Genomic DNA, 116,312 nt, shown 5'->3' with positions numbered 1-116,312 from the left:
ATATCTTACAGATCAATTACTTTTTTAAAAAGTGCATAGGTTTGGGCTTCCCTGGTGGTGCAGTGGTTAAGAATCCACCTACCAACGCAGGGGACACAGGTTCGAGCCCTGGTCCGGGAAGACCCCACATGCTGCAGAGCAACTAAGCCCGTGCGCCACAACTACTGAGCCTGCGCTCTAGAGCCCACGAGCCACAACTACTGAAGCCCTCGCACCTAGAGCCCATGCTCTGCAACAAGAGAAGCCACGGCAATGAGAAGCCCGCGCACCGCAAGGAAGAGTGGCTCGCCGCAACTAGAGAAAAGCCCGCGCACAGCAATGAAGACCCAACGCAGACAAAAATAAATAAATAAATAAATAATTTTAAAAAGTGTATAGGTTTTTATTTTTCCAAAAATGACAAAAATCCTAAAATTACAGATGGTATTACCAATAGCAATTTTAAAGTTGAAAGACACGTTTAAAGACTATCAGTAATAAAAAGATAAATTTTGATCAACCATTCCAGAGGAAAGCTGAATTATCCTTCTCCTCTATTAAAAACATTACAGAATCATTATGAGGAATCAAAGGGTACACAGCCAAAAAAGGAGAGAAAAATATTATATGGGTGCGTCAGGCAGTTAATTAATAAAAATGATTATTTTACTTTTCTGGATTTTTAATGATTTTTGATTTGTCAACTTTTTAAAAGCTGTAGCTTGTTATGAATCCTTTTTTCATTTTTAAAATAAATGGTCACTTCTTACCTACTTTTGCGTTTATAATTTTGCATATTCCTTTCCTTTATTAAGGACCCTCCCCACCACCTCCCCGTACGGGCTTCAGGGCCCGTAAAATAGGGTTGATCTCTGTCCACAGCATTGGTATTTTATTAAGATAATGCTGAATAATAATAATTATAATGGCCGCACTTTTTATTATGAGCCCACGTTATTATAAATGCTTAACTCTGAATTATCTCATTTACCCGCCTCAATAACTACTTGTTTGCCCCATTGTAAACTACTTGTTTCTTTCATTGGCAACTACTTGTTTCCTCCATTTTACAGATGAAGGAACTAAAGTCCCAGAGATGTTAGGTCACCTGCTCCAGGTTGCTCAGCTGGGAGGCTGCAAAGCCTGGATAAACACAAAAGCATGTTTCCTCTCTGTTTCCAGCGATCTAGGCCCTGTTTCCCTCACCTCCCCTGACTCCAAAGAGAAGAGCTAAGCTCCCAGACTCCACCGCTCGTCTTACACTCAGAGAGGCTGAGTGACTTGCTGGAAGACACACAGCCAGCAAACGGCAGAAGGAGAGTTCGGCCTCGGCTGCAGGGTTTTCCTTTCCTCCCTCACACCACCCTAGGACGCCTGCTTTGGCCTTGGCCCCGGGCGGGCGGGGTGAGGCCCCAGGCAGCAGACGCTCTGGCAGGTGGGACCCGCAGGCCGCCTGGGGCAGGGGCGGGCGAGGGAAGGGGCCGGGGGCGCAGGCTGCAGCCTCCGGGAGGAGATGCCTTCAGAACTTCAGCGTCTCCAGGGGCAGCAGCCAGGACGCAGCCTCCCCCCACTTCATTAACTGGAAAATAAACTGGAGCCACAAAAGCCTGGGGGAAGGAGAGGGCGCGGGCCCAGCTGCCGCAGGGCCGAGGGGCGGAGGTGGCAGGAGGAGACCCCGCCAGCTGAGGCCGCAGTCATTCCCTGGCTCCCCATCCCCCACCTGCAGCCCCCTCCCCAGCCTGGGAGCCGGCCCCCTCTGCTGCCGATTGCACCGGGGAGCCCTGGGAACCAGAGACTTCCCCGGAGCCGAGGGAATGTGCCCCTCAGAATCACCCCTCCAAGCTCCGAGGGCACAATGGGCCGTCAGATGGTGGGGAGGGGCGGGCACGGCTCTACATAGGCCCCTCCTAAGAGCCAAACCTTCTGCTGCTGGAGCAGAACAGAGGGACATTGAGAGTGTGGCCCTGGGGAAGGGCTGGCTCTGGGGAAAATGGGATTTTAAGAGAGAGAAATGAAAGACTTACTGCCTGCTGCTCACTGCCCTCCAGCCCCCAGACACACACACGTTTCTCCTTCCTCTCTTCGATGCTCTACCTCTCTTCCTTTTCTCCCAGGATCCCCCAAAGCTGTGACTCCCTCAGTATCACCGCCCCCCCATCTCACCCCTGCTTCTCTCCTGAGCTCACCCCTTTCTTTTTTTTTTTCTTTTAATTAATTTATTTATTTATGGCTGTGTTGGGTCTTTGTTTCTGTACTAGGGCTTTCTCTAGTTGCGGCAAGTGGGGGCCACTCTTCATCGCGGTGCGCGTGCCTCTCACTGTTGCGGCCTCTCTTGTTGTGGAGCACAGGCTCCAGACACGCAGGCTCAGTAGTTGTGGCTCACGGGCCCAGCCGCTCCACGGCATGTGGGATCCTCCCAGACCAGGGCTCGAACCCGTGTCCCCTGCGTTGGCAGGCAGATTCTCAGCCACTGCGCCACCAGGGAAGCCCTCACTCCTTTCTTAGCAAAGCTGTTCTCCTTGCCCTCCAGTACCCTTCTGTATTAGTTTGCTGTGGCTGCCATGACAAAGTACCACAGACTGGGTGGTGTAAATATTTTCTCATAGTTCTGGAGGCTAGAAGTCCCAGATCAATGTGTCAGCAAGATTGGTTTCTTCTGAGGCCTGTCTCCTTGGCTCGCAAATGGCCGTCTTCTCCCAGTGCTTTCCTGTGGTTTCCCTTAGTGCATGTGTGTGTCCTAATCTCCTCTTCATATAAGGACACCAGTCATGTCGGATTAAGGCCAACCCTAATGACCTTATTTTAACTTAATTACCTCTTTAAAGACAGAATTTCCATATACAGTCATATTCTGAGGTCCTGGAGTTACGACCTCAACAAATGAATTTGAGGGAACACAGTCCAGCGCTTAACTCCTTCCTTGTCCAGACCAGTCTACCATCAAATGTTGCAGCTAACACGGTAATCTAGGGTTGCCCTAGTCTGGACACTGTGACATCCCCACAAACAGAGGCGGAGGGTGGCTATGGCTCACGTTGGGGACAAGGACACTGGCAGCAGAAGTTCGGGGAAGTACTCCTTGGCGTGAGCCCTCACAGAGTCTGCCATTAGCCCAAACCAAAGAGCCAGGTAGGCTCCAGTGTTGGGTCGCCTCAGGCCAAACAACCAACAGGGAGGGAACCCAGCCCCACCCATCAGCAGACAAGTGGATTAAAGTTTTACTGACCTCTGCCCACCAGAGCAACACCCAGCTCTACCCACCACCAGTCCCTCCCATGAGGAAACTTGCACAAGTCTCTTAGATAACCTCATCCACCAGAGGGCAGACAGAAGAAGCAAGAAGTACTACAATTCTGCAGCCTGTGGAAGGAAAAGCACATTCACAGAAACATAGACAAAATGTAAAGGCAGAGGACTTTGTACCAGATGAAGGAACAAGAGAAACCCCAGAAAAACAACTAAGTGAAGTGGAGATATGCAACATTCCAGAAAATGAATTCAGAACAATGATAGTGAAGATGATCCAGGACCTCGGAAAAAAGAATGGAGGCAAAGATCGAGAAGATGCAAGAAATGTTTAACAAAGACCTAGAAGAATTAAAGAACAAACACCTAGAAGAATTAAAGAACAAACAAACAGAGATGCACAATACAATAACTGAAATGAAAAATACACTAGAAGGAATCAATAGCAGAATAACTGAGGCAGAAGAACAGATAAGTGACCTGGAAGACAGAATGGTAGAATTCATTGCTGTGGAACAGAATAAAGGAAAAAGAATGAAAAGAAATTAAGACAGCCTAAGAGACCTCTGGGACAACATTAAATGCAACAAAATTCACATTATAGGGGGTCCCAGAAGGAGAAGAGAGAGAGAAAGGACCTGAAAAAATATTTGAAGAGATTATAGTCGAAAATTTCCCTAACATGGGAAAGGAAATAGCCACCCAAGTCCAGGAAGCACAGGGAGTCCCAGGCAGGACAAACCCAAGGAGAAACATGCCAAGACACATAGTAATCAAATTGACAAAAACTAAAGACAAAGAAAAAGTATTGGAAGCAACAGGGGAAAAACGACAAATAACATACAAGGGAATTGCCATAAGGTTAACAGCTGATTTCTCAGCAGAAACTTTGCAAGCCAGAAGGGAGTAGCATGATACATTTAAAGTGATGAAAGGGAAGAACCTACAACCAAGATTACTCTACCTGGCAAGGATCTCATTCAGATTCGATGGAGAAATCAAAAGCTTTACAGACAAGCAAAAGCTAAGAGAATTCAGCACCACCAAACCAGCTCTACAGCAAATGCTAAAGAAACTTCTCTAAGTGGGAAACACAAGAGAAGAAAAGGACCTACAAAAACTAACCCATAACAATTAAGAAAATGGTAATAGGAACATACATATAGTTAATTACCTTAAACGTGAATGGATTAAATGCTCCAACCAAAAGACACAGGCTCGCTGAATGGATACAAAAACAAGACGTGTACATATGCTGTCTACAAGAGACCCACTTCAGACCTCGGGACACATACAGACTGAAAGTGAGGGGATGGAAAAAGATATTCCATGCAAATGGAAATCAAAGGAAACCTGGAGTAGCAATACTCATATCAGATAAAATAGACTTTAAAATAAACAATGTTACAGGAGACAAGGAAGGACACTACCTAATGATCAAGGGATCAATCCAAGAAGAAGATATAACAATTATAAATATGTATGCACCCAACATGGGAGCACCTCAATATATAAGGCAACTGCTAACAGCTATAAAAGAGGAAATCGACAGTAACACAATAATAGTGGGGAATTTTAACACCTCACTTACACCAATGGACAGATCATCCAAACAGAAAATTAATAAGGAAACACAAGCTTTAATTGACACAATACACCAGGTAGATTTAATTGATATTTATAGGACATTCCATCCAAAAACAGCAGATTACACTTTCTTCTCAAATGCACACAGAACATTCTCCAGGATAGATCACATCTTGGGTCACAAACCAAGCCTCAGTAAATTTAAGAAAACTGAAATCCTATCAAGCATCTTTTCTGACCACAATGCTATGAGATTAGAAATCAATTACAGGGGAAAAAACGTAAAAAACACAAACACATGAGGCTAAACAATACGTTACTAAAAGAACCAAGAGATCATTGAAGAAATCAAAGAGGAAAACAAAAAATACCTAGAGACAAATGACAATGAAAACACGACGATCCAAAACCTATGGGATGCAGCAAAAGCAGTTCTAAGAGGGAAGTTTATAGCTATACAAGCCTACCTCAAGAAACAAGAAAAATCTCAAATAAACAATCTAACCTTACACCTAAAGGAACTAGAGAAAGAAGAACAAACAAAACCTAAAGTTAACAGAAGGAAAGAAATCATAAAGATCAGAGCAGAAATAAATGAAATAGAAACAAAGAAAACAATAGCAAAGATCAATAAAACTAAAAGCTTGTTCTTTGAGAAGATAAACAAAATTGATAAACCATTAGCCAGACTCATCAAGAAAAAGAGGGAGAGGACTCAAATCAGTAAAATTAGAAATGAAAAAGGAGAAGTTACAACAGACACCACAGAAATACAAAGCATCCAAAGAGACTACTACAAGCAACTCTATGCCAATAAAATGGACAACCTGGAAGAAATGGACAAATTCTTAGAAAGGTATAACCTTCCAAGACTGAACCAGGAAAAAATAGAAAATATGAACAGACCAATCACAAGTAATGAAATTGAAAATGTGAATAAAAATCTTCCAACAAACAAAAGTCCAGGACCAGATGGCTTCACAGGTGAATTCTATCAAACATTTAGAGAAGAGCTAACACCCATCCTTCTCAAACTCTTCCAAAACAACTGCAGAGGAAGGGACACTCCCAAACTCATTCCATGAGGCCACCATCACCCTGATACCGAAACAAGACAAAGATACTGCAAAAAAAGAAAATTACAGACCAATATCACTGATGAATATAGATGCAAAAATCCTCAACAAAATACTAGCAAACAGAATCCAACAACACATTAAAAGGCTCATACACCATGATCAAGTGGGATTTATCCCAGGGATGCAAGGATTCTTCAATATACACAAATCAATCAATGTGATACACCATATTAACAAATTGAAGAATAAAAACCATATGATCATCTCAATAGATGCAGAATAAACTTTTGACAAAATTCAACACCCATTTATGATAAAAACTCTCCAGAAAGTGGGCATAGAGGAAACCTACCTCAACATAATAAAGGCCATATATGACAAACTCACAGCAAACATCATTCTCAGTGGTGTAAAACTGAAAGCATTTCCTCTAAGATCAGGAAAAAGACAAGGATGTCCACTCTTGCCACTATTATTCAACATAGTTTTGGAAGTCCTAGCCACGGCAATCAGAGAAGAAAGAGAAATAAAAGGAATACAAGTTGGAAAAGAAGAAGTAAAACTGTCACTGTTTGCAGATGACATGGTACTATACATAGAGAATCCTAAAGATGCCACCAGAAAATTACTAGAGCTAACCAATGAATGTGGTAAAGTTGCAGGGTACAAAATCAATGCACAGAAATCTCTTGCATTCCTATACACTAATGATGAAAAATCTGAAAGAGAAATTAAGGAAGCACTCCCATTTACCATTGCAACAAAAAGAATAAAATACCTAGGAATAAACCTACCTAGGGAGACAAAAGACCTGTATGCAGAAAACTATAAGACACTGAGGAAAGAAATTAATGATGATACAAACAGACATATATACCTCATTTTACCTTTCTGTTTTTGAACTTCTTATGTATGTGGTGTTTCTGTATGTATGAAATTAAATTCGATTTTCTCCTGTTTAAAAAAAAAAAGGAATGTATTGAGGACTCTCGTTTTTACCATCTTCATTCAACCTGCTCCAACCCCATTCCACCTCTTATAGGGAACTGGATTAATTTGCTTTTGCTTCATCTTCCCAGCGCCTCCACGAGCCAGTACAAATGAATGTGTTTATAGTCCTCCTTTCTTAGACGAAAGGTGGTATGTTCATTGTTCTAGCCCTTGCTTTTTTCACTTAACAATATATCCAGGAGATTTTCCCCATAGCTCTACACATGGCTTGTTTTTTTACTTTAACAGCTTCATAGTATTTCATTATATGGATGTAACATGATTTATTTAACAAAGCCCCTAAAGAGGGACCCTTGGGTCGTTTCCAATGCCTGTTCTCTTGAGAGGAGAGCCTTGAAAACCTTAACCAATTAAGGTTTCCTAATACCTGAGAAATGTAAGGGCCTGGAGGGAAGGCAGGAGGGTGGGCAGAAAGGATCCACAGGTAGCAGGAAATGTGGTCTCTGGCCTTGGGGATGTTTCGAACTAGTGGGGGAGCTGTAGCCATTCTTCTCTGTGGAGTCTTCTTCATGAAAAAGACCCTACAGAAGCTCACACTGGATGCATTTCTTTGATACTTTGCTGATTCAAGATCTCTTAGATTAGTGATGTCCCTGAGAAAGGGGCTAAGATTAGAAGTAAACCTTATAGGTCAATTTTTTTTTCCTCTCTGTATTAGTTATCTATTGCTATGTAACCAAATACCATAAATTTAGCAGTTTTAAACAACACACATTTATTTGCTCACAGTTCTGTAAGTCAGAAGTCTGGGCAGAAAGAAAGGCATGAAGCTGGGATAGGGTAATGGGGTTGGGGGTGGAATTACTAGCCCAGTGGGTCTAAAGCCCAGGATATAGGGAGAGCATCCTGGAAGTCTGTAGAGCTGTGGTATGGAGACTGTGAAGGGGTTCTCTGCTCTGTTCCTTGTAGTTGTGGGACTGAGGCCCTCATCTCCTAGAAGCCAACCCTCTCTATAGGTGCTCACACTATGAATGTTTGCTTTTTTAAGGCCAGCAGAAGACTGTTTCTGTTGCTTTGAGTCTCTTCCTTCAGTGAGGGCCCAGCTCCTCTATTAAGGGTTTTCATCTGATTAAGGAGGCTCACTCAGGATAATCTCCCTTTTAATTAACTCAAAATCAACTGACTGGGGACCTTAATTACGTCTGCAAAATCCCTGCACCAAGTTTGTGCCTGACCTGCCCTCATCACTGCCAAATAGACTCCTACCTGGTACCAGCCAAGTTTCTTCTCCAGGCACCCTTCCGGCACACAGGGCAGGCGCCCAGTTCCCATCTCTTCCCTCCTTGGAATAAATGTCTCAGAATACCATCACCTTGTCAGACCTACATTTTTTGGTTGTGTTGGGTCTTCGTTGCTGTGCAGGGGCTTTCTCTAGTTGCAGTGAGCGGGGTCTACTCTTCGTTGTGGTGCACGTGCTTCTCACTGCGGTGGCTTCTCTTCTTGCGGCGCGCTCGGGCTCTAGGGCATGCAGGCTTAAGTAGTTGTGGCTCACGGGCTCTAGAGCACAGTCTCAGTAGTTGTGGCACAGGGGCTTAGTTGCTCTGCGGCATGTGGGATCTTCCCGGACCAGGGATCAAACCCGTGTCCCCTGCATTGGCAGGCGGATTCTTAACCACTGTGCCACCAAGGAAGTCCCCAGACACATACTATACTATTTCCTATGGGGTCAGGTCCAGCATTTACAGCCTCCGTGACCAGCACTACTGAGCCTCCCAGTCCTATTTCCTAGTCATCCCTTCCAGCAGAGGCTCTGGACTCACTTGCCTGCTTATTACTCTTCCACCCCACCACCATCAACTTATTCCAGCTTCCATGCCTTCATTTGTCCTGACTACACTGCCTGGAATGCCTTTTTCATTTCTCTCCACTGATTCTGCTCTCTTCCATTGTTTATATTTTCATTTAGCAATTATTTTTTGAGAGACCTCTGGGTGTTCTGGGGATGCAGAGGTGCAAGGCACTTTCCAGGTCCTCAAGATCTTTGCAGACTGGAGGAACAGATGAGCAAGCAATAACAAAGCACTGTGTTAAGTGCTGAGCTAGAGGTAGACGTTGGCAAAGGGCACAGTGGGATAACAGAGGGGAGTACAAAACCCAACGTGGGGGTCAGGGAAGGCTTCCTGGAGGAGGTGGTTCTTGAGCCATGTCTTGAAGATTGACTAGATGTGAGATGGGTGAAAAGAGGAGTTGGGTGGGCTTTATCTGGAGAGAAGAGCATGTTCAGACCTAGGTCTATGAGCAAGAGGAATCTTGAGAAAGGCAGAATGCAAGGTGTGAGGACGGCCTTGGCAGGAGCTGAGATTGGAGAAGATTTCCCAGCACCACAGAAGTCATTAGAGGTTTTTGGATTTTATCTTGAAGGCAAAGGGGAGTTAAAGGCTAGAATCAGGGGACTGATCTGTGTTGTAGTAAGGATATTAAACAGCAGACTTGTGGCTAGAGAGCTCACTGGCTGCAGTGGGCAGAGGTCAGGCTGTAGATAGGAATGGTTAGGATGAGATGGCAACAGCCCAGGCTCCAAGTTCTACCTCCCCCAGGAAGCCTTCCTGGGGAACTCACACTGGCCTCTCCCTTCCCAGAATAATGATTGTGTCTAGTAGCAGCAGCAGTTGTACTAGAAGCAATAGCAATTTAAATAACGACAAGCTCATTCTTGTAAATGATAGCCCTGTGAAGTAGGCAGGAGAGTTATTAGTATTTCTATTTTACAGATGAGGAAAACAAGGAAACTTACCCATAGCATAGAAGCAGCAGTGATGGGCCATGAACCCAGATTATCAGAATCCCCATGACATGTTATTACCACTATAGCAAACTGCCTCTTGGCTTGCTTTGCATTTAAAGCCTTTTCTTAGTATTCAGTCTGTTTAATAAATATATACATTATGTCTGCTGACTTGTACACAGTGCCTGGCTCAGTGGCTGCCCTCAATCAAATGTGAGTTAATGAAGAATATGGTGGTTCTTGAGGGATCCTATGATATAGTTTCTCCAATTCTAATGAATGAAATGATGGCACATTCATTCTGTCTTCATACCCTCTCCCAGCACCTAGTTCAGTGCAGGGTGAAAAACAGACATTAGTAAATTTGTGTGGAATTTAAATGGCTGATGAGGAACATCAGCCATTTAAAAGAGAAGTCAGGACTGTATGTAGCAATTCTAGAAGGGAGGAGGGGTTGGGAGCCAGGCTGGGCCTATGGGGATTGGCTAGTGGGACAGAGAGCCACCCACCAAAGGTCCCCCAGCCTGAGCAGCCTTGGCAGCCAAGTTGAGTCTAAGTAGCACTTTTCTGTTAAGTGCTCTGTGAGGAGGTGCATTGTGTCTCTATTTAAAATTAGTTTTTCAGAATTGGAAGCTCTGTTCTGAAAGGCAGTGCTCCCTGGGTAGCTTCTGGCAGGATTGGAAAGCCATAACTTTGTAGAGAAACACAATAAACCAGAAATTTCCTCCCAGGTGAGCAAGAAGCTGCCTCTTTCCTTTGGAAGAGAGCATTTTCCAGAACTTTACTCGTCAAGTAGCTAGTTTGCAAGTCATTGCTTCTATTTGTAAGTGAACTACATTCCAGTCGACTGTCTGTTCTCCTCTCTGATAGATGGAATAGAGGCATAGGCAATCCACACAAATAGGAGAACAAAAAAGTAATTTCTCTTTGGCTTGGGGCTATGTTTCTGTATTTACATGTGAATGGGGTGACATCTGATGCTTTGAAAATGTGCAGTGCTTGCTGCCAATGGAGAAACACCACCGTCACTGTATAGTGGATTTTGGAGGACTTGTTCAGGTCCTCAAATGCTTGTCTAGATGCTGGGGTTACAAAGGTTCATTCATTCATTCATCCAATATTTATTGAGTGCCTACTATGTGCTAAGTATTGCACTAGGCATTGGAGAAACAGCAGAAATTAAAGCAAACCAACCAACCAAATAAAAACTTCTGCCTTTATGGAGGGGAAATAGACAATATTATAAATAAGTTTATAATTATAAACTTATAAGTTTATAAGTTTATATAATATAAGACAATACTATAAATAAGATAGATAGATAATTAGATATAACTAAGGAGATAAATAAAGCAAAAAGAGGGAATAGAAAATGTTAGGAGAGGGTTGCCAGGGAAAGGTTTATCGAAAAGGTGACATATAATGAAGAACTGTAGGAGGTGAGGGAGTTAGACACGCAGAAATCTGGGGAGAGAATTCCAGAGAGGGCACAGCAAATGCAAAGGCCATAAGGTGGGAGCACATCTAATGTGTCTGAGAAACAGCAAAGAGAGGAGAGTGTAACTTGAGCACAGAGGGTGAGGAGAACAGTAAAGGGACAGAAAGGGAGAGGTCAGAAAGGCCTTAGAGATCATTGCAAAGACTCTGACTTCTAATATCGGTATGATGTGCTGTGCTGCCAGTGGAAGGTTTAGAGCAGAGGAATGATAATGATACAGCCTGACATGTTTTCACAGGAACGTTTTGGCAGCCACGGGAAACAGGCAGAAGCAGACAGGCTGGGTTGGGGGTGAGGGGGTGGGGAGGCATGGCTCAACAATCACATAAGGGTGACTTGGACCAGGGTGAGAGCTGCGAGAGGGGTGAGAAGGGGATGGAGTCTGGTTTTGCTTTGAAGGTGGAATGGATGTGATTCATTGACAGATTAGATGTGAGGTGTGAGAGAAACGGCAGAGTCAGGAATGATTCTCAGGATCTGAGCGGCTGCAAGTAGGAGCCACGGTCATTTCCTGAGACAGGGAAGAACGCAGAAGGTGTAGGTCTTGGTGGGAGAGGGTGGAGGGCACAAGGGAAGATCAGGAGTTTGGTGTTAAATATGCTAAGTTTGAGGTGTGCATCAGACACCCAAGTGGAGCTAGCCAGTGAATAGTTAGGTAATGGAATCTAGAATTCAGAAGAGAATATTCTGAGCAGGAGATATAAATTTGGGAGTTGTTAGCATATAGATGGTATTTAAAGCCACGAGACAGGATGAGATCACCTAAGATGTGAGTGTAGATAAGAAAAGAGGAGAGATCCAAGGATAGAACTTGGGGACACTCCAATGTTTAGAGGTCAGGGAGATGAGAGGGAACCAGCAAAGGAGACTTGGAAGGAAAGTGAAGAGGAACACAGGGAAGTGTGTGTGGTGTCCTGGAAGCAAGGGAAGAGGGAATTTCTAGCAGGAACGAGTGGTCAGCTGTCTCAAAGGCTGCTGGTAGGTCAAGATAACAATGAAAATAAGGAAGTCCTGGGTGACCTTGACATAAACCTTCTTGGTGGAGTGATGAGGGCTGAGGCCTGGCTGAAGTGGGTTCCAGAAAGAATGTGAGGAGAGATGTTAGAAACAGTGAGTACAGACAACTGTTTGAGAAGTTATGTTGTAAAGAGAAGTGAAAATACGGTGGTATCTGGAGGGGGGAGTAGGGTCGAGCTTTTTCCTTCAGTTTGAAGAAATAAAGGTGAACATGGTAGAGTCTGTCCTCAAGTTCCTTTCATTCTAAAAGGAAAGAGACACATCAGCAGAAGTCATCACATAGAGATACTCACCTGGTTCCAAAGCAATACACTCTAGAAAAATCTAAAAACTCTAACCTAATTTAGGGGAGAAAAGATACTTTGAAAAGAAGTCCTACACCAGGACTTAAAAGATAAGTGATCTTTATCCAGGGGAAGAAAGAAGGAAATGCTATTTTAGATAAAAGGAAGAATGTAAGTCAAATCATGGAAGCCTGAAGCAGCTTGTTGGGTGTGGGGATCACAAAGAGGTCAGCATTTCTGTTCTAGAAGTCGACTGCATGGGGGTGACTCCCAGACTCTGCAAGATATGTGACCTTGGGCAAATTATTAACCCACTCCGTGAATCTGTTTCCTTACCCATAAAGTGGGGATGCAGTAGTATCTGCCTCGTAGGGTTGTCATGAGGATGAAACAAACAATACATGTGAAATGCTTATAACAGTGTCTGGTGCATAGTAGATGCTCCACAAATACTAGCTCTTCCGATTACTGGGTGCAGACAATGATACAGGGATTGATAGGATGTAAGATTGAAGACATCGCTAGCCAGACATCGAGGGACGTGTATGTCATACTAAGGGTTTGGACTTCATTCGGGGGATGGGAGCCGTTGAAGGGTTTTAGGCTGAGGAACAACACAATCTGATGAGTGTTTTAAGAGGTTCACTGTGGCCGCCTACTGGAAGATGGTTGTAAGGGGAATCGCAAAATCCTGGAGGCAGGATTCCAAAGACCTGATGGTGTGTCCTGGCTCGTCACACTCATCAATGTGTGAGGCAGTTCTTTCCTTGAGCCTTGTTTTGTTGGGAAGCAGGGTTTACAAAACGCAAGCAAAGGGCTGCTGTGAGGAGTAAATTAAGTCGTAGAATGAAAGTGTCTAACCCAGTTCATGAAACGTAGTAGATATGCAACAAATATTTGTTTTTTTAATCAATTAATTGACCAATTAATTTTTGGTTGCGTTGGGTCTTTGCTGCTGCACGTGGACTTTTCCCTAGTTGCTGGGAGCGGAGGCTACTCTTCGTTGCGGTGCGCGGGCTTCTCATTGCGGAGGCTTCTCTTGTTGCGGAGCACGGGCTCTAGGTGCGCAGGCTTCAGTAGTTGTGGTGTGCGGGCTCAGTAGTTGTGGCTCGTGGGCTCTAGAGCACAGGCTCAGTAGTTGTGGTGCCTGGGTTTAGTTGCTCCGCGGCATGTGGGATCTTCCCGGACTAGGGCTCGAACCCGTGTCCCCTGCATTGGCAGGCGGATTCTTAACCACTGTGCCACCAGGGAAGTCCTAAATATTTGTTTTGATTTTATTATGAGAAGCATTACATGTGAGGAGCAAAAATTTGTCAGTTTCCGCATCTTTTCTGGCCGCACCACGCAGCATGTGGGATCTTAATTCCCTGACCAGGGATCGAACCCTCGTCCCCTCCATTGGAAGCGCGGAGTCTTATCTTAACCACCGGACTGCCAGAGAAGTCCCAGTTTCCCCATCTTTATGCCCCATCCCACCAGGCCCAGATCTCCCTGGCTTCTGGAAACGAGAGGGGGCCCCCGACCTACGCAGCACCATTCTCGCTCTCTCCTGTCCCGCTTTTCTCACCTCTGTAGCTGTCTGGTTCCCTCTGCTCAGTGGTCAGACCCTGATAGTCCTAATGTGCCTGCCTTCTCCAAGGCCAGGACCACGTCCACAGGGCTGGAAAGTGAGTAAGGAAAGCTTCTGAGGTCACAGCCTTTCCTTTACCAGCTGCTTGTTATCACAGGGCTCTTGTTCTTCCACTGACCCTTGACACCTGTAACACCTTTTGCTTTAAGTCATTTCCCAACACCCACGTGTCATTCTCCCCAGTAGCCGGCACATGTCCAGGAGGCCCAGACAGCACCGTAGAGATGTCTGAGGCCCCACCTCTCCCAGCACAGCACCTCGCTCAGGGTAGGGACTTGGTGTGGAATGAACTGAATAAAGAGTTGACCGATGTTCCAGCAGCACCGATAGCCTGCCAGGCTGTGAGTAAGTGTGAATTGGTTGGATTATGAAAGATGGGAAATCACGTCTTCAGTTTTAGAGTGGAAATAAAACCTCGCGGCCGCCCCAGGCTTACTTAGACAGAGTGGGCAGGGCTATGACCTGTGGGCCCAGAATGGTATCTTTGATAAGCTAAACAACAGGCAGCTCATTAAGCCTTGTGGTCCCCATGAAAGCTGAAGAAGGCATGGAGCCTTGATGGTCAACGACAGTTCAGGGCCCTCCTCCCAGCAGTGGGTTTGGGTCTCTACCAGTCAGCTTGAAACACTCAGAGCTAAACAAGCTGATTTACAAGATCTTTTCCTCCTGTTCCCGTGGCACACGTTTTAGGCTGCCGTGAGAGCCACGGGAACAGATGTGTCTCTGGCCTCTGGGAAGGCAGAGGAAGCCCATGCCACATCTGATGCTCCTCGTCTTCTTCCCAGGCCACTGGGAACTTAGGCCTGAGTCATGCAGGACCAGTGCAGGGAGGTGGGCCAGCGAGCGGCAAGGCTTGAGGGTGATGACAGTTGGAAGGGAGAATCAAAGGCCTGGGAATGGAAGGGGAATTCAAGAGATCATCTGGCCCAGCTCTCAGGGTCTTTAGATGATATTGTTGCTCTGGATTTGCAGTGAAGTAGGTACCTGAGGCCTGGCGTGGGTGAGTGACCTGTACGAGGCAAATGCTTAGCGTGTGTGCAAAGAGGATGGAAGATGGTGGCTCAGCTGCTCAGGCCTGCTGCCCTGCCGTCACTGCCATCTGCTTCTGATTGAAGATGGTGTTGGTGGTGATGGAGAGCAGATGCTGGGAGGATGGTTCACCCAAGAATAAGTTCACCAGTGAAAGTCAGTGTGCATATATGTGTTTGTGCATGTGTGTTTGTGGGTGTGACCCATTCACTCTTCAATATTCAGCTTCTGCTAGGATACTACTACTACTACTACTACTACTACTACTACTACTACTACTACTACTACTACTATTACTACTGATAATGGGAACTGTAATAACAATAGCCAACCAAGCTACTGAGCACTTACCACGTGCCAGGCACAGTGCTAAGTGTATAACATGGGTGATCTCACTTAATGCTCTAAAAAATAGTACTTATTATTATTACCCCTATTTCACAGCTGAAGAAATGAAAAGATAAAGAAGTTCAGGAACTTGCTGACAGCTGTATAGCTAATACATTCATAGAGTCGGAATTTGCACTTGGGGTAAGCCTTAGGGCTGTTCACAAATATTTCTCCCTCTCAATCTGTCTCTGTCCCTGTCCCTGTCTCTTTCTCTCTCTCTTTCTCCAGGTTGTCTCCATTGAACTGGAGCCCAACTATATGACTTCTCTGGCCAGTGAAATGGGAGTAGAAGTGACCCTTCTGGACAGCAGCTCTAGGATCTGGGGTGTGCTTTGCCACATTCTCTTTTTCCTCGGCTACAACGACTGGCAGTGTCCCAGGTGGTGCGGTACCATCAGCCTGGGTCCTGGCGGGAGGATGGTGGCGGGGTGGAGTAGAGCCCTCAGCTGAGCTGCAGTAAGTCTTTGTGGTTGTACGACACTGAGGTTGTAGGACTGTTTGTTATCACAGCGACACAGTGCAGCCCATCTCGATTGAGTTGGAACCAGACCTCTCTAGACAGTGAACACTCTTAAATCCCACACGCAGATGTCTTCCCCGATTTCTCCAGCTGAGTTAGCTACTTCCCCAATGGGCTCGAGTAGCACTCTAGCATGGCTTTGATCACATTGTATGTCCATTCTTGTCTCCATCATTAGACTGAACTTGCAGGGCACACTTCTGTGTTTCTGTTCACCGGCACAGAGCCTGGAACACGGGAGGTGTTAAAAGCATGCTCACTGGGTGAATGTCTGTAGGAAAAGAACCCTGGGCACTGCAGTTACCCTGCACGATGAACCTCCAGGTGGCCAAGAAGGCCAGTCTACCTCTGACCCCACATTCTTGTGAGGTGACACAGGAAGATGTCCTCATCCCTGGGGACTCTGCCAGGTGGCCTGACACCTGGGAATCTACCCAGCTGGCTAGCAGAATTTGTCCCGTCTTGTCCAGACTGCAGCGGTAAATCAGCAGGTGTGAGGAATTTACCCCAGAGAGTGATCAAGCAATGGCACGAATGAGTAATTTACAAAGCCCATTAAGGCAGCACAGAATTACTTATTTATGGGAACTTTTTGACAGATCTGTGGCTTAATCATTTATCCCTCCGAACATTTAGCCAGGGTCACTAGTAAATAATTCACTTATACACACTCTGGAGTGGTTTATGGTACTGTGACTTATGATCTCACACAAGTACACAGCCAGGGGAACTGGAATGGGAAGGCCAGGGAAGGGAAGGGGAGCTGAGGGTCCTCCCCCCAGATCTATGCTGGGCCTTCTGGATCCAGGGGGAAGGCGTGCAGACCCCAACAATTCGCTCTAAGTCAAATTGATGTTACGGGGAGAAGGATGTGAGTCCCTAGTCTAATCTTTGGGGAGACAGTGAAGGGAGAAAATAAATGTGTAGAGACTGGTCTAAAAATGTTAGGTCTTACCTCTAGGTGGAGGCGAGACAAACCCCAGCTTCAGGAGCTCTCCAGGGCCTCATGTGGAAATCTAAATGCCCACCTGACATTCAAGACCCTCCAAGAACTGTCCCCAGTTTGTTCCCAGTCTTATCGTTCCTCCTCTTCTTATCCCTGCACTAGCCATTGGAGCCCCCAAACAAGGTGTGTCTTGTCCTTTCTCTATGCATTTGCTTGCAGCATCCCTTCTGCTTGCATTGCCCTTCTATTCTCTTGTCTAACTGCTACTTTTTTGTTCAGTTTTCAGCTCAAAGCCACCTCCTCCATGAAGTCTTCCCAGGCTACCTGAACTAGGCTTACTGCCTCCGTGAAGTTCTTGAAAACCTACGAAGTGCCAGGCATACATTAAATACATTACACGTGTCATTGATAGGCCTGTCTCCCCAGCTATACTAGGTGTCTCCTTAAACTAGGTGACTCAGCATTAACTGAACATGACCCCTGCTCCAGCTAGCCCAGAGTCTGCCCCCCAGGGAGTTAAAAAATGTGGGCTGTTGTTGATGATGATAATAAAAACAATTGTGATGTTGACTTCCTCAGCCTCCCACCTCTGCTTCCCTTCTCTCTCTCATATCTCCCCCAGTCCCCAAAGACAGTGGAAGCACATGGCCAATCTTTAAGGTTCTTTGAGTTTCTAACTGGCACCATACGTGGAGAGAGGAGCCCCTGTTGGGATGGAGAGGTGTGCTTGGGTGGAGTCACTGGAAAGGAAGCAAGTGGACGGAGACCCAAGTGCAAATGTCATGCTCTACACTTTTATCGAAGATCCTTTCCAAGCCACACCTATCCCACCCATAACCTTCCGGCAAGACCCTACAGATTCCAAATGTGTTTCCCAGTGTCCTGACCTTGAGGGGGGTTTAGCTGTTTCCCGAGGTTGAGGCCACTTGAATGAGGTCTCTTCCCTTTGTATCAATACCATCTTGCCTGGATAGACAACAAAGACTTCAGCAAGACAGTTTTCCCTATTTATAGATCTCCAGTGGGAAGAGAAAGGAGATAATTTGCCCTCTCCCCACCTTCTGCCTAATGCCTCTTGCCCACCAGCAAGTCCTTTCTGAAGTCTAGTCCTAGGCAGTCAAGAAGAAAGTGTAGGATATTAAACATCTCATCTTTCAGGGAGGGAAAGCCTGGACCTGCCTGAGATGAGGTAGGAGAAAAGAAAGGACACCATCATTCTCCTTCCTTAGGGAATTTTAAATAGGTCTCTAGTCACTGCCTAGAGTGGACAGAATCATACGGTTTGTTATCTATTTAGTTTGATGGATTCCCATAACATCCATGTCAAATAGGTATTCTTGTTAGCTTCTGCTACGGACCGAACTGTGTCCTCCCCAGATCTGTATGTTGGAACCCTAACTGCCCAACGTGACTCTATTTGGAGATAGGGCCTATAAGGAGGTAAGTAAGGTTAAATGAGTTCGTAAGGATGAGGTCCTAATCTGATAAGACTGGTGTCCTTGTAAGTGCAAGAGACATGAGAGAGATTGTCCTCTTTTTCTCCAGCGAGTCCCCCCACACCCCGTCCCAGAGGACACGTGAGGACAAAGCAAAAAGCCAGGAAAAGCGGTCTCATCAGAAACTAACTCTGAGGGCACCTCAGTCTTGGATTTCCAGCCTTCGGGACAGTGAGAGAATAAATGTCTGCTGTTTCAGCCACCCGGTTTGTGGTATATGGTTATGGCTGCCTGAGGGGACTATGACAGCTTCCTTTTACAGGTTGAGAGAAGTGAAACGGCTTGCCTAAAGTCATCCAAAGGGTAGATGACAGAGTGAGGTCTTGAAATTAAGACTGGGTCCCATTGGATGTACCAGATCCTGCTGACTCCGTCCTGGGAGTGAAACTCCGGAGCTGAGGCTCAGCATCGAGCAGTCTCCCTACTGACCCTCCTGCTGTGGGTTCTGGTCACAGCTTCTGCCTCTTCTCTCTGCTCCCTACTCCAAACCCATCCCACACTTCCTGTTGTTCCTGCCGGCTTCTTGTTCGGGACACTTTGGTGTCCCTTTAGCAGGGTCACATCAGATTCTGTGGTGCAGTGCTGCCATCTGCTGGCCGGAGCCACCAGCCGATCCAGCTGCCAGGGCAGTAGTTTTTCTGTTCATTTTTCTTGTGGCAAGAACACTTAACATGAGGTCTACCGTCTTTAAAAAATTTCAAGCGCGCAATACAGTGTTGTTAGCTGTAGGTACTATGTTGTACAGCAGAGCCCTAGAACTTGTCTTGTGTAAATGACACTTTCTGTACCACTCTCTGTTTCTCTTACCCCAAGATCCCACCCACCTCTCCCTCTTAATTCCAATCCCTCTAATCTTCTCCTGCAGGCAGGTAACTAACATGATAGGTCCCTGTTCAAAAAAAAAGAAAAAGAAAAGAAGGCAGACACAGAAAACCGTCCTCTTGGGTCTGAGGGGAAAACTGACTGCAAAAGGGAAAACGCAGTTAATTCCCAAGGGTGAGGTCCCCACACTGTCAAGCAAGCCCCTCCAAGTCCAGGCCAAGGAGCTGGCGGAGGCCCGAGGCTGTGGCTGTGGTGCCCCTTGACAGGAGCACTGAAGGCCTCCCTGTGTGTCCTGAGGAGGTAAAGGGGGCAGGTGCTTCTGGAAAGGCTGTAGGAAGAGGCTATCAGGAATCCAACACCACCCCTTTCTTCCAGGAAAGGAGCTGTGTCTTGTTGGCTGGTTTCTCTTTGGCACCTTTCCATAGTGATCTGTATGGTGAGTAATCCCATACTCATTTAACAGACGAGGAACCTGAGGCTCAGAGAGTTTATAACTCAGAGGTTAGTACAGATGAATGATATCAAACTGTATATCATAGTGTGAGTGTTGGGCCTGGGTTGTAGTTCAGGGTATCTGAAAGCTCTGACCCCTCCGTCCATGCATGTGAAATGTTGACATCCGTGCTTACGGGGATCCCACGGTCTCTGCTCCACAAAAACCCTAGCCTGAGCATCTCTCTGTGAGGTCACCCAGCATCTATACGGATAAGAGGGGCATGCTACAGCTGGTTGCTTCTCTCCTGTGTCCCCGAGGCTCAAGAGGGGCAAGTGTGAGCCTGGAGAAGAGTGCAGAGAGGAGGAATGGCCAGGGAGAGCCACAGAAGAGAGGGGAGGGAGGCAGGAGGGGGCACAGAAGGAAAACAACACTGAGGCAAGATAGAAAGATCAGTGGACTTTTGAGTCTGCAGTTCCCAAGCTGGGTCTTCAGGGAAATGTTTTCATCTATGAAGTGGAGATAATACAATTGTACCTATTTCACAGTACTATTCTGAAAGTTAAGTGAAATAACAGGGTGAAAACCAGTAGCCCCTGTGTTCAACTCATAGTCAGCCCCCAGTAAGTGTTTGTCGAATGTGAAACCATGAAGAGTAGAGGACTGATTCAGTGCTGCTTATGTCCTGTGACTATTAACTTACATTAATATTGAGCCACTCATTCACCAAAAGCACAACATCTGATGACTAGAGGCTTTGCGCCTGCCCCAGCCCATTCCAGGAGCCAGGAGGCGGTCTTGCTCCCTCCAACTTTGCTCTAGTGATCTCTGAAGATGCAGGCTTTGCCTCATTCCCCTAAATTCATCAGCATTCACAGAAGCTATGTCTTATACACTAGACTGAAGCAGGTCCTAATCAGGACCCCCAGGGAATCACATGCTTTCCACTGGGAGGAGGTGATTTTGGTCATTTTGATTCTTGGGAAGGACAGCACATCTCTGTGGATTTGCAACAGGACTAAAGAGCTCTCAGTGTAGTCAGGAATCTGGATTATGGTCCAGGCTTGGCCACATCCTGGGTTATCCTGGACATACCTCTTTCTTCCTTGGGGCTTAGTATTTTCTTCTGTGAACTGAGAGGGTATGTCTACTAGGATGATCAGCCATTCTTGTTTACCTGACATCGAAGGAGTTCCAGGGTGTGGCATTTTCAGTGCCCAAACCAGGAAAGTCCTGGGCAAACCAGGGCAAGTTGGTCACCCTATCTCTAAGCCCCGTCTTCTCTAATATTCATGTTTCAGTTGCTGGTTTACTTGATTTTACCTGTTGGAGGTGCTTTTGTTCATGAGAAATAGAATACTCAGCTCACATTGGCTTTTGATATGAGAGCATTTATGGTTTACAAACAAGCATTCTGGGCATAGGCAGTCTCTGTGCTGATGTGTCCCCTCAGTAGTATCATTGAGGACCTAGGCACCGTCTTTAGCATCTTGGCTTTTCATTCTCATGACTGTCACCCTGAGGTCACAGGATAGCTACTGCAACTCTAGGTATCACACAGCTACTCAAGGCAGGAAGGAGGAAAGCCAGTGGCACCAACTGTTCCTGTCACTTTTATGAGGAAGCAAAAGATTTTCCGCAAAAAAACTCCTAGTGGATGTCTCCTTAGATTTCACCTGCCACCTCTAGCTGTAGGAGAAGCTCTCTAACCTCCATAAGTGGGAGGCGGAAAGGAAGGAGCCACAGAGTATGCCGCCCTGATGAACATACGCTCCCTAGAGTTGCTTTTCTGAGAGCGGGGATGAGGTACCAGCGAATAACTTGATACAGAGGGAGAAAGAGTTCTGAAAAGCCGTAGGCCTTCCCCTTGGTGTTAGACAGGGGTGACTGTAATATGAACATTGTGAAGTTCAGGGCTCTGGGGTCAAGGGTGCAGAACAGAGGTGTGGGAAGGCCCTGAAAACAGCAATATGTTTTGCCTGGATTTGCTATAATCAAAGCTTGGAGGTATTTCTAGGGGAGATTCCCCAGCTGTCCATATCCGGAGCATCAGGGGCTTTTAATGTGTGCCTATCTCTGTGGAGCTCAAGGAAACCTGGCAAGGGTATCCTCTTCTTTCCTCATCCTCCCCAGAGGCTCTGGAACCTCCAGGCGCCCAAACCTATGTAACACATAGATGTCGCTGAGTCCTGATACATGACACCACTGTGCCTCCTCTCAGGAGCTCAACTACTTCCTGACTCCATCAAAATAGCCATGTGAGTTCTGCCCATTCCTGAACAGCTGTGCCTGTGGGATCCCAATAAAGTAGGCTGTTTCTTCACCATCAGCACAGCTAGCATTTATTGAGGGTCCACTCATGCCTGAGACTGCACTGAGCTCTCTACATAGGCTATCTCAATTTTATCCTGGGAAGGGAATTTGGCACTATCCCTGACTTAAAGACCAGGAAACAGAGGTTTGGAGATGGGTTGCCCAGGGCCACACGATTCCACAGGTCAGTCTGACTCCAGCGGCCCTCTGTTTCTTGTTGTAACAATCTGACTTCTGAGTGGGTTCCCCAGATCTTGTCAAATATCAGGCACTCTGTAGGCACTCAGTACATCTATGTGTGGAATTGTTAATTTCCTCGACCAATTCGTCTCCCTTTTCTGATTTCTGAAGACCTCAGCTTTTTGTTAGAAAAGAGTGTATCCTCAATGTCTTTCAGAACCATGCCTGATGCATACTGATACGTATTTGTGGAACGACCGTTACATAAAGTAGACACTCATTTCCCTAGGCTTCCTGGTATTTGCACTGATAGAGAAATGGGTGTGTCAACAAGGGTCTGTCATTCTTAGAGATTATTTGATTCAATTCTCTACTTTTATAAGTGACAGGCGGAGACTAGGAGAGATGAAATGACTTGCCCAACGCTCACGTAGCAACGTTAGAAAGCGTCTGGACTCTGCTCTATCACCAAGCAGCAGCTGTGCCCAGATCCAGCACTCCTGTCCTAGGGGAGACAGGGAGGTGGCAGTTAGATCTGGACGTTTTCAGGTCAGATTTCCACATCTGTTACTGGATCCTGGTTTACTGTGGGGGACACTGCTTCACTCTGACATGAGGCTTTATGAACCTGTGCAGAAATCCAGCTTTGCTTTGGAATAAAACGTTGGTTTGAATCTCAATTTTACCAGTAACGAACTTGAGGGTCTTGGACAAGTTGTTTAACCTAAGTCTCAGTTTCCTGTCCTGTAAGGTGGAAATGATAACAGCTCTTATCTTGTATGATTGCTGTGAGGAGTAAATGAGGGGCTCCATATACAGCGTTTTAGCACATAGTAAACACATAACACAGAGTGAGCTTTCAATAAATTGTCGTTGTTCTAAGTGCCCATCAACAGATGAATGGATAAAGATGTGGTGTATATATATATATATATATATATATATATATATATATATATATATACACAATGGAATATTACTCAGACATAAAAAGAATGAAGTAATGCCATTTACAGCAACGTGGCTGGACCTTGAGATTATCATACTAGGACCTTGAAGTTATCATATTAGGTGAGATTATCATACTAGAAGCAGACTCACAGTCATAGAAACAAATTTATGGTTACCAAAGGGGATAAGGTGGGGAGAGGGATAAATTAGGAGTATGGGATTAACAGATACACACTACTACATATAAAATAGATAACCAACAAGGACCTACTGTATAGCACAGGGAATTATATTCAATATCTTGCAATACCCTGTAATGGAAAAGAATCTGCAAAAAGACTATATATATATATAATGTAAACTGCTGTTGTTATGGTCACATTACTACCATTATTAGACAGTGGCAGGTTGAAGTAGAATATTCAGCTTTGTGACTTCCCAACATTCTTCTCACCCTTGCTCCGGAGGAGCTCTATGGCTGCAAAGGGTCACTTATGACTGAGATTTTGCACCACTCCTCTGTCTCTTCTGACACACCATTCTCCCTGTTAATGCCCTCGCAGCTCTCCTAGAATCTTCCACGTGGTTCAAATGAGCAGCTTGTTGGGGTCCAGCCGGCCTGCTGGAATGCCCTGACATTTTCTGGGGACCCTTCATCGCTCTTGGGCAGAGGCTGGCCTGGCAGTCAGCTGGTAATTAACAGAGCCTGGAGACGAACTGCCAGGGTCCAGGAAAAGGACACCAGCCGCTGCCTCCTACGCGGTGCTCTTCTGCTACGCTGCAGCTGGATTAAGCCCAACTGTTAAATAGCCAGGGATTTGGGGAGCTAGTGGTTAAACTGTTGGTAATTTGAAATCAACTGTGGTTGCAGTGTTTCCACCATGGAACTCGGTAAATAACACAAACCCAGGAATGGTTTTCTCCTCCAGCCACTGGTGTACCATTGCATCACCGAACAAACCCTTCTCCTCCTAAAACTCACTAGCTGAGCGGGAGACTGCAAGATTCTGGACTAGGCACTTTGGTTAGCATACCCACAGTTTTCGAAAATCAAGGTCTCACTCCATTTATCCCATCTGGTTGCAGCGATATCCACTTCCATCTCCTTTTGTGTTTCTCCAGAAGTCTTTTGTGGATACAGAAGAATAGCTATATATATAATTTCATTGACTGGCTTGAACCTGAAACAAGAAACAGCTTCATTTTTCTCTTAGCTCTGCTATTGCCATCTATCGCATTCTATAGAAGCTCTCTGACTTGCCCCTGAAGACTGGCTTGAGCAGACACAATAGCTTTCTGACCACTTTCAGGCATTGAAAAAATAGTCTAGCTTAGTTCAATTGAAAACTGAAGTGTCACATCCAGTTCAAAGCTTCTCTTTTCCCCTAATCATCAGCCTGACCTGTGGCTCAGAAACCTGCAGTGGGAAAGGGGCCATTCCTTCTCCTTCTGTCTCCTCCTCCCAGGACCAGAGGAAGAGAGATAAAGTTCTTTTTATTTAGTGGCCGCTCTTGTAGTTCTTTCTTGGCTGATGTAGTTACTACACATCTTCTAGTATGGCAGCAAGTTCTTGGGAGGTCTGTCATAGGGGACCTCCTCACTGCCCAGTTTCCTGCTGGTTGACCTATTGTGAGCCTTACTTGGGACCTGCCCCTACAGGTACAATCAATAGCTTCCTACTGGTGGACTCCCTTTGCCCCAGAGGGCAGCCCTGTTGGGTGGGATCTCATCAAAGTGGTTCTAGTATGGCTACTTTTATTTTTTTAGTTGGGATATAGTTGCTTTACAGAGTTGTGTTAGTTTCTGCTGTACAACGAAGTGAATCAGCTATATGTATACCTATATTCCCATATCCCCCCCTTCTTGGACCTCCCTCCCACCACCACCCCCCATCCCACTCGTCTAGGTCACCACAGAGCATCGAGCTGAACTCCCTGTGCTATACAGCAGGTTAATTCAAAAAGACACATGCACCCCAATGTTCACTGCAGTACTATTTATGATAGCCAGGACATGGAAGCATCCTGGATGTCCATCGACAGATGAATGGATAAAGAAGATGTGGTACATATATACAATGGAATATTACTCAGCCATAAAAAGGAATAGTATGGTTACTCTTCATAGCATCCACTAGGCTCATAGGAAACTCATAGGAAATTCACTGGAAACAGTCTTGACCCACTGAATGGTGGAAGTGCAGCTTGCCCAACCACTGACCCCTCTCCTCTTGTCCTCCCTCATGTCTAGCTCCAGCCAGTGGTAAGTAGGCAGCAGTCATTTGCTCAGAACTCTCACCTTGTTACGCTGTGGTACACCCAGGTAAGCCTATGAGATGCTATAGCTCAGCAAGTGTTAAGCTAAGGCAGTAAGAAGCCAGTCTCCCTTTCCTGTAGGTACCTCATGTCTTGTGAATTATTCCCTTGGGATTTTCATCTATTGGCTAGTTTTGAGGGGAAAAAGAAAAGCATTACAAGACTCTACTCATATGAGTAACCTAAACTTCCCTTTGACTTTCTAGTCTTCTCTCTAGGGTGGGAGTCAGCAACTGAGTGAGGGCCTCAGGACAATTTTTGCCATCTTTTCACAAGTTCAGCAAGTTGTGTTTGGCCCTTCCCTTTAGAATGTAGGGGTCTTTAACACCTACTGTTTTCAGCTTTGGGGCTTGAAATGAAACTTAAAGACAGTCCATATAATTTAATTCAGCAGATGGGATTATTCTACACATATTATTCTACCATCTGCTTTTCTTGCTAAGCAAAATACTATATCTTGGGCATATTTTCTGTCATTATATGTAGATCTACTTCTTTTTTCTTTTAGTTGCATTTTATTTTTCCTCACACATTTCTCTTCTTTTCTTCTCTCATGTGCGTGACCATTTCATAAACCAGTATTTTTAGAACTGCCTAGTATAGCAAGCAGTATTTTTTTCGTCTTTTTTAAGATTTTGCATTTTTTAATTGTTGTGGAGGTCCTAAGAAAGGTTGGGGAATTTGAATATGCCTGTGTTCACTAGGGATGCACCGCTTTACCCTAAGTAGCATAGATCTTTAGAAACAGTTTAATATGTCATTGTATTGATATATGGTGATATATTTAATCAGTTCCCTGTTGGTGGACATTTAACTGTTTCCAGTTTTTCCCTATTATAGACCATGTTACACTGAACATCCATGTGTCTTATATTCTCATGCACTCACTCATTGGCTTTAAGTAAGGGAGACATCATAATATCAGATCCTTTCCCACAGAACACTTTTTCAGAAACCGCTTTGTAGCTAGAAGGCAGAGAGAAAGACTAGACTCAGGACACATGGGTTCCTGGAAAGGATACTTGAATGATGTTGACACTGTTAACTTTCCTTTTCAGTAAGAATTCTGCAAGAGTGGCACCTGGTGGGCTCTGAATCCAGGTCATGGACCATTGGTCTGAGGCCATCGAGCATCCAGTGCCTGTCATTCAGCAGGAGCTCAATACATGTTTGTTTACCCTGAAGCATGTGAACCATCCCTGTATAATGGCAGGCAGCTCAGGAACAGCTGCGCATGTAACTACAACTCAGACGGATTGACTTAATTGTACCTTGTAAATCAGGCTTAGTTTCAGCATCATACTGGTCCCTGAGTTAGGTCTTCACAGCTCAGCACCCCCAGTAGGGTCATGGGACCCCATGAAAGATGCTTGGCCCAGAGTGTAAATACTTAGAGCACAAAAGAGGAGGTGCCCACACAAAATGTGATCAGACTATTACTTTTTGAGCCTGGACTAAGTCACATTTAAAGAAATAGCATCTGGTAGAAAAATGCAACTGAAAGTATTTCAAGTGTTTCACAAGGAAGCCTATGTTCATACAGTGCAGTCTTCTTTAGACACCCCTCTTAGCTTCAGTCTGTCTCCTTCGCCAGGCAGTGGGTCTAGGACCAACTCTTTCCTCTCTTTTCTCTCTCTCCTTTCCACAAACTCCCCTTATCCCTGAGTCCACTGAGCTCTCCTGTGCACTTCTCTGCCCTTCTAGGCATCTCCCTACTGTGGTGTTCTCCCTTGTTGATCACACACACACACCCCTCCAGACCTGTGAACTTTTTTTGCTGCACTGTATTCCCTGGGAAGTATAATTCACCCTACTCACACACATGACTGCAGCTTTTCTCACAACCATCAGAAACTTTGGGAATTCCAGGGAATACAATTTTCCACTGCTTTACACAATAAAGTGTACATGGTAAAAGCATCTTCCCCTGGCTGTCACACATCCTTATCTCACGTCTTCCTCCGTCTATGTGGCAGACACTCTTATTGGACCCTTCCTCCAAATCCTGTTGTACAAGAATCAGAGACATATCCAAGGCAATATTTCTGAAGTCCGACACTGATGCCATGATTTCTGGATGCTTGGGAATGCACATTAGTGTCTTCCTCCCAGGATCAACAGCACCCCTGCTGTGCTCAGTGGCTGGAGCCATCTGGGGAGAGGTTAGCATTGGTTCAAATGCTGCAGTGGATCCTGAAAGTTCATTCTTGGGGGCAGGTTCTCTCTTAGAGGGAGATCTGAGCAGTGTACCTTCCAGGCTGTCACAGGGCTCCTTCTAACGCTCTCCGGGAGGGCCAGGAATACTGCCCATCCTAGAAGCACATGATGTGCAAAAGAGCTTAGTTCCTGTGGCTGGATGCAAACTGAGCAGGTCCATTCATAGGAGACCCTGGCAGCTTCTCTTTAGCAGAACTGAGTGAGCAACTCTGAGCAGGTCCTCTCCAGGAACAATGATGTTCAACTTCAGGTGATCTGACATGTGTGCTTGGGTGGGCTCCCAAAGCAGCCCAGAGCCCAGAGAATGGGCAACTTATTTTTAAGCAAATGTTTCATCTCTTCTACCATCAGTTATTGAATAGCAATGATGCAACTCTTGTACTAGTTATGGGTGATGGAACAGAAAACAAGAAGAAGCTCCTGCTCTCAATTTGCTTACAGTTTAATGAAGGAAAAAGAACTAAGTAGTTAATTATCTATCACTTGGAGTAATAACTACAACTGAGAATCCTGATAAGCACAACTAGCCTTTGCGAACAGTATAGGGGTCATGTATTCAGAGGAAGTGGAAAGAAGAGAGATGGTTTCTCATACAAGCTTCATCTTTTCGCTCCTTGGAAATGAAGTCAGGAAAGTGGGAGTTTTGGAGTCTCAGAGGTCTCCAGAGGAGGGACATCTAGGATCCAGCCTCTGGTCCAGCCCACTGATACCCATAAATGTGGAAGTTGGGAAGGGAGCGTCGTGATGGGCATAAGAAGTAGAGGTGTCAGAGGCATCTGGGTCTTTTTTCACTCTACCCTGGATGGGGATTCAGTAGAAGGGAATGAAATCAACTGAGAGATTTACGGAACACGTTAGCTATCATCCACCCAAATTTTCTGTATCATGAAGTCATTGAAGTACTTTCCCACAGTCTTCCAACATGGATGGTCAGAGCTGGACCATTCAGAGGCTATGTAGCCAATGTTTTTTCAGGGAGTCTGCCCCTCTGGTGTCCAAAAGTCTCCCTCACCTGCTCTTGTCCTGTATGGCCAATGGTTTGCCATGCTATATCTGGACCATGGCTCTTGGGTAGATGCTTGTCTATGTTTGTCAGTCTCTCTCTCTCTCTTTCTCGCAGTGCCCCTTGGATTAATTTTTATACCATTTTTAAGAATTTATGAAGGGGAAGTTAAAAAATGAGTGACAATAATATCACTTGTCATTTTTCTTTTCCTTAGAACCTCAGCAGGGGCTGGAGTGGTTAGGAGACCCCCTCCAATCCTCACCCAGTGGTGACTTCACCACATCTCTCCTCCTCCTTGGGTTCAGTTCTGGAATTTAAGCCCAGAAGAAATCATCATCATTGCCACACACTGAATGCAGCCCCACTGGAGCAGGGGAATTGGAATGGGGGGGGGCGCCCTGGGAGCCATCTCAGGCTGCATGTGGGCCCCTGTGGCAACAAGGAAAACATAGTATTCACTGAGACAGTAAGTGAAAATAGGAGAGGAGCTGGTAAGAAAATAGGGCTCAGGGAGAAAATCTCAGAAAATCAGCAGTCAGGAAAACCAAAGGCCCTCTACTGATAACAAAGTGATGCAATTTGTGTGGGATTTTTCAATGTGGACCCCGTAGTGGGGGAGGAGCAGGAAGAGGCAGAAGATGGCCAAGGGGTGCCTCAGCAGGAGGAGCGGACAGGCAACAAGACTCAGGGCCAAAGCGTGCTCATTATTCAGTTACCTCAATTCTCCATCTGGCTTGGTCTTAAAATTAATCTGGATGCAGCAGCAGGAGGTGATGTGTCCAGAGGGCTCGGGCTGGAGCTGGCTGAATCTTTCTCACAGCTCACACTGCAGTACCAAAGGGCTGCACACAGCAAGAGCTTGTCTGTGTCAGCAGAGGGCACTCTTTCCTAACGGACGGGGCTGACTCTGGAAGACTGGGCTGAGGGAGGAAGGAGGCTCAGCCAGAATAAGAAAAAACCCAACTAGCCATTCTTTTCAGCCAGAGGGGATCAGGGTGCCTCATTCAGAGCTGGGACAGTGGCCACCTATGTGGTGCAACCAGCGGGATTACCTGATGCTGAAAGAGTCATAGACTTGGGCTCTTGTCTGTTGATGTGGCATTTATTCTATAAATATGGATTGAGTGCCGTCTATGTATCAGCTGTGGATACAGAAGAGATGGATGAGGAGGCGATATTTTATGGTGAATTAGAGAGTGGGTTCTGATATACAATGCCTGGGTGAGAGACACAGGCCGGCCACTTCCTGTGTGATCCTGGGTAAGTTACTTAATCTCTCTGGGCTGTGTTGTCTTCTCTAAGATGGCAAAGATGATAAGAACACTGACTCAGGGTTATTCTGAGGGTTAAATAAACTAACACAGATAAATTCTTTGAACTCTTCCTGGCACACATAAGCTCTCATTAAATGCTGGCTATTAGTCTTGTTCTCAAGAAGCTCTCACTTTAGTGAGTCTGTCAAAAAATATTTATTGAGTATTCTGTAATATTTCAGGGACTCTGTCAGGGGCTGGGGATGGTGTGGTGAAGACAAATGTGATAGTACCTGTATGGAGCTTACAATCTAGATGGTAAGAAAAAGAACCCTTATACATAAATGAAATAGTTGGAAGTATTCTAAATGCTAGAAAGAAGTATGGGATGTTACAGAGCTATGCCAGCTCTGCTCCCACCAAACATGGTGAGCTTGGGCAAGTTACTTCATCTCTCTAGCTCTCAGTTCTCCTTATCTAGAGGGGGAAAAGATCAGCTTGATCATGGGTTTTGCAGACTGGTTGCCATCATGATAGTAGCACTGTCAGATCCACCTGGCAGTTCAAAGGGTCCATCATGGGGTGGTTCCAATGAATCTGAAGCCCCCCCCCATACATCTTTTTGTCCCCTCCTTGCACATATTAGCAGCCCCTATGGTCTCCCATGATGCTTTTAGGGTGAACATTGTCTTTCCATCCACAAAGGTGGGGATCCTTGACCAAGCTGATCTCTAAGATTCTTTCTAACTTCAATATTCAGATTCCATGAAAACTTCTTCCCTGTGGATCTGCTAGCAGGTCTGGAATATTCTTGTTCTTTCTCTACCAAGATGCAATTATTACTTGTATGGGGTATTATCTTTTGCTGTAGCTTCAGTTGATCAGATGTGAGTTGCCTGTAGCCATAGGTCTTATAGCCATAGGAACTCTCAAGAGTGATGCCCTGGAGGTCAGTATCATAATAGAGGACCTCTGCGAAGGGAACGCCACTCGATGCTCTGTGGTAACCTAAATGGGAGGGAAATCTGAAGGGGAGTAGCTAAATGTATATGTGTGGCTGGTTCCCTTTGCTGTACAGCAGAGACTGGCACGGCATTGTGAAGCAACTACACTCCAATAAAAATGAATAACAAAAATAATAGAGGGTCTCTGGGTCCTGGCTGTTAGAACCCAGCTGAGGGTGAAACTAACCTTCTGCTTCTGAATGACAACTGAATAATTGGCTCACGTAGACAGCCTTGAATGGGCAATGGCAGATCTGGCTGTGATTTTCAGAGTTTCTTGTTGATCTGCCCCCCATCTGACTTGAAAATCGTACTGTTGTCTGAACCATCCTCATGAAGCAGCACAAAGCTCTGCAGTGTCATTTGTGTGAACAAACGTCGGGTAGGATGATGGCCTTTTTGGGGTGCTGGCAGTTACAGAAAAGGCACCTGGTATGTATCTCCCTTTCACTCACGAAGGATGTATATGAACTTCTCAGAGGGGTCAGTTCTCTCCAAGATGTCTCATACATCTGATAGGTCAAATGCTTTGGTCAAGTACAGGATGCACAAGTAAAACCTGCTGGGGTTCCTGGTTGTTCTTAGTTATGAAAAGGAGACTATGGTGCCCACTGTTTGCTGACCCATTCCAAAGCTGCCCTGATGTTCAAATTAGATGCCTGAATACCTAGCAAATCAACAAATCTTCTGAGTGTGCATTGTGCTGGTGCCTTCTGCGCATGGTGAAAGATGGGTTAAGGTATAATGACTGTCATCAGGGCTGATGGACTCTGCACTGCTGGCCTGGGCTTGGGAAAAGTGTGTTACCTGTGTTCTCAACCTCCTCATCAGTCTCTCTACTCTTCAGACTCTCCATACACCCACCAACAGGGTATTCGTAAAATAGGATGAGCAGTGTTTCATATTCTCTTATCAACCTTCAGAGGTTTCCTGCACCAACCAAGTGAAGAGCTCCTTATTGGAGCATTCAGTGCCCTTCACAGTCAAGTTCCAACTTGCCTGTCTAATGTCTCTGTATCCTTTTACTCATTGACCTCTGTATCTGTCAGCCCAGGATGCCATACTGAATACCACACACTGGGTGGCTTAAAAAACAGAAATTAATTTTCTCCCAGTTCTGTAGGCTGGAAGTCCAAGATCAAGGGGCCATCAGGGCTGGTTTCTGGTGAGGCCTCTCCTCTTGGCTTGCAGGTGGCCGCCTTCTCACCATGTCCTCACAGGGCATTTCCTCTGTGCAAGCACACTCTTGGTGCCAGTTCTTCTTCTTCTAAGGACACCAGTCATATTGGTGTCCTTATGACCTCATTTAACCTCAGTTACCTCCTTAAAGATCCAGGCTCCAAATACAATCACATTGGGGGTTGGGGCTTCAACATATGGATGGTGGGTGAGGCACAATTCAGTCCATAACAACCTCTAAACACATTGTGACTTTGCATATTTTTGTGGCTTTTTCGTCTGCCAATCCCAAGTGGTACTATCCTGTTCCTTATTTCCTATCTACTGAACTTTTACTTACTCTGCCCAGTTTAAACATACCTTTGAGGAGGCCATAGAAAGCAGTGGTTACCAGCTGGGGAGACAGACCTTAGTGTGAACCATAGCCCACCATCTCTAGTCATGAGACTTTGAACAGGTTACCTACTTCTCACTTTATAAAATGGAAAGAACATAATTTTCCTTAGAGGGCTGTTCTGATGGTTAAAAGTCACAATGCTGGTAAAGTTGCTCATTCCAGAGTGGGCACACAGTAAGCCTCTAAGAGAACTATTCTTAATAATTTTATAGAACCTTAATAAAATTCACCAACTGTAAAGATAGATTCTACTTCTGTCAGAACACTGCATTTATTTATTTATTTATTTTGGCTATGCCACGTAGCTTTCGGGATCATAGTTCCCTGACCAAGGATTGAACCTGGGTCAAGGCAGGGAGAGCGCCAAGTCCTAACCACTGGACCCCCAGGGAACTCCAGAACACTGGATTTAAAGAGGAATCTTTACATATACGTGTCTGATACTAGATTATGAAATACCCTAACAGTGAAGAACTATGTCTGACTCATCTTTCTCTCTCTATACCTTAGGCCATGCATATTATATAACAGAGGTTTCATAACAACAGCTCCAAAGAGTTTGCAGTTGGTAAGTCAGTTCTGAACACTCCAGCAGACGTTTAGCACCGAAAACATGGCTTTCTCTTTGAGTATCTATTCAGTTCTTTGCTTGCAGATTCATGAAGACAAGAATCTGTTGAAGAATGCCTTCTGCATTCTCCCTCCTTTTGCATAGGGAGAAGGCAGGTCTGTCCAGGGCAACTCCAGCATCTAAGAACAGAAGCCACTGGTAGCTATAGTCAGCCTGACACAAAAGGACAGCTTAACTTAATGTGACCTCTGTAAAAATTGAGAAACAAGGTGCCCTTTCAGGACAAGTTTTCTCTGCTCAGCATCTGGTTGCTTATTTTACCATCCAGTGTTAGGAAGGGGAGAGAAAGAGGTGTTTTGGGATTGATTTTTCTTGCCTTGGTCACCGAAACTGACTCTGTGAGAGAGTGGAAGTTCTCAAGAAGATTGAGGGATGTGGGTTAGATATCTGATCGCTTGGAAGACAGAGATTCAATCAACTCCCACCTCAACACACACTAGTGCCCTTTTTCTTGCAGAGTGGAAGTGTCCATGTTCAGCTGTGTGAGTCAAGGGTGGAGGTTCATGTCCCCCATAGGGACTATGTCGTGTGAGTTGGAGGGGTTCAGTAGCCCACGCTGTGGTTCCCATGGGGCTCAGAACTCACAGATTTGAGCTAGTAGGGACCACAGACAGACTCCCTGATCTAAGAGAGAACCTCAGTCTCTGTGCTGATGGGGACACTTTTCTAGGAGTGACAATGATATAGGGAAGAGGGGAGAACTATGATGAAGGGAGATTGACAAGAGTTTAGAATAAAAGGTAGTGACAAATGCTGTCCTTACTGACTTGAGGCAAGGAACAGGAAAGGATAGGAGTGACTCAGAGATGGCAGCTGGGGCCAGTGAGAGAATGTTGAAATCTACAACAGAAATAGGACATGAGGAAGGGAACTAGTTCTGTAGAAGAAGAGGTTTTTGATTCTAGATGCGTTAAGTTGAGATGGTTGAAATGCCTGAACAAAACTTCTAGTAGTGGAACAGTCCTTTAAACATGGAGCTCAGGAAAGAAGTTAGGGGATACAGATTTTTTAATTATTTGCATAGAAGCCATAGTTAAAGCTTTGAAAGTGATGGGATTCTTGAGAGTAGAAAGGCTAGAGGGAAGAATCAGGCCCTGAGAAACAATCCATCAAAAGGATGAAGAAGTCCACAAAGGACAGAGCAAATGTGAAGTTGGAGTAAGACTGAGCCCCAAGAGATTTAGGGGAGCAAGGGAGAGATTTGCTAGAGAGATGAGGTTGCAAACTAATAGTCAGTCGCTACAGAGACGGTAAGAATGGGAAGTCCTATCAGGCTATTGTGGTTAGACATTAGGTGGTCATGAGTAAGCTTTAAATTGACCAACAGGAGATAACAGAGGAGACTTGCTATGGGCTGAGTCGTGCATTCCAGAAATTCATGTGTTGAAGTCCTAACCCCTAGGACCTCAGAATGTGACTGTATTTAGAGATAGAACCTTTAAAGAGGCAATTAAGTTAAAATGAGACTATTAGGGTGGGCTGTAATCCCAATATGACTGGTGTCCTTATAACAAGAGGACATTTGGATACAGACACATAAAGAGAGAAGCCCATGTGAAGACACAGGAAGACCACGACCATCTGCAAGTCAAGGTGAGAGACCTCAGAAGAAACCAACGCTGCCAACACCTTGACCTTGGACTTTCAGCCTCCAGAATTGTGAGAAAGTAAATTTCTATTGTTTAAGCCACCCAGACCCTGGTACTTTGTTACGGCAGTCCTGGAAAACGAATGCAAGATCAAATATAGTTTACTCATCACTCTCTTTTCTGGATCCAAAGAAAATCAGAATATCAGCAGCATGGAGGATGATCTAGTGAATGAGGACACAATCCCTCTCAGGGCCAGCAATCAATATAGGGGTCTGTAAGATCTTAAGTAGTTTTCAGTTTGTCTAAATATTAGAATCACCTGGGGAATAAAATGAATTAGAAAATCTTGATTCCTGGGCATCACGTCAGATTCTTAAAGAATTTGGAAGGGAGATACAGGCATCCATACCTTTTAAAGCCCCCCAGTGATTCCAATATGCAGTCAAGATTGAACCAATGACCTCGTGAGATATGCATCCACCACAGGCCAGGGAAACAGACTGCATGTCTGAAAGTCCCCTCAGACGGTGAAGGCCTAGCCATTCTGGGAAGTCCACAGGGCCTGGGAACTCTAGGAGACACAGACTCAATGATCACTGCATTTGGAAGGCCCATGGCATGGGTAGGACTTTTAGGTGATACAAGACACACTCTTTCTTTGTCCCCCAGAATGTAGTGAATCCTTGAGAAGTTGTCAGGAGGAAAAGGTGACAGGTACGGACTGAGCAATAAAGATATTATTTAATCTTTACTCCAGTAGCCTCTAAGAGAATCAATAATTGGTGGAAAAGAAAGAGAACCAATGCTTAGTAAGGTAGTTTGCGTCTTCACATTCAAGTCCATTTCCCATTTAACAAACTAGGAATTGACATGTCCGTGTTATAGAAGAGGAAGCTGAAAGGTTCTGCAGGATTAGATAATTTTCCTAAAGACACATGTCTGGTAGAGATGGATTTTGAATCCAAGTCTGTCTGACTAAAAAAATTCATGATATTGCCATCATATCGTGCTTCCTCCCCAGTTAGGGGAGTGGGTCAGGATGGGAAGTGTGGTAGACTTGCACTGTGTCAACTTGGTTAAGCAGGAATTAAATTTCCCAGAATTCCCTCCCCTGCATAGTTCCACGTAAGCGTGGACCACACGAGATACTTGTGCAAGTTCGCAAGGTGGAAGTAAAGTAGTGGCTCTCTATTCTTTTTCTGCTTTGAGAGGCATAGCTGTACCCAAGGCCCTGTGTGGTCCTCTCTCTAGTAGCTCACTTTGCTGGTGTGGGGCAGCAGCCTGCAGCTCAGCTCCTACCAGATCTTCTCCTTCAGCTCTCTGACTCCTGGGCCTCGTTCATGTCTAGCTTAGTGATGAAGGGTGCTGACTTCTCCTCCAGGGCAACCTCATCATCAAAGTGAGTGGTTTGCAATTCTCAGTGACTAATGCAGGTCTCAGCTCATTCTCATAGGTGCTACTCATTCGTGCAGGTTCCAGAGTGTCCTTGCTTCTCCTAAATGCCTGCTTTGTGGACTTCAGGCTGCCACACCAGACACAGAAAGCTCTTTAACCAGTCCGTCTTCAACCCAACCACAGACAGTTTGACAGTTCCCAAAATTGTGTAATGCCAAATCCCTACAGTAATATTCTTTAGTCTATATATTGCCTAGTGGTTCTGTTTCTTTAATTGAGACCCGATGACACAGGAAGCATGGTGCCCAAAGCTTTTTGAGTGTGCAAGGTAGAATCACTATACTGAGAAAACTTGTTCTTAGATATCTCTCACTTGGGCAACTTGTCAGAGGTACTGCCACATCCTCTCAAATCAGACAGTAGTTTTGGGCCACAAGGGTAGAAATTATGTGTCAGATCAGTGGCTCGTAGCTCATGGCCCAGGGATAGCCAACCAGTGACAAAAAGTGTCTCTGCCTCACTGCACTGGGTCCTGGGGCCTTTGTCAGCCTCACAGGTGTAGTTCCCAGATGCTCTGGGTCAGAGAGAGGTCGAAGGATGGTCCTTCTCCAAAAGGGGTTGAAATGTTCCCCGGGGTGACATCCTTATGATAAAAATGATACAAGATTGCAGGAGAGACTCTCTCTTTAGGCCTGGCAGTGAAGCGCCACCATGTCCCCCATGTCATTCTGAATCCCAGGAGCCCTGATGGTTATGGCAGAGTGAGAATCTGGAGATGACAGAGATAAAGGAGCTGTTAGAAAAGGCCTCACTGCTTCCACAAATACCCCGTCCCATCTCTCCATCTACTCAAGGGGGCTAGAGTAGGCAAATAGTCCATTCCTAATATACAGCATCCCACAGTCCTGATCTTACGTTCAGAGCAATCACCCCTAGAGCTCTTATGAGGAATTTTGGACAGCATTTTTCTGTGCAACCCTCCTGATCTGGGATTTCCATAAATTCCACATGGCGATCTTCCCAGGGCCCTTCAGTACCTTTTTTACCATCAACACAAATAATAGCAGTAGCACCAAGGAGGTAGCAAGGTATCTCATAGGCTCTGCCATGTAAAGTAGCTAAATGTGGACTTCCCTGGTGGTCCAGTGGTTGACTCCGTGCTCCCAATACAGGGGCCTTGGGTTCGATCCCTGGTCGAGGAACTAAGATACCGCATGCTGCACGGCGTGGCCTGAAAAAAGAAAAAAGTAGCTAAATGTGTTCTATAGGACTGGTCTCTGGGTCATCCTTGAAAAGTTCTCATGATCTCTCTGGGGTCAATGACCCTAGTTTGGGAATTGCTGGTTGAGATGAGTGAACGCAAATGTACTTCTCATAGTGACATTTACCCATCCCCTAAAAATATGGTCATGGCTGTTCCCAGCTGCACAGAATCACTCTCCCTCACAACAGTTCACTCTCTGGAAGTACCGAGTGCTCCTCCCTGGAAATTCTCTCTGCCTGCTGTGCACCAGGAGAATGTGGTTCTCTTTTTCACTGAGAAGACAAGAACAAGCTTCTCTCAATAACTTACCCCTGCTCTGGGGAAGGGTCTGGGCTGGGACTCAATGATCACTCTAGATTCAGAGCTCACTGGGTGAGCACAAGATGTCACAGGTTGGGTTTCCAGAGAAGCAGACCTTGACATGGAAATTAGCATGTAGGAAATTTATCAGGGAGTGATCTCAGTATCAAAAATTGCCAGAGGAAGCAAGCTTGTATAGAGGGAGAAGCTGAAGCTGGGCTTTGAAGCGGTCTCCACAAAGGTCTCAGCCAACCCCCATAGATAGCGTGGGCTGGGATGTTCTCTCAAAGTGGTCCTGAGTTGGAGTGAAGGGGTCCTGCTTCTATACCACAGTGACTGATGATCAACCATTGGATGCATTACTGTGGGAAAGGAAAGTGATCTTGAATAAAGTGACCAAGGAACTTTCCCAAGAGGGCCGATGACTGCAGGCTATCTGCCAGTGGAAATCCCAGCACCTGGGGGAATAAGTCCTCCATTCCTGACAGAGGATCTGGGCGGTGTATCACAGCATCCATTACATAAAATCAGAGTCGATTTTAAACATATGTCTGTGGAGATGGGCGGAATTCTTACCTCCTTGCTTAGGAAAATACGGCCTCCTGAAACAAGAACTCATTTTAGGAATTCTGATTTCCCTAGGAGGGTCAGGGTGGGCAGCTACAGTGACATCATTGGGCATGTGCCTGGGGGCTTATCGGGTAGATCTGGGGGAGGACACTGGACGACATTAACCCTCATTTGAAGGACACCCCAAAGACCATAAATCCCTCTTTCTTCTCATGTTTCCACACTTATCTCAAGCCCAAGTGTTTCAAGTGTGGCCATGACCCCGTCTTCTCTCTGCTCCAGTCTATACTGTCTCTCTCTCTTCTGTAATGTTCCAGATTTGTGAGTGGTGGCTCTCAATTGTTTTCCAGCTTAGTGTCGGGAGGGATCACTCCTCATACCCCCACAACCTCTGTGTTCAGCTGATGGGCACCCCATCCCCATAATTACGGTAAATACCTGGTGGTTTGACTGATTGGAAGGAGCAAGGTTACAGGGATGCAGAGGAATTATAAATCTTGAGATTACTGTAATATCATGATAACTTCCCCAGTTTTATGCACCGATGGGAAATAGAGGAGACCAGGATGGCTGACAGGACCTATCTGCTTTCAAGCAGAGCCCCATTTCCAAGATCAAAATTGAAAAAGAAGAAACAAGTACAGTCCCCCTCTTCTCAGCCCCAGTCTGGCAGACTGGTCCCTCTGACACTGCTTATATGAGCCTGGGATTATTGACTCTCTTCCCATACCCGGTGACCTTTGCATTCTCTCCCAATCATCACTATGCCAGAGGCTTTTTTCCCTCTATCCCCAGAATGTGAAGCTCCTGGGGTTTGCTTCAGCCTTTTGCCAGAGCTCTGCCCTTTTTGCAGGAGCTGGAGTAAAATTGGGTTACTCATATCTGGAAGAATCTGGTGCTTGAACTCCTCCATAGACTACTAGTATCTGAATATATATATATATATCTGAATCATTTTGCTGTACACCTGAAACTAACACAACACTGTAAATTAACTATACTTCGATTAAAAAAAGGTTTAAAAAATGGGCAAGCAGTTATTTCATAGAAGAGGAAACCCAGAAGGCTAACAAGCATGTGATAATTAGAAAAATGGAAACAAAAATGCCAGTGAGATCTCTCTTTATGCCCACTGGGTTGGCAAAATTGAAGCACTAACTAATGCCAAGGGTTACTTGGGATGTCAGGTTAGGGGATGGTCATGCACTGATAGAGGCTGTAGCAATTTGGGGGACCACTTGGCAGTACTTGTTGCATTAATCCCACTCCTGGATATATATTCAGAGAGATTCTCACACAGGTCCTTGGTGGGACATGAAAAAGGAAGTTTGTCAGTGTTTGCAGTAGTGACAAGTTGGGGATAATCTAGGTGTCCATCACTGGGGGATTAGATAAGGAAAGTGTGGTGAAATAATGTGCAGAAGTTAGGAGCAATGAACTAGATGTACACACAGCAACATGGGTAGATCAAAAAATAGCACCAAGTGAAAAACAGAGCAATACCATAGGTAAATAAAAAATTTAGGCTCACCGAAAATAATATTCAACACATGTAAGTGAAGGAAACACATCAAACATATTAGAATGATTGGAGGCTAAGGAATGAGAATAACAACTAAAGATACAAGGCCGTAAATAAGGAAAACTAGAGAAAATAGGTATGGCCCCACAGTGGGAGTGAGCATGAGCTGAGAAGTGCAATTAACTAGGCACCAGAGGTGACAAAATAGAGAGGAAGGAAAACAAAACAAACGAAAAAATGAAGGAAGTAATAAGAAGAGAAAATATAGAATAAAAAAGCAAACTGTTAGTAAAATAAATGTTTTATTCAGTATAAAACCAAAAAACTATATGTTACATTAACACAACACTGTAAATCAACTATACTTGGATAAAATCAATTAAAAACCAAAACAAACAAAAAAAAAAACCTATATGCTACATATAAGAGACATATCTAAAGGAAAGTTGCTCAGAAAGAAGTGAAAGATTGGACAAAGACATATGAAGGCAAAAAGCACTGAATGAGAGTGGAAAAGGCTAAAATATATGAGAAAGCTCTAAGCCTCATAAATCTTTGGAATTAAATATCATGCCATCAAAATACTTGACACATGGGCTGCAGGAAATGGAAGGAGAAATAAACTTAATCACAACGACAAAAACAAATGATGCCTGTAGACCCACAGCAGATCAAGTAGATAAAAAATAAGGGTGCATATGATTCTAATGATATATGATTAATAAGAAGTTCCTAATGAATATATATTGAACTTCTGATTCTGGTAACAGAGAATTCACTTTCTTTTAAGTACTCATAGATGATCTATCAAAATTGACCATATTTTAGGTCACAAAGAAAACCTTTAAATATTATAAAAGCAATCAAATTATTTTAAAAATCACAAAATTAAGGGAAAAATCCTTTCATCAGGTGATTAAAAAATCCCTCTTTTAAATAATTTTCAAGGTCAAAGAAGAAAATAAAACTGATATTACAGACTTGAAAATAATTATAATCAAAACACTACCTATCAAAACTTATGGGATATGATTAAAACTGGTCTTTAAACAATTGGAAAGAGTACCAACAAGGAAAAATGAAAAGAAATGAACTAAGCATTGAAATTAAGAACAGGGAAATATCAACAAAACTAATTAAGATAAAAGCAAACATTACTGAATAAAACAAACAGAAAAATGCCAACAGAATATATGAATAAACTCAAAAGCTTTTCTATGAAAAATAGATACACCACTGAATAGACTGATCAAGAAAGAGGGGACAGGGCTTCCCTGGTGGTGCAGTGGTTGAGAGGCTGCCTGCCAGTGCAGGGGACACGGGTTCGAGCCCTGGTCTGGGAAGATCCCACATGCCGCGGAGCAACTAGGCCCGTGAGCCACAACTACTGAGCCTGTGCGTCTGGAGCCTGTGCTCCGCAACGAGAGAGGCCACGATAGTGAGAGGCCCGCGCACCGCAATGAAGAGTGGCCCCCGCTTGCCGCAACTAGAGGAAGCCCTCGCACAGAAACGAAGACTCAACACAGCCATAAATAAAATAAATTAAAAAAAAAAAAAAGAAAGAGGGGACAATGAGTAAATACACAACTTTTGAAAACCTACATTAAATGGATGACTTTCTAAAAAATATAAATTACTGTTTTTTTTTTTTTTTTTTTTTTGCAAGTAGAGGCAGTTAAATAAACAGAACAATAATCATGAAAAACAATGAGAACATTGTTAGGAGCTACATGTACGAACATATCAAGCCAGATGGTTTCACACACTAATATTAATTAGTCTTCAAGGAAAAGACAAATTTAGTAGTATTTAAAAATTTTTTGAGCAATAACAGAGAAAGAAAACTTCCAAAATAATAAGAAACCCTAATATGTATAAAATGGAAAACCAATAAGAACCTGCTGTATAAAAAAACAAATAAAATACAATTCAAAAAAAAAAAAGAAACCAACACAGCATTGATCAAAGCTTTTCAAAGAAAGCATAAAAAGCTACAGAGAAATCCTCATTATGAATATCTATGCGAAAGTTTTACATAAGCTATCAATACTATCAAATTGGATTCAGTAGGATATTAATATATGTCACAGCCAGGTAAGATTGTGATAATTATTCATTATTAGGAAAACTGTTAATGAAGGAATATATATTTTCAGTTTTCTTCTTCCCATATCCACTAAGATTCAAAACTTAGCTACAAATTTCTAAAAGAAAACACCCACTCAAATATTTTTTGAGACTTAGACACTACTGAAGTTTTGGGGGGCTCACAGGATGGGTTACATCATGGAACACGTGGCTTTTTCCTTTTCTTCAGTTTGCACACCCAAATCCAATCAAGATACTCAGCAGAATAAAAGACCTTATGAATCAACATTCTCCTGAGGCGAGCGATCAAGATGGTTGAGTAGTAGGACATGAAGCTTACCTCCTCCCACAAACACATCAAAAATACATCTACTGATACATGTGGAATGATTCTCACAGAATATCTACTGAATGCTGGCAAAAGATCTCAGACTTCCAAAAGGGCAAGAAAATTTCCACGTAACCGGGTAGGACAAGATTCTCCTGAGAGGTCAGTTTTTGTGAAAACACACACACACACACACACACACACACACACATATATATGTATAAAATATAAAAACACATATACTCATTCATATATATTTATATATTCATAGAACATTTTAGAATTATCAGAATATTAACAGCAGTTACTTCTGAGTATTAAAATGTTAGCTAATTTTCATTTTCTTTTTTTGTATACTATTCTTTTTATAATATGCTTTATATTTGTAATTTAAGGAAATATTTTAAAAAGAAATTATTTAGGACCTAGTTTCTTCCCAAGTCACTTGGAAACAAAATTAAATACTGTACCCACATTTTATTTTCTTTTATTTATTTATTTAAAAAAATTTATTTATGTATTTTTATTTATTTTTAATTTTTGGCTGCATTGGGTCTTTGTTGCTGCGCGCGGGCTTTCTCTAGTTGCAGCAAGCGGTGTCTACTCTTTGTTGCAGTGCATGGGCTTCTCATTGTGGTGGCTTCTCTTGTCGTGGAGCACAGGCTCTAGGCACACAGGCTTCAGTAGTTGCAGTGCGCGAGCTTCAGTAGTTGTGGCACGCAGGCTCTAGAGTGCAGGCTCAGTAGTTGTGGCGCATGGGCTGAGTTGCTCCACGGCATGTGGGATCTTCCCAGACCAGGGCTCGAGCCCGTGTCCCCTGCATTGGCAGGCGGATTCTTAACCACTGCGCCACCAGGGAAGTCCCCACATTTTGTCTGTTTTATATGCCCACATGTCTACCATCAGATGTAGGGCCCATCTCAATTAATTCCTTGCTTGTTTCACCTCAGGAGCTGCTACATCTGCCCAAGGAAGTAGTATTGGGATCCCCAGGCAGTTCTGGAAGAGACTGGAAAAGCCAGGGCTGGGGCCAAGGTGTCAGTACGGAGGGAGAATTTCTTCAAGCTTGGCTTCTTTGGGAGCTGGATTTTGCCCCAGATGCAGGCACAGTTGAAACTTTGGCTCAGAAGAGCAATTTAGAGTCCTGTTGAGGGGAGCTGCAATAGAGCCGCAGGTAAACATTAAGGTCTGTCCAGAACTGTTGGACCAACCAGGCCTGGGAGGCTAAAAAGGAGAGAATCTGAGGCCTCTTCAGTCTCCAGTCTCTAGTCTCCATATCTTCAAAAAGAACTAGGCCAGAATGCTGTAGAGAAAGGGAAAATGGTGGTAAGAAGAGGGAGATCTGAAAAGGGATTTTCTGGACAAACTCACAGGGTCTCCCTGGAGAGGTGAGGCCCAGTATAGGAAGAAGGCCAAACCTGAGCCCCAGACCTGTCCCTCTCATGGAGACCATCCCAAATCAGTAAGCTGGAGCAGTCCCTGGGGCTTCTTCCTGGACTTTGCTCTTTCCAAAAGGTCTTTATGAGTGGTGAGTGTTCAATCTTGTCCCAACTCTGTGAGGAAGCTGGGCCAGGTATTATCCCACTTTTCTGACAGAGGTAATGAGCTTCAGAGAAGTTTGCTGCTTCTGTGGCTGGTAAGTGGGTGAGGCAGGCAGGTCTCAAGCTCTGCATAGCTGACTATAAATCCTGAATTCTTTCTGGTTTCCAAAGCTGATTCATTTCCCTGAATGAGCCACAGGCCTTTAGATGCTCCTAAAACTGGGTGTGGGCTCAATAGTTCTAAAGACCCTTCTTTTCACCACCTCTCAAGGGCTGCTTCTGCACTCCTGGCCCAGGGGACTGGGGTGCTCCGCCAGAGATAGGGTCTGCGGCTGGGCCTGAGGGAGCAGTCCCACTGGCTTCTGCTCTAGTCACAAGTGTTATAGAGGCTTTGGGATCTGCAGTGGGCTTGCTTTATTTCACTTCCACCCTCAGTTTGTGGCCTGGTTTCCTTGACGGACCCAGAGTCTTTCCAGTGTCCTTCCCATCCCCCACCTCCGTCCCATCAGGATCTTGAGAGAGAAGGAGCACTTGGATCTTCCCCACCCAGTGCTCCTTCTATTCTGGGATTCATTTTGATGAGTAGAGTTGTTTAGGGGAGAGAATGCAGAAGAGCTGCTGGGATTATAGAACAATATAAGCAGTGTGACCCGGATTAAAATCACTCAAACTGTGTAATGCTATGGTTTCATAATGATTTTCCTGGTATTATGGCCAAACTCATGGCTGTGAAAATGCCAACATCTTATCTTTTGAGGTGGCAGATACAGGCTAATAATAGCATGCATAAGAGAGTCCTTTATAATTCTGGACTACCTCATGTGAACTAACGGTGTTGTCCTGACCACATGCTAGTGTGGAATGGGTGAGTGGTTCTAAAGGTGGCAGGGGCGATGGTGAGTATCAAGGTGGATTGGAGGCAGCATAGAGAAGGGCCTCGGAGGCGGGTAAGCCAGTTCCCATGCCCCAGGCCCTGCCGTCACCCACCTTCACACACTGCGCCTGTATCCTCATCGTGCCCACAGTCAAAGGTCTCAACCTGTTCACATCCAGCCAGGGCCTCTTCTGTCCCATTGCACAGGGCTACCTGAATAAATACAGATTGGTCCTCTTCTGCCACTGGCAGATACAACATGCCTGCAGGTGTGTGCTTGGCTGCTCCACGGCCCAGCTCCCGGCGCACCACGGCCGCATCCTTCATGTCCCAGCCGTCATCGCACACAGTGCCCCAGCGACCTTCCTTTTCCACCTCCACCCGCCCGTTGCAGTGGTGGGCACCATTCACCAGGCGGATTTTAGGTGGATGTTCTGCAAACAGAAGGGGTCAGAGCGCATTCAGAAATGTCCTCTTGGGCTTCCCTGGTGGCGCAGTGGTTAAGAATCCACCTGCCAATGCAGGGGACACGGGTTCGAGCCCTGGTCCGGGAAGATCCCACATGCCTCAGAGCAACTAATCCTGTGCGCCACAACTACTGAGCCCGCGCTCTAGAGCCCGCGAGCCACAACTACTGAGCCCGTGTGCCAAAACTACTGAAGCCTGCGTGGCTAGAGCCCGTGCTCCGCAACAAGAGAAGCCACTGCAATGAGAAGCCTGTGCACCGCAACTAGAGAAAGCCCTCAAGAAGCAACGAAGACCAAACGCAGACAAAATTTAAAAAAAATAAACAAATTAAAAAAAAAAAGAAAGAAAGAAAGAAATGTCCTCTTAGGGCAGTTCCCAGTGTTAAGAGAGGTTGTTTGATAGTGGTGGTGATATGTGGTGTGGGGGTAGGGGGCTTGCTGAGTTGGGAACCACAGAGCTTTGCTCTATCCCACGCTATTACCATCTCCTAAGAGCATCCCACCCCACCTAAGGCCCTCACTCAAAGACATCTAGGAAAAGTTTTGCTTTCTGAAAACAAAGGAATATGGGCACATAGAGACTTATGGTTTGATTCTTATGAGCTCAGAAAGATCTTAGAGAAAGAGGAGGTTAGAACTAGATCTTTCCCAGAAATGGACACCGAGGCTTAGAATAGGGAAAGGCCTAGAATAGGTCAATTGAGTTACTCAGTTTTCTTTTGCTCCACGCTGTTACTGACTTCACCAATCACAGGCTCATGTTCTCTGCAGAAGGAAAGGGGTGAACACATCACACAGACCGGTCAATCCATAATCTCTGCCTATTTATTTGGTTTTTGTTTTTTAAACTGGAGTAATGTGTAAAGAGACTCTTTTCTCTGGGATATCTAGCAAAAAGGAGGGATATAAACCTGGAGATGTCAGTGGCCAGCTTTGCCTGTCTGAGAATTAAGCTCATGGAGAAATGCAGGGGGAAGAGGGGAGGCAAAGACAGATTGCTTGGCCAGTTGCACATTAGGCCATGTCCATACCTGACCCTTCCCACCAATTTCATTTCTTTTTTTTTTTGGACCAAGCCCTTTTGTATGGGATTTCTGTCATTAACAACCAAAATGCCACATCTTACACAGTCAATTACCAAGTTCTTGGCAAAGCCTCTGTAAAAAGCTAAATTTAAAAGAATTATAGGTAATAATGTGAATATGATTCTCAAAAACTAATAGATTAAAAAGAGCAAACATATGTAAGACTCTATAGAAACTGAATAAATCAAGCAGCTAGCTTAATTTAATAAAAAAATAAATATTGAACTTTGTATATCCTAAACAGAAAATTCACGTTCTTTTCAAATTCCATTTATAGTATCTAGAAAACTGTTGACTGTGTGTTAGGTCATAAAGAAATTCTCAGTAAATCCCCAATGTAAAAATTATGCAGACCATATTCTTTGATAAAATTTAATACAAGGATAATAAAAAAAAATCTATAATGAAAAGTTTTTAAAAAAGAAATCTATAAGAAATTAATAAAATAGAGGATAAAACTGTATTCATAAGAAATTGTTGTCTCAAGTTATAAAATAAATATGTGAAACATATTTCACATGCTTAGACAAATTAGACAAATAAAAATATTATGCATCAAAACTTGTAGGATGAGATAAAATGGTACTGAGAAGAAACCACACAGTTTTAAATGCATTTATTAGGAAACAAATAAAGATGAAAAATGAATAAGACACTAAAGAACCACATAAAATAAACTTAAAAAGGAAGAAAGATGTACTGAAGTTAAGGAGAAATAAATGAATTAGAAAACCAAACACCAAATAGATTTGAATAAAAAAAAAAAAAAAAACCTGGCTCTTTAAAAAGAGGAATAAAGACAAACCTCTGGCAAATATGATTAAGAAAGGGGTCACACAAACCAGAAATGAGAAGAGAGCATAATCACATCTGTAAAGGCTGTCTGAAAATTCGATGAGAATACTATGTATTAAATTTGGGTAAAATCATCCAAATTGTTTTAACAAAGGACAGAAAATTTGGAGAATAATAGAAAAGAAGATTTGACAATGGAGGTAAAGATCTAACAGGCTCAGAATGTTGTTTGGGCTAGTTCCAAAGACTTATCAAATAGCACATAATTCCAATATGGTTTTAAGCTGCAGGGCACAGAAAATATGGAAAACCTCTGAAAACATTCTTATGAGGCTAACCTATCCCTGAAACCAAAACTAGTTCAAAAAATAAAACTCACTTTTAAATAAAGATGCAAACATTTGAAATAAATATTAGTAAGTTGTATGTAGCTGCTACCTATGATGATATAACAACTAAGAAGGGTTTATAGCAGGGATTCAATAATTGTTCCGTATTAGGAAATCTATTAATGCACTTCTCCACAATAATAAATTAAAGGGAAAAAAATTATATAACCATCATATTAAAATAGTGGCAGGGAGCAAAGTTTTTCAATTCTGTAGCCCTAGCCTAAAGTTCTATCTTTGCACCTATTAGCTGTGTGACGGTGGGCAAGTTACTTATTCTAAATATTGGTTTCCTCATTAGTAAAATGAGAATTGTTAATGGAGATTAAATGAGATAATCCTAGTAAAGTTTTGAATCCGAGAATCTGGTTTATTCATTGGGTCTCTACTTTTTCCTTAAGTCTGTACAAGGTTTGGTTGTAACGCCTTGCTCGCTGAGAGCTCTGAGTGCACACTTACCCCACTTCCAGTACTGCCTTGATCCTAGTACAGTACCTATTTCACACCTATCTGATGAGGTTAAGTGACAGGGAAACAGGAAGGCCAGCGATGCTATTGTTTAGACCAATGAGAAGGAGAGGCTGGGAGAGCTGACAGCCTCTCTAGGCTAGCTTCGATTCCCTGAGGGAGAGGAAAATCCATGGAAAGGGCGCACAAGACATGGTTTGGCATAATGGCAGCTAGTACTGTGGAAGGAGATGTTGGACATGTCTTTCCCGTGACGTTGGGCCCCCAGGCCGTTGTCGGCTTCGCAGGCGTAGTTACCAGAACGCCCTGTGGTCAGAGAGAGGCTGAAGGATGCCCTTCCTCCGAAAGGCGCCGAGGTGCTCCCCAGGGTGACATTTTCATGATAAAACCGGTATAGGATGGGGGGAGATGCTCTCTTGTCCTCACAGCGAAGCTCCACCACGTCCCCAGTGAAGGCCTGGGCCCCAGAAGTACTGAAAGTGAGGACAGGATGTGACACTGGAACTGATAAAGGCAGGACCCTCCATCAAAGAGGGTCTCTCGTGCCGGCACAGACTTATAACCCACTCCATCCTTACCCAGGTGTCCACACAGTATCCCTCGAGCCCCAGGGATTCTTTCCCGCTGTCGCACCTCCTGATCTAACACTGCAGAGACAGTTCCCGTAGAGTTTTGATAAGTTCTGGAGCGCGTGCCTCTGGCCGTGCCACGTAGCCTGCCTCCTGTCTCCCCTTGCCATCCTCCTTTAGCTCTTCTGCCACTGTAGCCACTGCCACCGCCGCCACCACCATGGCGGTAACAATCCTAGCATGTTCAGATGGCCTCTTAACCTCTTCACGGCCCTGTTCCGTATCATCCTTGGACCATCCTCACTGCCACAGAAGGAAACTGACCCCAGTCGGGACTCTCTGGCTAATTAGGAGAGTGCTACTTACTTCTCACAGAGACGTTCACCGCCTCGCTCTGGATGATGCCGTAGCCGTTGTCAGCTGTGCAGTAGTAGCCCCCTGCGTGGCCCTCCCTGATAACAGGGATCTCCAGCTCTGCTCTCTGGGAACGCTGACTTTTCTGCCCCAGACTCTCCCTCGTGTCCTCTCTGTGCCAGGAGAATGTGGTGTCCCCTGTGCCTTCAGCCACAGAGCAGACAAGGACCGGCATCTTCCCTTCGACCGCCTGGTCCCCCTGGGGCTGGGTCTCCAGGAACACTCCAGACATGGGGATTCCTGTGTAAACATAAGAGGGCAGGTGAGGGCCTGATGTGGAGGTTGTTACCACCTGCTGAGCGTTATGGCAGGTGGAGCCGGTAGAACCTGGTTGAGGTAGGAAATGTAGCAAGGTGCTTAAAAGGGCAAACACTGGTGCCAGAGTGCCTGGCTTTAAATTCCAGCTGTGCCATTTATTTGCTGGGTTCCCTTGGGCAGGCCATTTAACAGCTCTGTGCTTTCAGTTCCTCATGTGTAAAATGGGGATGACAGTAGTATCCATTTTACAGATACTTTCACCCTACTTCACAGGCTTGCTGTGAGGACTAAACATAAAACTGCTCTGAGCAGTGCCTTCCTAGTACTTGGTAAACTTTTTTTTTTTTTTTAAACATCTTTATTGAAGTATAATTGCTTCACAATGGTGTGTTAGCTTCTGCTTTATAACAAAGTCACTCAGCTACACATATACACACGTTCCCATATCTCCTCCCTCCTGCATCTCCCTCCCTCCCACCCTCTCCATCCCACCGCCCCAGGTGGTCACAAAGCACCGAGCTGATCTACCTGTGCTATGCGGCTGCTTCCCACTAGCTATCTATTTTACATTTGGTAGTGTATATATGTCCATGACACTCTCTCACCCTGTCACATCTCACCCCTCCCCCTCCCCATATCCTCAAGTCCATTCTTTAGTAGGTCTGTGTCTTTATTCCCATCTTGCCACTAGGTTCTCCATGACATTTTTTTTTTTCCTTAGATTCCATATATATGTGTTAGCACACTGTATTTGTTTTTCTCTTTCTGACTTACTTCACTCTGTATGACAGACTCTAACTCCATCCACCTCATTACAAATACCTCCATTTCATTTCTTTTTATGGCTGAGTAATATTCCATTGTATATATGTGCCACATCTTCTTTATCCATTCATCCGATGATGGACACTTAGGTTGCTTCCATGTCCTGGCTATTGTAAATAGAGCTACAATGAACATTTTGGTACATGACTCTTTTTGAATTATGGTTTTCTCAGGGTATATGCCCAGTAGTGGGATTGCTGGGTCGTATGGTAGTTCTATTTGTAGTTTTTTAAGGAACCTCCATACTGTTCTCCATAGTGGCTGTATCAATTTACATCCCCACCAACAGTGCAATAGGGTTCCCTTTTCTCCACACCCTCTCCAGCATTTATTGTTTGTAGATTTTTTGATGATGGCCATTCTGACCGGTGTGAGATGATACCTCATTGTAGTTTTGATTTGCATTTCTCTAATGATTAATGATGTTGAGCATTCTTTCATGTGTCTGTTGGCCATCTGTATATCTTCTTTGGAGAAATGTCTATTTAGGTCTTCTGCCCATTTTTGGATGGGGTTCTTTGTTTTTTTGTTATTGAACTGCATGAGCTGCTTGTAAATCTTGGAGATTAATCCTTTGTCAGTTGCTTCATCTGCAAATATTTTCTCCCATTCTGAGGGTTGTCTTTTGGTCTTGTTTATGGTTTCCTTTGCTGTGCAAAAGCTTTTAAGTTTCATTAGGTCCCATTTGTTTACTTGTGTTCTTATTTCCATTTCTCTAGGAGCTGGGTCAAAAAGGATCTTGCTGTGATTTATGTCATAGAGTGTTCTGCCTATGTTTTCCTCTAAGAGTTTGATAGTGTCTGGCTTTACACTTAGGTCTTTAATCCATTTTGAGTTTATTTTTGTGTATGGAGTTAGGGAGTGTTCTAATTTCATTCTTTTACATATAGCTGTCCAGTTTTCCCAGCACCACTTATTGAAGAGGCTGTCTTTTCTCCACTGTATATGCTTGCCTCCTTTATCAAAGATAAGGTGACCATATGTGCGTGGGTTTATCTCTGGGCTTTCTATCCTGTTCCATTGATCTATATTTCTGTTTTTGTGCCAGTACCAAACTGTCTTGATTACTGTAGCTTTGTAATATAGTCTGAAGTCAGGGAGCCTGATTCCTCCAGCTCCATTTTTCGTTCTCAAGATTGCTTTGGCTATTTGGGGTCTTTTGTGTCTCCATACAAATTGTGAAATTTTTTGTTCTAGTTCTGTGAAAAATGCCAGTGGTAGTTTGATAGGGATTGCATTGAATCTGTAGATTGCCTTGGGTAGTAGAGTCATTTTCACAATGTTGATTCTTCCAATCCAAGAACATGGTATATCTCTCCATCTATTTGTATCATCTTTAATTTCTTTCATCAGTGTCCTATAATTTTCTGCATACAGGTCTTTTGTCTCCTTAGGTAGGTTTATTCCTAGATATTTTATTCTTTTTGTTGCAATGGTAAACGGGAGTGTTTTCTTAATTTCACTTTCAGATTTTTCATCATTAGTATATAGGAATGCAAGAGATTTCAGTGCATTAATTTTGTATCCTGCTACTTTACCAAATTCATTGATTAGCTCTAGGAGTTTTCTGGTGGCAGTTTTAGGATTCTCTATGTATAGTATCATGTCATCTGCAAATAGTGACAGCTTTACTTCTTCTTTTCCGATTTGGATTCCTTTTATTTCTTTGTCCTCTCTGATTGCTGTGGCTAACACTTCCAAAACTATGTTGAATAATAGTGGTGAGAGTGGGCAACCTTGTCTTGTTCCTGATCTTAGTGGAAATGGTTTCAGTTTTTCACCATTGAGGACAATGTTGGCTGTGGGTTTGTCATATATGGCCTTTATTATGTTGAGGAAAGTTCCCTCTATGCCTACTTTCTGCAGGGCTTTTATCATAAATGGGTGTTGAATTTTGTCGAAAGCTTTCTCTGCATCCATTGAGATGATCATATGGTTTTTCTCCTTCAATTTGTTAATATGATGTATCACGTTGATTGATTTGCGTATATTGAAGAATCCTTGCATTCCTGGAATAAACCCCACTTGATCATGGTGTATAATCCTTTTAATGTGCTGTTGGATTCTGTTTGCTAGTATTTTGTTGAGGATTTTTGCATCTATGTTCATCAGTGATATTGGCCTGTAGTTTTCTTTCTTTGTGACATCTTTGTCTGGTTTTGGTATCAGGGTGATGGTGGCCTCGTAGAATGAGTTTGGGAGTGTTCCTCCCTCTGCAATATTTTGGAAGAGTTTGAGAAGGATAGGTGCTAGCTCGTCTCTAAATGTTTGATAGAATTCGCCTGTGAAGCCATCTGGTCCTGGGCTTTTGTTTGTTGGAAGATTTTTAATCACAGTTTCAATTTCAGTGCTTGTGATTGGTCTGTTCATATTTTCTATTTCTTCCTGGTTCAGTCTTGGCAGTTTGTGCATTTCTAAGAATCTGTCCATTTCTTCCAGGTTGTCCATTTTATTGGCATAGAGTTGCTTGTAGTAATCTCTCATGATCGTTTGTATTTCTGCAGTGTCAGTGGTTACTTCTCCTTTTTCATTTCTAATTCTACTGATTTGAGTCTTCTCCCTTTTTCTCTTGATGAGTCTGGCTAATGGTTTATCAATTTTGTTTATCTTCTCGAAGAACCAGCTTTTAGTTTCATTGATTTTTGCTATTGTTTCCTTCATTTCTTTTTCATTTATTTCTGATATGATCTTTATGATTTCTTTCCTTCTGCTAGCTTTGGGGTTCTTTTGCTCTTCTTTCTCTAATTGCTTTAGGTGCAAGGTTAGGTTGTTTATTCGAGATGTTTCCTGTTTCTTGAGGTAGGCTTGTATTGCTATAAACTTCCCTCTTAGCACTGCCTTTGCTGCATCCCATAGGTTTTGGGTCGTCGTGTCTCCATTGTCATTTGTTTCTAGGTATTTTTTGATTTCCCCTTTGATTTCTTCAGTGATCACTTCGTTATTAAGTAGTGTATTGTGTAGCCTCCATGTGTTTGTATTTTTTAGAGATCTTTTCCTGTAATTGATATCTAGTCTCATAGCGTTGTGGTCGGAAAAGATACTTGATACGATTTCAATTTTCTTAAATTTACCAAGGCTTGATTTGTGACCCATGATATGATCTATCCTGGAGAATGTTCCATGAGCACTTGAGAAAAATGTGTATTCTGTTGTTTTTGGGTGGAATGTCCTATAAATATCAATTAAGTCCATCTTGTTTAATGTATCATTTAAAGCTTGTGCTTCCTTTTTTATTTTCATTTTGGATGATCTGTCCATTGGTGAAAGTGGGGTGTTAAAGTCCCCTACTATGATTGTGTTACTGTCGATTTCCCCTTTTATGGCTGTTAGTATTTGCCTTATGTATTGAGGTGCTCCTATGTTGGGTGCATAAATATTTACAATTGTTATACTTTCCTCTTGGATCGATCCCTTGATCATTATATAGTGTCCTTCTTTGTCTCTTGTAATAGTCTTTATTTTAAAGTCTATTTTGTCTGATATGAGAATTGCTACTCCAGCTTTCTTTTGATTTCCATTTGCATGGAATATCTTTTTCCATCCCCTCACTTTCAGTCTGTATGTGTCTCTAGGTCTGAAGTGGGTCTCTTGTAGACAGCATATATATGGGTCTTGCTTTTGTATCCATTCAGCCAGTCTGTATCTTTTGGTGGGAGCATTTATTCCATTTACATTTAAGGTAATTATCGATATGTATGTTCCTATTCCCATTTTCTTAGATATTTTGTGTTTGTTATTGTAGGTGTTTTCCTTCTCTTGTGTTTCTTGCCTAGAGAAGTTCCTTTAGCATTTGTTGTAAAGCTGGTTTGGTGGTGCTGAACTCTCTCAGCTTTTGCTTGTCTGTAAAGGTTTTAATTTCTCCATCAAATCTGAATGAGATCCTTGCTGGGTAGAGTAACCTTGGTTGTAGGTTTTTCTCCTTCATTACTTTAAGTATATCCTGCCACTCCCTTCTGGCTTGCAGAGTTTCTGCTGAAAGATCAGCTGTTAACCTTATGGGGATTCCCTTGTGTGTTATTTGTTGTTTTTCCCTTGCTGCTTTTAATATGTTTTCTTTATATTTAATTTTTGATAGTTTGATTAATATATGTCTTGGCGTGTTTCTCCTTGGATTTATCCTGTATGGAGTCTCTCTGTGCTTCCAGGACTTGATTAACTATTTCCTTTCCCATATTAGGGAAGTTTTCAACTATAATCTCTTCAAATATTTTCTCAGTCCCTTTCTTTTTCTCTTCTTCTTCTGGGACCCCTATAATTCGAATGTTGGTGTGTTTAATGTTGTCCCAGAGGTCTCTGAGACTGTCCTCAGTTCTTTTCATTCTTTTTTCTTTATTCTGTTCTGCAGCAGTGAATTCCACCATTTTGTCTTCCAGGTCACTTATCCGTTCTTCTGCCTCAGTTATTCTGCTATTGATCCCGTCTAGAGTATTTTTAATTTCATTTATTGTGTTTTTCATCGTTGCTTGGTTCCTCTTGGTTTCCTCTTCATTTGTTAGGTCTGGTGTGTTTTGACCCTGCTCCTTCACCTGCTGTGTGGTTTTTTGTCTTCTCATTTTGCTTATCTTACTGTGTTTGGGGTCTGCTTTTCACAGGCTGCAGGTTCGTAGTTCCCGTTGTTTTTGGTATCTGTCCCCAGTGGCTAAGGTTGGTTCAGTGGGTTGTGTAGGCTTCCTGGTGGAGGGGACTAGTGCCTGTGTTCTGGTGGATGAGGTTGGATCTTGTCTTTCTGGTGAGCACGTCCACATCTGGTGGTGTGTTTTGGGGTGTCTGTGGCCTTATTATGATTTTAGGCAGCCTCTCTGCTAATGGATGGGGCTGTGTTCCTGTCTTGCTAGTTGTTTGGCATAGGGTGTCCAGCACTGTAGCTCGCTGGTCGTTGAGTGAAGCTGGGTCTTGGTGTTGAGATGGAGATCTCAGAGATTTTCACCGTTTGGTATTACGTGGAGCTGGGAGGTCTCTTGTGGACCAGTGTCCTGAAGTTGGCTCTCCCACCTCAGAGGCACAGCCCTGATGCCTGGCTGGAGCACCAAGAGCCTTTCATCCACCCTGCTCAGAATAAAAGGGAGAAAAAAATAGAAAGAAAGAAAGAAAGAAAGAAAGAAAGAAAGAAAGAAAGAGGATAAAATAAAGTAAAATAAAGCTATTATAATAAAAAATAAGAAAAAAATTATTAAGAATAAATGTATTCAGAAAAAATTTTTTTTAATTTTTAAAAATAGATTTATTAATTTTTATAGTAAAAAATAAGAAAAAAATTATTAAGAAAAAAATTTTTTAAGAAAAAATTTTTTTAATTTTTTAAAATAAAAAATATGAAAAAACTTATTAAAAATTTTTTTTTTAATTTCTAAAAATAGAAAATAAGGAAAAAATTATTAAGAAAACATTTATTTGGAAAAAAACAAAAAACAAAACAAAAAAAAAACGCGGACGGACCTAACCCTAGGACTAATGGTGAAAGCAAAGCTATACAGACAAAATCTCACCCAGAAGCATACACCTATACACTCACAAAAAAAGGAAAAGGGGAAAAATTAATATATCCTGCTCCCAAAGTCCACCTCTTGAATTTGGGGTGATTCGTTGTCTATTCAGGTATTCAACAGATGCAGGCACATCGAGTTGTTTGTGGAGCTTTAATCCGCTGCTTCTGAGGCTGCTGGGAGAGATTTCCCTTTCTCTGTTCGTACAGCTCCCAGGGTTCAGCTTTGGATTTGGACCCACCTCTGCATGTAGGTCGCCTGAGGGCGTCTTTTCCCTGCCCAGACAGAACGGGGTTAAGGGAGCAGCTGCTTCGGGGGCTCTGGCTCACTCAGGCCGGGGGGAGGGAGGGGTACGGAGGAGACGGGGCGAGCCTGCGATGGCAGAGGCGTCGTGACGTTGCAGCAGCCTGAGGCGCGCAGTGCGTTCTCCCGGGGAATTTGTCCGGGGATCACGGGACCCTGGCAGTGGCGGGCTGCACAGGCTCCCGGGAGGGGCGGTGTGGAGAGTGACCTGTGCTTGCACACAGGCTTCTTGGTGGCGGCAGCAGCAGCCTTAGCGTCTCCTGCCTGTCTCTGGGGTCCGCACTGATAGCCGTGGCTCACGCCCGCCTCTGGGGTCCGCGCTGATAGCCGCAGCTCGTGCCCGTCTCTGGAGTTTGTTTAGGCGGCGCTCTGAATCCCCTCTCCTTGCGCGCCACGAAACAAAGCGGCAAGAAAAAGTCTCTTGCCTCTTCGGCAGCTGCAGACTTTTTCCCGGACTCCCTCCCGGCTAGCACCGAAGCCCGAGCCTCAGCTCCCATCCCCCGCCCGCCCCGGCGGGTGAGCAGACAAGCCTCCTGGGCTGGTGAGTGCTGCTCGGCACCGATCCTCTGTGCGGGAATCTCTCCACTTTGCCCTCCACACCCCTGTGGCTGTGCTCTCCTCCGTGGCTCCAAAGCTTCCCCCCTCTGCCACCCGCAGTCTCCGCCCACGAAGGGGCTTCCTAGTGTGTGGAAACCTTTCCTGCTTCACAGCTCCCTCCCACTGGTGCAGGTCCCGTCCCTATTCTTTTGTCTCTGTTATTTCTTTTTTCTTTTGCCCTACCCAGGTACGTGGGGATTTTCTTGCCTTTTGGGAGGTCTGACATCTTCTGCCAGCGTTCAGTGGTTGTTCTGTAGGAGCAGTTCCACGTGTAGATGTATTTCTACTGTATCTGTGGGAAGGAAGGTCATCTCCGCGTCTTACTCTTCCGCCATCTTGCCCCTCCCCCGGTAAACTTTCTACAAGTCTTCCCCTCTGCAAATATTTCCGAGCATCAGAGGGGTTCTGAATTGAGTACAACAGCTTGGGTTCAGGCTTAGCATTTAGTAAACTTTTTATAAATGCTGGGGATCGTTATTGTTGCTTCTGTCATCATCATCATCATCATCATCTCATCATCATTATCACCATCATCACTTTGTTCCTTCATGGCTCTACCTGGGTTAAATGTTCCTTCTAGTTAGGGGTCATTCTCTGCAGACAGAGACCATGATTTATTTATCTCTTGGTTCACTGAGCATACTTCAGTGCTAGGCATACATAAATGCTCCAGAGAGGGATTATTTTCTGAGAGGGAGAGCAAAGCTATTGGGAAATGATGCCATGGTAGCAGTTAATAAAGCAGAACCCAGATGGGTCATTGTAGCCCCCACACCCACGGGGATGTGGGAAGCACAGTTGAAAGGACAAACGCAGGTCTGAATAGGAGCTACTGTTCTTCTCTGCCCCACCCAGCCCGGCAGTCCAGCACTGATGTTCAATCTGCACTTGTATATAGGATCGGTCACTCTGCTTTGGGACACTGTGAGATGTTGTCATCGCTTCACACCAGGAATATCCTGAGTCTTCCTTCCGTATTGATGAGATCCAAAACTCTGGTGAGCGCCAGTCTGACCTCAGGGTGTGGCCATCCTTGAAGAAGAAAGAACCAGCCACCACACTGCTCTGTGACCCAGCCCTACAGCCTTGGGCTTTTTTGGGGGAAATTTTTCAGTTGGCAATGGAGCTAGAAATTATTAAAAATCAATTTGGAATTGTAGCACATTGGGATGAATTGCAGAGAAAATGTTTGTTGTTCTGATAAAAATCTTAATCCCAGGCCTGAACTTTGGATCATTCCCCTTCAGTGTAAAACAGAGGTGGTGTCAGACATGAAGGAATGGAATGGAGAAAGAGACTGGACTTGAGAGGGTTTGCTTAGGCTGTCTGCCCAGCTCACCCTTCCAGCCACAAATTTATGGTGGAGGGAAGGAGTGCCAGCTCTCAGGGTCTTCTCTCATTGTGTCAAGATCCAGTCTTCAAAGTGGGATCTGTGAAAACTCTAATTCAAAAAGATACATGCACCCCGAAGTTCATAGCAGCACTATTTACAATAGCCAAGACACAGAAGCAACCTAAATGTCCAACGACAGATGAATGGATAAAGAAGATGTCGTATATACAATACAATATATACAATGGAATACTACTACTCAGCCATAAAAAAGAGTGAAATAATGTCATTTGTAGCAACATGGATGGACCCAGAGATTATCAGACTAAGTGAAGTAAGTCAGAGAGACAAATATCATATGATATCACTTATATGAGGAATCTAAAATATGATACAAATGGACTTATTTACAAAATAGAAACAGACCCACAGACATAGAAAACAAATTTATGGTTACCAAAGGGGAAAAGGGGAGAAGGATAAATTAGGAGTTTGGGATTAGCAGATACAAACTATTATATATAAAATAGATAAACAACAAGGTCCTACTATATAGCATAGGGAACTATATTCAATATATTGTAATAACCTATAATGAAAAGGAATATGAAAAAGAATATATATGTTACGTATATCAGTTATATATGTATAACTGAATCACTCTGCTGAAAACCAGAATCTAACAGAAAATAAGAAATCAACTATACTTCAATTTTAAAAACATGCAAAGCGGGATCCATAAGGAGGTGGAGAAAAAGCATTTAGAGCTTTCGTATTATATTAAACATTGTCTCATCTTTCCTCATTAAAACATTTTCTGTGTTTTTAAAAAATTTTTAAATTTATTTACTTTTTTGGGCTGCATTGGGTCTTCGTTGCTGCGTGTGGCTTTCTCTAGTTGCAGGGAGTGGAGGCTACTCTTCGTTACGGTGCGTGGGCTTCTCATTGCGGTGCCTTCTCTTGTTGTGGAGCTCGGACTCTAGGCGCATGAGCTTCAGTAGTTGTGGCACGTGAGCTCAGTAGTTGTGGCTTGGGGGTTCTAGAGCACAGGCTCAGTAGTTGTGGCACACGGGCTTAGTTGCTCTGTGGCATGTGGAATCTTCCCGGACCAGGGCTCGAACCCGTGTCCCCTGCATTGGCAGGCGGATTCTTAACAACTGCACCACCAGGAAAGCCCCAAAATGTTCTGTTTTTGTGTATGTTTTACAACATTCACCATCAATATAGGGATCTATATCTATGTAATACATTTAAAGTGCATGCTGAAAATTTTTTTCTTGATAGAGCAAAGTGATCAAATAAGTTCAGAGACAACTACTATATACTTTTTAGCCACTTTGAAAGTTCCACCATTAGACTAGGAGGTTGGGGTGGAGGGCAAGGGGGCATAAATATTGATAAAGAAAAAGAAGTCTTAAGCCCTCCTGGAGGCCAAAAGTTTTCTTCCTCCACATTGAGACTGGGTAAGTTTTCCAGTAAAGATTATAGAGATGAAATCTATTTGATTAAAGAAATACTTGAGAAATAAGATTTATGTGACCAACTTGGTAATAATGACAGGGCAAGAGAGAATAAGAAATGATGACTCCAGGTTACACTGAGCCTGGAACAAGGATTGGACCATAAGTGGCCTTTAACGTTGACATATTACTTACAGACCCTTTCCCTAGAGGAAGGTACAATTGTACATATGCACACATTTTACCATGATTTCAGGGAGTTCACTGGATCCTATGGGGCTGATTCAGAGACCCTCTAATGTGTTAAGAACACTCTTGCTTAAAATTATGTTAGATATAATGGAATTTATATCATCAGACATAAAAGTACTAGATTTATAAGTATCACTTCCCCTCCTTATAATAGAATGAATACTCTCTCAAAGGAATGATTCAGGAAGAAAATGTAACTTTCCAGTCTAATATAAAACAAAGCTTTCCTCTTTATTTCATTACATTAGAATTCTAATTTAAAAAAAAAGGAAAGGAAGGAAAACAAGTTAGGCACAGGTAGTTTGCAATCCAAATAAAAGACTGAGGGAAGTTCTTGTTTGATGCAGAGCATCTCCCTAGCCCACTGGTGTTCTCTCTGTTATAAATATTTTTCCATCACTGCCTCCAGTGCTTCTGGTGGAGGCCGTTGAGCTCCTGTGGCCAGAACCAGGAGAACATTTTCCCAACAGTACATTGCATTGTTTGCTTTTCCTTCACAGTTAACTTCTTTCCTGTCCCAGGGCTTAATAGTAAAGGGAAAAGAATTCATTGCCTTGGAGGGTCAGGGTAGGGTCTTTCGCCCATCAAGCAGGCAGGTAACAAAGATGAATGTGACACTGGAGTATTCCTGCCCTGGCTGGGACTAGGGTGAGACACTGGCCTCCTGCTCTCTTTACCCCAGTCCAGACCCTGATCCCTGGGAGGCTGGGAGAGGCGGTACCTTCCTTGCATGGAAGAATAAGTATGATTCCCAGAGACTGAAAAGAACGAAAAAGCAAGTAACTCACCTGACTGCACCCTGAGAGGAGCTGTGAGAGAAGAGTCAGAGAGTTACCACAGGACCAGGATAAAGATCTTTTTTAAAAAAGTTATAACCCTCTAAGAACCTTCCCAACAACTCTCTTCTCCCCTTTCTTTCTATCCCTTCTTTCCTCTACCCCCATCCTCCCTTCCCTTCTATCCTCCCTCCCTCAGTTCCTGTCTTTATTTTCCCTCCTATTTTTCCCCTCCATCTTTCCTTCTTCCCTGACTTGCAAGCAACACTCTCATAGAATCAAACACTTGTTTTGTAAGACCCACAGTTTATAAATACAGTCCATCTCACTTACCAGAAGTTGGTTATTTTGTAGGTAAAATCTCAGAAGTTTCGTGATTTATTTTCTCCTCTTCCACTTTCTCTTTTTAAGACTTTTTTTTTTTTTTTTTGAGATATTTTGCCTGCCTGGTGGCAACACACAAGCCAGGAAGGGCCAGGAAGGAAATGGAGGTGTCCTCTCACATCTAGTTGACACTGTTTCTCCCTTTTTCCCTGTTTACATCTAGTACTGTATTTGCATCCATATACAAGAGTCATATTATTCAGCAAAAACCACAATCTCATCTCATCATCTTTGAAGCCTCTCCAAAATTTAAGTCTAGGAAAGTTAGAACTTAGCCAAAAATGTGGTAGCTTGAAGTGGAAGTGGGGTTGGGGGCAGAGTAGGATTTAAATGGGCTAGAAATAGAATTTACCCGAACAGAAAATTCCTTTGATGTCCTTTTAAGAAGTTTTCCAATTTTCCTAGAGATCAAAGTAGAAATGGTTATTAAACAAAGGGAGAAGGCATCAGTATTTGGAAAAGAAACTCACAGTACTTTGTTTTTCCTGGGAACCCTGCTCTGCTCAGTACCCATCTGCATTTTACCTATCGGTCCTGAGTTAGAAGCTGAAGCCCATCCCTACTCATCCCAGCAGAAGAAGAAGAGGTTCTGGGATGCCCAGGCACAGGTGGTTCTGCCCTGTCTGCCCCCAAATCCTGCTCCAGCATCCTACCCACCAAGGACCAGAAGCAATGGCCACAGCAACATGAGGTTGGAGGCAAGAAGTTCTCCCAGTGACAGGTGCAGCTCAGGTCCTAAAGCAGAATCCACAGACTATCCCCATGGACTGGGAAGCCGGGATTGGGCACTGTGGTTCAGCAGGGATTTTATAGAAACAGAAAAAACGGAAGTAGGAAAGCTCTCTGTTTGACGATCAGCATTGTCCCCACCCCCAGCCCCACATATGCTGAGAAAATAAATGTTCTTCTTTACAGGGTTTCTTACATATGTGTGTATTGATTAGAAATTCTCCTTAAAATGTAAGATGTCTTCACCTTATAGCTAAAGTCCCTCTAGGGAAGCTTTCCAACTTGTTTTGACTTTGCTGATTTAGTTCTGTACCTGCTAAAATTCAAATTACCTGCATGGTCTCTTTCAAAGGGAAAGCCCCCTTACTACTCAGAATGCATGGTCTGTTATGCAATTCCTAATATTGTGACACTACGCTAACACTTCATGGATGCCGCTCTTTGGAGATCTGCCCAGACCACATGAAGAAATAAATAAGCATTTGTTAAAAATAATGGTGGATTAGGATGATATTAGTTGGTATTATGTAGTCCGGGGACTCAGGAAGATACAGATTCTGCCCAACCCAAGTCATCCCTGCCCATGGGATGTTCCAGACGGGTACAAGCAGAATGGAAGAAGTAATACACCCTATGGTATTAACCTTGAGGCATTAGCCCCAAATTACTTTACAGTGTTCTGAAGAGCTTTAACACACACAGGACAGGTCACATCTGTCTCCTCACACTCCAAAGTTCAAGAATAAATTTTGAAAGAGAGCTCTTATATCAGGCTGGAAATAGAATCAGCCTAGTGCTTAAAAGAAGAGACTTTAATGAAAGGACTGACTCACAGAGATGGGGACAGGGTTGAAACAACAAACTAAACATGATGGGTCACCCCGAGGCCAGTCACAGTGGGACACTGTTTCAGCTGAAGAAGCAGCGTGAAGAAGCAAGGGGAGGAAGGAGAGTTACAAGAGCCCAGTGAGAACTGGAGTCACCAAGGAGGGGCTGCCAGGTGGAGCTGTGACTGTGGAAGGATGAAACTACTGCTGGAGATGAGACACTGAAACTGAGAGGGAGGGGGAGAATGCCCTGGCCTCACCTTGCTGCCTGGTCTCCCCTTAGCACCTCCTACTGATGGAGTCCAACTGTACACCAGAGAGGCTGGCTGATGCAGTCTGCAGGGGTCAGCATCCCAGGGCACAGAGCAGCAGAGAAGGGCAGAGCATGGGTCTGGGGTGGGGTGAGAGTGGCTCAAATCGAGAGTAACTAGTGTAGACCTAAATGGGGGGAAAAAAGGTTATACCAGCATTAGAAGCTCCTTCCCAGCAAAAACCTTTCTTTTTCCATGTTCCCCACCTGATACTGTCAATGTGTGGGTTGTTGAGATGAGACCAGGAAGATATTTGGGTGAGGCAAAACTGAGGACCTTGATCATCCTCAGTCAGCCACACTAGGGAGGAATATTGACAATGGAATAAACAAGGCAAATGAACTCTTCTTCACTAGCAATTTCTTGGCTGACAAATGGCCCCTGTACATGGAGGGCAAGGAGAGACCAAAGAAAGAGGTAGACCACTCCACACGGGTACGTGACAGGTTTAATAAGCAAGGCAACTTACTCACGAGGCTTGTCTTGGGTGGCCACAAGTGAGTGATTTTTGCCCTTACCCACCATATCTTGAGTTTATTTAGATTTATTTATTTATTTATTTATTTATTTATTTATTTATTTATTTATTTATTTATTTATTTATGGCTGTGTTGGGTCTTCGTTTCTGTGCGAGGGCTTTCTCCAGTTGCGGCAAGCGGGGGCCACTCTTCATCGCGGTGCGCGGGCTTCTCACTCTCGCGGCCTCTTGTTGCGGAGCACAAGCTCCAGACGCGCAGGCTCAGTAGTTGTGGCTCACGGGCCTAGTTGCTCCGCGGCATGTGGGATTATTTAGAGGCCTTAACTGGGTTTAGGCATATATACTGTCAAGACAGTCTCAAGAACACATTGCTCTCTCAAAGGCTGTGTCCTTGAAAATGGCTCCCACTGTGGGAGCACAGGGAGGGGGTGAGGCGCCTACGATTGTCCGGGTCCGGTTCTTGGGTCAAGTGGCAGTCATGTGCTCTGGTTATTTCTTCCAACATTTTACCCCTCGTGATCGACTCTTACAACTTCACACAGCCCCCTCTCCCACGATGTGCGCTGAGTGGTCAGCAAGGGGTCTCATCAGCGTGGAGGTGGCTCATTTAGTGGTTATCTGGCTGCACCAGAGTCAGATACCACAGCAGTAATACGGGCACCTGTAAGAGGAAACACAGATCAAGATAATGATTCCTAAAATAATTAACATTTCTTCCACGAAGAGCCCCATGATTCAAACCACTGATTTACTAAGCCCCTAGGCTGGGGGTCCGATCACTCAGGATGTTTGCTTACTTGTGTTTTTATATGATTTAAAGATGATAACATTAGCAGATCCAGCTCTGAACATACAACACTTTTTGGATCATGGCACCAGGTTTCTCCCTGTGAGGCAGTAATAATGTTCAAGGCTATTTTATTTTGGAGAGCAACTTTTCTCCTCCATTGAGAGCATTTCAGTGTTTGGTAAGGACAGGCTTTGCTGGCTGTCATTTAAGGCTTGCTGGGTGAAATTTGTAAGGACTTCTATATATGCTGTAATGTCCTCCAGGCCAATGGAGGGAACATAGACAGCAGCCAAACTGACCGTACTAATGGAAAACAGAACATGCCCACCTGACCTCGAGGAGAATGAGGTTGGCAGCTTTAGGAACTTGACTTGGCTGTGCCCTGGGTGAGACAGCACTGCCAGGCATGAGGAGATGGTCTGGGGGTAGGATATGCCAGACCAGAACCCTTACCTTTTCTCCTCTTTTAATGGTGTGTATCCCATTCCAGCTACAGTGTGTTTCAACAAGTCCAGTTTGTAGCAGGACAATTGGACCCCAATGGAGATCTAGTAGTTCTCCCTCACCCAGGGGTGCAAAGTATCTCACCCATTCTGGTGGGACTGAGACAGGAAGACAAGAATGCAGCCATTTTGGAAAAGGACCAGGGAACGGCCTTGGGCAAAACAGGCCTTGCCAGCTAAAGAACAAAGGCCCTGGGGAGCAGAGTTCCAGAGACAAAAAACTAGGCTCCCAGGAATAAAAAGTTAGCTTTATCTCTGTTACGCTAATGAGTGTACCTGGTTGCCAGAAGACAAGAAACTCAACTATAAATTTTAAACTTACCTCTTCCTGTGCTTTCTTGCAGAAAAGTCTCATGCATTTCTTTCCCCTCACAGAAGCACTCCCTATTCCTGATAGCCACCCTTTGATCACCTGCTGCAGATCAAAGAAGTCTGATGATTTCTGGAAATGAGACAAAACCTCACTTTTGTTATAAAAGCAACTTGCCCCTTCTACTGGGGGAGCTGGCACTTTTTTTCTGCCTTTGCCCTTCTGCGCAAGTTATCTCTTTTAATAAAAAGCTTTGCTTGCCTAAGAATCTTGTGGAGGCCATATTCAATTCTATGATATTGCTGTCTAAGAATCTGGAAAGGGCCCGATGACAAGATGTCCCACTGAAAATTTCAGTGGACAATTCCTTACCTAGGCGTGATGGGGCTTGATGTTCTCAGCAGCATAGCTCATTGATCCAATGGCTGTTTCTCGTGATTCCCATACCTTTATGATATTTAGTGCCTCAGCAGGGGTCCCCAGTCTGGCATATAGGGCAACAGGCCCTGCTGGTTAATCATTCAAACGTATGAAAGCCTGGGACATGACTTTGGTCCACTCAGCCAAGGTGGGTTTACCTGTTAGTAATTTAATCTGCTGTTTTAATATTCTATTTTTCTTTTTTATTAACCTGCTGCTTGCAGGTTATAGGGGAGATGGAACCTCCATTTAAGGTCTTGTTCTTCTTCCCATATCATGACTTTTGAAATGTGACCCTTATATAATGTCTATTTGATGAGGGTACCTTTACATGGTTCTCAGCTTCTTTAATCCGCTAATGGTGGTAGCCTGATTTGCTTGGCAATAGGAAAGAGCTTGAGTTAAGCCAGACACAGTATACACACAAACCAAGGCATATTTAGAAGCCTCACTCAGAGGGAGGGGGGCAATATAATCAATCTGTCAATCCCTCACCAATTGGGAACTCTGCTGGATGGTTCCAGACTACTTTGGCAGTTGCCTTGGATGTTGTTTAGAGTACACAAAACATGCTGTTACTGTATTAACCAAGTCACTATATTTTAAAGGCAACCTGGCATCCTTGGCACTATGCCATCCTACCCAGGTGTTGCGCTGGCCACTCTTTTTATGCACTCAATCTGCTTTATCTACTGAAGGGTCAGTTGCTAGGGCTTGTACCTAAGCTAGGGCGACAGCTTCCTGATTGCCAAGAGATGTCAGTGTCTGATGAGCTGGAACATGGAAGACAGTGAGGATGGCCTCAGGCTCTTGCAGGTGAACCCAAATGTCTTTCCACATACCCTGACCCCCAAGGGCTTACTTATGATCGTCCACCCCTTGGCTCCCCATTGTTCAAGCCATAGGGTTAATCCCATTAGAAAAGCCCAGTAGTCAGTACAAGGGGTTAATGGCCCGAGTTCATGAATGATCGCCAGCCAAACTGCTTGACACTAGCCCACTGGCTGCTGTGTTTGCAGGCATCTGAATACCAGACATAGAGGGAATTTTTTTCATTCACTTTTTTTTTATTCCTGTGGTAGCAGGGGGCTACCACAGGAATAGAGGAGTGGTATTTGGAGAATCTACATACGTTACAAGGCCTAGTAGTGCCCGCATTTTTAGAGACAGTGGGCTGGCAGATAAGGTGCTCCTTTGCTGCAAATATGCTGCAGCTTAGTTAGAGTGGGGGTTTGAGCCATGGCAGAGGTGGGTTGATGGAACATATTTTTAATCCACGCCCTGATAGGAAGGGAAGTTCTTACCGTGATGTGCTTTTCCTTTGTGAGATGCCGTACCTTGAGGAGTGCTGTGTACACTGCTAGGGGCTGTTGCTCTGTGGGAGTCTATCAGGTTTCTGCCTCCTTCCAGAATCCTAAGTATACTTTCTCCTTCTTTTGTCTCTGCCACAGTGCCTAACTCACACCTTCCAGAATCACCGATACATCTAACTCAAATGGTAGCCCCGCTCGGGAGATGCCCAGAGCTTTAATTTGTTTCATTAGTATTTTTGCCTTCTCAAAGGTGGCTTGCTGCTCTGATCCCCAGCCCCCCATATGCCTTCTTTTTACTAGGCAGTATAAGGGACAGAGGCACTGTGCCGGGGGGAATAAAAGTCTTCCCAAACCCCCAAATCCCTGCAAAGGTTTTCATCTCTTTTACATTCTTAGGAGTTCGATAGGCTTGCATCTTATCAATTACAGCTTCTGGGACAGCGCACATCTTACCTGACCAAACAACTTCCAAAACTTCATGGTAGTGCCTAGGCATTGAATTTTTGCAGGTTCACTACTTATCCTCTGTCTTGCAGATGTTTCAGCAAAGCCTACAGAGTGCCCTGCAGCAGATGCAAGTCTTCACATTAACATTATATTATTAATGTAATGGGCCCATTTTACTGATGTGAGGAAGAAAAGGAAGGACAGATCTTGAGTTACCATCCTGTGACATATTGTGGAACTGTGCAGGTAACCTTGGGGAAGTTCTTGAAAGGTCCACGTGAAGGCAAAACGATCTTAGTTATCAGAAACCTTATTTGTAAGAGTCTTTCCCATGAGTCTCTTGAAGATGAAGCACTTTTGTAAGAACATTTATGTTAATAACATATATTTATATAAAATAAACCTAAAGAAAGTTTAGCATCAATTTTTATTTGACCAATAATATAAGAAAACTTTGTCCTTTTAGTAGATGAAATAAAATGAAGTTTCAGTTTTACATAAGTACATTATTGACATCAAGTTTCATTTTTTTCTTTATACCAGTTAAATAGAGCTCCTAAAAAATAATTTTAGCAATATCCTTCAGAGGTAGAAAAATACCACATATACATAACATATAGCCATAGATATATGTAAACATACACAGAAATTTAAACATAGACCCTACAGTTTTTATTCAAAAACTTTAGCCATGAATCAGGTACCCACTTAAATGACAAATGCTTTTTATTAGTATTTTTGGGGAAGACTTTTAAGATTTGTATTTGCCTTTGATGAATAACCTTATGGAGGCTGTGGATTAGATTTTGAGCAAGAGAGATTCTATAGCAGTCTGTATTTTAAAAATTCTGTCCCCCCACTTTTTTTCAGTATTTTAAAAATTCTGTCCCCCCACCCCAGCCTTCTTTTCAGTATTTGCCCACTGTGTTGGGCAGTGTTTTAGTTATCTCCTGGGGTGTTTATATTTTAAAGACATGATAAGATTTACAACTTCAAGGGACAGAGAAAGAATGCAAGATTTCTCCTAGGTGTTTTGGGCTATATTTCTCTATTATCGGAAGTCTAGATTAATTGTTATTTAAAATTTTCCTTTGTATGAGGGCTCAGATGGCATGAGGAGCTCCGTCTGTTTTATGGTCAATCATCATAATATCCTTCCCCTTGTTCTGCTCACTTTCCCAGGGATTTTACCTCTTAGCATCTTAATCAGGCTTTGTCACAAGCACTTGGACCTTAACCTGTGGCAGCTTGTGCCCTCCTAGCTTTGTAAAACAGCGCGTCAAGGTCTCCAACTGATTATTCTGCTCTTTCACCTTTCTGCCAGCCCCGAGCTAGCACAACAGTGGACAACAGCACATCCTTCTCTAACTTAACCTCTTGTTCCAACTTTCTAATTCAGGCTTCAGCCTCCAGTTGGGTATTGGTGGCAAGCCTAACTGCCCAAGTAGAGGCCAGCCCACTGAAGCAGCCATTCATTTCTCTTCTTTGCCACAGTGCATTCACTATGTGTAGTTTCTCAAACAAATGTATTAAAGCAGCTGGCATTTTCAGGACATCCCTGTACTCACTTGGCAGTCCACACACATCTAACACAGAAGCCACCCCTCCACATGTAGAGGTCGATGGCCAACTCAGGATTTCCCCCATAGATGTCAGTTTCCCAAGGCCCATTACGTTGGTCTCCTGGCTGGCTCACCAATTGTTGGTTCACAAACTGGCCCCCATACACGGAAGGCAAGGAGAGACGGAAGAAAGAGGCAAAGCACTCCAGACTGGTAGGTGGCAGGTTTAACAAGCAAGGAAACTTACTTATGAGGCTTGTCTTGGATGGCTACAAGATGAGTAGATTTCTGCACCCTCTTGCCAAATCTTATAAGTTTATATAGAGGCCTTAACTGGGTTCAGTCATGTATGCTCTCCAGATGCTCTCAACAACACATTGTTCTGTCAAGGCTGCATCCTTGAAAACAGCTCCCACTGTGAGGACAGTGGGCAGGATGTACACTTCAAATACAGTGGAGGGCATGAAGAGCTTCTGATTGCCCAGGTTCAGGTCTCAGGTCAACTGGAGGTCACGTCCTCTTGATTACCTCCTCCAACACAATTTCAGATCCAGATTCCAAAGGTAGCTCTTTTTAGCCTAGGCTATAGACCTTTATGACTTTACAATGCCTTTTCTCTGAGTCAGTCTACCCCTGGAATACAGATGTGTGCATAAGTGTTGAAACAAGCTAGAGCTTGTCTAAGCTACTAGGTGCAGGTCTTTCTCTGTTGATTTGTTTATGTTTGGCATCTGTGGGGATCAGGAGGCTGGAGGAGGCAGCATCTGAGGGCACAGACTCCAGGCCTGCCTTGTTGAATATATGGAACAAGAGAGGGTAACAAAGAAATTCCATCCATATAGATACATATACATTCTGTTTTATAACACCTTTGACATTTCACCCTCCAGAAGAGTGACAAACAAATGTTCTGGGTAAGCTTTTATTCAGAGGTAGATATATAAAGGTGATTTAAGTCAAAGCAATGTTTGAGAAAGAACAAGATTATATGACAAAAGTGGGAATGAATGACAGAACCAGAGACAGAGAAGAAATGGTGCCACTGGAACATTCCAACCATGAATCAAGGATTTAATAGTAAGACATGACAGTTAAGGAGCAGGTGAACTGCAAACTTGATGAGTTTTCATTATTACATGTTCCTCTGAGATCTTGCTATAACATATGGACACTTTATCTTCTCAAATATACAAAGACACAAAGGTAGACATTTTTCAGATAACTTGGGAGGCTCAAAACTTTCATAAATGATCCAGGGACATCAGATTAAGAGCCACTAGCCTACTGCTATGTAGCACAAAGGCTAGACAAGATAGAGATGGACTATTATACAAAGGACAAATTCCTGAAAAATACAACTTTCTTAGTGGATGGTAAAAACTGGCTCTTCTCTTTGTTAATTAGAATTTTAAGACATGAAAAGAAACCTGGTTTGCTTTTGCCAGTTTATTATCCAAATAAGAGAATATAGGACTCCTAAGCTTTCAGAGCTCTCATGGCTCCTATTCTCCAGAACATCCTCCATCCCTCTTGGTAAGGACGCCCAGCTAGGGAAAATAGAGATCTTGGAGCATCTTTTAGCCCCACATCCTCCAGCTCCACACACAACGTCTTCTCTATAGATGTCGTGACCCTCCCAGTTTGGGTGAGGAAAACCTCACTTAAAACCAAGAGAATGGGCAAATGTCAGAGGTAGGGACTAGTATGTCCTCAGAGCAATCATAAGCTGGAGAGCAGGAAGCTTATTCCTGTAAACTTTGGCAAAAGGGACTGGATAGTCAATTGCCACTGAAAGAGACATCTGATAGATTTCTGTCTTATGGTGCCATAGTACCCAGAGGTTCAAAAGAATGAAGAGGAGGGGAACTCATGAAACTATTTATACACTAGGGGGTGAAGGTTCTGCAATTTTCATAGGAAGGACTTTTCAAACTTTAAATCTTGCAATGCTCTGAGAAATGTTGTGAATGTTTACCTGTCTTGCCTCCATGTCTCCAGAATGGAGGAGATTGCCAGGAGAATGGGAAGAGTCATGAAGGCAATGAGTCAATTCTCTTGACAGCAGACCTTGTTTGGCAGGTCTATCATAACCACTGGAGCAGAGAGACTGTGGAGCTTCAGGGAAAAGATCCAATTAAATGTGAAATAACCCCCTCTCAGGTTCTAGGGAAATTTGAGAGAGAAAGTAATCTTTCCCAGGATCTCTAGGAATACTGCAGGTGGCAGAATTTATAAGTGATACGTCCAGTCTCTATCGGTGCTTTCCCTACAATGGTCTCCTGTCCTCCACCTAACCCAGGTCACTGATGTTGTCATAGAAATATTTTCAAAATCTTCCTTTTTCCTTTGGAGTGGTATCTCAAGGTCTAGTACAGAATGTGAAGGGTCAGCCTGGAATCTGTGGTACATTTGGCCAGTAGGTGATGTATTCTAGGTCTGGCCATTAGCCTAAAGTAAACATGGGGAGACCCATGGTGAATTCAGTGACTACAGCAAGGTCATATTTATAGTAATATCCTAAATCCTCAAAGTTCTGATGCCTCCTTGCACTAGTAGGAATTCCTGTCTTTCTCCAGGACTGAGGATGATCAGGAAAGGGTATAAGTACAAGCACAAATGCTCTGAGTCAGGCTTCAGAAGCAGGTGTCATATACGTATTGTCCAAGATGAGGTCATGTTGGAATATGGGGATATCAAAGTCCCACTTCCAAGAGTAGAGATACCAAAATAAAATTTAAACTGATGTTCAGGCCACAACTAGAAATATACAAATTATGAAAGGAAAAATCTCATTGGTAAAGGTAAAATATACAGTAAAAGTAGTAAATTAATCACTTATAAAGCTAGTAGGAAGGTAAAAAAGTCATAAAATCATCTATATCCATAATAAATAGTTAAGAGATACACAAAATAAAAAGATGTAAAATATGATGTCAAAAACAGTAAACACATGTGTGGCAGGTTGTAAAAATGGAGGGTTGTTAAAATGCATTTGAACTCAAGAGATTAGCAACTTAAAATAATCATATATATATATATAAAATATCGCTATATATAAACCTCATGGTAACCACAAACAAACGATCTGTAATAGATACTCACACAAACAAGAGAAAGGAAGCCAAACATAACAATAAAGATAGCCATCAAACCACAGGGAAGAAAGCAAAAGAAGAAGAAGAAAGAAACAACAACAACAAAGAACCCTGCAAAAACAATCCCAGAACAATTAACAAATTGTACTTATTAACAAATTAGTAAGTACATAGCATGTGTTAAATTTATATTTCTACCTGTTTGCTGTCAGTATACAGAAATGCAGTTGATTTTTGCACGTTGATCTTGTATCCATTGACTGTACAGAACTCATTTATTAGATCTAGGAGGTTTTTTTTGTTTGTTTGTGTGTTTGTTTTTGTTTTGGGGGTTTTCTTTTTGTATATTCTTGGGGACTTTTCTATGTAGACAATCATGTCATCTGCAAACAGAGGCAGTTTTATTTTTTTCCTTTTCAGTTTGTATGCCATTTTCCCCCTTGTCTTATTGCAGTGGTTAGGACTTTCAGCATTATTATTATTTTTTTTTAATTAATTAATTAATTTATTTTTGGCTGCATTGGGTCTTTGTTGCTATGTGCAGGCTTTCTCTAGTTGTGGCAAGCAGGGGATACTCTTCATTGCAGTGCATGGGCTTCTCATTGCAGTGGCTTCTCTTGTTGTGGAGCACGGGCTCTAGGCACGCAGGCTTCAGTAGTTGTGGCACGCAGGAAAGCCTACACTCAAGCAGCTGAACAGGCATTGAGAAAGATTATGTTCATTTTCTCTTAAAATGCACCCAGTGATTTTCCATCTCACATTAGAGAAAGAGTACAAAGGTTTTCACAGTGCTCTATTAGACTCTACCAATGTCATCTAGCTATCCAGATATACTTTTCTGACCTCATCTCCTAATGCTTTCCCCTAATGCTTTCAACTTCAGCCACAGGAGCCTTCATGTTATTCTGTGAAAATGCTCAACACACTCTTGTCTCAGGGCCTTTGCGATGGCTGTTCCCTCTGCTTAGACTATTTCTCCCCTAGATAACCGTGTGGTCTATACCTTCATTTTGTCACATGTCTGTTCATAGGGAACATTATCAGTGAGGCCTTGCCTGACTAACTCATATGGAAGAGCAACTCTCTCCTCCATCTCCTTTACATTCTTTAAAAATAGCATTTATCAATATATGAAATGCTATATATTTTGTTTACATTTTCTCTTCCCACTAGAATATAAGCTCCACAAGGGCAAAGACTTTCTCCTTCGTTTCCTGTTATATCATCCAGGTCTAATAGTGCCTCCTACATGCAAATGTTCAACATCAGTGGAAAGAATGAATAATATCAGTGTTTGAGAGTTTAGTCTTATTGTACCCTCAATTCACTGACTTGGAAAGGGATTACACTTCAGCTTATGTCAAACTCCATATGTTACTTCAGATGGCCCTATTCAGGGTGTCTCTGTTTTTTCCTTTCTACCTGGGAGGTGTTCTGTGCCTAGAAAGGAGAAGATAGGACAGTACATATGAATTGGTGACAGAGACTAGTGTAGCACAGGCAGAGTAGATTGGACTAGAGGCACAGATGTCAGGAGGTATTGCTGAAACCACTTCCTTTTCTCTACCCCCCAGGAAGCAAATATCTGGGTACAGAACCAGTGCACAACTTCTGTGTTTCTGAATAAAGCTGCTGTAGTTTCCCAGAAGGAACAAGGACATTTCTGATTTGTGAGAGGCTGCATGTGAAGGAGGAAGCTCAGGGATCCTGCAGCCCCTCTACTTCTTCCCTCTTCACTCTAACAAAATGTAGTCATGATCTTGGAGCCAGGGTTTTTGTTGGGTCAGGACTGATAAATTTCCAAAACTGTCATCTAGAGACAGAAACCATGGGTTAGGAGAGGCATTAGTAACTGGGTAGACGGGATTTCCAGGGATGAGTTGTATCTTTTCCTAGGGAGATACTTCTCACTAGGCAATTATCATTGCTTTCCCTTCATGGAAAAATACTGATTAAAAACTTGATGCTAGGGGCTTCCCTGGTGGCGCAGTGGTTAGGAATCCGCCTGCCAATGCAGGGGACACGGGTTCGAGCCCTGGTCTGGGAGGATCCCACGTGCCGCGGAGCGGCTGGGCCCGTGAGCCACAACTACTGAGCCTGCGCGTCTGGAGCCTGTGCTCCGCAACAAGAGAGGCCGCGATAGTGAGAGGCCCGCACACCGCGATGAAGAGTGGCCCCCGCTTGCCACAACTAGAGAAAGCCCTCGCACAGAAACGAAGACCCAACACAGCCAAAAATAAATAAATAAATAAATAAATAAATAAAAATAAAGGAATTCCTTTAAAAAAAAAAAAAACGATGCTAAATACAGTGTCTTTATGTTTGTAAATTCCTAACTTAAAAAATCTAAAGTACTGTATGTCCTGCATTTAATCCCAAAATATATCAAGCTAAGGTGGTTGCAAAAGAACTTCATTATTGGGGTATTAATTATACTAAAAATAATGAAACTGTCTAATTTTAGGGAATTGGTTAGATTAATTATTGTACATTCAAAAAATGAAATGTGTTGTTATGTATGAAGGAAAAATCCTTTTTTTTTTTATGTAGAGCTATCCATGTTTGTTTTGTAACTAAGCAAACAAAAGCAGGTTATAAAGCAGCATTATAGTCTGATCCTATTACATGTGTTTGAAGAAATTACTAGTTAATTTCAACTTAATGTCAATATCAACTTATATCAATTAGTCTAGAGATTGGAAACAAAATTTATCTTAGGAAGATAACAGCCCTTTTATTAGAGAAAAATACTTTGCTGTGCTCCTTGATTATGTTAAGAAATTTAACACCTTCCCCACTTCCACCCTAATGCCACATCCAGGTAGTAGAAGGTAGACCAAGAACAGTTAAAATTCTTCTGAATGTTACAATAAAAAGTTAAGCAATATAGAAAATCATTTTCAAAAATATTATACAGTTGCTTTTCTCATTGCTGGGTTAGAAAGTCAGAGATCATTCTTTCAGGCTGGAACTTCCTTATGTGGTGGTTGTCCTTTGTAGTCATACTCATGACAAACACAACATATATGCAGCGCTTCACAGGTACAAAGAGCATTCACATCATTTGAAGTATTGGGTCTTCAAAACTGCCTATAAGATTGGCAGAGGAACACACTCATTATCATTTGCTGAATGAAAAGATCATATCCAAGAGTTTCAATGACATACCCCAAATCTCAGAGCTGGTAACTACTAAAACATGTTTGTGTATGTTTTAGATTTAGTAACTCAAATTTATTAGTATCAGAGCTAAACACATACAGCTTGATTAATTCTCATTGGCCAGACTCACAGAAGACACATTTACAAACCCAAATATCATTTTTTTAAAGTTTTGTGTATTGAATATATCATTCAAGGTTTAGAACACTTGTTTGAACTATTATAGCTTAGTCCCAAGGTAATTGAAAGATATAATTAATTAATTAATTAATTCAGTTATTCATTAAAAAATGTGAATATTTACTGATTGCCTACTTTATGCTGAATTCTGTGGTAGATGCTGACTTTTTAGTAATATACAAAAAATATATGGTCCTTATTCCCATGATGCTTAGAGTCTAATGCAGGAAGACAGACATTAAAAATTGTGATAAAGTGATCAAAGGAACATTATAGGGTGCTAGGAACAAATCCAGTGGTGTAAACATTTGTACTGAGCTTAAAGTTGTCAGGGTTCTTGATCGCAAGTGAGAAAAATACAACTCAGCTTAGGTAAAAAGAGAGAAAACAGGAGAGAAAGTGTAATGGCTGTTTAGCCCGAGGTTTCTAGACATTGGAGCCTGAGGCAAGGATTAAATTGTTGACCCTTTATTTGGGCAGCATTAACTCAAGTGGACAAGGGCTTGGGAGAAGGGCATGAGACCAGCGGAGATGTGAGACCATGAAGTGGTGCATTGTCATGCTGGTCTTGATCATAAAAAAGGCGTGAAGAAAGGCAGTAAGGTCACAAAACAGGTACAGCCACGTGGCTGGCAAAACTTCTCTGGAGAGGCTGCAGTGAAACATCTTGCTACTGAGTGGTCCATGAGAACAACGAGGGATGGAGGATTTACCTGCTCCTCCCACACCCTGTGTTGGGGTGTTTCATCCAGCCATTGGAATGTTTAAAAGACATAGAATCAGAGTAAAGGGCTTATGATAGATAAGTCACTTGGACTGTGGTAGATCTTGATCTCCTCTCCTCTAAACAGACTTTCCCAACTTTTGTTATACTGTGACCCAATGCTCCAGGTGAGATATTGATCCCCTAAGCCCTTAGTTGATTGGGGTGGTGTCTGAAGTTGCTGGAACCCCTGGACCACTCATTTCCTGCTGCAGCAGCCTCACTTGGGCCTTCAGATCCCCTCCAGTTTATACCAAATTACCCCCAAAATGTCACGACATGGAATACCTTCGGAAGCATTGACTGGAAGTACAAGTTTTTTCTAACTTTGTCTTGTATCAGTTGAGAAGGATGTTTCTTCTCTACAGATTGTGCTGGAGACGCATATACACATACTTAAACTTTGATCCTAGTGTAGGGCAGTGATTCTCCAAGGCTATGTAGGGTGATGGTGAAGTGACCTGGGGGTATGTATCAATATCAAAATCTTGGAAGAAAGTGGATTTTTCTGACTACACAGGTCTTAGAAGCTCAAGGAGACTAATTTGCTCTCTTCTTCTCTTTTTACCTTCCACCTACTACCCATCTTTGCACATCCTTGCCACATCCAACTAATTGAGAAAAACTTTTCTAGTTCTAGTGAGCTTCTCTGCCTGATTGGAGCATATGATATCCATTAAAAGTATTAGGGAGGAAAAATGACTGAGAACTATTGATAGTCAATCCAGATATTTTACTTGCTATTTGATATTATGGTTTCCAACATTATAGCTCACTGATTGCCACTTGTTACGCTTTAGGTGCCCTCTTGGGAACTGGGAACTACCAAACTTTATCAAAACAAATCTACATATGACTCTTCTGGACTCCTGTTGGGAAGAACTAGACCATGGCATATTCCTTCTATTATATGTTGAATCTTGTGTGCTTACATTTCACAGCATGGGAGTACTTTATTTTTATTCAGATTCTGGGGCTGCATCCTATATAGACAGCTCCTATTATTATTTTGACTGTGAATCAGGTATCGTATTTATGACACCCTCTGTCACCTCACTTCACAGTGCACGGCTTCAGACATCATTATACATTTTGACGTTTACTTTCCTCTTGGGGGCATATTTCTGAAATGGAATTACTGAATCAGAAAGAATTTGAACGGATCCTTTCACATATTGTAAAATTATTTTTCTGAAAAACTATGATTTTCCAATGCCACTAGTGATATAATTGTTTCTGAACAATCTGCTATCACTGCAATGTATTCTTTATGTTGATTTTTGTTAATTTAACTGCATTGTGCCTAGGAAGATATTGAAATATAACTATACATGCCCTTCCTCTAGTTCCTCTTTCTAAGTAAAATTCATTGCTTGCTTTGCTCAGTGTCCAGGCCTGATTGAGGTCACAGGAACTAGAAGAAGCTGAGAGGGGAGTGATTGATTTCCAGAGAAAGAACACAGTAGAAAAAAAAATTCTGAACGAAAGAGACTGGGAGGTTAGAGATAGGAGAAGAGGTGATGAAAGAGAAGAGTTAGGGAAAACAGTGTTGGAAGAGATATTTGCAAAGTTTTGGAAGGAATAGCTATTATGCTGAGTGCAATTTTGAGGGAGAAAGATATAGAAAAAAGATACTGAGGAAAGGCTGACTTGGTGTTGTGCAATGAAATTTTTTAAAATGTAGTTAGGAAAGCGATAACCTTCCCCATGACTCCCACACTCTTTGGCTTCTAGTATAAATAAGTAGAAATATATCCCCGTTAAGTTACAATGGTCTTCAAAATACACCCTCAAATTTAAAAGGATATTGTAGAGAAAATTATGATATCTTAATAATGCTCATTGAGGAAATAATTGCAGTTTAAATCTGGTTATATGAGATGGAGAACCAGAATTACAGTGTTCAGTGAGTTCTTTCATATGAAGTCTCAGTAACTCTCCCTACAGGAATTTGTTTTTTAACTCACTTCCATGGAAATACAATTTCCTAATAGAGTCTTTCTTAGAAGGAGAAAGGTTTTGGGTAGCTCTTTGCCCTTCTGCACCATGTAAGACAAGCCTTCTGGGGACTGAATGGCTGTTGTGTGCACCATTAAACAAATACTGGAACCACAAGTAGAGACCATGTGTTACCATAAACAAGAGAAACTCATGGGGGGAGATGGTAGAGGAAGACACGGAGTAGTGGTAAAACCACCCCCCTGAAGCTTACAGGTTGGCCAACCTTGGAGGTAAAGAAATATTGCAGATTAAGTGAGAATCTGCAAGGCCCTGTTGATGCCTGCAATGCCCCCCATGACTGGCACAGAGTTGGTAACAAATCCTGGACGTCCCAGGATTTGGGAAGCTAAGGGTACCTGCATTAGCACTGACCTTAGTTTTGGAGAAGAGCGACACTTGGTGGCACCCATGAAGAAAAAAGTGAACACATCCTCTTCCTCACTCACCAAGAGGCCTGATATTGTCAGATATTCATACAATAGGAGCCAGATATATCTGGTAATGTAATTGTTTTTTGAATTTTATTTAATTTATTTTTTATACAGCAGGTTCTTATTAGTTATCCACTTTATACATATTAGTGTATATATGTCAATCCCAATCTCCGAATTCATCACCCCCCCCCCCCACCACTTTCCCCCCTTGGTGCCCATACATTTGTTCTCTACATCTGTGTATCAATTTCTGCCCTACAAACTGGTTCATCTGTACCATTTTTCTAGGTTCCACATATATGCATTAATATACGGTATTTGTTTTTATCTTTCTGACTTACTTCACTCTGTATGACAGTCACTAGATACATCCCTGTCTCTACAAATGACCCAATTTCATCCCTTTTTATAGCTGAGTAATATTCCATTGTATATATGTAACACATCTTCTTTATCCATTATTCTGTCGATCGGCATTTAGGTTGCTTCCATAACCTGACTATTGTAAATAGTGCTGCAATGAATATTAGGGTGCATGTGTCTTTTTGAATTGTGGTTTTCTCTGGGTATATGCCCAGTAGTGGGATTGCTGGATCATATGGTAATTCTATTTTTAGTTTTTTCAGGAACCTCCATAGTGTTCTCCATAGTGGCTGTATCAATTTACATTCCCACCAACAGTGCAAGAGGGTTCCCTTTTCTCCACACCCTCTCCAGCATTTGTTGTTTGTAGATTTTCTGATGATACCCATTCTAACTGGTGTGAGGTGATACCTCATTGTAATTTTGATTTGAATTCCTCTAATAATTGGTGATGTTGAGCAGCTTTTCATGTGCTTCTTGGCCATCTGTATATCTTCTTTGGAGAAATGTGTATTTAAGTCTTCTGCGCATTTTTTGATTGGGTTTTTTTTTTTTTTATTATTATTGAGCTGCATGAGCTGTTTATATATTTTGGAGATTAATTCTTTGTCCGTTGATTCGTTTGCAAATATTTTCTCCAATCCTGAGGGTTGTCTTTTCATCTTGTTTGTAGTTTCCTTTGCTCTGCAAAAGCGTTTAAGTTTCATTAGGTACCATTTGTTTACTTTTGTTTTTATTTCCATTACTTTAGGAGGTGGATCAAAAAAGATCTTGCTGTGATTTATGTCAAAGAGTGTTCTTCCTATGTTTTCCTCTAAGAGTTTTATAGTGTCTGGCCTTATATTTAGGTCTCTAATCCATTTTGAGTTTATTTTTGTGTATGGTGTTAAGGAGTGTTCTAATTTCATTCTTTTACATGTAGCTGTCCAGTTTTCCCAGCACCACTTATTGAAGAGACTGTCTTTTCTCCATTGTATATCCTTGCCTCCTTTGTCATAGATTAGTTGACCATAGGTGCATGGGTTTATCTTTGGACTTTCTATCCTGCTCCATTGGTCTATATTTCTGTCTTTGTACCAGTACCATATTTTCTTGATTATTGTAGCTTTGTAATATAGTCTGAAGTCAGGGAGTCTGATTCCTCCAGCTCCGTTTTTTCCCCTCAAGACTGCTTTGGCTATTCAGGGCCCTTTGTGTCTCCATACAAATTTTAAGATGTTTTGTTCTAGTTCTGTAAAAAATGCCATTGGTAATTTGATAGGGATTGCATTGAATCTGTAGATTGCTTTAGGTAGTATAGTCATTTTCACAATATTGATTCTTGCAATACAAGAACATGGTATATCTCTCCATCTGTTTGTATCATCTTTAATTTCTTTCATCAGTGTCTTATAGTTTTCTGCATACAGGTCTTTTGTCTCCCTAGGTAGGTTTATTCCTAGGTATTTTATTCTTTTTGTTGCAGTGGTAAATGGGAGTGTTTCCTTAATTTCTCTTTCAGATTTTTCATCATCTGTGTATAGGAATGCAAGAGATTTCTGTGCATTAATTTTGTATCCTGTTACTTTACCAAATTCATTGATTAACTCTAGTAGTTTTCTGGTAGCATCTTTAGGATTCTCTATGTATAGTATCATGTCATCTGCAAACAGTGACAGTTTTACTTCTTCTTTTCCAGTTTGTATTCCTTTTATTTCTTTTTCTTCTCTGATTGCCGTGGCTAGGACTTCCAAAACTATGTTGAATAATAGTGGTGAGAGTGGACATCCTTGTGTCGCTCCTGATCTTAGAGGAAATGCTTTCAGTTTTTCACCATTGAGAATGATGTTTGTTGTGGGTTTGTCATATATGTCCTTTATTATGTTGAGGTAGGTTCCCTCTATGCTCACTCTCTGGAGAGTTTTTATCATAAATGGGTGTTGAATTTTGTCAAAAGCTTTTTCTGCATCTATTGAGATGATCACATGGTTTTTCTTCTTCATTTTGTTAATATGGTGTATCACATTGATTGATTTGCGTATGTTGAAGAATCCTTGCATCCCTGGGATAAATCCCACTTGATCATGGTGTATGATCCTTTTAATGTGTTGTTGGATTCTGTTTGCTAGTATTTTGTTGAGGATTTTTGCATCTATATTCACGAGTGATATTGGTCTATAAATTTCTTTTTTTGTAGTATCTTTGTCTGGTTTTGGTGTCAGGGTGATGGTGGCCTCATAGAATGAGTTGGGAGTGTTCCTTCCTCTCCAATGTTTTGGAGGAGTTTGAGAAGTATGGGTGTTAGCTCTTCTCTAAATGTTTGATAGAATTCACCTGTGAAGCCATCTGGTCCTGGACTTTTGTTTGTTGGAAGATTTTTTTTTTTTTTTAAACATCTTTATTGAAGTATAATTGCCTTACAATGGTGTGTTAGCTTCTGCTTTATAACAAAGTGAATCAGTTATACATATACAATATGTTCCCATTTCTCTTCCCTCTTGCATCTCCCTCCCTCCCACCCTCCCCATCCCACCCCTCTAGGTGGTCACAAAGCACCGAGCTGATCTCCCTGTGCTATGCAGCTGCTTCCCACTAGTTATCTATTTTACATTTGGTAGTGTATATATGTCCATGACACTCTCTTACCCTGTCACATCTCACCCCACCCCCTCCCCATATCCTCAAGTCCATTCTCTAGTAGGTCTGTGTCTTTATTCCCGTCTTGCCACTAGGTTCTTCATGGCCTTTTTTTTTTTTTTCCTTAGATTCCGTATATATGTGTTAGCATACTGTATATGTTTTTCTCTTTCTGACTTACTTCACTCTGAATGACAGACTCTAACTCCATCCACCTCATTACAAATACCTCCATTTCATTTCTTTTTATGGCTGAGTAATATTCCATTGTATATATGTGCCACATCTTCTTTATCCATTCATCTGTCGATGGACATTTAGGTTGCTTCCATGTCCTGGCTATTGTAAATAGAGCTGCAATGAACATTTTGGTACATGACTCTTTTTGAACTATGGTTTTCTCAGGGTATATGCCCAGTAGTGGGATTGCTGGGTCGTATGGTAGTTCTATTTGTAGTTTTTTAAGGAACCTCCATACTGTTCTCCATAGTGGCTGTATCAATTAACATTCCCACCAACAGTGCAAGAGTGTTCCCTTTCCTCCACACCCTCTCCAGCATTTATTGTTTCTAGATTTTTTGATGATGGCCATTCTGACCGGTGTGAGATGATATCTCATTGTAGTTTTGATTTGCATTTCTCTAATGATTAATGATGTTGAGCATTCTTTCATGTGTCTGTAGGCCATCTGTATATCTTCTTTGGAGAAATGTCTATTTAGGTCTTCTGCCCATTTTTGGATTGGGTTGTTGGTTTTTTTGTTATTGAGCTGCATGAGCTGCTTGTAAATCTTGGAGATTAATCCTTTGTCAGTTGCTTCATTTGCAAATATTTTCTCCCATTCTGAGGGTTGTCTTTTGGTCTTGTTTATGGTTTCCTTTGCTGTGCAAAAGCTTTTAAGTTTCATTAGGTCCCATTTGTTTATTTGTGTTCTTATTTCCATTTCTCTGGGAGCTGGGTCAAAAAGAATCTTGCTGTGCTGTATGTCATAGAGTGTTCTGCCTATGTTTTCCTCTAAGAGTTTGATAGTGTCTGCCCTTACACTTAGGTCTTTAATCCATTTTGAGTTTATTTTTGTGCATGGTGTCAGGGAGTGTTCTCATTTCATACTTTTACATGTACCTGTCCAATTTTCCCAGCACCACTTATTGAAGAGGCTATCTTTTCTCCACTGTATATTCTTGCCACCTTTATCAAAGATAAGGTGACCATATGTGTGTGGGTTTATCTCCGGGCTTTCTATCCTGTTCCATTGATCTATATTTCTGTTTTTGTGCCAGTACCAAACTGTCTTGATTACTGAAGCTTTGTAATATAGTCTGAAGTCAGGGAGCCTGATTCCCCCAGCTCCATTTTTCGTTCTCAAGATTGCTTTGGCTATTCGGGGTCTTTTGTGTTTCCATACAAATTGTGAAATTTTTTGTTCTAGTTCTGTGAAAAATGCCAGTGGTAGTTTGATAGGGATTGCATTGAATCTGTAGATTGCTTTGGGTAGTAGAGTCATTTTCACAATGTTGATTCTTCCAATCCAGGAACATGGTATATCTCTCCATCTATTTGTATCATCTTTAATTTCTTTCATCAGTGTCTTATAATTTTCTGCATACAGGTCTTTTGTCTCCTTAGGTAGGTTTATTCCTAGATATTTTATTCTTTTTGTTGCAATGGTAAATGGGAGTGTTTTCTTAATTTCACTTTCAGATTTTTCGTCATTAGTGTATACAAATGCAAGAGATTTCTGTGCATTTATTTTGTATCCTGCTACTTTACGAAATTCATTGATTAGCTCTAGGAGTTTTCTGGTAGCATCTTTAGGATTCTCTATGTATAGTATCATGTCATCTGCAAACAGTGACAGCTTTACTTCTTCTTTTCCGATTTGGATTCCTTTTATTTCTTTGTCTTCTCTGATTGCTGTGGCTAACACTTCCAAAACTATGTTGAATAATAGTGGTGAGAGTGGGCAACCTTGTCTTGTTCCTGATCTTAGTGGACATGGTTTCAGTTTTTCACCATTGAGGACAATGTTGGCTGTGGGTTTGTCATATATGGCCTTTATTATGTTGAGGAAAGTTCCCTCTATGCCTACTTTCTGCAGGGCTTTTATCATAAATGGGTGTTGAATTTTGTCGAAAGCTTTCTCTGCATCTATTGAGATGATCATATGGTTTTTCTCCTTCAATTTGTTAATATGGTGTATCACATTGATTGATTTGCGTATATTGAAGAATCCTTGCATTCCTGGGATAAACCCCACTTGATCATGGTGTATGATCCTTTTAATGTGCTGTTGGATTCTGTTTGCTAGTATTTTGTTGAGGACTTTTGCATCTATGTTCATCAGTGATATTGGCCTGTAGTTTTCTTTCTTTGTGACATCTTTGTCTGGTTTTGGTATCAGGGTGATGGTGGCCTCGTAGAATGAGTTGGGGAGTGTTCCTCCCTCTGCAATATTTTGGAAGAGTTTGAGAAGGATAGGTGTTAGCTCGTCTCTAAATGTTTGATAGAATTCACCTGTGAAGCCATCTGGTCCTGGGCTTTTGTTTGTTAGAAGGTTTTTAATCACAGTTTCAATTTCAGTGCTTGTGATTGGTCTGTTCATATTTTCTATTTCTTCCTGGTTCAGTCTTGGCAGTTTGTGCATTTCTAAGAATCTGTCCATTTCTTCCAGGTTGTCCATTTTATTGGCATAGAGTTGCTTGTAGTAATCTCTCATGATCTTTTGTATTTCTGCAGTGTCAGTGGTTACTTCTCCTTTTTCATTTCTAATTCTATTGATCTGAGTCTTCTCCCTTTTTCTCTTGATGAGTCTGGCTAATGGTTTATCAATTTTGTTTATCTTCTCAAAGAACCAGCTTTTAGTTTCATTGATTTTTGCTATTGTTTCCTTCATTTCTTTTTCATTTATTTCTGACCTGATCTTTATAATTTCTTTCCTTCTGCTGGCTTTGGGGTTTTTTTGTTCTTCTTTCTCTAATTGCTTCAGGTGCAAGGTTAGGTTGTTTATTCGAGATGTTTCCTGTTTCTTGAGGTAGGCTTGTATTGCTATAAACTTCCCTCTTAGCACTGCTTTTGCTGCGTCCCATAGGTTTTGGGTCGTCGTATCTCCATTGTCATTTGTGTCTAGGTATTTTTTGATTTCCCCTTTGATTTCTTCAGTAATCACTTCGTTATTAAGTAGTGTATTGTGTAGCCTCCATGTGTTTGTATTTTTTACAGATCTTTTCCTGTAATTGATATCTAGTCTCATAGCGTTGTGGTCGGAAAAGATACTTGATACGATTTCAATTTTCTTAAATTTACCAAGGCTTGATTTATGACCCAAGATATGATCTATCCTGGAGAATGTTCCATGAGCACTTGAGAAAAATGTGTATTCTGTTGTTTTTGGGTAGAATGTCCTATAAATATCAATTAAGTCCATCTTGCTTAATGTATCATTTAAAGCTTGTGTTTCCTTATTTATTTTCATTTTGGATGATCTGTCCATTGGTGAAAGTGGGGTGTTAAAGTCCCCTACTATGATTGTGTTGCTGTCGATTTCCCCTTTTATGGCTGTTAGTATTTGCCTTATGTATTGAGGTGCTCCTTTGTTGGGTGCATAAATATTTACAATTGTTATAGCTTCCTCTTGGATCGATCCCTTGATCATTATATAGTGTCCTTCTTTGTCTCTTGTAATAGTCTTTATTTTAAAGTCTATTTTGTCTGATATGAGAATTGCTACTCCAGCTTTCTTTTGATTTCCATTTACATGGAATATCTTTTTCCATCCCCTCACTTTCAGTCTGTATGTGTCTCTAGGTCTGAAGTGGGTCTCTTGTAGACAGCATATATATGGGTCTTGTTTTTGTATCCATTCAGCCAGCCTGTGTCTTTTGGTGGGAGCATTTAATCCATTTACATTCAAGGTAATTATCGATATGTATGTTCCTATTCCCATTTTCTTAAATGTTTTGGGTTTGTTATTGTAGGTGTTTTCCTTCTCTTGTGTTTCTTGCCTAGAGAAGTTCCTTTAGCATTTGTTGTAAAGCTGGTTTGGTGGTGCTGAACTCTCTCAGCTTTTGCTTGTCTCTAAAGGTTTTAATTTCTCCATCGAATCTGAATGAGATCCTTGCTGGGTAGAGTAATCTTGGTTGTAGGTTTTTCTCCTTCATCACTTTAAGTATATCCTGCCACTCCCTTCTGGCTTGCAGAGTTTCTGCTGAAAGATCAGATGTTAACCTTATGGGGATTCCCTTGTGTGTTATTTGTTTTTTTTCCCTTGCTGCCTTTAATATGTTTTCCTTATATTTAATTTTTGACAGTTTGATTAATATGTGTCTTGGCGTGTTTCTCCTTGGGTTTATCCTGTATGGGACTCTCTGTGCTTCCAGGACTTGATTAACTATTTCCTTTCCCATATTAGGGAAGTTTTCAACTATAATCTCTTCAAATATTTTCTCAGTCCCTTTCTTTTTCTCTTCTTCTTCTGGGACCCCTATAATTCGAATGTTGGTGCGTTTAATGTTGTCCCAGAGGTCTCTGAGACTGTCCTCAGTTCTTTTCATTCTTTTTTCTTTATCCTGCTCTGTAGTAGTTATTTCCACCATTTTATCTTCCAGGTCACTTATCCTTTCTTCTACCTCAGTTATTCTGCTATTGATCCCATCTAGAGTATTTTTAATTTCATTTATTGTGTTTTTCATCATTGCTTGGTTCCTCTTTAGTTCTTCTACGTCCTTGTTAAATGTTTCTTGCATTTTGTCTATTCTATTTCCAAGATTTTGGATCATCCTTACTATCATTATTCTGAATTCTTTTTCAGGTAGACTACCTATTTCCTCTTCATTTGTTAAGTCTAGTGTGCTTTGACCCTGCTCCTTCATCTGCTGTGTGTTTTTCTGTCGTCTCATTTTGCTTATCTTACTGTGTTTGGGGTCTCCTTTTCACAGACTGCAGGTTTGTAGTTCCCGTTGTTTTTGGTATCTGTCCCCAGTGGCTAAGGTTGGTTCAGTGGGTTGTGTAGGCTTCCTGGTGTAGGGAACTAGTGCCTGAACTCTGGTGGATGAGGCTGGATCTTGTCTTTCTGGTGGGCACATCCACGTCTGGTGGTGTATTTTGGGGTGTCTGTGGCCTTATTATGATTTTAGGCAGCCTCTCTGCTAATGGATGGGGCTGTGTTCCTGTCTTGCTAGTTGTTTGGCATAGGGTGTTCAGCACTGTAGCTTGCTGGTCATTGAGTGATGCTGGGTCTTGATGTTGAGATGGAGATCTCTGAGAGATTTTTACCGTTTGGTATTACGTGGAGCTGGGAGGTCTCTTGTGGACCAGTGTCCTGAAGTTGGCTCTCCCACCTCAGAGGCACGGCCCTGATGCCTGGCTGGAGCACCAAGAGCCTTTCGTCCACACGGCTCAGAGTAAAAGGGAGAAAAAATAGAAAGAAAGAAAGAAAGAAAGAAAGAGGCTATAATATAGTGAAGCAAAATAAAGCTATTGTAAAGCAAAGCTATACAGACAAAATCTCACCCAGAAGCATATACATATACACTCACAAAAAAAAAAGGAACAGGGGAAAAATTAATATATCCTGCTCCCAAAGTCCACCTCCTGAATTTGGGATGATTCGTTGTCTATTCAGGTATTCAACAGATGCAGGCACATCGAGTTGTTTGTGGAGTTTTAATCCGCTGCTTCTGAGGCTGCTGGGAGAGATTTCCCCTTCTCTTCCCTGTTCACACAGCTCCTGGGGTTCAGCTTTGGATTTGGACCCGACTCTGCGTGTAGGTCACCTGAGGGCGTCTATTCCCCGCCCAGACAGAACGGGGTTAAAGGAGCAGCTGCTTCAGGGGCGCTGGCTCACTCAGGCCGCGGGGAGGGAGGGGTACGGAGGAGGCGGGGCGAGCCTGCGGCAGCAGAGGCCGGCGTGACGTTGCACCAGCCTGAGGCGCGCAGTGCGTTCTCCCGGGGAATTTGTCTGGGGATCACGGGACCCTGGCAGTGGCGGGCTGCACCGGCTCCCGGGAGGGGCGGTGTGGAGAGTGACCTGTGCTCACACACAGGCTTTTTGGAGGCGGCAGCAGCAGCCCCAGCATCTCACGCCCGTCTCTGGGGTCCGCGCTGATCGCCGCGTCTCGCGCCCTTCTCTGGAGTTCGTTTAGGCGGCGCTCTGAATCCCCTCTCCTTGCGCGCAGCGAAGCAAAGAGGCAAGAAAAAGCCTCTTGCCTCTTCGGCAGCTGCAGACTTTTTCCCGGTCTCCCTCCCAGCCAGCTGTGGTGCGCTAACCCCTTCAGGCTGTGTTCACGCCGCCAATCCCAGTCCTCTCCCTGCGATCCGACCGAAGCCCGAGCCTCAGCTCCCAGCCCCCGCCCGCCCCGGCGGGGGAGCAGACAAGCCTCTCGGGCTGGTGAGTGCTGGTCGGCACCGCTCCTCCATGCGGGAGCCTCTCCGCTTTGCCCTCCGCACCCCTGTGGCTGCGCTCTCCTCCGTGGCTCCGAAGCTTCCCCCCTCTGCCACCCGCAGTCTCTGCCCGCGAAGGGGCTTCCTAGTGCGTGGAAATCTTTCCTCCTTCACAGCTCCCTCCCACTGGTGCAGGTGCCGTCCCTATTCTTTTGTCTCTGTTATTTCTTTTTTCTCTTTTGCCCTACCCAAGTACGGGGGGAGTTTCTTGCCTTTTTGGAGGTCGGACGTTTTCTGCCAGCGTTCAGTGGGTGTTCTGTAGGAGCAGTTCCACGTGTAGATGTATTTCTACTGTATCTGTGGGAAGGAAGGTGATCTCCGCGTCTTACTCTTCCGCCATCTTCTCTCCTCCTGTTGGAAGATTTTTAATCACAGTTTCAATTTCATTACTTGTGATTGGTCTGTTCATATTTCCTATTTCTTCCTGGTTCAGTCTTGGAAGGTTATACCTTTCTAAGAATTTGTCCATTTCTTCCAGGTTGTCCATTTTATTGGCATAGAGTTGTTTGTAGTAGTCTCTTAGGATGCTTTGTATTTCTGCGGTGTCTGTTGTAACTTCTCCTTTTTCATTTCTAATTTTACTCATTTGAGTCCTCTCCCTCTTTTTCTTGATGAGTCTGGCTAATGGTTTATCAATTTTGTTTATCTTCTCAAAGAACAAGCTTTTAGTTTTATTGATCTTGGCTCTTGTTTCCTTTGTTTCTATTTCATTTATTTCTGCTCTGATCTTTATGATTTCTTTCTTTCTACTAACTTCGGGGTTTTTTTCTTCTTCTTTCTCTAGTCCCTTTAGCTGTAAGGTTAGATTGTTTATTTGAGATTTTTCTTGTTTCTTGAGGTAGGCTTGTATTGCTATAAACTTCTCTCTTAGAAATGCTTTTGCTGCATCCCATAGGTTTTGGATCATCATGTTTTCGTTGTCATTTGTCTCTAGGTATTTTCCGATTTCCTCTTTGATTTCTTCAGTGATCTCTTGGTTATTTAGTAATGTATTGTTTAGCCTCCATGTGTTTGTGTTTTTTACGTTTTTTTCCTCTGTAATGATATCTAATCTCATAGCGTTGTAGTCAGAAAACAGGCTTGATATGATTTCAACTTTCTTAAATTTACTGAGGCTTGATTTGTGACCCAACATGTGATCTATCCTGGAGAATGTTCCGTGTGCACTTGAGAAGAAAGTGTAATCTGCTGTTTGGGGATGGAATGTCCTAAAATTATCAATTAAATCTATCTGGTCTATTGTGTCATTTAAAGCTCGTGTTTCCTTATTAACTTTCTGTCTGGATGATCTGTCCATTGGTGTAATTGAGGTGTTAAAGTCCTCCACTATTATTGTGTTACTGTTGATTTCCTCTTTTATAGCGATTAGCAGTTGCCTTATGTATTGAGGTTTTCCTATGTTGGATGCATATATATATATATATATATATATATATATATATATATATATATATATATATATTTATTATATTATTATTTTAACAGAAGTAAAGTAAACAAATTTTAATTTGTGTGGACTATGTCTCAGAGAAATGGGACCTAAGAAGTAAGAAGTGGCCAAAGCAAGCAGCTTTTACACTTTTTAGACAAAGAAACAATACACTTGAAAGGAATGGAAAGTACAAAGAAATTTACGTTTTGGATACACAATTCATGAAGAATTTAAACAGAGTTTGAGCTTGAGATAGTAAATTAAAGTAACCAAGTTTTATATAGGCTTCTCATCTAAATTCCCTATCTCTGTCAGTAAGGATGTCCTCTACCTACAGATACAGAGAGTGAACTTTTAACATGGGAGATACATTTCCTGCTTTCAGGAAGACAGAAAGGAGGGTCTTGCACTGGTTGTTTCTTAAGTAACTTTAATGCAAAATAATCAATATACCATTGTGACATATTTGGGGGCAGCCCACCTTGAGCCCCAATACTGTAATAAGAAATGTAAAAGTTTTGATAAATATATTTCAGGCTTTTAATTTTAAGGGGATGTGTCATTCCTAAGTCAGAGATAATTTATTTGTAGTCAAGGAATAAATAATTTTTTCTCATACCACCATCAACTCAATTTCACTTGACCCCCCACTGTTTCCATAAAACCTTGTGTTTACCTCTCTCATTTACAATACCACGATGCAACTATAGATTTATGTTCAGTCTTATCCACTAGGTGGATATCTCTAAGGGTAAGAACTGTGCCTTATCCCTGTATATATCTGTATATATGTATATATATATATGTATATATCTGTATATATGTATATATATATATATATATATATGTATATATAGGACTTAGTATGATACCCAACATATAATAAGAACTTAAAATGAGAAGAACAAGACCATCTAGTATTAATAGCATGCCATTGGCCTAAAAACTGTAAATCATTATTTTGTTTAATCCTTACAATCCAATGAGGTAGATATTATATTATCTCCACGTTGCAGATGTGAAAATTGTAACTTAAAGAAGAAAATATATTTGTCCATAATCACAGAAACAGTAAATTGTGGATTTGGCAGCCAAAGAATCTGACTCCAAAGTCAGCATACCTAACTGCTTGGTTATATCATCTTTTCATTTAATAGGCATTCAGTTATTGTTTACTCAATAAATGAAGCAACTAAAATAAATGCTTATATGATTATAAATGAAAATCATATTCCTGGAATCTATATAAAAATATCCTTATTGGAGAAGGACAACCACACCCTTACAATACATTGATGCATAGAGTTATCTAATAAACATAGGACACATTCACATTTTGATTTTAGTTTTTTCAAGAGTCACAGAAACAGTGTGTATTAGTTAGGGTTCTCCAGAGAAAACAGTCAATAGAATATTGGATAAATATATACACACATATACACAAATTTTATATATTGGAAATATATAGGATATATTAGACAAATATATATAATAAAATATATGCATTTATGTAAGATATTAAATAAAAAATATATAATATTAAATATATATAAAATATATAATATGTATAATAGTAATCGTTTCACACTATTATGGAGGCTGAGAAGTCCCATAGTCTGCTGTCTGCAAGCCGGAGAACCTGGAAATCTGGGAGTATAATTCTGTCTTAGTCTAAAGGCCTGAGAACCAGGGGAATTGATGGTATAAATCCCAGCTTGAGTCCAAAGGTCCACAAACCAAGAGCATGAATGCCTGAGGACAGGAGAATGTGGATGTCCCAGCTTAGGCAGAAAGAGCAAATTCACCCTTCTTCTGTCTTCTTGCTCTATCTGGGCCCTCAATGGATTGGATGATGCCTACCCACATTGGTAAGGGTGACATTTTTCTCTCATTCTATACATTCAAAGGTTAATCGCTTCTGGAAGTACCCTCTCAGATCCACTTGGATATAATGTTTTACAAGCTATCTGAGCATCATTAAGCTCAGTCAAACTGACACATAAAATTAACCATCACAGGGAAGTTACATGAAAATGTCAAAAATGCATTAACCCACACACAAGCATAAAACTCACAACTCCTCTCCTAGGAGGGAGTTTAATGGAATTAGAGACCTTGGAACTAGCTTGAAAAGTTGATATGCTATTTAAATTTTTTGTGTTTTGGTCATGGGAGTGGGGAGAATATGTGCATTTAAACTAAAGTTGTGGGGGAAAAGACAGTATTTGTAACTTTTCAGAAATATGTTCTATGTTTTGCTATTCTTGGAAATATAACTAATGTTCAGTTTTTATACTGCATATGTTGTACAGACTCACACCATTTGTCTTTTTTTTTTAAATTTATTTTTGGCTGTGTTGGGTCTTCGTTGCTGCACACAGGCTTTCTCTAGTTGTGACGAGCAGGGGCCGCTCTTCCTTCAGGTGTATGGGCTTCTCACCGCGGTGGCTTCTCTGGCTGCGGAGCACGGGCTCCAGGCCCACAGGCTTCAGTATTTGTGGCTCGCGGGCTCTAGAGTGCAGGCTCAGTAGTTGTGGCGCAAGGGCTTCGTTGCTCCGCGGCATGTGGGATCTTCCCGGACCAGGGCTCGAACGTGTGTCCCCTGCATTGGCAGGCAGAGTCTTAACCACTGCGCCACCAGGGAAGCCCCCATTTGTCTTTTATACCAAACAAATAATCTTACAAAGAATGCTCATCTTGAATATAGGTTTTGCTTTGTTCTTTTCCTTTAAGTCTTTACTTTGCTCTTGTCGTTCTCTATTTCATTTCTCCAGCTTTAGGAAGACATTTGCCTCCATATGAGATGTAGTTGGAGAACACTGTGTCCTCTGAAGCTATCCAGTGACGAATGAGCTTTCCATACCTTTGGCTTCATTCTTGTTTTTTCGTTTGGAACACATTCCTTTGTTTCTTCATTTTGCTTCACTCTCTGTGATGGTTTCGATGCATTTGGTAAGACAGGCACCTCTCCCAGTCTTGAAGGAGTGGCCTCGTATAGGAGATAAATCTTATCCTTCAATCTTGCCCCAGCTCATGGTTGTCTGTCATAACTTTTTGATGCATATATATTTATTATTGTTATATCTTCTTCTTGGATTGATCCCTTGATCATTATGTAGTGTCCTTTCTTGTCTCTTGTAACATTCTTTATTTTAAAGTCTATTTTATCTGATATGAGTATTTCTACTCCAGCTTTCTTTGGATTACCATTTGCATGGAATATCTTTTTCCATCCCCTCTCTTTCAATCTGTATGTGTCCCGAGGTCTGAAGTGGGTCTCTCTTTTTTTTTTTAATTTATTTATTTATTTATTTATTTTTGGCTACTTTGGGTCTTCATTGTGGTGTGTGGGCTTCTCATCTTGGTGGCTTCTCCTGTTGTGGAGCACGAACTCTAGGCACGTGGGCTTCAGTAGTTGAGGCTCACGGGCTCTAGAGCACAGGCCCAGTAGTTGTGGCACACGGGCTTAGTTTCTCCGCGACATGTGGGATCTTCCCGGACCAGGGCTTGAACCCGTGTCCCTTGCATTGGCAGGCGGATTCTTAACCACTGCACCACCAGGGAAGCCCTGAAGTGGGTCTCTTGTAGACAGCATATATATGGGTCTTGTTTTTGTATCCATTCAGCAAGCCTGTGTCTTTTGGTTGGAGCATTTAATCCATTCACGTTTAAGGTAATTATCGATTTGTATGTTCCTATTACCATTTTCTTAATTGTTTTGGGTTTGTTTTTATAGGTCCTTTTCTTCTCTTGTGTTTCCCACTTAGAGAAGTTTCTTTAGCATTTGTTGTAGAGCTGGTTTGGTGGTGTTGAATTCTCTTAGCTTTTGCTTGTCTGTAAAGCTTTTGATTTCTCCATCGAATCTGAATGAGATCCTTGCCGGGTAGAGTAATCTTGGTTGTAGGTTCTTCCCTTTCATCACTTTAAATATGTCATGCCACTCCCTTCTGGCTTGTAAAGTTTCTGCTGAGAAATCAGCTGTTAATCTATGAGAGTTCGCTTGTATGTTATTTGTCATTTTTCCCTTGTTACTTTCAATAATTTTTCTTTGTGTTTAAGTTTTGTCAGTTTGATTACTATTTGTCTCAACGTGTTTCTCCTTGGATTTATCTTGCCTGGGACTCTCTGTGCTTCCTGGACTTGGATGGCTATTTCTTTTCCCATGTTAGGGAAGTTTTTGACTATAATCTCTTCAAATATTTTCTCAGGTCGTTTCTCTCTCTCTTCTCCTTCTGGGACCCCTATAATGTGAATGTTGTTTCATTTAATGTTGTCCCAGAAGTGTCTTAGACTGTCTTCATTTCTTTTCATTCTTTTTTCTTTATTCTGTTCCATGGCAGTAAATTCCACCATTCTGTCTTCCAGGTCACTTATCAGTTCTTCTGCCTCAGTTATTCTGCTACTGATTCATTCTACTGTGGTTTTCATTTCAGTTACTGTATTGTTCATCTCTGTTTGTTTGTTCTTTAATTATTCTAGGTGTTTGTTCTTTGATTATTCTAGGTCTTTGTTAAACATTTCTTGCATCTTCTTGCTCATTGGCTCCATTCTTTTTCCGAGGTCCTGGATCATCTTCACTATAATTATTCTGAATTCTTTTTCTGGAAGGCTGCTTATCTCCACTTCATTTATTTGTTTTTCTTGGGTTTTTATCTTGTTCCTTCATCTGGTACATAGCCCTCTGCCTTTTTGTCTTGTTTATCTTTCTGTGAATGTGGTTTTTGTTCCACAAGCTACAGGATTGTAATTCTTCTTGCTTCTGCTGCCTGCCCTCTCCCTGGTAATGTATTTTTTCAGGACTGTTACAAATTTCCAAAATATAAAATTTTCTAAAGCAAATTTTGCAGACAACTCTGGGCTGAATTACTCAAAACCACCCCTAAAGTTGATGGAGAGAACCCATGAAAACCCAGTAAGAGCAAGATAATATCAAGGATGAGAATGAAGTTTGAAATTGAAGGGACTCTAAGACACCCAATGAGATTTTTTAAACTTCTTTTAAAAGATTACAATAGTTTTCCTGGGTAGAAAATTGGTCAGGACAAAACCTAAAGTGTTCAGTTTCCAGCATTTCCCTCATCCTTGCTTCTTGTGAAAAATTCTTTGTTTGCACTGCTCTGATCAATATAATCCAAGGAGAGTGTCAATGTGAATTTTGGAATTTACTGAAAGTAGATTGAGGACACATAAAATTCTTTGTAGATATTTATGGTTAGATATTTTAAATGAACTGAGTAACAACAACAGCAAAAAACCCAAACAATAGGAAAAAAAAACCAACAGAAAAACAAAAATGATACTTAACAATGAAACTTTATGTTAATGAAAATTTAACAAGTATTTTTAAGCGGGATTTTTATAGCTTAGTTAATTAAATTTCCTAGACATTTTCAACTGCATTGATAAATTTAATGTACTATATTCTTTTTTCTTTCCTAGTAAATTCTCAGTCTAACAAACCTTCTCATGTACTTAAGTAATTACAAATCAAATAAATTGCTCTTAAAAGTATGGTGACTATGATGTTCTCCTCAATGATGTTTACAACAGTAAAATTCTCTTATAACATTCAACTTAAAACAACAATTCTATTAAACAAATTCTCCCTCAATCATTTAGTGGTTTGTCTTACTTAACTGGTCTCCCAGTAGGTCTGATCCAGGAAATAAATGGTTGTGTTTTCGTTTCTCTAAATCCAGAGCATTATCAAGCTGGGTTGGTCAGATCCTATGCTGCCACTTATCATGCTTGCCCTATGTTTACCCAAAGAAAATTTCTAATAGAGGTTTGGAGCTCTGACACACTTAGTTATGATACTTGTTTCTCTAAAGGTTCCCTGGCTCCCTTGCATTTAATGCATCTGGCAAGTTAGTTGCTGATTGCATTCCACTGGGTGTTCTTATAAATTCAGAGGTAAGGTTTATGCTCTTGTTGAATTTGGCTATTCTATGGATTCCATTCTTTATGATATAAAACAGAAAAATGACAACTTGTATAAATTAGTAAATGAAGAGACAAATGAGAACCACAATGAAGAGAAAAAGAACACACACAAGTCATCACTTCAAGATCATCAGATTTAATCCATGGAATATTAGAAAAAAAGGTGCTGTCTTCAAGAAAATATGCCAATTATTTAGAGTATTTGGAGCTGTTTCCTAAGATTATAATGAATATTCTTCCTTAATTAGAAAATGTTTAGAGAATTAGGTGCAAAACACATTAGAACTCAAATATTTATTTTTTTCTCACCACCCCCAATTCTAAATCACTTACTTATTACACATTTTAAATATTGAAATCTCATAGTTGTTAAGCATTTCAATATACATATTATATTAAATATTACAGATGTTTTAAACATTAAATAGTTAAAGATTATTTTTCAACATAGAGAAATATTAATAATATGTTTTTTTTAACTTCATCATATCAATCCTTACTTCTCTTTTTATTGGAATAAAGCCCCATATCCATTAAAGAAACAATTTTAGCATTTTGACATAATTTGAAGTTACTAAATATTAGGAATTTGATTAATTGCCTGTCACAGAAACGTAAATGATGATGGCTTTAAAATGTGCGGAATTTGTTTTTCTTTACCTAAAAGATGCTTATCCCTGCAAAAATTAAGTCTTTGCCAAGAGGTTCACAAAATGTAATTGGGTTATGAAGGGTCCCTACCACTTCAAGTTCTACCCTTCACTCATGATATTATCTTCCTCCTACTGAATTTGACTTTTAAAAATTTTTCAACGTCTGTGTTCCTTCTAGCTTTCTTTGCTGTCATGATTAGCACATGGATTCCATCCTAAAGGTTGCCTCAGGGTTGTAGCAACAATTTTCCCATTTGAAGTAGGAAGAAAGAAGAACAGAAAGCCTTCCCTGTTGAGTCAACCTCATCCTCTCTGAAGAGTTTTCCCAGAAGTACCACTCAACAACTTCTGCCTACATACCATTGCCCAAAATGCTGTCATATGACTACTCCTATCTGCAAAGGGAGTGGGTGGGGAATCTGGATGTTCATCTGGTCACATTATTGCCCCCTGTTGTTACTGCATAAAGAAAGAGTGAACATTTGGTGGGCATCCAGCAGTCTCTGCCATAACCTGTCAAGCACCTTGGCTTTATGGTGTAGGTAAACTGATATAGCACATGGAACAGACCTCTAGGTTTAATTTTCTCAAAACTGTGAAAAATTAGTCAAACCTTGTTTTAAACTCTCCATGCCAATAGATACTTCAAATCAATGCCCTATAAATGGGATAGTCTTGCAGCTCACTGTCCTTAAATTCATCTTGACAAAATTTCAAGCCTAATTTGGGCTTATGACCACCCCCAACCCCTAGTCCTCCATCAGACCTTTTTGCCATTAGATTGGATTCAACTAATTGCATTCCAAGTTCTCTCTATATTTTTAATTGGCAGGAGTACAATTCTCATAGATACTTGGATAGCATATGATTGTAATCAGCATGTCTTACATGTCAGCTTCTGGATCTGAAACCACAGCTTCTAGAGTCTTTCTAACGAAAAGAGGAAACTTGAAGGTACACAAACGTAAGATATAGAAAAAAGCTCTAGAAGGTAGGACGAGGGGCAAGAGAAATAAGGAGATTGGGAAAGATGGTCAAGAGTGAGATCAGGAAACTGGAGATTTGGGAAAAATCAAAAGAGTTTGGGGTAGGCAGATGCTGTGATTAATGCACATTGTGGAGAGAGACTACTCAAGAGATAGTCTATAAAGGTCTGTGTTACTGTTTGATAATTTGGGGGGTTAAATTTCTGTATTTTTTGAAAGTGCCAAATTGCCAAAATGGATATTGAGAGATATTAGAGGCCCAATATATTGGGGTACACTAGTGTCATGACTTGTAGTACCCAACATCTGTTCTAGGGAATTCAGTGAAGACACAATTGTGGGGTAGATTCCATAAACCTCCAGATAAGTTATGGGAAATCCAATACTCATGGCAGATTCATGGCCAGAGACATACGTATAAGTAATATGATAGAAATTCTCTATTCTACCAAAGCACGGAAGTAGGTTAGAGATGGCTGGGCAGAGACATCAAGGAACAAAAAGTTCCTCAGTTAGCAAACATTTATTGAGCATGTATTTTATTTGAGGTGTTATTCTATGTTCTGAGAACAATTATGAACAAGATAGACAGCATTCCTTCCCCTCAGGAGCTTATATTTAGTGAGCTTAAGGTAGCACACTAAGTCTCCTGAAGGGACCATATTTGGGACAAAGAAGCAAAGTGCATGGAATGATGATCTAAAACCTATAGAAATATGGACACCTTAAGAGATGCCAACATGGAGGAATGATCTTGAAGACCGAATGGCATGAACCAGATGTCTACATGGACTAAAAAGGGACTTTTTAAAAAGGACTAGACCAGATACCCAATATATGCCTTTCTGCACTGTGTCCCACACACACCTGATCCTGGAATTATTCTCAGAGATAAGTGGGAGGGGGAAATATTGGGTTGAGTGAGAAAACTCTGATATATCTGAAATTAACCAGAATTGGCACGATTAAAGACTATTTATTTGGCAGTATGCAGAATGGAGATTAGAAATAGAAGTTAAATTATAAAAAATATGAGAAAATTATCATTGTACATTTTAGTTTGTGACTTATTATATTTTTATTCTGTACATCTGGTTACAAATCTAATTGAACAGGAATCATCCAGAAATCATTTTGGTGTCAGTATGTTTCATGGTAATTAAGATTAGCATTTGGATTGGCATCAAAATATATTCTAGAAGATATTAATGACCAGGATCATTAGAAAGTTTTTCATGTGATTTTGAATTAAATGAGTCTAGTATTAGAATAAACTCACTTTTATGTTGCTGACAACTCAATGATCACTGCAGATGTAAGAATGGAGTTTCAACTTTTCAGTGAGATTCAGGTAAACGCTAATAATAGAGTGAGTATTACATTTATGGGAGTTTTTTTTTTTTTTTTTTTTTTTATGGCTGTGTTGGGTCTTCGTTTCTGTGCGAGGGCTTTCTCTAGTTGCGGCAAGTGGGGGCCACTCTTCATCGCCGTGCGCGGGCCTCTCACTATCGCGGCCTCTCTTGTTGCGGAGCACAGGCTCCAGACGCGCAAGCTCAGTAGTTGTGGCTCACGGGCCTAGTTGCTCCGCGGCATGTGGGATCTTCCCAGACCAGGGCTCGACCCCGTGTCCCCTGCATTGGCAGGCAGATTCTCAACCACTGCGCCACCAAGGAAGCCCTTATGGGAGTTTTAAAGGTAGTGTTTTAACCAAGTGCAGTGTAGGAAATGTCAGTGATATCCTTGCTTTAGGACTGATATCTTGAGATTTGAGTATATATGAAACACTTGACTCCGATTTAAGGCTAGGAATGATGAGTATAGGAATGATGAATAAGTGCCAGGTTTGGGCTCCATCAGATTTTGAATCAAGAGTAAAAGAGTCTAGATGCAGATGTTTACTTTACTGTCTTCTTGAGGATGTTAAAAGGCAGGATGTTGTGTAATCAAATACCCAATAGGTTGGGATCAAGTTGAGAGAGCAACTCAAGTTGCCTACCATGGGTTCAGGCTTAGAGAAGATCAGGAAATGGACTGCTATGCTATACAGTAGGTCCTTGTTTTTTATCTGTTTTATATGTAGTAGTGTGTATCTGTTAATCGCCCAATCCTAATTTATCTCTCTCCCTGTCCTGCTATCACCTTTGGTAACCATAAATTTGTTTTCTATGTCTGTGAGTCTATTTCTGTTTTATAAATAAGTTTATTTGTATCATTTTTTTGGATTCCACATATAAGTAATATCATATGTTACTTGTCTTTCTCTGTCTGACTTACTTCACTTAGTATGATAATCTCTAGGTCCATCCATGTTGCTGCAACATGGTATTATTTCATTCTTTTTTGGCTGAGTAATATTCATATACATATACCACATCTTCTTTACCCATTCATCTGTCCATGGACATTCAGGTTGCTTCCATGTCTTGGCTACGGTAAATAGTGCTGCTATGAACATTGTGGTGCAGGTATCTTTTTGAACTATAGTTTTCTCCAGATATGTGCCCAGAAGTAGGATTGCTGGATCATACAGTGACTCTACTTTTAGTCAAACAACAGATTTTTAATGTAGATGAAACAGGCTTATACTAGAAGAAGATGTCATCAAGGACTTTCATAGCTAGAGAGGAGAAGTCAATACCTGGCTTCAAAGCTTCAAAGAACAGGCTGATCTCTTGTTAGAGGCTAATGTAACTGGTGATTTTAAGTCGAAGACAATGTTCATTTACCATTCCAAAATCCTAGGGCCCATAAGAATTGTGATTAATCCAACATAAATAACAGCAGCACCTTTTTTGACCCACCTCCTAGAGTAATGAAAATTAAAACAAAAATAAACAAATGGGACTAATTAAACTTAAAAGGTTTTGCACAGCAAAGGAAACCATAAATAAGATGAAAAGACAACCCTCAGAATGGGAGAAAATATTTGCAAATGAAGCAACTGACAAAGGATTAATCTCCAAAATATACAAGCAACTTATACAGCTCAATATCAAAAGAACAAACAACCCAATCCAAAAATGGGCAGAAGACCTAAACAGACATTCTCCAAAGAAGACATACAGATGGCCAACAAACACGTGAAAAGATGTTCAACATCACTAATTATTAGAGAAATGCAAATCAAAACTACAATGAGGTATCACCTCACACCAGTCAGAATAGCCATCACCAAAAAATCTACAAACAATAAATGATGAAGAGGGTGCAGAGAAAAGGGAACCCTCTTGCACTGTTGGTGGGAATGTAAATTGATACAGTCACTATGGAAAACAGTATGGAGGTTCCTTAAAAAACTAAAAATAGAATTACCATATGACCCAACAATCCCACTACTGGGCATATACCCAGAAAAAACCATAATTCTAAAAGACACATGCACCCCAATGTTCATAGCAGCACTATTTACAGTAGCCAGGACATGGAAGCAACCTAAATGTCCATTAACAGTGGAATGGATAAAGATGTGGTAAATATATACAATGGAATATTACTCAGGCATAAAAAGGAATGAAATTGGGTCATTTGTAGAGGCAAGGATGGACCTAGACAGTGTTATACAGAGTGAAGTAAGTCAGAAAGAGAAAAGCAAATATCATATAATAATGCATATATGTGGACTCTAGAAAAAAGGTATAGATGATCTCATTTGCAAAGCAGAAATGGAGACATAGATTTAGAGAACAAATGTATGGATACCAAGGGGGGAAGGGGTGGGGAAGGAGGAATTGGGAGACTGGTATTGACACATATATTATTGATACTATGTATAAAATAGACAACTGCTGGGAACATACTGTATAGCACAGGGAACTCTACCTAATGCACTGTGGTAACCTAAATGGGAGGGAAGTCCAAAAGGGAGGGGATATCTGTATGTGTATGGCTGATTCATTTTGTTGTGCAGTGGAGGCTAACACAATATTCTAAAGCAACCATACTCCAATAAAAATTAATAATAAAAAAAGAATTGTGATTAATCTACTCTGCCTGTGTTCTGTGAATAAAACAGCAAAACCTGAATGACAGCACATCTATTTATAACATGGTTTACTGAATATTTTAAGCCCACTGTTGAGACCTACTGCTCAGAAAAAAGAGTCCTTTCAAGATATTACTGCATATTTTTTTAACATCTTTATTGGAGTATAATTGTTTTAAAATGGTGTGTTAGTCTCTGCTTTATAACAAAGTGAATCAGCTCTACGTATACATATATCACCATATCTCTTCCCTCTTGCGTCTCCCTCCCACTCTCCCTATCCCACCCCTATAGGTGGTCACAAAGCACGGAGATGATCTCCCTGTGCTATGCAGCTGCTTCCCATTAGCTATCTATTTTACATTTGGTAGTGTATATATGTCAGTGCTAGTCTCTCACTTTCTCCTAGCTTACCCTTCCCCCTCCCCATGTGCAAAAGATTGTTATCTTTGCAAATCTGATAGTATTTCAGTGTATTTTAATTTACATTTTTCCTAATATGACTGAAGCTGAGTGCCATAGATATTTTTATTTTTTTTAAATTGTCTCTTAATTTTGTTGTTTCCACCCCCTCAATTTGGACACAATTTTATTCTTTTCAGGTCTCCACTAGAGTTCCCAATCTGATTAATTGAGTAATCAATCTTTCCCCCATTAATATTACATCATTACCATAAACTAAATTCACATGTAATTTTGATTTTTTACATTATAATTTGTGACACTCGTTTCTACATCAACGCAGTTCTGTTTAAATGATGAGAATCTACAAAAACTTCTTATTAGTGAAGAATAAAATGCACAGATCTCAAATGTTCAGTATGATGTATTTTGACAATTGTATCTACTTATATATCCACCTCCCCTCCAATATAGAACATACCCATCACCCCAAGAAGTTCCCATATACCTCTTTCTGATCAGTGTACAATCCCCATCCTAAAGCAATCTCTTTCTGATTTACCACTACAAACTAGTTTTGCCTGATGTTGGATATTATATAAATAGAATCATACATTATCTTCTCTTTTTTCTTTTTTTAAAAAATTTGACATAATATTTTTGAGAAGAATAAATGTTTCTGCATATATCAGTACTTTGTGTTTTTTAATTGCTTAGTATTTTACCACTATATGAATATATTATCATTTATTTATTCATCCTCCTGTTGACAAACATTTGGGTTGTTTTTAGTTTGGGACTATAATGAATAGGTCCTTACAAACATTCTTGTACAAGTCTTTTTGAAGACATATATTTTTATGGGATATGGGATAAATATCAAGGAACATAATTGCTGGGTGAAAAGGTAGATGTGTGTTTAAATTTAGAAACTGCTGAACAGTCCTTCGAAGTGATTAGATCAGTTAATACTATCACTAGCAATGTATGAGAGTTCCAGTTGCTCCACATCCTTACCAACATTTAATGTTATCAGTTTAAAAAATTATTAGCATTCTGATAAGTATTTCATTGTATATTTTATTGTGGCCTTAGTTTACCTAATGATTAGTGAATGGTCTTAAGCACATTTTCATGCATATATTGATCATTCATATATCTTCTTTTGTCAAAGCATGCTCAAAAGTTTTGCCCAGTTTTAATTGGCTTGCTCATTCTTATTTTTTTGTAAAAATTTGTTGTAGAGTCTAGGTACAAATATTTTTTCCTATTCTGCCTTTTCTATTTTTCTTAATTGTGTCTTTTTACAAGCAAAAAATTAATTTTGATAAAGTCTAACATCAAATGTTTTTAATGGTTAGAGCTTTTTGTGTCCTAAGAAGTCTCTAAGCAGATCTTAGGTCATGAAGATATTTTCCTAAGTTTTCTTTCAGAAGTTTGACAGATTGTGTTTTATATTTAAGATTGTGACACATCTCAAGTTTCTATTTCTTTAGGGAAAATAGACATGTTACCAGTGTTAAGCTTACCCTTTCACCGTCTACCTCTCCATTTATTTAGGTCTTTAATTTCTCTTAGTGATATTTTGTAGTTTTTGGTGTAGAGGTGTTGTATATATGTCATTAGATCATTTACTACGTACTTAATGTATTTTGATGCTATTGTAAATGGTGTTGTTCGAAATTTTTTTCTTTCTTTTTTTTTTTTTCTGGCCACATTGCACAGCTTGTGGGATCTCAGTTCCCCAGCCAGGGATTGAACCTAGGCCCACAACAGTGAAAGCGCCAAGTCCTACCACTGGACCCAACCAGTCGCTGAAATTTTATTTTCCATTTTTTGGTTCCCAGTATATGGAAAAGCAACTGACTTTGTATTTTGACCTTGAATCCTCTAGTATTATTAAATTATTAGTTCTAGTAGGTGTTTTTCTTTTGTAGGTTACATAGGTTTGCTATGGACACAATCATGTTGTTTAAAAATAGCAATAGTTTTACTGATTTATTTTTCTAATTTGTATGCTTTTTATCATTTTTGTCATATTGCACTGGCTAGGAAAGATGGTACAATGTAGAATACAAGTGGTGAGGGCAGACTGTTAACTACAGTTTCTTCAAAGTTATCCTTTATCAGCTTAAGGAAATTTTCTTTCATTTCTAGTTTACTGAGAGTTTTTGGTTTTGTTTTTAATTATGTATTGAGATTAAACGGAGCTATTGAGAGGATTCCACTCTCTGAATCTTACTCTCCTGGAGTGTGTGGGAATAAAGAGTGCTTGAATTATGTTCCCTGAACCCCATAGGGGTCATCCATGTGAGAGATCTGACTGGTGGAGAGAAGTGAACAGACCTTAGCAGAGAGAAGCGTCAAGAGTTTTGCTTGTTGTATTATTTGTCTTTTTCTTTAATGAGAAAACTAAGGTCCAAAGAGATTATCTAACTTGTTCAAGACCATACATGTCAACGTAGTAGTTGTTAACACTTGATATGTCCTCAGAAGAAGCAGTGTAAATGCAAGACTGTAATACAAACTGAGAAGAGAGTCAAAAGTGGACATTTGTGGTCACTGTCCCACAAATCTATACCAGTGCTCCCTGACCCAGAACACTCCCTCCATGTTAGAATCATTACATTGGTCAGTTAATGCAAATCTGCTGAAGACCCATCTACAGTTGTGTGTTGTGTAACAGGGTGTGGGGAAAATGTACCACAATGTGTTAGAAGAAATCAGAATCCAGGGCTCTAGAGGCAACTCTGCCACTGCTGCATTGTGTGACCCTCGCCACTGTCATTGCACCTCTATGGCCTTCAGTTTCCATTTGAAGAGAAGGGACCTGAATTAGACAAAGAGACCTTAATGGATGGTTTATAGGCTAAAAACCACCAAATAGTCCCCTTCAAAGAAGTGAAACAGTAACGTATAAGCCATTGGGAGGGCTCTCTGACTCAAAAATCTCTCCTATTCTTTCCCTCTTTCTTCTTCCCCCACTTCTAAAATATCATCAGCACTTTCTTTTCTACAAGGCTGAACCTAGTCCTTCTTTTATTGGTGGAATGAAGCCCCTGGACCAGTTAGTTTTTAAGTTTCCTTCCAGCTCCAATATTCTGAATATGTGGGAGGATCTTCCCTTTGGTCTTTAGGAGATTTGAAATTCTTTCATCTAATTAAGGTCTGTTAGTTACTACACCAAGTTTGCTTATCATAGGGTAATAAAATTACCCAAATAAGTTAATTCATATAGAGCTCCTAGAACAGTGTCTGGCATTTGTTAAGGGCTCTGCAAATATAAGCTATTTCCATTACTATTTCTTTCACTGTGACAGAAATTTATAGATTACAGTTGTTCAAGTGTTGGACAACTTCTGGAGAAAGGATCCAGAAGAAGGAAGTCCCCTGGAGTGGGTGCAGACATGGTTAGTTCTTAGGAACAATCTTCCGGATCTGAGCCTTCACAGCTGGACCCTGCCCAGGGTGTGGTTCTTACGTTGGTGCGCTTCACTTTGAGTGAGACTTGGGCCTTAAATGGACTTTGCCGTCTCCAGTTGTTAATATCAGAGCCTCCAAGATTGGATAGAACTTTTTCAGATCTGAAGTTCCCAGGCTTGCTGAAGTTCACATCATGCCCTAATGTGGTGAAGATGTTTAGAATTTCTTGGGTACAAATTTCTCCCAAGATTTCCCTAGTAGCCAGTTGTTTTGCTTAATTGCAGAAACATGTAAAATTTGTTGCTACTCTCAGTTACCCAATAGAGAAGACAGTGTTCACTGTTGGCTCATTCTCACCAAAACCACACTGATTTTCAGATCAGACATAAATTTTTCTTATGACTTCATCAAGGCTGAGAACTTCAAATTAAGATGCGATCAGTTATATAGATAAAAAGGACAGTTTAAATTCTTTCACATCTGAGTTGTGGTATGAAAGCTTTATTCTATCCTTCACATATGTCTGATATTGAAACTCAGTGTAAAGTACCCAATATCAGACTATATGTGTTTTCAAAATAAACATTTATTAGCCTAACCCAGAGTTTTCATTTTGAATGGGAGTCACATTATGATCAGCATGCACTTTGTATCCTGTCCTTTTCTCCCCTGTGACCTGGATGGTGACCATCTCTGCTGCAAACTTTGTTCTCCCAATGCCCAATTTTACAGTACTCATCTCTTCTTCTCATTTCCAAAGTAAACACCCTCTCTGCAAAGCATTACTGAGTATAACTTTATTGAGTTTATTAAAGTTCAGTTTATTAAATTTTTTGGTAGGGTGCAAACAAATTAATTTTATTATTTCCAATAACTTACCCTAACTTTATTGAATCTTTTTGTTTTTCACCACTAAAAGAAATCTCTAGCACATCTTCTAAATTTTCCAATCACTTTCAGATATCAATAAGTAGTCATCTCCTCAGATAGTAAAAATAAGAAAGAAAAGAAAAGAAAATGACAGGGAATTCCCTAGCAGTCCAGTGGTTAGGACTCCAGGCTTCCACTGCAGGGGGCACCAGTTCCATCCCTGGTCTGGGAACTAAGATTCCTCATGCCGAGAATGGCATGGCCAAAAATAAATATCAATCAATCAATAATTCTTTTATTTTTTAAAAAAAGAGAAGAAAATGATGGAACAAATCTGGTCCATTCTAGAACTTGACTTTCTCATCTGATGGTGTCTTCCTCACCCCTCTCTCAGCTTAGGGCTGACTCCTATTTGGAAGTCTGCAGCAAGGAAATGAGATCTAATCAGTGTCTTTTTTCTTTTTTGCTTCACTTTCTTCTCAATACATTAGCTGCTCTTTGGGACCCCTCAGGAAGTAGGGAGGAGCAGGGCAGGAAGAGTTAATGAAAAAAGACAAAGTCTTCTGTGAGGAGTGGGGCAGTTATATATCCTTGTCTTGTTCCTGATCTTAGAGGAAAAACTTTCAGCTTTTCACTGTTAAATATGATGTTAACTGTGGATTTTTCATATATATATATATATATATATACACATCATATATATATATGATAGATGGTTAGATAGATAGATATGACCTTTTTTATGTTAAGGTACATTCCATCTATATTTACTTTGTTAAGAGCTTTTAACATGAAAGGATATCCAATTTTGTCAAATGATTTTTCTGCGTCTATTGAGATGATCAGGCAACTTTTAATCTTCATTTTGTTTCTGAGCTGTATCACATTTATTTTTCTTTTTTAAATGTATTTATTTATTTATTTTGGCCATGTTGGGTCTTCATTGCTGTGTGCGGGCTTTCTCTAGTTGCGGCGAGCAGGGGATACTCTTTGTTGTGGTGCGCGGGCTTCTCATTGTGGTGGCTTCTCTTGTTGTGGAGCATGGGCTCTAGGCGTGTGGACGGTAGTTGTGGCACGTGGGCTCAGTAGTTGTGGCTCACGGGCTCTAGAGCTCAGGCTCAGTAGTTGTGACTCAGGGGCTTAGTTGCTCTACGGCATGTGGGATCTTCCCAGACCAGGCCTTGAACCCGTGTCCCCTGCATTGGCAGGTGGATTCGTAAACACTGCACCACCAGGGAAGTCCCTGTATCACATTTATTGATTTGTGTAATGTTGTGCTATCCTTGCATCCCAGGGCTAAATTCCAGTTGATCATGGTATATGATCCTTCAATATGCTGTTGAATTCTGTTTGCTAGTATATATTATTGAGGTTTTTTGCATCTATGTTTATCTGGGATATTGGTTGGTAATTTTCTTTTCTTGTAGCTTCCTTGTCTGTCTTTAGTCCCAGGGTAATGCTGGTCTTATAAAATGAATTTGAAAGTGTTACCTCCTCTTCAATCTTTTGGAAGAATTTGAGGAGGATTGGTATTAATTCTTCTTTAAATGTTTAGTAGAATTTTTCTGTAAAGCCATCTGGTCCTCAACTTTTCTCTTTGGGAAGTTTTGATTACTGATTCAATCTTTTCCATTGCTATTGGTTTCTTTAGGTTTTATTTTTCTTCATTATTCAGTCTTTGTAGGTTGTATGTTTTAGGCAGTTACTCATTTCTTCTGGGTTTTCTAATTTTTTGGCATATAATTGTTCATAGTAGTTTCTTATGAACCTTAGTACCTCTGTGTTATCAATTGTAATGTCTCCTCTTTCATCTGTGTTTTTATTTATTTGAGTCATCTCTCTTTTTCCTTAGTCTAGCAAAAGTTTTGTCAGTTTTGTTTATCTTTTTTACAAAACTAGCTCTTAGTTTCATTAATCTTTTTTTAATCACCTTTCTAATCTCTATTTCATTGATTTCTGCTCTGATCTTTGTTATTTCTTCCCTTCTACTAACTTTGGGTTTAGTTTGTTCTTTTTCTCGTTCTTTGAGGCCTAATATATGTTCTATCCTGGAGAATATTCTACATGCTCTTGAGAAGAATGTGTTTTCTTCTGATGGTAAATGAAATGTTCTGCATATATCTATTAGGTTTGGTCTATTTGGTCTAATGTGTAGTTTACATCCAATATTTCCATATTGATTTTCTGTCTTGATGATTATCCATTGTTGAAAGTGAGGTAATGAAGTCCCTTATTATTATTATTATTTTTGGCTACACTGTACAGCATGCAGAATCTTAGTTCCCCAACCAGGGATTAAACCCGTGCCCCCTGCAATGGAAGAATGGAGTCCTAACCACTGGAATGTTGGGAAATTCCCCCCTACTATTATTGTTTTGCTGTCTAATTCTCCTTTCATATATGTAGATATTTATATCATAAATTTAGGCACTGCAATGTTGGCTACATAGATATTTACAATTGTTATTTACTTAATTTTTTTTTTTTTTTTTTTTTTTTTTTACTGAAGTATAATGATGAGGCAGCACAGTGCAGTGATGTCTAGTAACCCCTGGGAAACTGCCCAATCTGTGGCTGGTTCATCAGACAGCTCCTCTTGCTGTCTTCTCATGGGCCCCATACTGACCATTTATTCTTATGCTACCAGAATAGGGGCATTTTTTAAAACATGGGAATATCTGTCTTTCATAGGGACTAGGTTTAGGATCAGGGATGTCCAGGGAACCAACTTTGAGGCACAGAAAAACTAATAAAGGCTAATTACCATTAGGAAATGAGCTGGCCTTCTGTGCTTGGTGCTTATCTGAGGAGTCACTCTATAAGCTACTTGCTTTGCTGTCATTTTTGATTTCCCATTTAAAAAAGGAACATGAAAGTGGATTAAGCAAGATTAAATTAGTTAAATATTTATTCAATAAAAGGCAGAAATGAAAACTGATCATTCTAGCAAAAAAGGTATAAATCCTCTTCAACAGAACTACCCCAAAGGGTCAAAGTAACTTGTTCAAGGCCACATGGCTATTAAGTGACAGAGTTGGAATTTTAACTAGGTCCACTTGCCTCCAAAGCACATGCTCTTAGCCTCTGCACTGTAATGCCTCTTTGTAAGGATGATTCCAGGAAAGTCCAGAAAAGCAGGTTGAAGTGCCCTGACCAGAACACACACCAAGGACATAAGGACAGCTAGGGCCAGTTTTCTGCCAGCAGGAAGTGGACCGCCAGGCAGGATGCACACAGGACAGCCAGGTTTACAGGGTTTCCTCCCTGCAGACTCTACTCTTTTGGCTGCCATCACCCGTTCTCCTCTCTCTTGGATTTCTTGCTTCTGGTACCTGAAGGGTGAGAGGCCATTAAGCCTTTGTCACATCCTGATAGAGGCCACAGCTCAGGTGTCCTGCCTGTCCTTCAGCATGAACAAGGGCCCTCAGCCCAACAGAGGTGATGCTGGAATTTTAATAAGGATTTAGGATCTTTTTCCTGACGATGTTTAGAATATTTTTGCAATTTTGAGACTTGGTGACAACAGAATAATTAATAATAATCACCCAACCATAAATAATGGAATCTATTAACAGACCATATGAATAAACATCTGCAGTTATAGATCATGTCCTCTGGGACAATCTGTTTTGTCTTCAGATTTTTCTCATGATGAGTTGAAAGTAAATGTCTTCCGGAAGTGTCCATATGTAAGTCTTGTTATCTCCTCAGGAATACCACAAAGCAATTTTCTCCTAAATACCTGAAGACTGTGCTCATGCTCCCTCAATCCCAAGTCCTGGATCTATTCCTTATTTTGAGCTCCTTCTCCATCCTGGTCGCTATGGGGGAGGGAGGCAGATAAACAAATGAGAGCAACAGAAGGGAATCAGTGGTGCTATTTACAGGGGTTTACAGATGTACACAGCAAAGGACAGCCACACCCGCCAGAAGCCTGATTTCAGATCAATTATTATAGAAAGGCAGCCCATGAGCCCCAGTCATTCTGACAACCATCTCAGGATGTCAGTCTTTACCTTCTCCCACCGAGGAAGCACACGCCAGTGACTCTCACCTGTGGGTTCAGCCCCACCCAGTTCTAAAGCCAATCCTGCGTGAGATAGGTACACATTAAAAACCTTGTCCCACCAAGAGTGACTGAAACGGGTCTTCCTGGAAAATACCTATCCCATTATTATGGTGGTAGACACCTGATTGACCTAGTATCCTATTAGCTCTTCAGATCATCCTTTGATTATGCACACCCCAGATAGACAGAGTACTTATTCCATGCCAGGTTTTTCTCTTAGGGACTCTAAAGTCTCTATCCCTCAGCCCATACAAGACAATGGGGACATGATGGACAAGAGACGATGTTTCTTTCTCTTTAAATTAATTAATTAATTAATTAATGAAATAATTATATTTTTGGCTGCGTTGGGTCTTCGTTACAGTGTGCGGACTTTCTCTAGTTGCGGCGAGCAGGGCCTACTCTTTGTTGTGGTGCACTGGCTTCTCCTTGCGGTGGCTTCTCTTGTTGTGGAGCACCGGCTCTAGGCATGTGTGCTTCAATAGTTGTGGTGCATGGACTCAGTAGTTGTGGCTCACGGGCTCTAGAGTGCAGGCTCAGTAGTTGTGGCACATGGGCTTAGTTGTTCCACGGCATGTGAGATCTTCCCAGACCAGAGATTGAACCCATGTCCCCTGCATTGGCAGGAGGATTCTTAACCACTGCACCACCAGGGAAGTCCCGAGACGATGTTTCTTATGGTTCTAACTGCTCAGTGATGTTCTTTGGCTGGTAATATAATCATTTATTCGTTCACAGAGTCAACAATCATTTATTGCATATCAAACACTGGGAATGCAAGGGGAACAACTCAGATGGTTTCCTATTCTCACAGAGACCACTAATAATTGACATACTCAGTTATTTGTCAGAGGGATTTCACCTTGATGCTAAACCAGCAGAGCATGCAGCTCATCCTTCATTACAGTACCCCAGAGAGGGTCTTCTATGTTCTTATATGTGTTATATACTGATGTTCTCCAGACAATTGTCTACTTCCACACAGCTTTGGGCTTACCACTCCCTGCATCCCACCCCATCTTCCTCACCTAGATAAGCCTCCTACTGATAACCCCTTCTCAATTCCCTAAACTCCTCAGCTTCTGAAACTTCTACCTTCACTCTCTTTCAGTTCACTGACTTGGGACTTGTCATTGCCCAGAACTGCTTCTCCTCTAAAACCCTAACCACTCCTCTCCAAATCTCTGAACAACTTTCCATCACTTGAACTTTCTAGCACTTTCCTTTTCCCCAGCCCTTCCTCAGTAAGATCCTCTTTCCTACCACTTATTTCTGTTTTCACTTTTTATCAACCCATTTCCTGATCTCTAAGTCTTGCCAGCCACTTGAGTTTCTTTCTCATCTCAAACTCCCTGACTCTGTCAGGCTCCCAACATACTTTTCTTACAATGCTCCAACTTTGAATCGGTCAGGCTGATAATCTCACACTGACCTCCTGATTGTAGCTTGACCGGGCACATTTGTGCCGCTTAGCAAATGCAGGTTTTCAATCCAGTGCTTGTCTTTATCCAGGGTCTCCCTCCCTCTCAGCGATTATTTCAGACCCTTACCGTTTTTCAGAAGCTTCCTCTCCAATCCAGACTCCCTGGCTCCTGTTAAGCAACTTATCTTCCATTTCACCCACAAAACACTATGAGGTGTAGTGTCCTACTTTCTACCTACTGTAGCTGACATTTATTTTTATTTTCACCTTCTGTCACATTTTTTCCTTCCAGAAATCTGAGAATCATCTTAAATGACTATTTACTCCTTATGGTCACATCCAAAGAGCAAAATCTTCTTATAGATTCTACAGTTAACTCTCTCTCATATCCATCCCCTCCCCTGGACACCCCTTGGCACCCTGGCAGTTTAGACTCGCTTCTACTCTCTCTGGACTGGTGCAGTGGTCTCTTCATGAATCTCCCTGACTCCAGACTTCCTCCATTCCAATTCCTCCTTCAAGCTGCAGTCAGAACGCATGCTCTAAAATACATAACATCCTTCAATGGTTTTTCTTGTTCCCTTAGCATAATGCTCTTTCTGATTGAAAAAGCTTCCTTTTCCTTTCTTCATGTTCTTGACTCTGTTAATAAAATACTATAGTTAGGAGAAAGCTTTAGTCTTTATTTTTTCTCTCCTTTTCTTTCACTTAATCTTCTACATTATATGTGGAGAAATATATCTCAATCTTGAAGCCTGAGCTCTCTGGTGGATTTGTCTGCCCACAGGCCACGTGAAGTCTTTTCTCCTCCACGCAAAAACTCAGTAGGGCAGGTCTGACTTCTGAAGGCTGAAGGTAAAAGCATAGGATCTTGGATCCCAGTTGCAAACTAATCTAGATTCCTCAAAGTAAAGCTGATGTTTTGAGCCTTTTCTGAATTCTGTGTCTCTTACTGCATCATTTCAGAATCTGCAGAAGGTGGGATGTGAGTAATTAGCATTTACAAAACCATTTATAATGGACTCTCCATCATCTGGATCCTATTGATACCTTCATATCACCTAGTGTCTTCACATTTCAACACCAATATCTCCTGACACCTGACCACCAAGCAGGCTGTGACCAGCCATTCCAAACTACCTGTCATTGCTTAAATAGGTAATACTGTTTCATTTGTCTGCATATGCACAGCAAAGTCTTTTCCCAGTCTGATTCTCCCTTCTACTCATCCTTTAATTCCTGTTCGAGTGTCATCATCTCTCTAAAGTCTATTATTAGCACCAAGTAAAGGTGACCATTTCCTCCACTGTGTTCCCAAAGTTTCTTATACTTTCCTCTCTTACAGCTGTTTTTACGTGTTATTAAAATTACTAGACCATATCATTTTGGAGCACCAAACTCTCCCTTATTCATCAATGTACTCCCTTGACCCAACACATTCACCTAACACACATAGCAGCTAAAAACTTTCTACTGAATATAATAATATGTACATTATAGGAAGAAAAACAGGATTAAACATAAATACCTATAATGAACTAATCTTTGTATAGAGTGATCCAAATATTACAAAAAAGCTAAGATGTTTCATTAGAGAGACAAAATTACCCTGTTCGAAATAGTAGGGAGTGATGCTAGCATATGTAGTTGAGTTCTTGAGTAGTCTAGAGTTGAATAGCTCTTGAAACGAAGCTATACTTAATAACAAGGCAGGGGGACCTGGGAATACTGAGGGTCTTGCTACTCAATCCCTGCCCACCATATCTTAGACTTAAGAATGACTTGATTTCATTACCATAAGGACCTGTTTCCATTCAACTTCCAAAGATGGGCATAAATGAGGACAAGCATAGAAGAAAAGCAGATCCAAGTCCTAGGCCCTCTGCTTAGCACTGGAAAATCTGGTTTGAAGGAAATAAATCCAGCCCTATTTGCAGAGATTGACACCTTGACTCTGGACTACCATCTTGACTCTGGATTATGGTGCCTACAAGGGCAACTCTGGAGTTGTTCTGTGATCTCTGCCTTCTATACTTTCTAGTCACTTCCACCTGGAAGGAAAGAATTGAAATTGGCCTATTGCCCCCCACAAACCATACATGGGGGACAAACATTGCTTGATATTCTAATGTGAAATGACCCCATTCTTGGTACTTACCTTTCCTTATGGGAGTTGTTTCCCCTGTTTACATAGTGAAGGGACTGAAGCAGAGATTGATGGAGCTGGGATTACAGCTGAACCAAATCATAACAGCTTGGGAATCTTTTGATTGTTTTCTTTTTTTTCAGCATCTTTCTGCCAGTTCCGGCCACCTCCCTTCCTCTGGGGACATGCTGAATTCAGCAAGTCCAGCTCTATCAGTTCTGCCCCCTGAGCCCATTGGTTTCTGGTCATCTGATAAAGCCTCTGCTGCAGGCAGGACCTGCCTCCTTCCCTCCTCCCAGCATACTTGCAACCAAAGCTGAATATTGCTGTTCTGTGGCTTCCTTCCAGCCTTACGATTCAGCTCACCATCTTCAGCTACCCGGGTCATGGCTCTGCTATTCTTCTTGATCATTGGTGAGTATTTCTGCTCCTTTTGGTCTAGGCTTCAGAATACTCTGGAACTTTGATTGGGGGAATCCTCTCCTTGCCCATCTGGTGCAGATCTATGTATCATTCAAGGAAAGGCTCTTCCTTGCTCTCCTCTTTTCTCTGTATCTGGCAATTATTCTAAATCCCCAAAGCCACTTAATCTATACCCAATTTATAATCCACCTTGATTACCAGAAAATTTCCTATTTCACTATATTTGCACTAACAAATTTGTAATAATTTATCCCATTGCCTTATCACATAAATTTTCCTAAATGCACTATTTATAAAAAGACAAATAAATGGACCAAGGTTAGCAGCAGGTAAAGCAAGAAAGAGAAGTAGAACTGCAGGACAAACACCTTTCATTTATCATATTGTACAATTTCCTTTCAAATGTGCTTCATATAATGTTTCCCTAGTTTTTCCCAGCTTCTTATTGCTTAGATTAATTTAGAGTAAATGGGGATTTTGGAATCAAAGAGATCTAAGTTTCAATCCTTGCTCTTTGATTTCTTAGCTGTCTGAATTTTAAAGTTACCATATCTCTCTGAAATCTCATTCTCATCTATGAATAAAGATAATGGTATGTTCCTCAGACGTTTGTTAGGCACATTTTCACAAGATAACAGTGCCTGCTAGGTCCCTTCCCTAATCAATCACATCCATTTTAATTATCTTGATGATCCAGTACATCACTGAAGTCCACACCGGTTTCTCAGTTGGGCACTTGTGTGTTCTATGCAGGGTGCTGGCCACATGCTTAAACATCTATACACCCCTTATATCACCCAACAGATAGTCCCACCCATTATGAAGGTGCTGTTGAATTTCTCAGGCTTACCTTCAGTCGCACCTCCTTCATGAAGCTTTCCTGATCTGTGACACCCATGGTCATCGACCCTGCTACAGAGTATTCAAGTCACTTTTGGGCTATGTCGCTTTCACACCTACATATCAGGTTCATCACATTCAGTTTCCTTTGCATGTACACATGTTTTGTGTTCTTTATTAGACATGTAGGGTGTTATGTATAACATAATTTTGAGTTTTAGACAATTACACACAAGGTCTCATTGAGTGTGGGAGTGGCCATATCCTGAAAACTAAGGACATGGGGTTATTAAGAAATTATTTGGAAAGCAAGTATTTGGAAGAAAATATTCCAGGACAAGCCAATGAAATACATAGATTTACCTAAAAGGCTCTAGGCTGGAAGTCCAAAGATATTAACTCCTTCAGAAAGATCCTATAAGATGGGATGGCAGGCGGGGGTTGGCAATGATGAGTTCTGCAGTTCAAAGGCCACTGACACTCAGCAGTGTTCAGGACTCTCTCTACAGCATTAGGAGGGAGTCTAATGAATAGAAGAGTCTGATCATGTAGATATCCTGTAGGAAGAAACTCTGATGGTTCAAAGATGTGCTGGTGCTTAAACCTGGAAGTTTGGAACTCAACATAGGACTGTTTCTGACCTATTAATCAGGGTTCAGCAAACTACAGACTGCAAACTAAGAATGGATTTTACATTTGTGAATGGTGGAAAAAAATCAAAAGAAGAATAATATTTTGTGACACATGAAAATGACATAAAATCTAAATTTCATTGTCCACAAATAAAGTTTTATTGGAACACGGCCATGCTCATTCATTTATATATATATGGCTGCACTCATGCTACAATGACAGAGTCGAGTAGTTAGAACAGTCTATATGGCCCACAAAGCCTAAAATATTTACAATCTGGCCCTTTACAGAAGAAGTTTGCTGACCCTGGTCTAAATGCAGTGTCAGTGAACACAGACATATCCTGCCATTTCTCCCTATGCTTTGTGCTGCCTCCCATGACATTTTTATCTTCCCCAACCAGTGTGTCTGCCCAGAGGCCTCCAGCATGCTTTCCTTTTGAGCCCAGATGCTGCATCACCACACTTTTACTTTAGGTGGTAATCACCAGTCTAATTGACTAGAATAGAAAACCAAATCTATCCATGCCTGGGGTAGAGCCAACATCAGATGTAAAGGGAACATGAAGGGTCAATTAGCTATGGTAGAACTGGTTTTGTGGTTCCTACTCAGTGCTCATGTGTCCTTTGAGACTGGTCATTCCAGGAAGAGAAGGTCCCAACAAGGACTAACTTTGGAGGCTGCGTATCTACCACTCTATCTGTCCCACAAAGTTTGGCAAAGGCTTTCTAGAGTTGCGTTTTTGAACAAAGCGTTGGAAATTGACTACATGATCTCATTCACTTCTCTCTTTTTTCCTCAGCCTTTTGCAATGGACTTGGCCTCTTAGGTAAGATTTTTGGGTTCCTAAGAGGGAGGACGTTAAGCTCTGGAGAGTGGAAATTCTGAAACTTCTCTGGGCCATGGAGAGAGCCTCTGGTTCAAAACAGCCCAAGTAGATTTCCTTTCTGGTTTCCCAACCCACCCACTCAGTCTCATGTGGGTAGATTTCCACATAAGAAAAAAGTTGGGTGGTTTATTTTGCAAGAGGATTCCTCTCCACTTGGCTTCTGTGACCCAAGGCTCTCGGCCACCTCTAAGTAGCAGATGGCTTTGTTTCAGGCTCAGAAGACACCTCTCCCCTGGGAAACAAACTTCCTTTTGTCCTGCTGAATTCTACCATTTCCAGTTCTCTCTGACAGCTTTAATGGTACCACTGAACTAGAAATGCATCAGCTTCTGTGCAGCATATGGCTTCACCAGCAGAGTGCAGGCTGGATTTCAGCCACCACTGGCCATTTCTGTGAGGAGTCTTTGGGCAGAGCACAAACAGCTCAACTGAGGAGAGAAAGGGGCTGCAAAGAGAGAATTACTCTGTGGAAGAGGAAGGCTCTGATGGTCCAAAATCAAGGGGCTTGGTTGTTGATTATGAGTTTCTATGACATTATCCCTTAAACCTAGTCTTTCTCTTTTTTAAAAAAAAATATTTATTTAATTTTGGCTGCGTTGGGTCTTCGTTGCTGTGCACAGGCTTTCTCTAGTTGTGGCGAGTGGGGGCTACTCTTCGTTGCAGCACGCGGGTTTCTCATTGCGGTGGCTTCTCTTGCTGCGGAGCATGGGCTCTAGGCATGCGGGCTTCAGTAGTTGTGGCATGTGGGCTTCAGTAGTTGTGGCTCACGGGCTCTAGAGCGCAGGCTCAGTAGTTGTGGCTCACGGGCTTAGTTGCTCCATGGCATGTGGGATCTTTCCGGACCAGGGCTCGAACCCGTGTCCCCTGCATTGGCATGCGGATTCTTAACCACTGCGCCACCAGGGAAGCCCTAGTCTTTCTCGTGATAGTAGAGGCTTTACCAGAGAGGGGCAGCTACAAACTCCGCTATGAATGTGGAGGATTTT

The 116,312-nt window shown here is 41.9% G+C and overlaps 1 protein-coding gene across 1 annotated transcript; it reads right to left on the bottom strand.

The window, feature by feature from the left end:
* Positions 1–36,811: 36,811 nt before the first annotated feature.
* Positions 36,812–113,868, bottom strand: LOC137760670 (Fc receptor-like protein 2). Its single transcript, XM_068537594.1, has 8 exons — positions 113,815–113,868; positions 64,431–64,550; positions 60,099–60,119; positions 57,147–57,297; positions 48,752–49,039; positions 48,036–48,320; positions 44,726–45,046; positions 36,812–36,894 (listed from the first exon to the last, which is right to left on the bottom strand). The coding sequence occupies exons 1-8, from the start codon at positions 113,866–113,868 to the stop codon at positions 36,812–36,814; spliced, it is 1,323 nt and encodes a 440-aa protein (XP_068393695.1).
* Between the last annotated feature and the right edge of the window lie 2,444 nt (positions 113,869–116,312).

The sequence above is a fragment of the Eschrichtius robustus genome, chromosome 3 (genome assembly GCF_028021215.1).
Source record: "Eschrichtius robustus isolate mEscRob2 chromosome 3, mEscRob2.pri, whole genome shotgun sequence".
Classification (NCBI taxonomy): domain Eukaryota; kingdom Metazoa; phylum Chordata; class Mammalia; order Artiodactyla; family Eschrichtiidae; genus Eschrichtius; species Eschrichtius robustus.
This window is presented reverse-complemented; position numbering and strand designations above follow the sequence as displayed.

Bases quoted from the DNA above. Each gene is read 5' to 3' on its own strand.
- LOC137760670 (XM_068537594.1), bottom strand. From the start codon at position 113,868: ATGACCATGGGTGTCACAGATCAGGAAAGCTTCATGAAGGAGGTGCGA. The intron at 49,040-57,146 runs TTGAACATCAGT...ATGTTTACACAG, and splicing joins ATCCTATATACAAGTGCAGA to GAATCCCCATGTCTGGAGTG. The intron at 36,895-44,725 runs GTGGGTGACGGC...TGTCATCTCCAG, and splicing joins TACAGGCGCAGTGTGTGAAG to ATTCTCACTCTGCCATAACC.